General features: G+C 38.4%; 7 protein-coding genes and 1 pseudogene across 9 annotated transcripts; 5 read left to right on the plus strand and 3 right to left on the minus strand.

Annotated features, from left to right (window-relative positions):
* Positions 1-28,215: 28,215 nt before the first annotated feature.
* Positions 28,216-30,541, plus strand: LOC108174636 (F-box/kelch-repeat protein At3g06240-like). The gene is made up of 2 exons (XM_017335791.3): positions 28,216-29,573; positions 30,279-30,541. Exon 1 carries the CDS (start codon positions 28,377-28,379, stop codon positions 29,514-29,516), a length of 1,140 nt encoding a protein of 379 aa, XP_017191280.2. The 5' UTR covers positions 28,216-28,376; the 3' UTR covers positions 29,517-29,573; positions 30,279-30,541.
* Positions 30,542-50,385: 19,844 nt separating this feature from the next.
* On the plus strand, positions 50,386-51,768 carry LOC139189512 (F-box/kelch-repeat protein At3g06240-like). Its single transcript, XM_070808475.1, has 4 exons — positions 50,386-50,446; positions 50,531-50,732; positions 50,922-51,119; positions 51,201-51,768. Exons 1-4 carry the CDS (start codon positions 50,386-50,388, stop codon positions 51,766-51,768), a joined length of 1,029 nt encoding a protein of 342 aa, XP_070664576.1.
* A 1,100-nt stretch (positions 51,769-52,868) lies between these two features.
* On the minus strand, positions 52,869-54,837 carry LOC103448322 (pentatricopeptide repeat-containing protein At1g66345, mitochondrial). Its single transcript, XM_008387566.4, has one exon. The coding sequence runs from the start codon at positions 54,742-54,744 to the stop codon at positions 53,140-53,142; it is 1,605 nt and encodes a 534-aa protein (XP_008385788.1). The 5' UTR covers positions 54,745-54,837; the 3' UTR covers positions 52,869-53,139.
* A 4,513-nt stretch (positions 54,838-59,350) lies between these two features.
* LOC103448439 (NAC domain-containing protein 104-like) lies at positions 59,351-60,109 on the minus strand. The gene has a single exon (XM_008387703.1). It carries the CDS (start codon positions 60,107-60,109, stop codon positions 59,351-59,353), a length of 759 nt encoding a protein of 252 aa, XP_008385925.1.
* Positions 60,110-77,271: 17,162 nt separating this feature from the next.
* Positions 77,272-80,778, plus strand: LOC114819775 (guanosine nucleotide diphosphate dissociation inhibitor 2-like). Its single transcript, XM_029089399.1, has 6 exons — positions 77,272-77,370; positions 79,078-79,250; positions 79,467-79,578; positions 79,766-79,867; positions 80,079-80,162; positions 80,644-80,778. The coding sequence occupies exons 1-6, from the start codon at positions 77,272-77,274 to the stop codon at positions 80,776-80,778; spliced, it is 705 nt and encodes a 234-aa protein (XP_028945232.1).
* Positions 80,779-82,141: 1,363 nt separating this feature from the next.
* On the plus strand, positions 82,142-84,871 carry LOC103448324 (F-box/kelch-repeat protein At3g06240-like). Of its 3 annotated transcripts, none has more exons than XM_029088844.2 (4): positions 82,147-82,320; positions 82,408-82,445; positions 82,613-82,732; positions 83,492-84,871. In XM_029088844.2, exon 4 carries the CDS (start codon positions 83,594-83,596, stop codon positions 84,728-84,730), a length of 1,137 nt encoding a protein of 378 aa, XP_028944677.1. In that variant the 5' UTR covers positions 82,147-82,320; positions 82,408-82,445; positions 82,613-82,732; positions 83,492-83,593; the 3' UTR covers positions 84,731-84,871. The 3 variants fall into 3 exon arrangements, with proteins under 3 accessions (XP_008385791.1, XP_028944677.1, XP_017190880.1); XM_017335391.3 differs by having other exon boundaries at positions 82,618-82,732; XM_008387569.4 differs by lacking the exon at positions 82,613-82,732 and having other exon boundaries at positions 82,142-82,320.
* A 2,410-nt stretch (positions 84,872-87,281) lies between these two features.
* LOC103448326 (disease resistance protein At4g27190-like) lies at positions 87,282-91,757 on the plus strand. The gene is made up of 4 exons (XM_029088845.2): positions 87,282-87,805; positions 87,903-90,826; positions 90,922-91,333; positions 91,440-91,757. The coding sequence occupies exons 2-4, from the start codon at positions 87,983-87,985 to the stop codon at positions 91,451-91,453; spliced, it is 3,270 nt and encodes a 1,089-aa protein (XP_028944678.1). The 5' UTR covers positions 87,282-87,805; positions 87,903-87,982; the 3' UTR covers positions 91,454-91,757.
* Positions 91,758-92,906: 1,149 nt separating this feature from the next.
* On the minus strand, positions 92,907-110,992 carry LOC103448327 (pentatricopeptide repeat-containing protein At4g39620, chloroplastic-like; annotated as a pseudogene).
* Between the last annotated feature and the right edge of the window lie 33,187 nt (positions 110,993-144,179).

Raw genomic sequence — 144,179 nt, forward strand, 5'->3', positions numbered from 1 at the left:
TCAGGAGCAACTCGTACGATAGTGTCAGGGTTGCTTAAGACATAATATGGTCATGCCATAACCCCATCATGTCAACTAATACCATAAACTCACCTGAACTTACCTAGGTGTCCTGAGTTCACCTTCGCGCTTCCAAGCATTTACAATGATTATGTGCAGGTAATATACATATGAATATGCCATGATGCAATCAGAATTCAACCATAACATAGTATTCCTATATATAATATGGCATAAAATGCATAATCCATAACGCCCTACTCCCGAATTACTTACTTTTGAAAATAATTATCGATGATAAGCCCAACTAGATACTAGTTTAATTAACTATCATTACTTACGTTTCCTTACTTCAATTTCCTGATTCTTCACACATTGATTTATGACCAATATTTAACCACCAAATCATAAGGTTAAATCGTATATTTTCCACCACTGTCCCTCACATTACTCAATTCTCTAAACAAGGCTATTGCCTCAATTATTTAGTCTCATTTATTGTATGGCTGCATTCAACGTCTCGTTAGACTGCCTATGTACCTTAAATAGGGATCAAGCCATTCGTAGTTCACAATAATTACTTCAAAACATTAACAATAATTGTAAGCCATAATCAATTTATAAACATTTATGAAATTATCAATCACACACACACACACACACACATATATATATAATATACGATGAAAAGGAAAAGACCCACTCACCTGAGGTCCATGCTACAACTCCCTAGCACGCATATCGAGACATCATGAACCATTGTCGCCTATGACCAATTATCAAATCGCATCTCAGAGTTCTGACCGATAAAAATACATAATTCACATAAAACACACCCCTAAGATTTGATCCAGAAGATCCGCAATACAGATTTTCGATCCGTTACTTCCAAAGATACACATTATGATTCTAGAACAACATCCTAAAATTTCATTAAGATCCAACAATTGGATCTCCACCAATTGCCAAAAACCAAGTGGCGGTCAACATTTTATTTTATGAACTTACAAATCCAATTTGGGAAGATCCGTGCATCGGATTCCCAATCCGTAAGTTTCTATGTTCCTTAAATATTATGTACTATAATGTATTAAAGTTTAGTGATGATCCAACGGTCGGATCATCGATTCACATCTTTACCAAGTAACGTATCTTAATGAATTTAGGTCCAAACGATCGAGCTACGATATACAATCACCAAAACTAAACTCAAAACATCTAATTTAGCCTAAAAATAACATTGACGGTCCCTTGGCCACGCGCTGCCGTAGGTGGCGGTCGGCCGCCTTGACTCGCCGGAAAATCCAATTATTTCAAAAAATTATCAAAATTTATAGGAATGAAGATCTCAATAAGTAAAGTAAAATTTATACATGTGGCCAAGTCCAATTTGGCCTAGAAGAGCCCCAATTTTTCTTAAACCCGTCGGAAACTTTATAAATGGGTGTTTTTGATTCGTCCCCAATTCGACTCCAACGCTCCAACCAATGATTGGGCATTGTTCTAGGCCTCAAGGGAAGCCTAATGGTGGTGGAGATAGACTGTAATTCATTAAAAATAGCGGATTTCCACCATAGAAGCTTTTAGGTATCCCGTCGCAAAACGCTGTAGTTTGGTCCAATTTCTGTGAAATCTTGAATGAATGATGAAGGAGAAGGAGTATGAGGGTGATTACAGGTGGTATTTGGGTGAAATTCGCCTAAAACTTGGCTAGAAACCACCGGAATCCAACCGGGTCGAACGAACTGGGTGTGCGGGTTAACGGGATCTAGTGTGATCACACCTCTCTCTTCCTTCTCTTGTTTCTGATTGGATCTCCTCCTTCCTCTCTCTTCTCCCCATTCAGCCACTCTCTCCTTTTCTCTCCTGTTCCCTCTTCTTCTTCCCCCGTTTTCATTCTTTTCTGTTTTTCCCTCCTTTCCCCCCCCCACACACACCAATAGCCTAATTCAATTAATAATAATAATAATAATAATAAAAGAAAAATAGTGTAAAATAACTAAAATAGTATTTCATTCCAAATACTTTCGGGTTCGTAACTCAATAAAACTTTAACAATAACTCCAAAATCACTTCTACCTTTGCCTACGCATCGGTACGATCAAGTTCCATCCAAATATGTCAAGAAACATGAAAAAATATACGAGAATCACATACGTCCTCGAAAAAATCACGCTTTGCCCGTAGGGTGTTTTCGTAATTTCATGCATTAAAATTTTAAAACCATAATTTTTAAGGACGGGTTGTCATAGATTGAAAATTCTCCCCCATCACCTCATGTGGAGTCTCAGTTTTAATTTCTGTTTTATTTCCACATTTGATCATGTCACGAACGAGGACTTTTAGATCACGTCCCACGAGTAAGTTAACAACATCCCACTTCTATCTTAGTTGTTTTCGCAAGTGTCTCATTGTTGAAACTTCAATGCCCATTTTAAGAAAATAAATCATCGCCAATACCTTAAGTTTGGAGGCTGGAAGAATACTGCTTTCTACTTAAGTAAAACTATTACCAATTGGAACACCACGTAAGCATAACATTGGTTCGGTATCACGACTATTGATTTTCACATTTTCTACACATACAAAATACCTCGAACTGAGAGGGTATAATGATACTTTCCAACTCCATTCGTATAACAAAATGATTATAATCATTTGAATTATTTCTTGATGGTTAACAGTAACTCCATATCGACACTCGTATTTTCCAACTAAAATAGAATAGGACAACTGAAAGTATTCAAGAGCACTATGAGAACTTAGTCCTTTCCAAAGCGTAAGTGTATTTAAGAAGTTCTAGGGTTGATAAAGATTTTAGACACATTTCCATAAGGAATTGTCATTCGATTTCCAAGCAAAGACAATAATTGTTAACTTTAAATCACGGATAAAATAGTTCATTCCAAATGGTTCCGTACATTGATAAGACTACTATGAATTTAACATGCTTTACGAGGAAACTCTGAGTTTCAAAAGTTGTTACATAGCTCATCACATATGCTTATCACATATTTCATCATATATGCTAGCTCATCACATATTCATCACATATGCTAGCTTATCACATATTCATCACATATGCTAGCTTATCACATATTCATCATATATGCTAGCTCATCACATATTCATCACATATGCTAGCTTATCACATATTCATCACATATGCTACCTCATAAATCGGAGTCACCTCTAGTGACCCGTACGACTTATCCATAGCTCAATAAGTATACCTCCTGCACACGAGTCGGAACCACCTAAAGTGGTTTGTACGACAGGACTGGGTGTAAATAAATACACTCAAGTGCTACGATCACGTGAAGACTGTGCGAATAATCGCAGGTCACCTACAAGGCTATTGTCTCAATTATTTAGTCTCATTTATTATATAGTTGCATCAAACATCTCGTTAGACTGCCTATGTACCCTAAATAGGGATCAAGCCATTTGTAGTTCACAATAATTACTTCAAAGCATTCACAGTAATCGTAAGCCATAATCAATTTATAAACGTTTATGGAATTATCAATCACATATATGTGTGTGTATATATATATATATATATATATATAATATACGATGGAAAGGAAAAGACCACTCACCTGAGGTCTGCGCTACGACTCCCTAGCACGTATATCGAGACATCACGAACCATTGTCGCATATGACCAATTATCAAATCGCATCTCAGAGTTCTGATCGATAAAAATACACACACCCCTAAGATTTGATCCGGAAGATCTGCATTACAGATTTTTGATCCATTACTTCCAAAGATACACATTATGCTTCTAGAACAACATCCTAAAATTTCATTACGATCCAACGGTCAGATCTCCACCAATTGCAAAAACCAAGTGGCGGTTGATAGGAGCATATTTATGCGACTTAGTTGGCTTGTTCTTGTGCATTTATGTCGTGTTTCCTTAGTTATTTTAATGTTTAAAGTCATTTTCGTGTGTTTTCAGACTCTAAGTACAAAGTATGCAAGAAGATGCATTTTGGAGGCCTTTGGAGCATGTTTCGGGCTTGGAATGGATAGCAAATGCATGGGCCAAGTGGATGGACGAATTTGAGAACTAAAGATGCCAAAAATATGAAGAATTATTGTCCAAAAGATGAAGAAAATAGCCCAAAAATCTGTCACCCCAACTTGCATTCCTTGCCATGCAAACCACATAGAATTCCCTTTGGATTCCATGCCATGCTTGATCACTCTTGTCCCCTACATAATTTCTAATTTCATGCTTCAATTCATTTAATTATTACACTCAATTGCTTGATACCTCTTGTTCCCTTCACTCATTAGATTTTAGACAACATTTACATCCATTACATGCACCAATTGATGCTCCATCATTCACATTTGGAATCCCATGCCTTGTGTACCACATGTTGCTGCACCTTTGACCCATTTATTGACACATTTTCACCTCCCTTTCCATCTCTATGCAATGTACACAATCATTCATGCTCCCTAGCTTCAAGACCACTCCATTTTACCCCTCACACTTTGCATCATCACTTCATTTTCACCCTTGGACCATTGCACACCACACACACAAATTACCATGCATTTCATCCTTAACCTAACCTGATTTTCTAAGGTTTTTGGAGCCTATAAATACATGTTTACACCCCTTGGCCAAAGAACAATCCCCCATATTCATCATTTTATCACATAAATTCGTCCATACACACCCTAGGAAGCAAAACACCCCAAAAACACCATTCTAGTGCCTAGAAAACATAACAGCCACTCCACCTTCTTCCACCCTCTTTGCCTAGTTCTCCACCACCTTCCAACCATCAAACACTCTTCCACACTCACCCTAAACCCCTCCATATCATTCCCCATCCATTCTACACCATAAATCCACCCAAAAATCTGTCCACAAGCTTCATGCCGCAACAAGGAGGAAGGGAGATCCATTGATGCACTTGCTTTCCAAGTTGGAGCATTTTAGGTGTTTTCTTTCCTTTGATTTTAATGTCTAATTTTATGTATCTTTGTATTGCAAGAATGAGGAACTAAACCCCCTTAGTTGGGGGGTGATTCGAAACCATGTACATGCTTGCAATATGATTTGATTACATTCAGTTGTTATTTCATAAGTTGCGGATTCAATTCGTTCATCTACTTGATTGATAACTTATTTGTGTATGTTGATTGAGAGTGCACGCTTAGTTTTCATGCATGAATATAATGCTAGATTATGAGGGAGTTTCACCTAATAGTTACAGTCTTATAATCACAAGTAGTGAAGGTCGCTTGAAAACGATCGCGTTGAATGAATTCTTGGCACTAGTTTCATGCTCATCATAGTAACGAATGCCTCGTCAACACTTATAGTTCTCATTGTGCTTCATGATTCTTGATTGTATCTTTATTGTGCTCATCACGTAAGGAACCTTTGAGGAATGCTTTGAATTGTTGTATGCGTTTTTCCATCCAATTCATTAACTTAAGGAGAACTTGAAGGTTAATTTAAGCGTATCTAATTAACTTGGGGTGTTGAGTTTCATAATTTATTGAAAGAACAACTGAAAATCATTTTGTTTGCAAGTGTGTCATGTGTGGAGAAGAACCTCCTAACTAGCCTTTTATCCATCCTTTTCATCCAAAAACGTTTTACAATCTGTTTTGTTTTAAAGTTTCTGTTTTGTTTTCAATTTTCGTCCAAAACAAATCCCCCTTTATTTTGAAGTCTTAGATTAGTTAGAAAGTGTTTTGATTTGTGTTTCTAAGTGTTTTGATTCAAGTTTTCATCCAACTTCGTCCAAGTTCTTGTTAGGTTCTCAAAACTGCCCAGAAAGTGGTTTTTAGGCAGTTTTGAGTCATTAGGTTGCTGTTTTGAGTTTTATGTTTGTTTAAGTATTTTAAAGTATAGTTTTGCATTCTTTGAGTCTAGTTTAGTGTTTTAAATTTTTTTTTTATGTTTTTAAGTCAGTTTTCAAGTGTTTAGCAATCCCTCCTAATCCCCGGCCTAGAACGATCCCTACTTACATACTTTCCTACATTTGATAAAAAGAGGGTTTAATTTTGTGTGTTAACTTATTTTACGCATCAGCGGTCAACATTTTATTTTATGAACTTACAAATCCAATTTGGGAAGACCCGTGCGTCGGATTCCTGATCAGTAAGTTTCTATGTTCCTTAAATATTATGTACTATAATGTATTAAAGTTTGGTGACGATCTAACGGTCGGATCGTCGATTCACATCATTACCAAGTAATGTATCTTAATGAATTTAGGTCCAAACGATCAACCTACGATATACAATCACCAAAACATCTAATTTAGCCTAAGAATAACATCGATGGTCCCTTGGCCACGCGCCGCCACACACGCCGGTTGGCCGCCCCGACTCGTCGGAAAATCCAACTATTTCCAAAAATTATCAAAATTTACAGGAATGAAGATCTCAATGAGTAGAGTAAATATATACCTGTGGCCAAGTCCAATTTGGCCTGGAAGAGCCCCAATTTTGCTAAAACCCATCGGAACCCCTAGAAATGGGTGTTCTTGATTCGTCCCCAATTCGACTCCGACGCTCCAACCAATGATTGAGCATTGTTCTAGGCCTCAAGGGAAGCCTAATGGTGGTGGAGATCGACTGTAATTCATTCAAAAATAGCGGATTTCCACCATAGAAGCTTTTAGGTATCCCGTCGCAAAATGCTATAGTTTGGTCCAATTTCCGTCCAATGTTGAATGAATGATGAAGCAGAAGGAGTATGAGGGTGATTACAGGTGGTATTTGGGTGAAATTCGCCTGAAAATTGGCTAGAAACCACCGGAATCCAACCTGGTCGAACGAACTGGGTATGCGGGTCGACGGGATCGAATGTGATCACACCTCTCTCTCCTTTCTCTCGCTTCTCTTCCTTCTCTTGTTTTTGATTGGATCTCCTCCTTCCTCTCTCTTCTCCCCATTCGGCCACTCTCTCATTTTCTCCTCTCTCCTTTTTTCTCATGTTCCCTCTTCTTCTTCCCTTGTTTTCATTCTTTTCTGTTTTCCCCTCATTTTCCCCACGCACACACACACACACACCAATAGCCTAATTAAATTAATAATAATAATAATAAAAGAAAAATAGTGTAAAATAACTAAAATAGTATTTCATTCCAAATACTTGTGGGTTCGTAACTCAATAAAACTTTAACAGTAACTCCAAAATCATTTCTACATGTGCCTACGCATCCGTACGATCAAGCTTTATCCAAATATGTCAAGAAACATGATAAAATATATGAGAATCACATACGTCCTTGAAAAAAATCACGCTTTGCCCGTAGGGCGTTTCCGTAATTTCATGCATTAAAATTTTAAAACCATAATTTTTAAGGACGGGCTGTCACAATTGAACATATAACTATTGATAATTAAATAATTAAATATAACAAATTGGACTTAATTTAATAAACTGGACTATTCCTACTATTAGCTCAAAAAGTTGGACTTATATCAAGTTTCCCCTTTAATTTAATATAGGGTTATTATCACAAATAGTCCTTGAAATTGACCCTCACCATCAAGATGGTCCCTGAAATTGAAAATCAATCAATGTAGTCCTTGAAAGTAGATGTCGCAAATCAATGTGGTCCTTTCATCACAATTATGTTAAAAATTCAGTTAAGTGCTGATGTGGCACATAAATGGGCCCCACAAGATTTACGGGTTTTTATCATAAATGGTTCCTGAAATTGACCCACACCATAAAGATGGTCCATGAAATTGAAAATTGATCAATGTAGTCCTTGAAAATAGATGTCACAAATCAATATTCCGCCATAATTCTGTAAAAAAATTTGTTATGTGATGATGTGGGTTTAATAATTAATTAAAATAATTGTCTAAATACCTTTTTGCACAATGGAATTTTTTTTCTTATAGTAGGGCCTACTCCGGAGAGAGATCCCTTCCATAAATTCTCAAAGGTAAGAGGGGGTGTGGAAATAGTTTTTAACCAACAATCAACGTACCTCAAGTATAACCTCATTATCTCAAGGCAGATTTCTTTGCATCACCAGTCCACCAAGGAAATGTCGAACAAGCTCTCCAAGATTAAGGTTGTGAGGATGTTGGTCGCCTAAATGTTAACGATGATGTCCCAGAAGTCGTTTCCAATCGGCCAAGCTATCACCAAAGGTGATCTCGATCCATGTTCAATTCGGTGAAGGTGTCGAAGTGTGTAAGATAGGTATATTGAGATTTTTTTAGAGAATAAAGAGCGAAGGAGGTAGAGAAATGTGGACTGGGATCAGAGGTGATTGCAGGACTGGGTTTTTGGATTAACAACTTTTTTATTAACTATTAAATTATTAAGCATATTTGTAATTTTTTTTTAAATTTAATTAGACTTGTATGACCCATTTATGTGCACATACATAATTTTTTACAAAATTGTGACAGAATGACTACATCGATTTGAGACATTTGCGGGACTACATTGATCAATTTTTAATTTCAGGGACCGTTTTAATGTCATGGGTCAATTTGAAGGACCATTTTGATGTTTGGGCTCAATTTAAAGGACCATTTGTAAGAAAAAATTACTTATGGGGCCCATTGCCAATTCAGCACTTAACAAAAATTTTAACAGAATTGTGACGGAATGACCAAATTGATTTGTGACACCTATTTTCAATGACTACATTGATTGATTTTCAATTTTGGGGACCATCTTGATGGTGATGGTCGATTTCAAGGACCATTTGTGATAAAAATCCTTTAATATATGTGTTTTTTTGTAAATCCTAGTTAGATTGGGTTTTAGATTACCTATTATTCTAGTGATTCTTTCCTATTAGACTTTGTATTTACCTGGAGGATAAATTATTATTTCCTCATGGTTGACCATAAATAAAGGCATTGGATAGGGAAAAGCATACAATCCCTAAGCATTCAACCATTTGTCTCCACTCTCTTTCTTACCGCACCCTCTCTCTTCCCTTTAGAAAATTGGTCACAACACGTTATCAGCATGCTCTTAAGCTACAATATGGAATCTGAAGCGGAATTTCTACTACAAACCAGTTCACAATTGTCATCATGTAATCCAAGTTCTTTTAAACCAGGTCACAATTGTCATCATGAACCTTCACTATAATGCATGAACCAAAATTTTCACATTACAAATTATAGATTCTCAAATTGTGTTTACATTATATTCAAAATATATCATATTATGTGAATTGGTATTATGAAAATAAATAAATAAATAAATAAAAAGAAGCAAACTAGTGTTTTGAAAAGAAAAAAAACCGATATGAGTCTCAGTTTCTAACCGCACTGCTAAGTCACCAGCAGCTTGTGTAGTTGAGCTGCGAGCTGTGAGCCACGATGGAGCCCCCTCAACCACATAACCAAAACGACCCCATTTTTGTAATTATCCTTAAACCAGATCGAGGCTCACCTAAAGCCGAGCCAGTGGCGTAGCCTGAAAAACTTCGCAGGAGGGTCAACTTTAAATAACTATTAGATTAAAAGAAAAACTCATAGTAAAATAACAATCCTTAGTCTTAATAGGTATTCATAAAACATTCTACTAAAATTACAATTGCCCCCACGAATTTTCAGATAAATGAAATCTTCTCATAATCACATCATTGTCAATATTATCAAAAATATCTTTCTCGATATATATTACCTTGTTGTCTTTCTTGATATATATACAATAAAATCATGAAGAAAATTGTAAGCTAAGAGTTAAGAATTACCTAATTGATTTGCTGATTCAGAAAAATTCTGAAGATGAACAAGTGAAGGTTTGCTGTCTTGGAGTTGGAGATGGTCGATTCTCTGAATTGGAGAAGTTTAAAAGTTTTTTGTTGATGGAGGAGAAGTTTAAAGTTTAATGCTAATTGATTGGTTATCATAATATAGCAAATCATTAATAAATTATAATATAATACATACTATTTTAATGAGAATCATTAAAATGTCACAAGGATCAAATGACCACTGTAATGACAATGTGGATTCACCTCTGAGCCGAGCCCACGATCTCGTCATTTTTTTAAAAAGCGTGACCTATAGTCATGGTTTTGGTCCGACATTATTATCCCTGACTTCGAAATTCCTCGAGAATTTCGTCGAATTATGTGGGATTCCCACTGAATCCATATAGTTCTCAAACCCCCACCTTCCCCGACGTAGAGTAATTTTTCCTTTGACGACCAAAACTGGTTCCCCGTTGAACCGAGGCTCTATGACGCACCCCGGGCCCAGAACACAGCCACCTAAAGCGGCGTTGCTGGTTTTTTCGGTGATCTCCGACCTAGTGCTGCTGGGGTGTTCTTGGACCACAAACCGAGATCAGTTTCGGCCTGGTCTTGCTCACCCTGCAACAACAGCCCTTTGGGCTTCTTCCTGGGTCTGACTAAGCAACCCAAGGCCGCAGATGGGCCTGCTGGCCTTTCCCTTCGCTCGGTTTTCTGGGCTTGGGCACTCTACTCCTGCTTCTGGTTGTCCAACATGTGTGGTCTTTGGTCCAATTGGACCACCAACGAATTTAGGCATTATTAATTGTAAGGGTGGGTTTTGGTCAATTCGGTTTGATTTTTTTGCTAAAACCAAAAACCGAACTGAAATCACAGTTCGATTTGATTCGGTTTGGTTCTTTTTTTTTTCTCTTCTTTTGCAGTACACAAATAGGTTGAGATCCAGAGTCACCCTGCCTTGCTTAGCTATATCAAATGAATTATACAGATTACTGCAACAAAAAATGGCAAACAACATCGTTAGTCTTTAGAATGGTAGATAAAGAGATGATCTTAAAAGAAATCAAATTTCATGCATATCATTGTTACATATATATCTATCAACAATCACAAATTTTACAAATAATTTCTCTCATAGAGATGCTTGAAGGACTGAATCAGTAGAGGGAGGAAAAGTGAGAAAAATAGACACAAAGATCTCCTGCTCAAGTTACGATCCAAATTTTGTGAGGTTATTCAAGGAGTAATTCGTCTAATACCAACTTAAAATTCCAAATCAGAACTGTTTGGTCAACTGAATAATCACTAATTGGAACGCTTGTCATTTTGCATTACTAGTTGTTTAATGATTCAGAGTCGGGTTTATCTCTATGGCATGAAGGTTGCTAAATGACGAGCCAGTTCACAGTGACAATCTCTCTCTCTCTCTCTCTCTACAATCTATAAAAACCAAAACCTAGTACGGCCAAAAGGTCTACCCTCCTAGAAACCAAAACCCTCCCAGAAAAATCTAAAATTACAATCTATTGAAAATTGAAATATCTCAAATTCTCATGACCACACTACACATATAGTATATTTGTCCAATCAGAACCAGTTTCAACAGATAAATAGAATTTGATAGACAAAGAGATAAACACATAGAAGTGAGAGTGTGAGACTAACCTTTTGGTCGCCCCTAGGAATGAGAGACAGAGTTTGAGAGACTGACTGCCGAGAGAAAGAGGAGGGTGGCGGGCCGCCACTTGGAATGAGAGACAGAATTTGAAAGAGAGGAAGCTGCTGCGCGACGCGAACTGGGAAAATGGGAGAGAGCAGAGAGGAATACGCAGATAGGGTTAGGGACTTAGGGTTACACGGTAGAAGTAGAAGTGTAGAACGATGCCCATTAAAAATAGGTTTATTAATTAATTAAAAAATTACAATATGACGTCATTTTGAAGAGGTGAGGTGAGGTGAGGTTTTCGAACCCCAAAAACTGAAACTGACCCAACTAGATTCAGTTAGTTTTTTTTTTTTTTTCGATTCGGTTTTTTCAGCCTCGTTTTGATTTTCAATCCAATTTTTTTTGGTTTTTGGTTTTTTCAACCCACCCCTAATTAATTGGGCTTATTTTTTGCACGTTTCTTACTTGTTGGCCCTCAGCCCAACAACAACAAATTATCAATTTAAATTATTATAGTAGGCCCTAAAGACCTATTGACACACCCCCGACCTAGATCGAGGCATGTTGGCCATAAGGGTGATGTAGCCATGTGCATAGTGTGGAAGCAATATTAATATAAGGAATGCAAATAAACAAAAAAACAAACCAACTAGAGCACTAGATAAGAATAAGTGCAAGACGAAATTAAGTGTGATTGCACAATCAGAGCATAAGTAGCCTAAGTGCAGTCCAGCAGGACGAATACTAATTATAAATCAACCAAAAGTGATCCTACATTGGTGGTAATCTGTCAGAACCTCCGTCAAATCCTCGTAAGCCACTAACAAGCACTCCTACCTAAAATCTGGAGGGGCGCAAAACAGAAAGTGTGAGTGGGCAAAAACAAAGCTTTTCAAAACCATTTCATTTATCAAAAGTTCTAACCCCTCGCCGTAAAACCTGTACAATTTCCCAGAAAATAGAATATATACATATCTCAAAACCATGCTCAGAATAGCGATAATCATAAGTATGACATGCCAAATATCTCAAAATAACTAAATAAGTAACTTAGGTTAATTAACTTATGAGAAATAACATAACAGCCGGATCCACCTAAAGTGGCGTGTACAGTTGAATCTATAGCTTAACAAGTATGCCTGCACACGAGTCGGAACCACCTAAAGTGGTCTGTACGACAGGACTAGGTGTAAATAAATACGCTCTAGTGCTACAACCAAGTGAAGACTGTGTGAATAATCGTGGGTCACCTACGAGTCGGAACCACCTATAGTGGTCTATACGACAGGACTATGCACATAACTTGGATCCAAGGTGAGCGTATGGTGCGGGAGGTGAACATCACGTGAAGGACTGTGCCTTAACCACGGGCGGGAGCATTAACACTGGGGTGCAGGTTTATGAGCTCTCAACACATCTCACATAATCATCAATTCACAATAACAATCTACAACTAACCTGGTACTTACCTGAACGTCCACCGCTTCAAATCACTTTGTACATACCATACAAATTCATAGTCTAAATATAAATCAATAGGCATGGCATTTCAAACATAATTTCATTTAAACAATTTTTCTGGGAAAAATACCAAGTATATAAGTATATACTGAAAACCAAAAGCCCACTCATTGATATGTGGAAGGGTCGTAGCCCCCGAGTCTCGCTTGATTACGCTCATCCTCAGGATAGGTCTCACCTATATGCGAAACAACTATATAAACGTTATTTTAAAGCACATAACCAAAACTAGATAATAACTTCTCATAAATTGCTCAATTAGGGTGTTTAAATATACCAATGTGACCCACTCAATCTCAGGAACATCCCCATATTTTTAGAAATTTTTTCCGATTATTCACACTCCGGCCAAGGCACGGCCACACACGCGGCCACACGTAGGCACGTGCCTGGCACACCAAATAGAACAGTTAACGCCCTTAGGTAATATTCGGTTAAATATAAGCATATGCTGTTAAAGATACCTGACACCATGAGAATATTCCATCAACTTTGATGGAATATTCGCCTCCTTCTTCCTTGGTTCGTCGAAGTCCGGCGCCGACGCCACTACGATCGCCGATTTCTGGAAAACTAAAAATTCTTAATTTCTCCTTCGTTTTTCAACCAAAATTCACAAATCTTATACCAAATTGAAAACATAAAGGAGAAGAACAAGTTCTTACCACTGTTAGGACCTAAAACCAACGAAATCTCTCCGGAAAATTCACAATAATCTGGCCACCTCTGCAACTTGTCAAACCCGAGCTTCCTAATGTCCAAAGCACTTCAAAATCCTTCCGTAAGCTTTGTCAACAAGTTCTAAGGATCCCTAGGACCTTAAACTTAATGAAATCTTTGTGAGCACGACTGAGCTACTGTGCACCTCTTCAGGGGTTTCCTGGTTCCCGAGCTTTCGAAGCTTTCACGTCCAACCAAAGGTATAGATCGACTCATAAGCTTGCAAGGAGTCCAAAAACACCAACCACAACCTCAATCCGTTCATGAAATGGTTGGTTAGGAGATGTTTGTACGGTTGTATGGAAAATGGATGAAATCCGAAAGGGAAGAGAGAGAGGGTCAGCAAGAGTTTGGGTGTGTGTGTGTTCCAGATTTTGTCACCAAACAAAACTAACAAATGTCTTAAGTTCGAAATGCTTAGGAATAAAAAGGATTGGTCCAAAACCTTAGCACATTTACACACACACAAATCAATGCTCAAGGGCAATAAAGTCATTTCCATGCCTTCAAGAATAAAATAAGATAAACATTCCGAACGGGCTGTCACAACCTTCCCCCTTAAGAAAATTTCGTCCCCGAAATTTCATACAACCACTAATAATCATAAAATAAGTGTGGATACATCTCTTTCATACACTCTTCCGTCTCCCAGGTAGCTTCCTCTGCTGAGTGATTTCTCCACAAAACTTTCACCAAGTGCACGGTCTTATTCCTCAAAACCTTATCTTTCCAATCCAAAATTGTCACAGGCTCCTTATCATAAGTCAAATCTGGATTAATTTCCAATGGTTGATGAGGTATCACATGTGATGGATCTGAAACATAATGATGAAGCATGGAAACATGGAACATATCGTGCACTTTGGACAACTCTGGAGGCAACTCAAGCCTATAAGCAACATCACCGACTCAGTCGGTGTTCATATACGGTCCAATGTACGTAGGACTTAGCTTACCTTTCTTCCCGAACTGTACAACACCTCTCCACGGTGACAACTTCAGAAACGCCCAATCACCAATTTTATACACCTGGTCAGTGGCATGCTTGTCTGCTAAACTTTTCTATTGATCCTGGGCCGTTTTCAGGTTACACTTAATTACCTGAACATTTTGAGTAGTCTCATCCACAATCTCAAGGCCCACCAAAAGTCTTTCACCAACCTTTGACCAACATAAAGGTGTATGACAAGATTTTCCATAAAGTGCCTCAAAAGGTGACATACCAATGCTCGAATGGCAGCTATTATTATATGCAAACTCCATCAAATCTAACCACTGATGCCAGGCATCGCCAAACTGTAAGATAGAAGATCTTAGCATATCCTCCAGTGTCTGAATAGTCCTCTCAGATTGTTCGTCTGTCTGGGGATGATATGTCGTATTATAAAGTAACCTCGGACCAAGAACCTCTTGAAATGCCACCTAGAATTTAGAAGTGAATCTAGGACCCCGATCCGAGATAATACTAACTGGAACTCCATGATACTTAACGATTTTCGATATGAACAATTCAGCTAATCAACTTAAAGAATATTTCTCCCTCACTGGAATAAAATGCGCTGACTTAGTAAGCCGATCAACTATCACCCAAATTCCATCATAACCATTTCATGTACGAGGCCGCTTGTACACAAAGTCCATGGTAATGTTTTCCCATTTCCATTGTGGAACAGGAAGTGGTTGCATCAATCCAAATGGCTTTTTCCTTTCAGCTTTGACCTGCTGACAAATGGCACACCTACTCACATACTCAACAATTTCTCTTTTCATACCCAGCCAATAATAAATTGGTCGAATAGTATGATACATTTTAGTACTCCCATGATGCATTGCATAAGCCAAACAGTGCGTTTCATCCAAAATTTCTTTCTTTAATTCCACATTATTGGGCACGTACATTATGTTCTTTTGCATAAGCATGCCGTTAGTCTCCCGAATTCTGAAATCTTTCTTTTTCTCTTGATTTCTTGCCTCAATTAACTCCTGGATTTCTTCATCATTCATTTGAGCCTTGAGTACTCGATCAATTAATATTAGCCTGACCTAAAAATTAGCAAGTAAATCTCCCTCTCGTTCTTCCACCCTTAACTTCACTTCAGTGGCCCTCAAATCAACAAGAAGATGAACATGACAAGCGTACAAAGCATTAATTCTCCCTTAAAGCTTCCTACTAAGTGCATCCGCCACCACATTTGCACGACTAGGGTGATACTCAATCATGCAATCATAATCACTGAGCAATTTAATCCACCTTCGTTGTTGAAGATTAAGATCCCTCTAAGTGAAAAGATATTGAAGACTTTTATGATCCGTAAGGATCTTACATTTTTCGCCATAAAGATAATGTCTCCACATCTTCAAAACAAAGACGATAGCTGCTAACTCAAGATCATGAGTAGGATAATTCATCTCATGAGGCTTCAATTGTCGCGACGCATAAGCAATCACCCTACCATGCTGCATCAACACACATTCCAGACCATTCAAGGAAGCATCACTGTAGATCTCAAAATTACCACTATCATCTGGAAGTGCCAAAACAGGTGCATGAGTGAGACAATACTTCAACTGTTGGAAACTTCACACACAGTTATCATCCCACTCAAATTTAATATCCTTCCTAGTTAACCTCGTTAGTGGTAAAGCAATAACTGAAAAATCTTTAACAAATCGTCGATAATAACCTGCTAAACCAAGAAAACTTCGTACCTCAGTGACGGTTTGTGGTTGCTTCCAATTCTCAACAGCTGCCACTTTTTGAGGATCCACTTGAATACCTTGAGCAGATATGACATGTCCCAGAAATGCCACTTGATCCACCCAAAATTGGCATTTGCTAAATTTAGCGTACAACTAATGTTCCCTTAATCTCTTCAGCTCCCAAGTAAGATGTCGAACATGTTCTGATTTAGACATAGAGTATAGCAGAATATCGTCAATAAAGACAATAATAAACCTATCCAAATATAGCTGGAATACTCGATTCATCAAATCCATAAAAGCTGCAGGTGCATTAGTTAACCCAAATGGCATCATAAGAAACTCATAATGACCATAAAGAGTCTTGAAAGCTGTCTTAGGAACATCTTCACTTTTAATCTTCAATTGATAATGACCAGAACTCAAATCAATCTTAGAAAACACACAGGCATCTCGAAGCTGATCAAATAAATCATCTATTCGTGGCAATGGATAATGGTTTTTAATTGTTACCCGATTCAATTGCCTATAATCAATGCATAGCCTCAAAGTTCCATCTTTATTCCTCACAAATAACACTGGAGCTCCCGAGGTTGAAGTACTAGGCTAAATAAAACCTTATCAACTAATTCTTGCAACTGAATCTTCAATTCCCTTAATTCAGTAGAAGCCATTCGATAAGGAGTTAAAGATATATGATCAGTATCTGGAAGTAAATCAATAATGAACTCCACATCTTGGTTTGGCGACAATCCAGGTAAATCATCAGGAAACACATCAGGAAAATGCCTGATTACTCGTACATCCTCCACACTGCTAGGAACATTATCATTCAACACTACATGAGCCAAATATCCCTGACAACCTTTCTCTGACAACTTTGTAGCTCTCACGGCAGAAATGGCACCATGCCTCACCCCACTACGCTCGCCCACAAAAGTAACCTCAGATAATCCAGGACGATGAAAAGTAACTGACTTTTCGTAGCAATCTATATTGGCACAATTGTAATACAACCAATCTGTGCCCAAAATCACATCAAAATCCATAATATCTAACAGGGTGAGACTAGTTGGCATAACTACATCCTCCACTAACACGGGACATCGTGGATATACACAACTAACATAACATCTCTCCCCTCTAGGCATTGCAAACTCTAAATCATATCCAAAAGGTGTAGGATGAGGTTATGTCAACTGAGCAAACATATGAGAAATAACAGAATGCGTAGCACCATAATTAATTAATACTCTAGCAAAATGACCAAGAATATTCAATATACCCATGATCAAATCAGGATTATTCTGAGCATCTTGCAATGTTATGTGGTGATTACGTCCCTAGGCTTGTTGTCGTCCTCCACGACCTTTGTTAGCTTGATTAGTTCGCCCCTGCACACCTCGCCCATGACTTGGCTGACCAGGCTGCCTCGAAGATCCTGCACTAGTGGAAGCAACCTCTACGTGCTGGGGCTGTCCTCTAGGATACCATTGAGATCCACCTGTTGAATAAGGAGGGTATGGCGTATAACCTCTAGGATACTAAAGATAACCACTATACTGATACAGGTCATGTGGGTACTGATACTGCCATGTAGAATAAGGAGCTACATCGCCCTGGTAATGATAAGCACCTTTGTGACCCGTCTGACCATAACTGTTAGATCCTTGAACTTGCTAGATCGACACTGATGGTGGTAAGAAAGGCTACTAGGGCCTCTGCTGATTCTGAGGACATTGTATAACCCTATGTCCCATTTGACCAGAAGTATAACATCTGCTACTGCCTCGCCTACATTCCCCAAAGTGCCGATTATTACACCTACGACATAAAAGTGCACCTGTGCCACCAGAATCTCTCTGCCTCTGAAAACAAGGACCTCCAGAAAATCTACCACCTCTCCTCTGACCAGTGGAACCCTAACTCTCACTGGAAGAACTGGAACTAGCTCTACCTCTCTTAAAGCTTTGAGTCTTGTGACGTCCCAAAGATGATTGACCTTTACCTTTATCATCTTTCTTCTAATTTCCATCATTTTCTTCCTCCTCACTCTCACTAGGCATATTCTCTGAATCTTCAATTCGTAACAAAATCTCATAAAACTCTTGGTAAGTAGCACAAAAAGTTGTGGTCGCCATAGAATGCCACTTATTTTAAGTACCCAACCTAAAACGACAGAGCATCTCAACGGGATTAGCAGCAACCTTTGGGTGATAGAGAGATAAATCAGTAAACCTCTTGTAGTACTCATTAGCTGCCATCTTTCCCTGTTTTAAGTGCGTGAATTCTTGCTTCTTGTGATCTATATATTTTGGAGGAATGAATCTCTTCTGAAATAACTGCTTAAAAACTTCCTAATCAGCAGCTTTCCCTGGTGACAATTTATAAGACTCATGTCTCCACCAGGATACAGGCTGCTTACCTAAAAACCATGTAGTCGTCTTAACCCACCTATCATCTGGAAGATTTCCTTGTTTATGCAACAAGCAGAAAGTCTTCTCAAGATGATTAATCCATTTCTCTGCTCTCTCATGTCCTTAATTACCCACAAAATTACTCAACTTCAAATTATACACAATCTTCAGATGAGTTCTTTGGGGATGGCGAAATGATGACTGAATAGCATTAGCTATAGCTTCCTTTCACTGAGCTATATTAGGGAAACCAGACTCAGCTGAAGGATGTGACTTTCTACGAATATAATTATAACATTCACAAGATATGCATGACTGCCAAACCTAGGCTTTGATACCAAACTGACATACCCTGACCTAGATCGAGGCATGCTGGCTGTCACGTGAGGGTGACGTAGCCATGTGCATAGTGCGAAAGCAATATTAATAAAAGGAATGCGAATACAAAAAAAAACAAACCAACTAGAGCACTAGATAAGAATAAGTGCAAGACGAAATTAAATGTGATTGCACAATCAAAGCATAAGTAGCCTTAAGTGCAGTCCAGCAGGATGAATACTAATTATACAACACCCAAATGTGATCTTACATTGGTGGTAATCTGTCAGAACCTCCTTCCAATCCTTGTAAGCTACCAACAAGCACTTCTACCTAAAACCTGGAGGGGGCAAAACAGAAATGTGAGTGGGTAAAAACAAAGCTTTTCAAAACCATTTCATTTATCAAAAGTTCTAACCCCTCATCGTAAAACCTGTATAATTTCTCAGAAAATAAAATATATACATATCTCAAAACCATGCTCAGAATAGCGATAATCATAAGTATGCCATGCCAAATATCTCAAAATAACTGAATAAGTAACTCAGGTGAATTAACTCATCAGAAATAACATATCAGTCGGATCTACTTAAAGTGGCCTGCACGGCTGAATCTATAGCTTAACAAGTATGCCTGCACACGAGTCGGAACCACCTAAAGTGGTCTGTACGATAGGATTGGGTGTAAATAAATACACTCTAGTGCTACGATCACGTGAAGACTGTGAGAATAATCGTGGGTCACCTACGAGTTTGAACCACCTATAGTGGTTTGTACGACATAACTGTGCATCTAACTTGGATCCAAGGTGAGCGTATGGTGCAGGAGGTGAACATCACATGAAGGACTGTGCCCTAACCACTAGCGGAAGCACTAACACCGGGGTGCAAGTTTATAAGCTCTTAACATATCTCACATAATCATCAATTCACAATAACAATCCACAACTCACCTGGCACTTACCTGAGCGTCCACCGCGTCAAATCACATATGTACATACCATACAAATTCATAGTCTAAGTATAAATCAATAGGCATGACATTTCAAACATAATTTCATTTAAACATATTTTCTGGGAAAAATACCAAGTATATAAGTATATACTGAAAACAAAAGTCCACTCACTGATATGTGGAAGGGTCGTAGCCTCTGAATCTCGCTTGATTACACTCGTCCTCAGGATAGATCTCACCTATACGCGAAACAACTATATAAACGTTATTTTAAAGCACATAACCAAAACTAGGCAATAACTTCTCATACATTGCTCAATTGGGGCATTTGAATATACCAACGCGACCTACTCAACCTCAGGAATGTCCCCATATTTTTATAAAAAAATTTCCGATCACTCACGCGCCGTCACTCTCCGGCCAAGGCACAGCCACACGAGCGGCTAGGCACAGGCACGTGCCTGGCACACTAAACGGAACAGTTAACACCGTTAGAGAATATTCCGTTAAAGATACTTGACGCCGATAGAATATTTGTCAACTTTCACAGAATATTCACCTCCTTCTTCCTTGGTTCGCCGGAGTTCGACGCCGGCGCTGCTGCGATCGCCGGTTTCTGGAAAACTGAAAATTCTTAAATTCTCATTCGTTTTTCAACCAAAATTCACAAATCTTATACCAAATTGAAGCCCTGAAGGAGAAGAACAAGTTGTTACCACTTTTAGGACCTAAAACGAACATAATCTCATCCGAAAAATCACGATAATCCGGCCATCTCTGCAACTTGTCAAACCCAAGCTTCCTACTGTCCAAAACACTTCAAAATCCTTCCTTAAGCTTTGTCAACAAGTTCTAAGGCTCCCTAGGACTTTAAAACTCAATGAAATATTCGCGATCACGACTGAGCTACTGTGCACCTCTTCAAGGGTTTCCTGGTTCCCGAGCTTTCAAAGCTTTCACGTCTAACCAAAGGTATAGATCAGCTCCTAAGCTTGCAAGGAGTCCACAAACACCAACCACAACCTCGATCCGTGCATGAAAGGGTTGGTTAGGAGCTGTCTGTACGATTGTACGAAAAATGGATGAAATCCGATAGGGAAGAGAGAGAGAAGGTCAACGGGAAGTTTGGGTGTGTGTGTGTGGTCCAGATTTTGTCACCAAACAAAACTAACAAATGTCTTAAGTTCCAAATGCTTAGGAATAAAAAAGGATTGGTCCAAAACCTTAGCCCATTTACACACACACAACTCAACGCTCAAGGGCAATAAAGTCATTTCCATGCCTTCGGGAATAAAATAATATAAACATTCGGGACGGGCTATCACACCTATGCATTTATATGTTGAATATTTTAATGTAGAAGTGTAGAAGTGTAGAATGATGCCCGTTTAGAATAGGTTTAATAATTAATTAAAAAATTACAATACGACGTCATTTTGAAGAGGTGAGGTGAGGTGAGGTGAGGTTTTCGAACCCCAGAAACCGAAACCGACCCAACTAGATTTGGTTAGGTTTTTTTTTTTTTTTTGGGTTCTGTTTTTTTGGCCTCGTTACGATTTTCGGTCCAATTTTTGTTGGTTTTTGGTTTTTTCAACTCACCACTAATTAATTGGGCTTATTTTTTGCACGTTTCTTACTTGTTGGCCCACAGCCCAACAATGACAAATTATCAATTTAAATTATTATATGCCCTAAAGATCTATGCATTTATATGTTGAATATTTTAATGTAGAAGTGTAGAACGATGCCCGTTTAGAATAGGTTTATTAATTAATTAAAAAATTACAATACGACGTCATTTTGGAAAGGTGAGGTGAGGTGAGGTTTTCGAACCCTAGAAATCAAAATCGACCCAACCAGATTCAGTTACGTTTTTATTTTTTATTTTCGGTTCAGTTTTTTGGCCTCATTTCAATTTTTGGTCCAATTTTTTTTGGTTTTTGGTTTTTTCAACCCATCCCTAATTAATTGGGCTTATTTTTTGCACGTTTCTTACTTATTGGCCAGTAGCCCAGCAATGACAAATTATCAATTTAAATTATTATAGTAGGCCCTAAAGACCTATGCATTTATATGTTGAATATTTTAATGTATATATGGTGTTTGCTTGTAGGAACCTATGAACCTAAAATTCATAAAATTCGAATCCGAAGTCAAGGGTTTGGTATGGATGGATAATTTAAACCAAAACATGTCTATTTGAACCCGAATGTTCTACTCCTTATGTACCGATGGATAATTTTATCTCCATTGCACTAACCACAATCTAGTTCTCTTTTGTGGCAACGACATGTCGAATTTGAATAAGTTTGATTTTACCACTTTGGAAGTCTCCAAGAGAAACAATCTTAAATGGGTTCAAGATGTGAAGCTCCACCTTATCGCTAAAAGCCTTAGAGCTACCATAAAAGTTGAGATAGATGTTCCAATTAGCGAAGCTGAGAAAGCCACCGTCGTGATTTTCATATGAAGGCATATGCATGATGCATTGCAAATCGAATACGTCATTGAAGAGGATCCACGTGCTTTATGGATAACTTTGGAGGATTGCTTTGATCACCAAAGAGATATACTCTTGCATAAAGCAAGACACGACTTGTAGCATTTATGCTTCCAACTAAAGACTGCATTAAAAGTCTGTGAATGAATACAATTATGAAGACTGCATTACAATTGCTTTATTATATTGAGATAATGTGTAAATAAAGAATTGTTGTCGTTTCGTTAAAAAAAAAGTGTTACATTGTAGTAGAAAGATAAATGTGAATTTGAGACACTACTATATTGTGAATTTTATTTTACTTTTGGTAAGTCTGCGTACAGTGCACTACTTGACTTGAGGTCGATCGTCGTCGGCAATTTTTCGATTTCCTTCCTATAATTTGGATTAACCTTCACAAATTTGTATGCTTGATTTATAGTATTGGTAACAGTTAATAGAGCCCTCCCCAATTGCTTTGGCAGGATTACCATCTACTACTGAAATGGCGGATTGAGTGAATTTATGGAGGTCTTTAACCAAGCTTGGGTCACGATTCATGAGAATAGGAGCTCCAAAATCACTAATCCACAATTTTAGATCTAGTATGTAAAGCAAAATTTGGAGTACTTGAAGCAGCGACATGAGCTGCTGCAGTAGCATGCTCATTGGAACTTACAGAAGTCAGCTTAGAAGATGACATATAAAAATTTACCACCAGTATTTCGCCAAGGCATTGAGTGATCCCACCATTCAAGATATCCAAATCACACCTCATAGCATCCATGAATGGTGTGGTTGTTGCAACCACACTTACTTATAAGTGCATTTCATAGGAGCACAAGTACTAGAGTTGGTTGAATCCGGTGGCTTGGTTGGATTGTTATAAGGGCATGGATTCCCTTGAGAATTTTGCAATCATGAAAGAGGCTTTAAAGGAAGGACCAGGGACGAAATTAGAGATTTGTATGAATGGGGGCATCCTCAAACAATAAAGTTACAATTAAAAAGCTAAAAAAATTTTACTAAACAAACACTTATATATTAATCTATAATGTTTTTCATACAAAATACTTAGAATCATTGTTGGCGAAGTCAGTCATATTGATACTAAGAGAAATGCTAAGGAGACTCTCTCAAAGTGGGAATCTCCACCACCTCATGTTTTTTGGCACAATGTTTAATGATGTTGGTACGGGGATTGTACTAAAAACATGAGGTGACGGAAAGTTCATGGAGATGTCCACTTTTGGAAGAGACTCCTTAGCACATTTCCCTTTATACCAATTAACATATAGGTTTAATTTTTATTTTAATTAGGGCTGGTCATTGAGATGCAAAATTGTGCAATTTTTCTGCATCCTAAAAAAAATTGAGTGGGGCACATCCGCCCCCTCTAGGCCTACAGTGGCTCCATCCCTGGGAAGGACCACGCGCAGACTAACATTGTTTGGCATCACAGCTTATATATAGGCATAGGCTTCATCAAGATTCAGTCTTGGCTCATTATGTAGGATTCACCCCGAGCTTGCTCATACCCATGATCGTTTTTCCGAGTCACCACATCTTTGGGGTCTTTCATCTTTGAGAGACAAAGTCATGCCGGTCAAGCTCCTGAAAATACTACTCAAAATACTGTAGTTTGTATTTACCGATTTTTCCATCTTGTCAAATTGTGAAGGTCTTTATATACAACTCATAGATCATTGCCTCATCACCATCATTTGAGAATGTCTTTTTCAGCGCCTCCCAGATTTCTGCAGAAGCATCTAGTTGAAACTTAACGCCCCATCAATTATGGAGTTATTGAATACATCAACCACCCCTTGACTCGTAGATCATTCGTACACCATTTCGTATAGGAAGTCTCTGTCTCAGCATGGCTGGGAATCATGCCATTCAGATACCCTAATTTTTACCGACCGCTATACGTATCGCCAGGATTTGGGACCGAAATGAATAGTTGTTTTCATGGAGTATGACTCTTCAACGCAAAATTATCTTGCCGAGTGATAATCTACGGAGAATTTGATGAATCAATGGTGATTTGAGGTTTCTTCATCTAAATTCATCATTGCATCAGAATAAGATGTGAAACGCTAATTTAGGTTTTTGTTCTAGGGATTGGATTTGAGTTTGTGTTTGAAATTTGTTATCTGACTTGGATTTGAGAGCTAGGATTTATAATTGAGAAAAAGGAACCATGGAATTGTCCTACCGTAATACCATGATAAAATATTTAGAAAAATGCTGGAGAGATCACATTTTTGAAACCCAATAGTGTATGACACACCCCAACCCCAATAAAAGTTACGGGGTTGTGATGTGCTGGCTGACACTAAATTGACTATATGACCCCATCCGGAGATGATGTCACAAGCCAACTCAATGACAAAGCCATAGTAAGAACATTATGATATGTAAGAATTTGAACCAAAGATGTTCATTAAACAATAAAAGCCAAAGTTGCTACATAAGTACTTATCATCCTCCCCACTTGGGGACACAAAATATCTCGTGTTCAACCCCGTTATTAATCATATCACATCAGAGCAGCTAGAAGTTTCACACAATAGTAAATACAACATAGTGCAGTGCTATGCATAAACAAAAGTATGACCATGTAAATATTATTACAACTACAATAAAACTCTAGTAAAGGAGCCATCACCCAAAGTCAAGAGGATGAAAGCCTCACCGCCAAGCCCACTCGTCCCCACCGGTGTTCTTCTTAATCTCGTTATGTCCTCAAGGGGTCGATAAAACAAAACATGAGTGGACCCGTTTTTATCACAGTTATAAAATCATTGTTAAACATAATAACCCCTGTTTTGAAAACATATATAGCGAAAAACTATATAATATAGTACTACCATAATAGTAAAATCTCATTCATCAACATCAACGAAAACCCATCAAGTTGAAGTTCAGAAACCATACCTTCCATCAATCAGACAAGCTAGCAGGCACTAACACAAGTATAGCAAGCAAGAAATATACTAGCATCAACTAGTTAATTACAATACCGGTAATACTACTATCAATATCATCACAAGTCTCATCCGAGACTAACACAACAATAAGCATCCATATATTAAGCATTAAAGCATATACGTAAACATATAACGTAAAAACATTTGATTTTTCAAAGGGGTCCACTCACAGGTAAGCAAAGCGTCCATCACACTTATACTCCTTGCTTGTATCCTTATGATCCTCAATCAACCTTGTGAATATCAATATAAGCTAAGATAATCCTTTTAATGGAATATAGTCCAATTCAACCCTTTAGTCTTCGAATTTGTACAAACAGAGGGCACTAAGCAAGGTTCTAAAAGCCGCTATGCATTAGTCGGGCGGCGAGAACGAGCCTAGCTCCTAGGCGGATTTAAATTAATTTAATATAAAATTTAAAATTTATATAAATAATATATATGTAATGTTAGGGGTTTTAATATAAATGGTCTTAAAAGGAAAAGGAATAATAAAACAATACAAAAATATTTAAAAAGTAAAAAATGATGATTGATTTGGGTGAGAAAAGAAACAAAAGAATATTGACCCCAAAAAATAAAAACAGAAATAAAAGAGCATAAAATAGTGGAAACGTGGAACCAAACATGAGTCGTGGGACCATAAAGATCACATTTTCCCATTTAAATTGAAAAAAAAGGATGGACCCCACCAGTCATCTTCTTCCTCTTGACTCTGCAACCTGACTTTTCCAGATTCAAAATTTTTCCTAGTTCTGGCGTCTTCAAATACAGCTAACTAGACTTCGCCCAGCCCCGTCTAGCCGTGAGCAGACCTGCATAGCTCCGCCTAGACCAGCCTAATCCCGCCCAACGTCCGTCTAATACTTTCTCCGATTTTGCAACCGATTACGAGTTAATCGAGGCGGTTGGTCTCCGCCCAGCGCCTAGGCGGCCGCCTAGGTCGATTTTTAGAACACTGGCGCCAAGTGATTTAGAACATCGAAAAACCTAAGGTTAGGTCTTGGGTTCGTCATGCGCCACTATGCTCCGACCATGCGCCGTCGCAGTGATGTCACACGCCGCCTCGGGCAGTCGTACTCTCCGCTGTGGTTTGGCAAGTAGACATTGCACTCATTGTCGTCGGTGCCACGTGTTAGTGTGGTGAGGTTTGTAAGTGAGTTAATGGATTATACCTTCTCCGTTATGAGATTCTGTCAAAGTTAACGGAATCTCAGCCGCTGCCATTAAATCTAACTCACCCGTGGCAAGTCTCCATCGCCGGTCGTGGTGATTCATTGGAAACTACAAAGTAGCCCAGAACACGATCAGGGCTCTTTCGAACTTGATTTCAATGTTTTGAAAGCTAAATTTCAAGTATCTAAGTCCTAAAAATCACTAGAAACATACCTAGGATCCTTTTAGGACGAGGAGAGGTTGAATCCCTCTCAGATTCGACCGTTGGAGCTCTGTGTAACTCACCGAAATTTGGAAAAAGGTTGGCAGAGTGCATACATGTCAAAACTTGGCAATCTCAACCCAAAATTTACATGCAGTTAGGTAATTTGTTACCTGTAATGGGGTTCGAAGGAGTTCGAGTGCCAGAAGCCTCAAACTAGTCGGAAACTGCGACAGAGAATATGGGTGCATAGAGAGGATTAGACCACAAATTAAAGCTAAAATTAGCCCAAAAACACACTTAAAATTCACCAACGAGCTAAACCCAAAGAGAATAGTCATCACCTAGCTTCGAACTCAACGACATTCACCAGAATTTGTCGCCGGGGATGACATGCATGCAAAGATTCATGACAGATCTTAAACCTTTGGATTATCGACATAAACACACATCACAGAGCAGATTATAACCCACAAAAGTCAAGAAAGGGATGAAACCATACCTAAGATGGAGTTCGAGAGAGCTCAAGCTCTCGGCGTTAATGGCAGAGCACACGGGGGTGCCTCAATGCAAATTGCAATGCCACAGATGAGTTCCCCATGTCCCAAAGGTTCACATTTCAGATTTTTGGGAGTTAGTTTGGTCGAAATCGAGAGGAATGGGGTGGTTTCCTTCTCAGAGCTTAGAGAGATAGAGAGAGGGATGAGAGCTTAGAGAGAGGGGTTGCAGAAAATGAGGGAGAAGAGGGAGACTGAGAGTGGGTATAACCCCACTTAAAATTGTTTTGAGTGAAATTACGATTTTGTCTCTCCAATTAAATTTAATTACAAATAGACCCTCGGGTCTTGGTTCGTAATTCGATTTCGACGTAAAACTACGAAAATAAAGTTTATGAAACTTAAGAAAGTGCGAGGATATAATTCTTGAGTTGAGGCTCGATAAATTAATTAAAATATCCACTTAAGGGTAAAATAGTCATTTCCCATGTCAGGAGGTTAAATTATAATATTTTAATGTATGGGTTGTAACGGTGTACCACATTAATAAATTTATCTCATTAAATGTTGATTATATGCATCATTTAGTATGTCCAAAAATGTATACTTTCCTAGCATTACTCTTCTTTTAAAACCAGCAAATAAATTTTACAGCCCACTTCAATTTCATAACTTCTGCCCCAATTGTTTGACCAGAACTATGACAGTTTCTTGTCTTCTTTCAGTTGGTTTGTTCTTATAGTTGGTTTGCCTTGAGACAACGTCTACTTTGCTTTGTAGTGCCGGCCTTCCGTTAATATCTAATTAGCTATTTCATCTGTGTCTTACAGCCAAATCCCTTGTTATCCTTTATATGTTGATCTTATTCTCATCTTCACTTCATCTTCATATTCTTATTCTCAAAGAAAGAATTCCGAAGTTAGTAACTCACCAAAAAACCATCTTTTGTAGCTCAAACCGAAAAACCTTTCTTCACAAAAGTTTATCCACAAAACGGCAGAGCGAATGATGAAGGAAGAGAACCCTAACCTTCCATGGGAGATGATACGCGAGATTTTTTCATGGCTGCCAGTAAAATCATTAGGCCAATTCAGGTGTGTATCTAAGCCATGTCGTTCTTTCATCTCCGATCCCAACTTTGCTAAAATCCAGCTTAGCAGAACAATTGACAATAAGCACATTTTGTTCCAAAGACGGAGACTTGTTTTTACTAATGAAAAACGTCATTCCATGTACTTTTGTAACCTTGATGAGCTTCTCAATCAAGACAGTCGATTTCTGGATGATGGAGAAAGTATTAATGAGAATATTGGTAAAAGTGTTGTGGTTAGTAATCTGGATTATGTTCATCCTGAACAGTCCAGTCCTGATGGGTCGCCATTGCCGAATTTCTGGGTCTTGATTTCTTACTGCAATGGGTTAGTGTTGTTCAAGTTAAATGGACAAGAGTTATATCTGGTCAACCCAGCAATAAGGGAATATAAGAAACTGCCCAAGCCACCATCTTTTAACGCACTAAGTCTTTCTGGGTTCGGTTTTGATCATGCCAGTGATGATTACAAAGTGGTAAATGGGTGGTCCGTGAAAGATGAGATCGAGTTTGCTGTCTATTCATTGAAAACCGGTTTTTGGCGAGTGATTGAAAGGCGGTTTCCCTACAAAGCTATGTTCTGTTTTATTGGCTTCATGCTGAATGGAGGCGTGCATTGGTTGGTGAAGATAGCCCAAGATGACTCGTGGGTGATTATATCTTTCCTTTTAGAAGAGGAGGAGGTTCGAGAAATTCCAGTACCATTTACTTCTTATAAGCCACTACACTACAAACTGGGTGTCTTCGGGGAATTTCTGTGCATAGCAGATTGGGTTTCTTCTCATGTAGATGAACAATATACTGACTTTTGGGTTATGAAGGAATATGGAGTCAGGGAGTCTTGGACTGAAAAAAAGTTCTCCAGTTTCATCCCATTCTCGTTAGTACATTCAGGTTGCTGGAAGAAAGATTATGTTCTCTTGATTTGCCAGCACAAGAAGCTGCTGGTTATGTACGACTTTAGTGATGGAAGCTCGCATTGCATAAACATTTATGATTTCCCTAAAGTAAGTGATGCGGGTTTCTATGTGGAGAGCCTTGTTTCGCTAAACTAACGTCGCAATATTGACTGAGAACTGGAGCATGAGAGAGTGTAGATATGCGCCAGAGAGGTAAGAAGAAACAATTTATCTGTGTTTCTTGTTTCTTTCGCATCTATTTCTCAATTTCCGTATATCTTTCTCTTGCCAAATAATTCGTGATTTTATTTTCCTCTTGCCGTTACTACTGTTATATTCTTGCAGGTTACTTAGTATAGCTTCTTGTTTGACAGACCTCTTGGAGCCATATATAGGTCTAAGTTGTTTTTTGTACAGTTCATGAAATTCAATTTGAAGTATTCATAGATTAATTAACGAATCAAGAAGATGATTCCTAGCAACATGCTATAGTTTGTGTAAAACGAAGAAATTGGATGTTTTAGCTGCTTTGAAACTTAAATATATATTGTTCTTGCTCCAAGACTGCAACCTTGATGAAATGTTAAATGTGTTTGGCCATCATGTGATATACATACGGAAATATGATACGGGCATAATTTTAAACCTGTGAGTGTACGTGGTTACTCTCATCTATTAGATTTTTCACTGCTTTGTTTGAAGGCCTCATTTAACGTTTAATCTATATTTATGCTGCTTAAAGTGAATGTTGAGGTTAAGTGAATATTCTGATGAATAATATGATCATATGGGTTTAAGTGTAGTTTGGATTGAAAAAATTTGATGCATGATTCTAGTAACGGGTATATCCGTTTTGAGCATGTTGCCATGAAATTGAGATGAAGGTTGATAGAAATGATACATTTTGTTCTCCTGCAGTTTATTAAGGACTATTGGATGCTTGCCGTTGCTATTGAGATTCACCTTCAGCAATTCAAGACCGTTAACGTGCTTTACAATTGCTTTGTATTGGGATAATGCGTAGCAAAAGTATTAATGTGGTTTGGATCCAAAAAACACTAAATGTCTTATCGTAGTAAAAAAGATAAATGTGAATTTGAGAAATTAGTATATTATGGATTTTGTATCTGCATGTACGAACATTTCACGCTTAATGAAATTTATCTTTTTTTATGCAGTCATTCACCATTGCATGCGTTGTGTATGTGTATATATATTGTCATTCCCATAATCATAAATCATACGGAGCAGAACGATACACGGGTTCACCCTTCTTCTGTGGCGAAGCCGAATGTGCATGAAAGAAATTAATACAAGACGTATAGAAAATGAAGTAATGTTATAAAAGAAGCATAAATTGAAGGGTCAATTATTTCTCTGTCTGGACAGAATATTATTTTTCCTATTCATCTCATAGGTTAAAGATGAAGGGAGGGGGAAAGTAAAGGAAATAAACAACGAAAGAGAGCCTTTTAACGTCTGGAAAGCAACCTCTTCGCGCCTCCTCTTCACTACTGTTCTTTCAATGTACTGAAACAAACACAATTTCAGTCCTTGTCAAATATCAAGGCAATGAAACAAACACAATTTCAGTCCTTGTCAAATATCAAAGCAATGAATCAAACATAATTTCAGTCCTTGTCAAATATCACATGCAGACAAGCAATGAAACAAACACAATTTCAGTCCTTGTCAAATATCACATGCAGACTAATCCCTACTATAAGATTAAAAATTAATTTCAGTCCTTCAAATAGGCAGTCATTCAACGAGGCAAAATATTCATCTCATGCATGCAAGAAGGAATGGGGGAACGCAAATATCCACATATTGGTTGATTTTTTCTTCACATACGTCTAATGTTGCACGATTTATTCTTCTCTATGTTTTCTTTTTGCTCAGTATTGGTGGTGTTGGGTCTCTCTGCTTTCTTGTTTCTTCCTCTTTGTTTTGAATGGCATATATATGACATGTATTTTCGTGGAGGTCAACAATTTACAACCAAGAGGAATGTGATTAATACCATCAACCTTTTGTGCTTGATTATATTTATTCATTTTTTTCTTGGATTTTGTTCGTGTTTGTAGGTTTTTTTTTTTTTTTTTTTGGTAAAAGCACCATGTCAAAACATGGTGAATGTTGCAGTCATATTTAAAATAGGAATGTCATTGTGTAAATCTTAGTAGATATGAGAATGTATCTTATATTCCTATTAGGAGTAGATTACCTATTCAATGTTGTAATCCTAAAAGGGAAAGGTTTTTACCTATCTTACCACTATAAATAAAGGCACAATGAGGTGAATCAAACACACCTCACAATTAAATCACTCTCTCTTCTCTCTAACCATAGCCGCCCCCCTCTATCTCTAAACCCTTGATCATTCAATCAAATAGGCCTACAACATGTTATCAACACACTCTTACCAGAAGCTGAGGAATTGATGCATTGTAGGAGGGGGCCATCATCCACCAAATTCAAAGGCTTATTCGTTTTCTGCTAATTAGGTACACTTCAAATAAAAGAAGATATTTGAAACATTCACAAAGCATGAAAACATTCCCCATGATGCATGAACCCCTCTATGTTTATAATTTCCTTACGATATACACACACACACACACACACACACACACACACATATATATTGTATATGTTTATATATTTGTCAATATATATATTTGTTTTATGCATCGCACAATTAAATTGTTATGTGGAATATGTGAGTCAAATTATATAAAATAAATTAGAAGCATATTTAGGGTTTCCTAGACCCTAAGGGAAATTGGACATAGTATGGCACCACCCCTGCGACACAACATCGGCAGCAGGCCTTTGGACTTTGCTACACCTATTTGGACCCCCAGGCCTTTAGCTTGATAGACTAGTATGGGCATGAAGCCCCAGTTCTACCTCTAAGGAGGCTCGCAGCCTTCCTGGATCCAGACCAAGCCTAGGACAAGCTTTGCTTGTTGGGTCCTTGTCCTGCAAGCACCCAGGCCCGCAAACCTGCTCCATCTGCTGCTAGCCCACTTGATTGGGCTTAGTTTTTCTTGCGGCTCGCAACACAGAAAGCAACCTATGCGGCTGGGCTCTCATTTGAATCTACACGCCAGCCCATGAGGCTGGGCTTTGTCCTCCCTTGCCTCACCTCACAGGCCAGCTGTCATTGGGCCTTGCCCGCACCCCCTTGAAGCCCAAACTTGCAGATTGGGCTGCTCTTAATTTCCCTCACCCAGGCCCGTGGCCTGCAGTCCACTCTCGAAGCCTTTAAGGCCTTGCCTACTCACGGCACCCAGCCCAAATATTTTGGGGCTATATTTTCAATCCAATAATATTATTTTAATATTATTTAGCTTCTACAATCGACCCAGTATGGCCCGATTTATTGAATTAATTAAAAGTGACTTGCATTCCATTAATCTAATAATAAATCCAAAATTATTAACCTGAATATCACTTTTGGACATTAACGATTCAATAATTTATTTTTATACTTTGAACCGTCACATACTTTCGTAGTAACGAAGCTCTCACACTTGAGTTCCCGAAGAACCTCAAATCCACTATTTTCAAATTAGTATATTGCATTCTGTGTTTCTTGCAGAAACCTCTAGCTCAAATCACTAGAAAGACATATACTTGCCTGAAGGAAGACACGACTGGCATCATCTACGCTTCCAGGACTTTAAGTCCATGAATGAATACAACTCTAAAGTTTGTAGAATCAATTCATTGTTGAAATTCTGCAAAGTGGAATTAACCGAATTAGATCTCCTGGAGAAGACCTATTCAACCTTCCATGCCATCAATATTGTTCTGTAGCAACAATATAAGGCACAAAAATTCACCCAGTTTTCGGATTTGATCTCTGTTTTACTTCTCGCTGAAAAGCATAACCAGCTTTTGATGAAGAATCATCAATCTCGACCCACTGGCTCGAAAGCCATGCCTAAAGCATATGCGATTAATTCTAGCAACCATAAATGACGCAAGAACCGTCGTAACCATGGCAATGGGCAGCAAGCCCCACCACGGGCCCAAGGTCAATAAAGTACCGCACCTAAGGGAAGAAATGTGACCCAGCAGTGTCCACCACTCGCCCCTAAGGCCCCAAACTTCAAGAACAAGGGCAAAGCTCTCGTTCGGCCCGTTTCTACTGAACTGGACATATGCTATCGTTGTAGATCAATGGATCATTGGTCATGCGTATGCCGAGCTTCCCCTGAGGCTATTGCCAAGTATCATTCCTGTCGTGAGTCTAACTTGGCACATGTGGATCATCCGAAAGATGTAACTACATCAATGGAGATATCAGATTTTCAGGAGGCATCAGCTCCTATGGATGAATAAATTAGACATGTTTTTAGGGTGTTTACCCCTAGTGGCCGAACCCATTAGGAGTGGCCGGCCCTACCCCCTATTTTCTAGGTTGATAGTTTAATTTTGAACACTTTTTCCTAAGTATTTGGAATAATTTGTTTGGTTTTGGTTTGTTTTGAATTATGGATTGTTATTTGAATGGATATTATTTTCTCGAATTGCTTAACTGAATGAATGGACTTATATTTATGCATGTGACCAATTCAATCAATTTATTTCTAGGTATGTCTAGTGGGGAAGTTAGTTATCTTCTAGGTATGTCTAGTGGGGAAGTTAGTTATCTAGCAGATAGTGCAACCACGCACACTATCTTGCGTGAACGACACTATTTTACTAACTTAATAGGCAAGAAAGCTCATTTGACAACTCTCGCAGGGCCATCCAACCTGATTAAAGGATACGGAAAGACACGTATCATGTTGTCCAATGGTACAATCTTGACCATTAAGGAGGCACTTTATTCTCCACGTTTCGGAGGAACGTTGCTGAGTTTTAGAGATATTCAAGATTATCAATATCATATTGAAACCACTGAAGATAATGGTTCTGAATTTCTTTGTATCACTTTATACGAATATGGCCAGAAGCATATTCATGAGAAGTTGGAACGTCTGCCGAGTGGGTTGTACTTCACAACCATTCGCGGCATAAAAGCCCACAGTGTGGCCGGCCCTATGCCTGAGTTCCAGGACACTTTGTTGCTTTGGCATGATCGTTGGGACATCTTGGATGTGACATGATGCGCCGTATCCTCAAATATTCACACGTGCATAAGTTACATCCCTATGTTAAACTCCTGCCATGCAAAGCGTGTTCTCTAGGGAAGTTGAATACTCAACCCTCCCATACAAAGATTATTCATGACCCCCTAAATTTCTTCAGAGGATTCAAGGGGACATTTGTGAACATATCCAACCAACCTGCGGACCATTTAGATACTTTATGGTGTTAGTTGATGCATCGACAAGATGGTCACATGTGTGCCTGTTGTCTACACGCAATGCCGCATTTGCTAAACTCTTAGCTCAAATCATTAAGCTTAGGGCTCACCACCTTGATTATCTGATTAAGTTGATTCGACTGGATAACGTTGGAGAGTTTACGTCACAGACTTTTGACAATTATTGCATGTCAGTAGGGATTGATGTGGAACATCCTGTACCCCATGTTCACATCCAAAATGGCTTGGTAGAAGCTTTCATAAAGCGCCTTCAATTGATAACTCGGACTTTGGTTATGAGAACCAAACTGCCGATATCTGCCTAAGGCTATGCAATATTGCACGCAGCTATGTTGGTCCACCTGAAGCCCACCGCTACCCAACCACATTCAACGTTATAGTTGGTCACTGGACACAAGCTTGATGTCTTGCATTTAAAGGTGTTTGGGTGGGCCATTTATGTGCCAATAGCGCCGCCGCTTCGAACCAAAATAGGTCCTCAGAGAAAAATGGGAATCTATGTCGGTTATGATTTGCCATCAATTGTTTGCTACTTAGAACCCTTGACAGAAGATCTCTTTACCCCACGTTTTGCGGATTGTCACTTTGATGAGACAGTCTTCCCGTCGTTAGGGGGAGATAAGCATGTTATCATTCCCATAGAACGCCTTGATTTGTTGTGGTATGCTCCCACTATGTCTCATTTAGATCCCCACATTGCCCAGTCTAAAACTAAGGTGCGTCGAATTATAGATCTTCAAAGTATTGCTCAAAGCATGCCGAATGCTTTTAATGATATGACATAGGTGACAAGATCACATATACCTGCTACAAACACACCTGTAAGGATAAATGTACCCCGCGTACATCAACAACCCCCCTAGGAAGGCCAGACCGTCCCTCAAGGTGGGGAGGCCGCGCCCTTCACGCGGCAAGGTACATTGGCGGTTAGCCAATCACCTGTTTCGACCTTGAAGCGTGGCAGACCCTTTGGTTCAAAGGATTCACAACCCAGGAAGAGGAAAATGGCACCAACTAGTGACCCTAGTTTGAATTTGACCATCTCTCACTCATCCGTTCCAACGCATGAGGTTATTCTAGATTACGGTGATGCTTCAAAGGAAACATGACGGCCTCCCAAGAATCGCGAGATTTTGGTCCATTACGTAGTTTTGGATAAGGTTTGGAATATGAATGAGATGATCGTCAACGATGCATTCGTGTACTCAGTAGCTACTAACATCATGCTTAGCGATGACATTAAACCACGTTCCATTAATGAATGCCGACGTAGAACAGATTGATTAAATTGAAAACAAGCAATCTAGGTCCAACTTGATTCGCTCGCAAAACGTAAAGTGTTTGGACCTAGCGTTCCTACACCACCATGTGTGAAGCCTATTGGCTACACGTGGGTTTTCGTGAGGAAGCATAATGAGAAGAATAAAATAGTTCGATACAAAGCACGCCTCGTAACGCAAGGCTTCTCTCAGCGCCCTGGGATTGATTACGAGGAGCCGTATTCCCTCGTAATGGACGTTATAACGTTCCACTACCTAATCAGTTTAGTAGTTTCCAAAAAGTTGAATATGTAGCTTATAGATGTGGTAACCATGTATCTTTATGGGGATTTAGATACATAAATTTACATGAAAGGTCCATAAGGACTTCCATTGACTGGTTTAAATAGTTCTAGAGCACGGAACACTCTCTCAATTAGGTTGAGGAGGTCACTCTACGGATTGAAACAATTCGGGCGGATGTGGTATAACCGTCTAAGTGAATATTTGACAAGTCAGGGTTATGTGAACTATGAATTATGCCCATGCGTGTTCATAAAGAAGTCACATTCCGGATTTGCAATCGTTGCAATTTATGTCAATGACATGAACCTCATTGGGACTCTCGCAGAGCTTGAAGAGATTGCTGCACACTTGAAATCGGAATTTGAGATGAAGGATCTTAGGAAAACTCAATACTGTCTCGGCATAGAGATCGAGCATTGATCAGATGGAATCCTAGTACATTAATCAAACAACACTCAAAAGGTTTTGTGTCATTTTAATGAGGATAAAGTGAAACCTTCGAGTACACTTATGGTGGTTCGGACTCTAAATGCTAAACGAGATCCCTTCCATCCAGAGGATGAGGAAGAGATTTTGGAACTCGAAGTTCCTTACCTAAGTGCAATAGGGGCTTTATTGTACTTGGCTCAGTGTACTAGACCTAACATCTCTTTTGTTGTGAATCTTTTGGCAAGATACAACAATGCGCCCACACACAGACACTGGAATGGTGTTAAAGACATTTTCCACTACCTCAAAGGTACAACGGATTTGGGCTTCTTCTATACCCACGAATCTTCGAGTGTTGCCACCCTCTATGGTCCTCATATTGATTTTCGCCTTGTTGGTTACGCAGATGATAGATATCTGTCTGACCCACATAGAGCACATTCTTAAACGGGTTATGTTTTTACCATTGGAGACATCACTATATCTTGGAGGTTTACTAAGAAAACGCTAGTTGTGACTTCGTCTAACCATGCTGAGATTCTCGCCCTGCATGAAGCATCGCGTGAATGCTTCTGGTTGAGAAAAGTTATGAAACATATTTGAAGCACTAGTGGTTTTACATTAGTCGTTGACCTTCCTACGATGATCTTTGAAGACAATACGGCATGTATCGAGCAGTTGAAGAAGAGATACATCAAGAAAGACAACACCAAGCACATAGGGCCAAAGTTCTTTTACTCACATCAGCAACAGCAGCATCAGAATATTGAAGTTAAGCAAATTCGTTCCCAGGATAACCTGGCTGATTTCTTCACCAAGTCATTACCCAAGTCTACATTTTAGAAGCTCGTCCAAGGAATCGGTATGCGTAAATTATCTGAATTGAATCGCTTGTAGTTCTCTTATTTAGAAGTTATGTCTAACTCATGGGGAGTATCTAGAAGCATACTCACATGATCTTAATGTACTCTTTTTCCTACGATTAAGAGCATTTTCCCACTGGGTTTTTGCTACCTAATGAGGTTTTAATGAGGCACCTATCCTGGGATGATCATACTCTGTTGAGTTCACTACTTTTGTCCTATTTGACGTTTGTTTTAGACATTATGCATACTTCTCACTTTTCTCCTTAGTCTATGGGTTTTTTTCCCCATGCCTTGGGTTTTACAAATTCATACTTCACTTAAATTTGAGACTCGCGATCACCTGTTGTGCCGATAACTTCATTAACTATTCTACCTTATCTGCTGAAGATCTGATGCGATGGTTTGTTGAGTATTTACTCACTCAAAGGGGAGTGTTGCAGTCATATTTAGAATAGGAATATGATTGTGTAAATCCTAGTATATATGGGAATGTATCTTATATTCCTATTAGGAGTAAATTACCTATTCAATGTTGTAATCCTAAAAGGAAAAGTTTTTACCTATCCTATTACTATAAATAAAGGCACAATAGGGTGAATCAAATACACCTCATAATTAAATCACTCTCTCTCATCTCTAACCATAGTTGGCCCCCCTCTCTCTAAACCCTAGATCGTTCAATCAAATAGGCCTACAACAGTGAAACATTTATTTCAAACAAGACAAACTTACAACAAAGGCCCATTACATGTACACAAAGCAAAACGGGACCTTCCAAAGAAACCAAAAAAGAGCCCAACCAAAAGTTGGAACCCAAGAAAACAGAAAACTAAAAGCAACCAAGGGTTCGCTGCAACCACCGTCGGAACCAACGTTGCTACAACAGTGCATGTCGATCCGCACAAATCCCATCCCCCAACCGAGCCTTGCCTCAGCAATCCCATCAACCAATTCCAATCTTCAGTCCAAGCACAACCACAAATTACAAAGAACTTGCAGCAAAGTGAAAGAAGCGCGTGGAAATCCACGAGCAACACTGCCTAAGTGATGGTGTTTGGAACATCCGACCTAGTAGAAGCACTAGATCAGAACTCACCGACTTGACAAGCCACAAATCAAGGTCAAACTTGACTAAAAATTGGAAATTAGAGGAAGGAGGAGGAGATACACCAGTGGGATGAGAAGAGGGTAAATCGAACCAGGAAGCAGGGGAAAAAGCAGCAAAGGGGAGAAGAGAGGGAGACAAAGACAAAAACAAAGGGACACCCACCGATCCCAGCTGCAACTAGGATCCGCGGCAACAAACTTGGACACGATTGAGAGCCACTCACACGAAAGGGTGAGAATTGCCCGCAAGAAGAGGGAAGGTCTCTCACAAGGGGAGAAAATTCCAGAATATCCTCTTCTCGTGTTTGTAACTTTTGTTGTCGAATTTTGATCGTTTTGATGTATGCATGAACCGTTGAATTCGGCGTTGGGATTGCTCATATTCGCATTAGATATATACTCGATTAGGTACTGTTCAACTAGGTACTATGATTTAAATGTATTCAACTAGATAATATGACTTAGCGTGTATTTAACTATTATCTAACCTATACATTATACTGGTTGAGTTTCTTTACATTTAGCGTAATTTATGCATGATGCTTAAGGGAATATTTTGTTTTGTCTTTACATTTAATTTTGACATATTTGTTGATTTTTTTTCTCTTTTTCAGGCCGGGGTGAAGCCACATATTGCTGGGGCCACGTGTCCCTTTCCAATTTTGTTGGCCCTATTGTTTGAATGATATTGTTGTATTTCTACCAACTACTCCTAAATAATTGCCCTCTTCCGTATAAAAATTTCTTATTCATATCCTTCTACACATAAAAATAGCAATATGTTCATTATAAAGTAGACGAATCACCCTAACTAACCAATAATAATACTCTTCTATCTCTATTGTAAAAATGTAGAACATGCCAATAAATTCATATAACTAATAACAGGGGCATAAATAATTTATAGGTATCTGCATCAAATAAATAAACAGCGCATCAAATGCAATAAATCAATTAGATGTTACTACTAAAAAAGAGCGATAACTAGTAAGACAATAAATAGAGAAATTAAACAACCTAAACATACCTATTGAAATCTTTAGTCTTTTGCACTTTCATTCTTCTTAAGATGACCGAAATTGTTCCACAGTTGATTAATCTTCGGTTGCATTGTATTGCGAAACTCATTCACTACTGGCTCTGCATCTACTACGAAGTCAATGAAAGCCCTTATGCATTCACTTATCTTCGTTTCCATCTCATCCAGGATTGGTGGTCTTGTTAGCATCCATGTTAGCGATTCGGGGGAAAATGGAATGCTCAAAACAAACTCCATCCTTGAAATCACTGCAGAGAGTAATCGTTCCAGTCCTTCATCGAGCGTTATTATGCAGAAGCATTCAAACAGCTCAGTTCCATAATTGTAGCCTTCCATAGTAGCCAATCTTCCTCCCATTGCTTGCATCCTCTTCATGTTAATCTTTCCCAATTCACGATCCGCTATTCCCAGAAGACTAGTGACTCTTTCATTTATAGCACAACCATCCCAATCGACTTTAGTGTGTAGCGCATAAATCTTACAACTGAACTCTTGGAACTTTTCGATCATCTCATCCGATCCTTGTGACATCAACAACATAATATCAACAAGACAGAGAGAGAGCCGAGTTCCAATACTGACTATTAGATTCCTTATTTTTTTCAGACCTTCCTGTTTTTTGTTTGTTTGAGAACACTCTTTCAGGCATTGCACACAACTCTTTCCACTGGAACGAGAAGATCCTTCCATTTCTCTTCAATCAACTTCCTTCTCCTTCCCAGAAAAACTTACAAGAGAAAATGAAAAGGGCTAAAGAAACATACAAGAGGAAATAGTGTCATAATTGAGATGATTTATTGGTTTAAGGAATTAAACATGTTTCCTTAAATTAATGAACCTGAGATAGAATGTTTCATTTATTCCTTTGCTATTCCTTCTTCCCAATCTAGTACGTTTTTCCTTTCTCACCTCCATTGCCTCCCTATTCAAAATTTGTCACCGTTGAGCATGGTTGTCTACGACGTCAAACTGTGTTTACGATCTTTCGTTGATTCACACAATGGCACATTAATGGTTCAAGTGTGCCAGATTTTTTTTAGGAAGTGAACCTCCTGATAATGTTCCGGGTGCTATTTTAAAAGAATTGCTTCTTAATTATTCACGAAATATGTGAAAAAAAACTTTAAATAAAAAATAGAGAAATTTTATTTGAACGCAGTTGTCATATCTCTATACCCAATTAAAACATTTTCTCTATTAAACATCCAAGTTTGCCCTTAAATAAATAACAAGAAAATAAACATTGGTGTTTTTATCTCTGCACCCAATAACTCAAAACCTAGCACACCACTGCACTCTTCCATTATTTCCGGTGAAACCCACCCAAGTGACAACAAAAAATTCTATCAAGATCACGAACGACCATGGGCTCCAAAATTTTCAATTGGGATTATTTATTGGAATTTTTAGGGGTAAATTATCAAGACCATATGCAGTAATATAATCGAAATCCAAGTCGTGTAAAAGTAGTTTCATCCCAAAAAAAGAAAATAAGCAGAAGCTGCAAATCAAAACCACTTTTGTGAAGGAGAAGTTGTGGGAAGCCATACCTGCCCCAGTGAAGGAGCTTCAGTGGAGAAAAGCAGCAGATGCAGCACTGGAGCAGCTGCTTTTGCTTGGAAAAAAAAGCATTCATATGGTCATATGTTACTTTGGGCACCCTCAGCTTCTTATCAAACATCATATTTTCCATCTCTAGAAACTATAAATGTCATGCCCCAATCCCGACATACTTCCAGGATCAACACGTAACGTCACCAAATACCTGTATCTCAACATACCCCACCTCCGGGATATGGCAAATCACAACTCGATAATCGAATCACATAGTAATTTTTTCTTATACTTTATGGATGCATCTAATCTCCTCGTTAGACTGCCTACGTACCCTCATTGGGGATCAAGGTTCGTCGTTCACTAATTTAGACATTTATTACAGTGCTTTCTAACGGGAGTACATAGCATTTTGTAATCAATTATTAGAACTTGACATGCATGACATTACCAAGTTCAGGGCTACAAAACAAACCAACATGCCGTTCAAGATTCTCATTCCATCCATCAATATAAATTCCATGTTTGCAGCACGATACTTCCATCCATAGCATGTAACATATCAAATAACCAACGAAGCACATATTATTCTCAAGCCACATTGATCAACTAAACTAATCATAATAATAACAACCATGACCAAGGTCATTTCATAATCCCGTCAATTAATCAATTCATGAATCAAAGATACATGATCTTAGCATTTAATTATGTTAATCATTGAATGCAGTAACATATCATTTCACAAATTTAACCAAGGAACTCTATATAATTTCCTACTTGGATTATGAGCAATAACATGGTAAATCTATTTTATATTCACAAGGTCTATTATGGGTAATTCTCATTCATTCGAATCTAGGGTTCTAGACTAACCTTATGGGAATGAGCGAGAGCAAGAATTCTAGACCACTCAACGGAATCCAACAACATCGGGTTTCGGACCACTCAACGGAACCAAAGTATCAAGCGGTTTCTCATAATCTACCCACACTTGTCATATGTAAAATCAGTGCCTACATCATGGAAATGGTGCACTCGCCAAACGGAACTCGGATAAGCTACAGAGCTCGGGTGAGTGACAATAATACAAGTATGTGATAATCAATAAAAAGAAAGACCATCGATCATAGTTTATAAACCTCAAATATAATTTCGTAATAATGAAAACATAGTCAAGTCTCTAAAAACTCTGAAGGAGTCACCCAGACATCCCACAGTTTTTCCAATTCAAACCACCAAGATTCTAAAAAACCATCGTTCATATGTACATTAAAAACTAGGGCTAGAGGGACACAGTTTGGCTGAAGCCTACATAAGTAACCAAACAGGAAATGGTCCCATAAAGCGGATTAACCAAGCAGAGCCACCCCTGAGAAAGTATCCAAGTAGGTAGTGACCCCCCCAATGCGGATTAACCAAGCAGATTCACTCCTACAGTTGTTAGGAAGTGATCACCCAATGCGGATTAACCAAGCATGATCACTCCTAAGCATACATGGCCATAAGGATCGCCCAACGCGGATTAACCAATCGCTATCTATATAAAGTATGGTCCCCCCAATGTGGATTAACCAAGCAGGATCACTAATGACCCCACTAATGCGGATTAACCAAGCAGGATCAAGATAATCAGGTATGTAGTGACCCCCTAACACGAATTAACCAAGCAGAGTCACACCTACAAAACTATTAGGCAGTGATCACCCATCGCGGATTAACCAAACATGATCGCCCCTAAGTATAAATGGCCATAAGGATTGCCCAACGCAGATTAACCAACTGCGATCCATATATAGTATGGTCCCCCAGAATGGATTAACCAAGCAGGACCACTAGTGACCCCCCCAGTGCGGATTAACCAAGCAGGGTCATAGTCCTCTACTAGCCTTCAATTTACAAAAAATTTCAATATGCAATTTGAATCACTTTTTTCACAAATATTACCAATCCATGAATCAAATCACATTTAATAAAAATAGATCAATGGCCAATTATAAAAGAATCACATTTTAACAAAAAACACATTTATAAAACCATGTCATATCCACAAAGGATATTAGTATAAAGAATCAGGAAATTACCATATCACATATATTAAAGTCACTCACCGAGACAAGTCCGCAAAGCTTCACTAAGTCTCTAGTAATACTAATTTTAGTAATTCAAATGGTTCAAGACCTGTTGACCAAACGTCAATGGTGGGGTCCACACCTTAGCAATTTAATCTGGAAGATCCGCACCTTGTATTTGAGATCCATAACTTCCTAAGGTCCACATTATGCTCATAGAATAACATACTAAATTCTCATCGAGATCCGACGGTCGGATCTTCGCTAATCATAAATTCAAGTGGCGGTCAACAATGAATTTTTCTAACTTAGAAGTCCTGTTCGAGATGATCCGTACGTCGGATTCCCGATCCATCAATTCCAGCTATCCTCAAATATTAGGTTCTATAATGCATTAAGGTTTGGTGACGATCCAACAATCGGATCGTCGATTCATACTTTGATTAAGTAAGGTATCATAATGAAACTAAGTTCAAACAATCAAATTATGTCACACAGATATCAAACATGAACTCAAGGCTTCTAATAGCACTTAAAAAAACATCAACGGCCCACAGGCCACGCGCCGTCGCACGTGCTGCCGCGGGTGGCGGTCGATCGTCCTGAATCGCCGAAAAATTCAACTATTTCCAAAATTTACCAAATTTCATAGTAATTTAGATCTCAATGAGTGGAGTAAGTTCCATACATGTGGCCAAGTCCAATTTGGCCGAGAAAAGCTCCAATTTCACCCAAACTCGCCGGAACCTTAGAAATGGGTGTGCCTCAATCTATCACCACCGGTGCTCCGTTGCCCCCAAAACTCTTTGGGCTTTGTTCCTAGCCTCTAGAGAAGTGCTTTGGTGGTGGTAATTGGTGGAGATTTTTCCATAAACGGTGGATTGCCGATAAACTTCCCTCGCACCCACTGGTGCGATTTTCACGAAATCGGCCTAATTTCCATCAAATTTGGAGTGTAAAGGAAAGAGGGAACAATAAGGAATGTTTTCTAGGTGATTAAATCATGTGGTTCGCTAGGAAAACTGACGTAAACCGTCAGAGAAGACAAACGGAACCGGCCAGGTCGGAAAAGGGGAACCGATCCATCATCCCGTGCCTTTCCCCCTCTCCCATTGGTCCGCCCCCTCCTTCCTTTTTTCCTCCAGCAACTCTCATCTTCCTCTCCTTTCATCTCAACCGTCCATCTCTCTCCTTTCTCTTCTTCCTTCCATCCCAGCCACACACGTGGCGTCACAAATCTTTGCTCCAGAAACTCTGGAGCCTTCCAAATTAAAGAAAATTACCAAAATATCCTTAATTTTAAACGTTAATAACTCTTTCATTATAACTCTGTTTCACAAACGGTTTGTGCCTATGCGTTCGTGAGATCAAGCTCTATTCAAAAATATAAATTGTGACCACGAAAGGTCAACGGATTTTAAAGATTGATTACGAAAATTCAACCCTGATAATTATTTGATTTAATTCCAAATATAAACAAAATGAAAATTAACTAATGAAAATAATGTAAACGTGAAATACGAATTTAAATAACGAGATACATAATTCGGGGATGGGATTTCACAATAAATTGGTGATACCATTTGGTCTGTTTGTTGGGTACTTCTTGACTGATGTTTTGAAGGAGACATTGTAGGAAGTGCTTTCCAGGTCGGAGGAGAATGCAATGGGATAGCAGTTTGTTTCACTGAAAATAATGGAGGGGTGGAGTGGTGCGCTAGGTTTTGGGTCATTAGATATAGAGATAGAAACATCGATTTTTATTTTCTTATTTACTTATGTAAGGTTAAACTTGAAAGTTTAGTGGATAAAACATTTTAGTTGGGTGTAAAGATAAGATAACTGGGGCCACATAAAATTTTCCTAAAAAATATGAACAACATTTTTGATTCAACACAAACCGTGAAAGTTGGTCTCAAACCTTCTAAATCTAAAAGGGATTCTTTTCCTTTTCTAATTTATGTTCCATTAGAAGTAGGGATGCCCAAAATTATATCTTTCATCATTAGGCTAATTACTTTTACATCCTTTGACGTTCGTAGGTGTTCAAAATGGAGCACAATGTTTTAATTTTCCCACATTTACACCTTGATATTTTGAAATCATGTCAATATATGTCTATCTAGTTGTTTGACATAATTATCCTTCCTTAGAATTGATAACGTGCCAACCATGAGACTCGCTTTTGAACTTTGTAACCAATTTTCAACATCAACTTAAAAGAATATAAAATCTAGTTATTAGTCCTACATAATTCTATATGTTGGGGTGTTTGGAACTAGCTTACTTCGATTTTTTTTATTATTTTCATATTTTTACAAAGATATTGTACTCTAAGTGGTGGGTGCATACCCTTAAAATAATATAAAGATATTCTACTCTAATTAAGTGGTAGAAATTTTGGTCTAAGCTACAGTATCAACTATAATATATTAAATCTGAATTCCTACATACAATTGAAGAGAAGCAAATTAAACACTCTTGATTAATACAAGCTAGAAATAAAATTAATGACATGGCAATCGCAATTAGTACACGATGGTAAATCAAATGATGGTGACTAGAAAAAACTGAAATGCTCTGTGAGTGTTCCCGTCCTCTGAAAGGGTGACCGAGTCCAACCTCGAAGGTGCCCTCTATAACTTCACTCACTTGGCGTCATCGTCCTTCTGGGGACTCATTTCATAGACAAGGGATTTCAAGAATGAGAGGAACTTAGGTTCAGGTCCTTAGGGGGGCGAGAGAGAGAGAGAGAAAGAATTTCATTCATGCTAAACTCATGACCCGTTGAAGGGTAATAGTACAAGTCATACTTAGAAATATAGAATACAGACTAATATGAGATATACGATATGTATACTCCTTCATGGTGTAATTGGGCTAATTGTATGGGTCAATACATATGGTTCTCAACAATCCATCCCCCCTTAAATGAGGCTTGTCCTCAAGCCTGAAATTCTAGAAATCGAGTCTGGATGTCATTGGCATCCTCCCATGTAGCACCTTCTTGTGGAAACCTTGACCATTGAACTAACCAACGAACTACCAACGCATTTTTCCATTTTACCAAGCCACGCTCCAAAACCTTTTCCAGCTACCACTGAACATCTTCAGGAAGAATGTGAGGCAAGGTGGGAGAGGTAATCACATGAGTTCCCAATTTCTTCTTTAACAACGACACATGGAAAATGGGATGATGCGCACCAAAGGAGGTAAGTCAAGCTTGTAGGCCACCTCTCCAATTCGTTGTACGACAAGAAAAGGACCATAATATCTAGAGGACAATTTATGACAGTCGCGATTAGCAACAATGGTTTGACGGTAAGACTGAAAACACAAGTAAACCCAATGACCAATAATGAATTCCTGCTCACAATAAACTATATCCGGTCTTGTGATTGTAAGGTACCTCAGGCTTTCCAACAAGGCTCTTGTACACTGTTGAGTTTACAAACTCACTTTCTCCTTCGTTGGACATCTTCAATCCAATTACAACTGGAGTGTTGATAGCATTACACTTGGCCATATTGAACTTCTCCAAAATGTCTCTCATGTACCTCTATTGAGATTTGGGGATACCATCATTTTCTTGCTTCACCTCTATGACAAGAAAGTATGACATGAATCCATTGTCAGTCATCTCGAATTCACTGAACATAGATTGCTTGAACTCACAAAACATAGCTTCGTTGTTTCCTATAAACAACAAGACATCTACATACAGACAAAGAATTAAGAACTCCCATTTTTCACTAATAATGCGTGTATGGATATTTTTTAAATCCATTTTGGTGAAGGTAGTTGTCAATCCTTGAGTTCCAAGCTCGCGGTACTTGCTTGAGGCTATATAAAGCCTTCTTCAAACGATACACATTATCTTCTCTCTTTGTACTTGGAAGCCTTCCGGTTGTTCCACGTACACTTCTTCCTCAAGAACTCCATTAAGGAAGGCTAACTTGACATCTAGTTGATAAATTTTCCATTTATGATGAGCAACATGAGAGACTAACAATCTTATCGTTTCAAGTCTTGCAACTGGAGCATAGACTTCATCATAGTCCACTTCATACTTTTGTTTGTAGACCTTGGCTAAAAGCCTCGATTTGTATTGATCCACACTTTCATCTGTAGTGCATTTGATCTTGTACACCCACTTGACACCAATAGCCTTCTGATTTGGTGGGAGCTTTGTCCATTCCCAAGTTCAGTTTCCTCGGTGGCATGGATTTCTTCCTACATGGTTGTTCTCCAATGATCTTTTCCCACAACTTCATTGAATGAGAGAGGCTTGTGGTCTGCATATAAGTAGAAAAGGTTGGCTTATTCTTCTTCTTCTTGTCCATATATCTCGGTGAGACTTTTTAGCCTCATTAGAGTTAAGGAGCTGTTTTCTTCACTAGATGTAGGACCACTCCCTACAGTTATGTGCATTGGAGTTGTTGTGATTGATTGAGAATTAGTGGAAACAATCTTCTCTTTACTGACTTTTTTGTTGTTCCACTTCCGTGTCTCTTCCTTAGTGAAGATGACATCTCTATTAACCACTAGTTAGTTAGTTAGTGGGTTATAGAGCTTGGATGCCTTGGACTCATCACTATAGCCCATAAACACACATTTCTCACCTTGATCATCAAGCTTTTTCCTCTTGGCTTTTGGAAATTGAGCATATGCAACACGCCCAAAACTTTTAGGTGTCCAATTCGGCTTGTATCCACTCTAAGCTTCTTGTGGTGTCATCCTTTTTACACTCTTTGTTGGACATTGATTCATCAAATAAATCGAACAAGCTACAGTTTTTGCCCATAATTCTTTTAGAAAACTCTTCTCCTTAAGCATGGAACTTGTCATGTCAAGGATGGTTCGAATTTTTCTCTTGGCTATCCCATTTTGTTGTAGGGTGTAGGCAGCAGTCAGTTGATGCCTAATTCCTTACTCTTTGCAGTATGCTTGGAAAGCATTGGAGGTGTACTCTCCACCTCTGCCTAATCTCCCAACCACAAGCTTATGGTTGCTCTTAGTCTTTATGGGTGCCTTGAACTCATTGAAAACTCTTAGGGTAGCCGACTTCTTCTTGATAAACTAAACACAAGTCTTCCTACTAAAATCATCAATGAAAGTAATAAAATACCTATTACCTCTATAGGACATTAGATCTAATGGACCACATATATCTATGTGCACCAATTGCAATGGTGCCTTTATTCTCTATGCATCACCAACAAGGAATGAGAGCACACAACCTTCACATACATGGTTTATGGGTTTTATTTGAGCTAGACCATGAACCATTCCTCCAACGGACAGTAGCTTTTGACCATTGAAATGAAGCTGGCCAACGCGAAGATGCCATTTCCATGACTTATCTTCCATCACCCCTATGTGGCAGCTTCCAATCGTTTTGTTCAAATTCAATGGAAGCATTCCTTTCTTTGAAATTCGAACATGTGCAATAAGCTTTTCTCCTTGCATTTATGAGGATGAGAAGCATATTTTCCATATGTATAATGTACCCTTTCTAGAGCAATTGACCAATGCTCAAAATGTTGCTCTTTATACCTGGTATGCAGTAGATATCAGAGATGCATTCTTCTATACAATCCTTCTGGATGATCATGATCTTCTCTTTGCCTTCAACTGGCAGCTTTGAGAAGTCACCAAGACTCACAGATCCATAGGCCCCATCTTTGAGTTCTGCAAATAACTCATTTTCCCCACACATATGGTTGCTTGCACCAGAATCCAAATATCAAATATCTTGTTGGATGTTGGAATCATGGTGCACTAGTAAGACAGTAAGTTCCTCACCAACATTTTCACTTAATCTGCCATGTTAACATGCTCAGCATTTTTATATGAACATTCATTGGCATAATGTCCATATTGCTTATAGTTATGAAACTGGATATGTGTATTTCCTTGAGTAGGCCTTCACTCTTGAGACTAATCTCGATTTTGTGCATAGCCTCGACCTCTTCCTCAGCCTCGTCCTTGGCGACGGCTGGATGAACTCCTGCGTCGTGAGTTATGTTGTCCATGACCTCCACTTGACTTGTCAATAGGCAGCTTTGACTCCAAAACTTGCTCTAACATTGTGGGGCTTACATTCTTCTAAATGCATTGCTCGTGAACTAGGAAGGATCCTAGCTGTTCCTTTGTGCTCATAGTTTCCATGTCCTTGGATTTCTCAATAGCAGTCACAACATGCTCAAAGTTAGATGTAAGGGATCAAAGGATTTTCTCTATGACACGAACATCGTCAAGCTTCTCACCATTCCTTTTCATTTGATTCACAATTACAAGTAGTTGAGAGTAGTAGTTTGAAATGTTTTCTCCTTCTTTATATGAGCAGCCTCAAAATCTGCTCTTAAGGATTGGAGTTGAACTCTTTTTACCCGATCTACTCCTTTATTAATTGTGCTCAGAGTGTCCCAAACTTGGTTGTTGGTTGTTGCTGCTGCAACCTTCTCGAACATTGCATCTTCCAGACCTTGGTACTGAAGATACAACACCGCCTTGTCCTTCTTTCGTAAGTCCTTGAGAGTGTCCCTTTGCTTGGCAATGTAGGCGACTTCTTGCTTAGCAGTGGGTTCAACATACTCAATACTAACAACTTACCATAGCTCATGTGATCCAAACAATGGTTTGAATTGGATGTACCATCTTTCATAATTTTCTTTCTTCAATGTGGGAACCTAGAGCTGCACCAAGTTGGACGCCATAGTTGCTGCACTTTCCAGAATAGAATTCTGGCTCTGATTCCAATTGTTGTTATTCAAAGTTTGCTAACTCAATACCAATTACATGGGTAATAAGTTTACAAACTCTATCACACCTCTCACTACTACTATGTTAGAAACTGGACCCATTGAAAGAAAAAGAACCAGCAAGCTTTGATAAAAATAATACACTGACATATTAAAAGAGTTTACAAACTGATTCCTAGCTTCTAGATGGAGTTGGATATTTCAAACGTACATACACATCCCTCGTGTAGAGATTTTACAAGACTTTCTAAACATAACACTGAATGTTATCCATACAAAAGTCATATGGCTGCTGATGTTGAAAAACAAACAAGGCAGCTTGTAGACAGATTAAGGCATGCTATCGGTAAAAGATAGTTGTGCAGCCGACAATTTCAACTGTTGCCATTTATTCCTATTCAAATTCATTTTGCTTTTGACTTCCAACAAGAAACACCCATTGGTTTTCAGGCTTGGGAAACGTTTGTTCCTGGTACGGAGAAGAAGAAGCTGCGCGAGAAAATAGCGGAGGAGCTACTTCCCGAGAAAATGGAGGAGCAGCAGCTGATGGACGCAGGAAATCCTGTACTCCCATGGGACATGATCGTCGAGATTCTTTCGTGGCTGCCTCCCAAATCACTGTGCCGCTTCACGTCTGTATCCAAGCCCTGGAAATCCCTAGTATATAACCCTAATTTTGTGAAATTTCACTTCAAGAAATCATCTGAGAACAAAGATGCTTTTTTCTGAAGACGAAGAGTCATGTTTACTATGCCAGATGGTAATTCCATTTACTCTCTGAACCTTGGTAACTTACTTCTGAGTTACGATGAAAATTATAGTGACATTGGTGATTTGGTAGCTCCTGAGGTAGATTTGGTTCGTACTGAGTTTCCATGTGGTAGGATTGAGGATTTGTTGTACTGCGAGGGATTTTTGTTGTGCGAGTTGGGTAAGCCGGAGCAGTTGTATCTGGTTAACCCGGCTACTGGGGAAGCCAAGAAACTGCCCGAGGGACCTAAATATCTCGATCACAAGGGGTTTGGATTTGATCACTCGGCTAATGATTACAAGGTTGTTTGAGCAGTGTATTCTAAGCGGTTGGACACTTTTGATTTTAGTGTCTATTCACTGAAAACTGATTCTTGGAGAGTGGTTAAAAGTCCAATTCAGTACAATGACGCAGATACTACTCATGGGGTTCTGCTGAATGGAAGTGTTCATTGGGTGATGACAAAAGTTGGCAAGGAGTCATCACCCGTGATTGTGTCTTTCCATTTAGCTGAGGAGGAGTTTCGAGAGATTCCACTGCCACTTAAAGGTTCCGGTTTCATCCCAAATGAATACTATGTGTTGGGTGTCTTCAGGTATTGCTTATGTTTAACACGTTGTGACGATTTTAAAATTCATGATGAGTTTTGGGTCATGAAGCACTATGGAATTAGGCAGTCTTGGACTAACATAAAGACCTCCTTCCGATACTCTGAACTATATCATACGAGCTTTTGGAAGGACAGTCATGATCTGTTGCTGCTCGACTGTCAGTTTGTTATGTATGATTTTAACAAGAAAAGCTTTCGCAATCTGTCAGTTCGGGAATTTCTTGAATTTGAAAACGCTGGGATCTACATGGAGAGCCTTGTTTCACCCAATTACTATGGCGGTCTTGATCCAGAACATGAAATATGAAAGAATTTGATGGTAGGTAAAGAAGAATCCTCTCAATTACTATGGTGGTCTTGTTTCAATCTCTTCTTCGATGGTTCTCGTTTGTGATATGCTGAGATTAGGCTTCGGCTAAAAGGCGTGTTAACAAGTGGAATGATTTGGAACTGTATGTGTTTGTTTGCTCGGCTGTTAACAGGACAGGCTGCACTTCATATGTAATTGTTTTATCATCATCTCTAGCGTTTCATGCCATGAATGTAACAATGTCTCGTGTCTACTATTTCTTTGCTTGATGTGTTCATAATTTTGCTTTCCTTTTGCCTTTGGACAGTAGTTCTTTACTAGGTATTTAGCGGCACTTTGTTAAAAGCACACAATAAACTCATTCCACACTTTGTTAGGTTCTTGTTTAGGAAACATCGAAGGTGTTTTTCTGAACCAAAAAGCTTTTTGTTTTCCTATCTCTGCCATTTGTTGACGAAGGCGTCTTTGGTTATGTGTTAGCAATTTTGACACAATCAAAAGCACTTTCAAGTACACCCTTCTTGTTGGACACGGTAGGTTGGCTCATAGATACACCAGTCGTTGAAGTTATATATTGATTAACTTGTTCTGTACTACCGTTCTCACTGGTTCTGGATGTTTCTGTTTGTTCGATGCAATTTGTTCAAGAAATGGTAGCTTCTTGTCCATTTTCATCCCTTGTTTCTGTTTGCTGTAGTCCCTTCTCGTAATTTTCTGATTTCTTTGTTTGGCTTTGGTTTACAAATTAAATGCATTTACAATATCCGTAAGGAACTTTTTATGGAAATGATTACTGGAAACTCTTGAAACTTTTTGTACAAATGTTTGCTGGAATTCTTTAACTAACTGTCCTCCTTGTATCGCAGAAGAATAGAGCCTGAAGAAATGAGCTTCATCTTTTTGTTCGTAGAAGAATAGAGCTTGAAGACGCAAACCTTGGTTTGGTTTCGCTATAATAGGATGTGCAACACAAAGCTTTTGTTAGGTTTCTGGCTGTCGACTTCCATTACATCTGCATGTTTTGAACAGCCTGCTAATATCTCTGTGAAATCCTGGTTGTTAGATCAGTTTCGTTTTTGGAAATCAACGCATGTAAATTTGTTCGGAGTTTTCCTCTGTTCTGTTTATTGTTTCTTGATCGGCACCAACATCCTTAAAAAGTGAATTACAATACAAATCAAAATGCATGTTTACAGGGTTTCTAATTGATGCAGATCTAAGTTAAGTTTAGTCGTGGGTTTTTACAGTTTGTGGCTGTTCAAGAGAATTACTTACATATTATACAGAAACAGCTCCATGAACATGTCCTGAATCCAAAGTATAAAAGCTTCAACGAGTTTCGCTTCTTCATAGAAGACGAGAGAGCAATCAGGGTTTAATTCTTTTGGCCATTTCTTTCCGAAGGTGAAGGACCCTCTCTAAATTGCCCTTCTCCAAGTGGCTGGAAATCAGGGTCTCATATGTACATACACTCGGGGCTATCGAACGATCTTTCATGATTCCAATATACTTTTCTGCTTCCTCCGGTTTCCCTGTTTGGCAGAAGCTCTTTATCAAGGATGTAAAAACCGAAATTCCAGGAGACAGCGACCTCGACTCCATCTCATAGTAGAGCTTGACAACTTCCTGAATGTCACCTTTTCTCTCAAACCCGTTGATCAGATGGGAGTACGTAATCTCGTCGGGTACAAACCCTTTATCTAACAGGGTAGTTAACATTTCATTGGCATGCTCTGCATCTCCAGTTTCACACAACTTTCCAACCATCTCGTTGAAGGACGAACAACTAGGGATGAACCCGCTCTCCATCATCTTCTTCAAGTAACTCGTGCTTGCTTCCGCTCTTCCGGCTTTGGAACATCCTTCAATAAGAAGATTATAACTCTCGTCATACGGCTTTAAATCCATAGTTTCCATCTCGTGCATCATGCATTGTGCTTCGTCAATTCGTCCTCCTTCACAATGAGCTCCTATCAACAAGGTACAGATGAAAGAGTTTGGTCGAAAACCTCTCTTAAGCATTTCTTCATACACCTCCCGTGCGGAGTTTACATCTCCTAGTTTAACCTTAGCGCTTACAATCAATGAGTATGCAATTGTATCAAGAACCATATTTCTTTGCAACATTTTCTTCAATACCACCATTCCTTGCTCAACTCTACCCTCCTCCAAAATCCCGAAAACTAAACTAGTATTTGCAACCACGGCAGGCGAGCATCTCTTCCCATGAATCCTGTCCAGCATGTCAACACGTTTCCTCAACTTCCCTTCCTTGCACAAAGCATCAACCAAGATTTTAATCGTCTCTTCGTTCGGGTACCTTCTTTTTTCGATCATATGCTCATAAATCTTCCAAACCAGAGCAGTCCGGTCAGATTTTTCGACGACACGAAGCAATGTGTTGTAACTTATGAGACTCAAAGGCAACCCACGTTCCCCCAAATAACAACAAACATCAAAACCAGTCTCAAACATTCTCAGCTTAGCATAAGCCCGCACCAGCAAATCAAACACAAACGGACTCGAAGCCGCGACCTCATAACTACTAAGCAACGAATCCACAACCGAATACTTCGAAGGATTTCCGACATTTTTCTTCAAAACCGATTCGAGCAATGCCCTTGCATCCATGAGCAGCCTGGCTCTGGCTAAAATATGAATGGTTATGGAGTAGGACCAAACCCCGTGTTCGAAATCTTTGCTGTGAGCTGCCCAGTGGAAGAAACCCAGAGCCCGTTTCGCATCGATGGGTTCCTTCAGTGCTAGCAGCACACTCTCGACGAGCTCTCCGTCCAATTTAACGGACTCGAACTTTGTGGACAGAGTGTCCCAATTGCAGCTGCTTCTGAACGAGTCGCGGATGGATTTGACGACGTCATTTGGCGGCCCTGAGTTTGTGTGGATCAGTTGGGTTTTCTGATTGATGGGTTTGGGAATTAAAGATTGTGCAATTCGACGCAGCAGAGAAGCCATGTAATACAGAGATGAAGTCGTTCGGTTCTGTAAATTTCATGTACCTTCGAAAACCACGGAGGCGTGCCAATAGATGAGTATCCTTTCCGGATTCCGGATCCTCTTTGTAAAGATAGCGGAGATTTTTAATCATATCCGTTCATTATACATTATACGGTCACTTTTTGTTAGACATATTAAATAAAAAAATTAATAATAATTTTTGACCGCCTGATATACGATGAATGAATGTAATTAAATGATTTCTGGGATCCTCACAAACAGGATCCAAAATGGATCCTTATTGGTGCCAATACCCAATAGGCAATGCCCGGCACTTGGCTAAAAAAAGTCCTGCTATTATGGTCTAATTCTAGTTACTACCATCCACTCATAATGTGGCTTTACTCAATTTTCACTGTTGGTGTAAATAGATTGATGTATTAAAAAAAAGGAAAACTAATGAAAAGGGCTTGAAAACTTTGAGTTTTAATGATAAGGACAAAATAAAGGGTAAAGTGAATAGTACCAGGATTGACTTTTTAGTGTAAAAATGTGGTTTTTCGTTAAAGTGAACAGTACCGGGTGCTTTTCGTTAAAGTTCCCTTAAAAAAAATCACTTTTAACTATTTGAAAATTATTACGACATTTCTCCATCTATTTATTTGAATGGAATTGGAAACTCAAGACATTACATACTTTTTCTTTTCTTATAAAAGAATATATTTGGACTAAGTTACATGATGTTCAGCCATAATAAATTGATATCGAACTCATCATTCACAAAAGTTAACTCAAGACATACCACTTATAAGTGAGAAATATTGAGAAATTGTAGTACTTTTTTTTATTATAAATGATATTGTTAAGGGAATTTTAACGAAAAGCTCCCGGCACTGTTTATTTTAACGAAAAATCACATTTTTACACTAAGAAGTTAATCTTGGTACTATTCACTTTACCCTTTATTTTGTTTTTATCGTTCAAACTCAAAGTTTTCAAACTATTTTCATTAGTTTTCCTTATTATTAATCGAAACTACAATCAAGGGAGGGGATAGTTTTTAAAGCCATGACGCAATAGATTGAATAGGAAGCTCTATCCACTGATTAGAGCAATCTATCATTTGCTGGAAACCATCTACACTTCTTGTGAAGTGGGTAAATGGTGTGATTATCATACTGTTGACCCTAGAAACTACAGAGCCTACGTGGCGCGCCGGCCGAGTATTTTCTAAGCTAACTACGTCCTTTGGTGATTGCGAGGGCGTGCCAACTCGTCGGCCGAGCTCGGCCGAGGAGTAAATTTGTTGATGTTGCATTGAGCGCGCTGATGACTTCTGTGTCTTGCGATTGCGGCCGAGGAATGAACAATTCTCGGCCTCTTGGGTTCTAGAGCCTGAAGACAAGGCTGCTAAAATGCGAAGTTCACGAACCGAATTCGGCTTTCAACGTGCCGAATACAATAACCTGGTAACACCTCACTTCGCCGAGAAGGCTGATGAGATGACCTCGACCAATAAGGATTCGGAAATCCTTCTCGACCGAGACTTGGATAGGTAACCAGTCGTCCTCGCCGTAGTGCTGTTGATGCCAACGGAAGATGCTGCGAGATCGGCTAATTCTACGGTGACAGAGCTATCTATGCCGACTTAAGATATCACCGGTTGCTTTCACAGTGCTGTTGATGCCAACGGAAGATGTGTCAGCGAAAAAGAAAAAGAAAAATCACAAGTTGTGAGAGTTTGCGCAGGGCAATTTTGTATTGATTTTGTAGGAGCCTTTCTGTCGCAGAATAGCTTGTATTTATAGTATTTTGTACTTGCTTGGCACGAACTGCAACTCTGACTCCTTCAAAATCGATCCGTGTGAAATGCCAAAGCCTATCCTCCAGCTTTTGTGACTTTTCAAACCTAATAAAAGTTAGGCTTTATCATATCTCATAAAAAGCCTAGCCCACCTAAACTTCTTATCATCAAAACCCCATCTGACACCATCCATCACCATGTAAAAAGACCTAGTCTACCTAGGTTCCTTACCCCATCATTATCCAAGACCATGACTTTAAAATCATCAAATCCAAGTTTTTTTCAATCTGCACGTTCATTGCTAAACATCCAAATTAATTTGAACTGTATCTCTTACTTGAGGATATAATTTGCATCCTATCCATCCCATTTAAAAATATGTCAAGATAATTCAAATTAAAAGATAATTATGATAAAAACCATAATATTATCTTTTAACAAAAATATCTTCACTTTTCCATCCGACGGCTGAGATCTATGTTTACTCTACGGTCTCAATTACACGGGCCGATGGTGTAAATTTGGGTCCAAACACATACATATGTTTACCAATTTCTTCAGTACATATATTTGTATATGCATTTCTTTTATACGAGATGATGGTGGTATTATTATTACAATAAGCAAGAAAGATTTCAATAGTCAATGAAAGCACTCTAGATTAAATTTGGAGCAGTCTTAAACAGGGCCGGCTCTGAGTGTAGTCCAAGTAAGCGCCCGTCGAAGGCCTCCACTCGGATGGGTCCCCAAAATTTTTAGTATCCTGTAATTAACATATAAATACAAAAAATAAAAAATAAAAAAAATCATAATTTAATTTTTGGTCCAGTGGAAATGGTTGACTTCCTTTTTCTTTTGGGTGTTGAGTTTGAAACATGGAGTTGCTTTTTTAGGGACTATTTTTTTTTTTTTAAATAAAATTTACTCCCATTCTATTTGTCCAAATGCATATAAAGTTATAAACTCTAGTCCCCTTGCAATCTTTTTTTTTTCCTTCAACTTCCCAATCACTCTATTTCTATCGAATGTTTAAATCAACTATCACCTGATCTTGAAGATTGTATCTGAAGGTAATCAAAACTTTGAATTTATATTTTGCTTTTCAATAATTTTTTATTCAATTGATTATTTTAATAATCGACTGGTTAGTGTTATGTTGATTTTAGAAAGAAAAAAAAAGCACAAGAGAAACAATTGGCGGCGTTGAATTTATTATACTCGTCAATCAAGTTTTATTGTTCTTTACTCTCTTGATCATCAAGTTCTATTGTTCTTCACTCTTAATCTTAGACTCTTAACCGCAAAACATTTAGTATATTTGCGTCAAAAAACGTGAGACATGTAATATATTAATTTAAGCAATGTTTTATACGATGTGGAAATATTTAAGTAATGTTTGTATATTTATCTTCTTTTGATATTAAATTTTAATGGTATTTGATGTGAAAATAGAATTTTTATATATTCAGCGAATTCTTTTTATACATATCAATATACAAAGAACTGAGAATAAAAAAACTTTAGGACCCCACTTCAAAGACTCTCTTAGAGCTCCCAAATTCTGGCCTTGGCCTTCAACTATGTGACCCTACTGTAATGTCCTTTGCCACCCACCAACCTCAGAGCAAAATAATCAAACACTTACAAAACCAGAATTTATGAATTTTCGTTAAATTGGGTTTTATTTCCAATCCTCTACACAATGTGTTGATGAACCAACCAAAACCGAGGTCAGATGGAATTGCGAATGATGCTTTCTATCACTTTCTTGTCTGCTCTTTAATTTCCAGAATTATATGACTTGATTGTTATATGATTTGCTTTTTTAATAGAAGATCTTCTCATACATGCATGAATAGAAAAAAGAAAACTTCGAAGAGTAAAATAATGGGATCGATCGATTATAAATTAATTAATTAATTGTAGTATGCAAAAAAAAAACAGTGTTACATTAGATTCAGACATTTATCGAAAATGAAACATATATATTATTGTACATAAAAAAGGGACGTCTAAACAATAATAGACTAACCAAATCATACTTTATCAGTAAATCTACAAAAAACAACTTAATTAAAGAACTGCAGCAGGTTGAACCATGTCATTCCAAAGGTCCTCCAAGTCTATCATGATGTCATGATCACCATCAGCTTCATAAAATAATTGTGAGTAGTCAAAATTGGGAGGTGGAAGTTAATCCTTATCATTCATGACAGGATAATTCTGATGTATACTGGCCGGACTAGCAAGCGAAGAATCCATAGTGGAATCGGCAACAAAGTAGTTTGGCTAGTCTTGTGTAACAAAGTGGTGTGGCTGATTAGTGAACCCAGTCATAGCAGTCTGCGGCGAATCATAGTGAGAGAAAACAGTACTACTACTTGGTTGTGCATTGGAGTAGTGGTGTTGTGGCAAGTCGGTCACATTATTTACAAAGCCTTCGTGCTGAAGATAGTCTTCTTGGCTAGCCATACGTAGTGAAGAAGCCATGGTGGGATTGGTAACAAAGTAGTTTGGTTGGTCTTGTGTAACAAAGTGGTATGGCTGATTAGCAAACCCAGTCGTAGCAGTCTGCGGCAGATCATAGTGCGAGAAAACAGTACCACTACTTGGGTCTTGTGTACTGGAGTAGTCGTACTGTGGCAAGTCAGTCTCATTATTCACAAAACCATCGTGCTGAAGATAGTCTTGTTGGTTAGCCATGCCTAGTGAAGAGGCCAAAGTTAGACATGCAGCTTCTGCGATGAAATCATCTGGCCTCGCCATTGGTTCTTGTGAATCATTGTAGCATTATGGAAAGTCGGTAACATTACAATGCTCTTACTGCTGCTGATTATAGCAATGATCAACGTTATTCACAAAACCATTGTGCTGAAGATTAATCCGTTGCTCTTGCTGCGGCTTTTGCTGCTGTGGGTAACGATTGGTATTAACGTCCTCAACAACCTCAAAAGACACGGGAGTAACATAAGATTCATCAATATTCTCAAATTTCCTTTGAATCTTTTTTCTTTGTGATTCTACTACTCTGGTCTCCTCGCGATCATCCGCCTTTCTCTTTTTATCATAATTCTTTCTAATCCGGCAGACTACATAGTCATCACTATTACTAGTTCTTGAATTATTTGATTTAATGGACATGGCCAGTTTAGGGTCCAGGCTAAACTCGTGCATAATCCAATAACCGTTTTTTTGAAGATATTTAGTATTCGCATATGTAAACCTTTTCCACCAACCTATCGTCTCTTTAGTCTTCGGATCTTTGACTTTAGTCCCTGAATTCTGGCCATGCCATGTCCCAGACCCTATCGTGCGAGCCACACGCGAACCTGTACCCTTGCTGCTCGTAGGTTTAAGTTTGGTAAAGAAGTAAAGGTCTTCACCTTTTCTTAAAGTTTGTCCACCATTGTTCTTCCATATATCTCTCGCCTCCATGCTACCATAAAGATCGTTATCTGGAATAACATTCTCATCCTTAAAGGGTGCGCCACGAACCTTGTTGCGCATATAATATCCCACTAACTCCTCGTCTCTTGGGTGAAACTTGTAACCTACTGGAAAGTCATTAGCAGATGCCATATATATTTCTTGCTTCCGCTTTCTTGAGAAGATGAGATTTAAGAAGGGCGGGAGGGCTGCGGGGAGAGAGATTTTTTCTTGGTTAGGGTTTTAGATACTTGGAGTCGATGTGTTTCTGTGAAGTGGCTTTGATTATTGCATTTAGTCCTTCCACTCCAAAATCATATATATAGATTTTAGATCTAACCATCTTAACCTTTCATTTAGGAATCATTGCCCTAAAATCATGCTCAAAACACGCTACAAATCTTCACTCGCGGTGGAAAAGTAGGAGTTTTTTTAGGTCAAGAATTCCTATTTAATTTGTTAGCAGAAGATGCAAATATTTAAAAAAAAAAAAGGATCTTTAGATATAGACCCTTACCATTCTTATTTTCTAGATAAAAACCTACCTAGTTATAAATATCCAAATAAAACCCAAATTTACAAATGGCTGCCAAGTATAGGAGTAATTGACCTATAATTTGTACCACAATATTCAAAATAAAAATCAATACATGTTATTGCTCACCTTAATTACAATGAAAATATAATTATTGCACATATTATTACCCCAAACACACACATATATATGTTCAAATGTATATATTACTACCATAAGCTCAATATCTCTCTCTCTCTCTCTCTCTCTCTCTCTCTCTCTCTCTCTCTCTCTCTATATATATATATATATATATCAATCTACCTATATTTAAATTTATGATGAGCAAATAACATATCTTTTGTAGGTAAATTAATATTGAATCAAATAACATTCTTTTATTTCGTAGGTAATTTATTTTCCATGTATTATCACATATATTTGGCACATTTTATTACTATAAGATATATGTACAAATAATAGGTAAATTAATCTTGAATAAAAAAACAATTCCTTTATTTTTTAAGTAAATTAATTCTGAATCAAATAACATTTCTTCATTATGTAGGTATTTTATTTTGTATGTATCATTGCGACATCCCGTCCCAAATTTTACATTTTTATTAATTTTAAAAGCGTGATTTTACGAAAATGCCCTTAGAGGCGAGGGTATTGACTTTCGTTGATCAACGTATAGTGAGGTGTATGAATTAATCCTTTAGCGTTTTCCTGAAGTACTCGACATTACGGACTCATAGGCGCAAGCAGAAGAGGAATTGGGGTTACGGTTAAAGTTTTACGGAACTGTAAACTCGAGAATTACTTTTGTTTTAGTCACTATTTATATATATTTTTTATATATTTTCATAATTTTTATAATTATTTATCATTTGGTTATTTTTAAAGAGGAAGAAGAAGATAAAGAAGAAGTGGGGGAACGAGAGAAGGGAAGGAAGGGCGACTGCCCAATTATAAAGAAGAGAGAGAGAGGGTGGACGAATGGGGAGAGGAGAGATGAGAAGGTGACCAACCAGAGAAGGGGGAAAGGAGGGAAAGGAGGGAGAAGAAAATGAAGGGGAAAAACCGGGTTTCCCCGTTGACCCGCTCGACCCGACAAGCACCACGACCAAATTCGGGTCATTTTTCGGGCAAATCAAAGCACCACCACCTAGAAACAACTTCCTAGCCTTCCCTCTTCCATTTCCATCCAAAATTAGAAGAAATTTGGTGGTAATTTTAGAAAAAATGCACCGGTGGTATGTGTAGGATGTGTAGGTGTACGGCGGCAATCCACAAAATGTGAATCTAACTCAGTCAATTACCACCACTAAAGCACTCCCCTAGAACCCAGGAACAAAGCCCAGGCAGTGGTGGAGGCGTCGGAGCAAGCTTGGAGGTCGAATCGAGCACACCTAAGTATAGGGTTTCCGACGGGTTTTAATGGAATTGAAGCTCTTCCTAGTCTATTTGGCCTTGGTCATAGGCGACGATGGTTCGTGATGTCTTGATATGCGTGCTAGGGAGTCGTAGTGCGGACCTTAGGTGAGTGGATCTTTTCATTTTTATCATATATATATATATATGATTGATAATTCCACAAATGGTTATAAATTGATTATTGCATATAATGACTGTGAATGCTTTGAAGTACTAATGTGAACTACGAATGGCTTGATCCTTGTTTAGGGTACGTAGGCAGTCTAACGAGATGTTAGATGTAGCCATACACTAAATGAGACTAAATAATTGAGACAATAGCCTTGTTTAGGGAATTGAGCAATGTAAGGGACATTGGTGGAAAATGTGAGATTTAATCTTATGATTTGGTGGTTAAATGTTGGTCATAAATCAATGTGTGAAGAATCAAGAATTTGAAGTAAGGAAACGTAAGTAATAATAATTAATTAAACTAGTGTCTAGTTGGGCTTATCACCGATCATTATTCCCGAAAATAAATAGTTCGGGAGTAGGGTGTTACAACTTATGCATTTTTACGCCATATTAGATATATATATATATATATATGTATGTATATAATTGAAAATGCTATAACACGGTTAAGTATCGGATTGAATCATGGTTTATCTATATGTATATTACCTGCACATAATTATTGTGAACATTTTGAAGTGCAAAGGTGAACGCAGGACACCCAGTTAAGTTCAAGTGAGTTTATGGTATTAGTTGAAATGATGGAGTTATGGCATGACCACATGCATGTTTTAGGCAACTCCGACCTTGTCGTACAGGTTGCAATGATAGGCAACTCCGACACTGTCATACAGGTTGCCCATGAGTCGTATATGTTACAATAGATGCAGTTAGAGCTCATAAACCTACACCCCAGTGTTAATGCTCCAGCCCGTGGCCAGGGCACAGTCCTTCATGTGATGTTCACCGTCGGAATCTTACGCTCACCTTGGATCCAAGGTAGGTGCATAGTCCTATCATACATATCACTATAGGTGGTTTCGACTCGTAGGTGACCTACGTTTATTCGCACAGTCTTCACGTGATCGTAACACTTGAGCGTACTTATTTACACCCAGTCCTATCGTACAGACCACTATAGGTGGTTTCGACTCGTGTGCAGGGTTATGTAATGAGCTATGGATTCAACTGTACATGCCACAAGAGGTGAATTCGGCTGACATATTATAGAGATATGTGATGAGATATGGATAAGTCGTACAAGTCACTATAGGTGACTCCGACTTATGTGCTAGCATTGATTGATGAGATATTGGTGAGTCGTACAGGTCACAAGAGGTGACTCCGACTTATGTGCTAATGTAGATTGTTGAGCACATGATTATTTATATTGTTGATGAGATGCTGTGTCGTGGTATATTTATGGATTTGATGTTGGCTTACTCTTGATTTCACATTGGTACGTAGTTTGATTTTCTGGAAACTATACAGGTGATGCTACGAGGGGTTATAGCATTTTAGAAGGCTTCTATTAAAATAAAATTTTTATTTCTAGGGCCACTCACTATTGTTTTGTTTTCACCCTCCAAGTTTTATTAGCTGAGCTTTCTTATTGTTGAGGATTCGTGACAAATCTTAGTATTGGAGATTTCTTCGAGGGTATGATTCTTAATCCACTCTACTGTACTTACTTATGCTCAAATGTCACATGTGGAGTGGGTTCATTCCCGCTCACCAGCGCACTCTGGTTTTTAGGCACTCTTAGGTTTAAATTTATTCACATTTTTCCACATCATCATACTTTATGGCTTTGTCACCTTCCAGGTGTCGGCCAGCACAGCTCGATTCAGAGTCCTAGTGGACATTCAGGGTCGGGGTGTGTCAATCATCAATGTATATTGGGCACGTTTTATTATTATATGTACAAATAATAGGTAAACTAGTATTGAATAAAATAATAACATTTTTTATGTAGGTATATGATTTTGCATATATTTGGGTTTGCTTTATTATGTAGGCAAATTATTTTGCATGAATTTTATGTATGTCAAGCATGCTTTTTTTTTTGTTGTTATATATATGTGTGTGTATGAAATAATTTACCTACAAATATAATTTTATTGACTTAACTAAGTATGTATTAATAGATTTATTAGGCATGTTTTATTGTTATTATATATTATGCAATGAATTTATTATTTTTTATTTTTGTAAAATCATTAATTCTCCCTTACAATTTGTATGGAATTAATTGTGTAAATCCAACATTCAAATAGGCGTGCTTTGGGCATCAAAATGTTTTAAATGTGTAAAGTCAAATATAATTAAGGAATTTGCTAATGCGAAATCTAGTCAATGGGTTTTATTCTAGTAAAAAACTTATGTCGGGTTTTATGTGGAGAAAATTAAGTTTCAGGCACTACAATCATATTTTCAGAAAAAAAAAAAAAAAAACAGTTTGGTAATTCACTAGATAAATCCCATGCTATTTTCTTTGGAGTGATTTCATTTCAACGTTTTTAATGGCTAATTATATTAACACCCCACAAATTGTTGAATAAACCCCACAAACTTAATACACCCCACAATTGTTTTTTCACTTAAAAATTATCTTAATACACCCCACTTACTTTCCCATAATACCCCACACCCCACACCCCACATTCTCAATATACATCTTATATTTTGTACATACACCCCACATTTTCTTTACACCCCACATTTCTCAAATCTTATAACACTCATTTTTAATTTTCAATGATTGAATCTAACCATATGAACACTAAAAGATGAATATGAATATAGAAGTTTAAATAATGCAGCAAACGCAAGATTAAATAATTATCGATGTCATCGAAATCACTAAAACAATGAAAACTATGAAGTCTTACCTCATGTGAAGCTTCTGAAACATCGATTTCGTGTTCCATTCGTCAAAAACAATTTTTCTTAATCAACATGTTTGATAGTTGAGAGGATAAATAATACGTTAAAAGTGATTTGGGGTGTATTTATAAATCTTTATTTTTTTTAAAACCTAATAAGGTCAAAATTGTCATTGCATAGTAGAGTAAATAAGTCATTTAATATTAAATTTTAATGTGGGGTGCATTCAACATTTTGTGGGGTGTTAATATAAAAACCCTTTTTAATTAGCTACAAATTTCCTTTGACAGTTTTTATTCAACATTCTAAAAAACGACGTCATAAAATTGTGCACTATAAGAATGTACTGCCAAATCCCAAATCGTAAGTTTAAAGTCTAAACACATGGTTTGGCTTTAAGAAGTCTTAGACGACCCTACGTAGGGTGTTTTAGAGCCTCCGAAAGAATATATTTGGTTTCAATCTTAAGATCGATTCTGGCAATACATAGCTGATAGCAATTATAGACTATTTCGACCACATTGGCGATATTTAACAATGACACTTGAACATTGTGGTGAAATACAGAGTACAAGAGCACAAATAATATAGTTATGCTGATTTCTAGTAAATTATCATGTCAAAAAAAAAAAAAAAATGGAAGGACATGTAAAAATATAAACTACTAGATTTTTCCAAAAATGAACTCGGACATGCATTAAAATTTTTCAAAACTAAAACTTGTTTGCACTTCCCCAAAGACAAAGGTACAGGTACGTAATATGAAAAACGTAAATATTCATACAGAGAGAAAATAAAATAGGTGATAATCTAACTTGTTTCTTCTAGTTATTGAGTAAAACTAAACTTTCAATATATAAGTGTTTGTATAGTAGCGGGAAAAGGGAATTTCGTGCCAACTGAATTCCAGTTCCATTAAGTTGCTCGGTTTCAAGATTATGGTAAGCCGGATCATGTCCTTCACAAATATTTTCATGATCGAGTACTCATTCCAAGAAGATACTTTCTATCACTTTCCTGCCTGTTCTTTAATTTCCAGAATTACATATGATTTGATTGTTATATGGTTTGCTTTTTTAATAGAAGATCTCCCCATATATGCATGAATAGAAAGGGAAAACTTCAAAGAGTAAAATAATGGGATCGATCGATTATAAATTAATTAATTAATTGTAGTATGAAGAAAGAACAATGTTACATTAGATTCAGACATTTATTGAAAATGAAACATATATATTATTGTACATAAAAAGGGACGTGTAAACAACAATAGACTAACCAACTCATACTTTTTCAGTAAATCTACAAAAAGCAACTTAATTAAAGAACTGCAGCAGGTTGAACCATATCATTCCAAAGGTTGTCCAAGTCTATCATGATGTCATGATCACCTTCATCTTCATAAAATAATTGTGAGTATTCAAAATTGGGAAGTGGAAGTTAATCCTTATCATTCATGACAGGATAATTTTGATCCGTACTGCCCGGACTAGCAAGTGAAGAATCCATAATGGAATCGGCAACAAAGTAGTTTGGCTGGTCTTGTGTAACAAAGTGGTGTGGTTGATTAGCGAACGCAGTCGTAGTAGTCTGCGGCGGATCATAGCGAGAGAGAACAATACAACTACTTGGTTGTGCATTGGAGTGGTGGTACTGTGGCAAGTCGGTCACATTATTCACAAAGCCATTGTGCTGAAGATAGTCTTCTTGGCTAGCCATACGTAGTGAAGAAGCCATGGTGGGATTGGCAACCAAGTAGTTTGGCTAGTCTTGTGTAACAAAGTGGTATGGCTGATTAGCAAACCCAGTCGTAGCAGTCTGTGGCAGATCATAGTGCGAGAAAACAGTACCACTACTTGGGTCTTGTGTACTACAGTAGTCGTACTGTGGCAAGTCGGTTTCATTATTCACAAAACCATTGTGCTGAAGATAGTCTTGTTAGTTAGCCATGCCTAGTGAAGAGGCCAAAGTTGGACATGCTGCTTCTGCGATGCAATCATCTGGCCTCGCCATTGGTTCTTGTGAATCATAGTAGCATTGTGGAAAGTCGGTAACATTATAATTCTCTTGCTGCTGCTGATTATAGCAACGATCAACGTTATTCACAAAACCATTGGGCTGAAGATTAGTCTGTTGCTCTTGCTGCGGCTTTTGCTGCTGTGGGTAATGATTGGTATTAACGTCCTCAGCAACCTCAGAAGACACGGGATTAACATAAGATTCATCAATATTCTCAAATTGCCTTTGAATTTTTTTCTTTGGGATTCTACTACTTTGGTCTCCTCGTGATCATCCGCATTTCTCCTTCTATCATAGTTCTTTCTAATCCGGCAGACTACATAGTCATCACCATTACTAGTTCTTGAATTAGTTGATTTAATGTACATGGCCAGTTTAGGGTCCAGGCTAAACTCGTGCATAATCCAACAACTGTTTTCTTGAGGATATTTAGTATTCGCATATGTAAACCTTTTCCACCAACCTTCGTCTCTTTAGTCTTCGGATCTTTGACTTTAGTCCCTGAATTTTGGCCATGCCATGTCCCAGACCCTATCGTGCGAGCCACACGCGAACCTGTAACCTTGTTGCTCGTTGGTTTAAGTTTGGTAAAGAAGTAAAGGTCTTCACCTTTTCCTAAATTTTGTCCACCATTGTTATTCCATATATCTCTCGCCTCCATGCTACCATAAAAGATCGATATCTGGAATAACATTCTCATCCTTAACTGGTCTTGTGTAACAAAGTGGTGTGGCTGATTAGCAAACCCAGTCGTATCAGTCTGCGGCGGATCATAGTGAGAGAGAACAGTACCACTACTTGGTTGTGCATTGGAGTAGTGGTGCTGTGGCAAGTCGGTCACATTATTCACAGAGCCATCGTGCTGAAGATAGTCTTCTTGGCTAGCCATACGTACTGAAGAAGCCATGGTGGGATCGGCAAAAAAGTAGTTTGGCTGGTCTTGTGTAACAATGTGGTATGGCTGATTAGCAAACCCAGTCGTAGCAGTCTGCGGCAGATCATAGTGCGAGAAAACAGTACCACTACTTGGGTCTTGTGTACTAGAGTAGTCGTACTGTGGCAAGTCGGTCTCATTATTCACAAAACCATCGTGCTGAAGATAGTCTTGTTGGTTAGCCATGCTTACTGAAGAGGCCAAAGTTAGACATGAAGCTTCTACGATGAAATCATCTGGCTCGCCATTGGTTCTTGTGAATCATTGTAGCATTGTGGAAAATCGGTAACATTACAATGCTCTTGCTGCTGCTGATTATAGCAATGATCAACGTTATTCACAAAACCATTGTGCTGAAGATTAGTCTGTTGCTCTTGCTGCGGCTTTTGCTGCTGTGGGTAATGATTGGTATTAACGTCCTCAGCAACCTCAGAAGACACGGGAGTAACATAAGATTCATCTATATTCTCAAATTTCCTTTGAATCTTTTTTCTTTGGGATTCTACTACTTTGGTCTCCTCGCGATCATCCGCCTTTCTTTTTCTATCATAATTCTTTCTAATCTGGCATAATACATAGTCATCACCATTACTAGTTCTTGAATTATTTGATTTATTGTACATGGCCAGTTTAGGGTCCAGGCTAAACTCGTGCATAATCCAACAACCGTTTTCTTGAGGATATTTAGTATTCGTATATGTAAACCTTTTCCACCAACCTATCGTCTGTTTAGTCTTCGGATCTTTGACTTTAGTCTCTGAATTCTGGCCATGCCATGTCCCAGACCCTATCATGCGAGCCACACGCGAACCTTACCCTTCCTGCTCGTTGGTTTAAGTTTGGTAAAGAAGTAAAGGTCTTCACCTTTTCCTAAATTTTCTCCACCATTGTTATTCCATATATCTCTCACCTCTATGCTACCATAAAGATCGATATCTGGAATAACATTCTCATCCTTAAAGGGTACCCCACGAACTTTGTTGTGCAGATAATATCCCACTAACTCCTCGTCTTTTGGGTGAAACTTGTAACCTACTGGAAAGTCATTAGCAGATGCCATATATATTTCTTGCTTCCGCTTTCTTGAGAAGATGAGATTTAAGAATGTGGAAAGAAAGGAGTAGGGCGAGAGGGCTGCGGGGAGAGAGATCTTTTCTTGGTTAGGGTTTTAGATACTCGGAATCGATGTGTTTCTCTGTAAGTGGTTTTGATGATTGCATTTAGTCCTTCCACTCCAAAATCCAATATATAGATTTAGATCAACCACCTTAACCTTTCATTTTGGAATAATTGCCCTAAAATCACGCTGAAAACACGCTACAAATCTTCACTCGCCGTGGAAAAGTAGGAGTTTTATTAGGTCAAGAACTCCTATTTAATTGGTTAACAGAAGATGCAAATGTTTCAATTCCTATCTTTCGACAAAAAAAGAAAAATAAATAAATAAATAAATAACCGTTCCGTAATTCACTAGATAAATCCCATGCTATGTTCTTTGGAGTGATTTCATTTATACGTTTTTAATTAGTTGCTAATTTCCTTTCACACTCTTAGTCTTTATTCAACATTCTCATAAACGACGTCATAAAATTGTGCACTATAAGAATGTACTGCCTAATCACAAATCGTAAGTTTAAAGTCTAAACACATGGTTTGGTTTTAAGTCTTAGACCCTACGTAGTGTGTTTCAGAGCCTGCGAAAGAATATATTTGGTTTTAAATCTTAAGAATGATTCTGGCAATACATAGCTGACATCAATTATAGACTATTTCGACCACATTGGCGATATTTAACAGTGACACTTGAAAATTGTGGTGAAATACAGGTTACAAGAGCACAAAGAATGCAGTAACGCTGATTTCTAGTTAATTATCAAGCCAAAAAAAGTGGAAGGACATGTAAAAATTTAAACTACTAGATTTTTCCTAAAATCAACTCGGACATGCATTAAAATTTTTCAAAACTACAACTTGTTAGTGTTGAATTAACTACCTTGAGCTCGAAGATTATCAATGGTGTTTTAGAGAAAGAAAGATTGTAACACAGAATGTAGAGAAAGGGAGAGAGATCGAAGAGAATGAGTGAGAATTGCACTATTTTTTATTGTTTTCACTTACTATCTGAATGAATACAAAAGGTTCCTATTTATACACTTTAGATTACGTGTATAGCAAGTAACAAATCCTTAACAAACTAACAACCATATCACTTAATCTCTTGACAGATGGCATCTTCTTGGCCATTGGATTGATCTTCCTTATCTATAGCTTTACATCCCCCTCTCAATCACATGGTTGGTGCCAAGCATGAGATTGGCACAATGATGCTAAAACAAAGATATAGACAGACCCTTTGTAAGGATATCAGCAAATTGTTCCTTGGAAGACACATGATGAACAGCCAAGTCTCCTTGAACTACTCTTTCACGAACGAAATGATAATCAATCTTAATATGTTTCACCCGAGAGTGAAAAACTGGATTAGAAGATAGTGCTATAGCAGATATATTGTCACAATATAATGTGGGGAAGCATATAAAGGAACCAGTAAATCACACAGAAGTTGTCGTATCCAAGCTATTTCAGCAGCAGTTATAGCTAAAGCTCTATATTCTGCCTCAGTTGATGACCGTGAAACAGTGTGTTATTTCCTGGATGCCCAAGAAATTAGACTTGTACCGAGATAGACAATATAACCAGAAGTCGAACAACGGTCATTTGGATCCCCAGCCCAATCAACATCACTATATGCTTGTAAGAACAATTTTCCAGGTACCACTAAGATATTGAAGAATCTGTTTGACTGCAACTACATGAAAATCCATGGGATGATGCATAAATTCACAGCATTGATTTACGGCAAATGCAATGTCTGGCCTGGTGAATGTTAGATATTGCAATGCACCAACTACACTACGATACTATTCAGGATTGTGATAGGGATGCCCTTCTTCTTTGAGAAGCCTGTGATAAGGAAGACAAGGAGTAGCACATGCTTTGGCATTTTGCATATCAACCTTGTTCAAGACATCCTTGATATATATGGATTGGGAAACAAATAAACCATTGAACTGATACTGTATTTGTAACCCAAGAAAATAACTGAGTTGTCCCAAGTCCTTCATATCAAATTGTTGAGTAAGAGCCAAGATCACTGTGGAAATGTCACTTGAACTACTACCAGTGATAATGATATCATCAACATATAGTAATAACACTACAATGCCAAGCTCAGTATGTTTCACAAAGAGAGAGGGATCTGCAAAGGAAGGTTGAAAACCCAAACCTAGAAGAAAACTAGTAAACTTCTCATTCCAAGCTCGAGGAGCCTGTTTTAAACCGTATAACGATTTCTTTAGCTTGCAAACATAATGAGATGGATGATCATTCCTGAAAAACCCAGGAGGTTGAGCCATAAACACCTCTTCATTTAAGTCACCATGCAAAAATGCATTTTTGACATCTAATTGTCTTAAATCCCAATGAAACTGAGCAGCAAGAGCTAGAATTAATCGTACTGTAGTTGGTTTGATCATTGGACTAAAGGTTTCACTATAGTCAATCCCCTCCTCTTGGCTATATCCCTTTTGCAACTAACCGTGCCTTGTACCTGGAAATTGACCCATCAAGATGCTTTTTAAGTTGATAAACCCACTTGCAACCAACAAGATTTTTACCACTTGGAAGGGGAACAAGATCCCAGGTCTGTTGCAAATGTAGAGCAGTGATCTCATCTTGCATAGCTGCTTGCCATTCTGGGATTTTACTAGCAGCTTTATAAGTGGTAGGCTCAACAACAGAATGCTCAGATGAAGTAATAGTAGCTGAGTATGCTTTCCTTTTAACAATCCCACTTTTAGACTGAGTTTGCATGGGATGAAGATTGATTGAAGAAACTGGAAGCACAATAGTAAGATTTTCATATTGAAAATCAGGATCATCAGGGATTTGGGATTGTGTAGCTGTGATAGAGTCTAGAGAGAATAAGGTTGAAGCTTGGGATAAGGTATTAGGTGTAGGTGTAGGAGTGAACAACTCTGGAGATGCAGAAGGTACATTCAAAGACTTTGAAACACTAGTTGGTTCAATGAATGACTCTGAAGCTCGAGGTGGTAAGGATGGAGATGATGATGATGCAGATGATGATGATGATGATGATGAATGAATGGTGTGTGATAGTGATGGTGATAAAAATGATGGTGGACTGGAAATCACTGTGTTGTTTTCTGTGAGAAGTGGAATAAGCTGGGAAGAAGTAAATTTTGAAACACACTCCAAATGAGGAGTTTTAGATACCAAAGTTGTGTAAGGAAAAATATATTCATCAAACATGACATGCCCAGACACATACAATTTGCCTGTATTTGGTTGAAAACAAATGTAACCCTTGTATTGCCCTGCATAACCTTGAAACACACATTGGGCAGTTTTGGGTTGAAGTTTAGTAGTATTGTAAGGTCGTAGTAAAGGAAAACAACTACATCCAAATGTTTTCAAATGGGTTAAGATGGGAAATGTACCAAACAAACAAAAATTGGGAGATTTCATAGACAAAGTATTACATGACATTCTGTTAATCAAATAAACTGCAGTGGCATAGGCATGGAACCAAAATTGGGAAGGTAATTTGGAGGTATGCATATGAGTGAAGGTAATTTTGAATCATGAATTTTGGTTGAGAATCGAGCTCAAAATGAGCTCTAGAAGTCTTGCGTTCCAAAATGAAAAAGTGCAGTTTTTTGCGAGGAAGAAGGAAAAAAAAAGAATCTGTTAGGCCAGCCCAACCTTTAAACCATTTCAAATTGGACCTAAGCCATTTAATTGGTTTAGGCCTTATGTTCAAAATCGATTAAGTCCATTTAGTTTTAAGTTGGGTTTTACACTTAAACTAGATTAAGTCCAAAACTTATTCTAAAAATATGAGGATGCTTGTGGGGTTGAGTAGGCCACGATGGTATATTCAAACACCCAAATTAAGCGACGTATGAGAAATTGATCCTAGGTTTTGTATATGTGCTATCGAATTAACGTTAAATTAGTTGTTTCACATATTGGTGAGACGTTTCTGGAGAACGAGCATAGACAGGCAAGACACGGGGGCTACGACCTAGCTATACCAGTGAGTGGGCTTTTCGTTATTTCTTACTGAGATTTGACATGGTATATTTGTGCAATTGTTATTTCGAATATGGTTTTGAGATATAAACATGCATGCTATTTTCTGGGAAGTATACAGGTTTTACGGCGAAGGGTTATTACCTTTCATAATTGAAATGGTTTTTGAAAAGCTTTGTTTTTGCCCACTCACACTTTCTGTTTTGCGCCCGTCCAGGTTTTAATCACTGTAAGTTTGTATCGACGAGGATTCTTGGCAAATCTCAGGATAAGTGGCTACTTCTGAGGGTATAATCCTTATCCACTATACTGTACTTGCTTATGCTCTAATGTCACGTGTGAAGTGGGTTCATTTCAGCTCACCACCGCACTCTGGTATTTAGGCACTTTTAGGTTTAAATTAATTCACATTTTTCCACACCATCACACTTGATGGCTTCGTCACATTCCAGATGTTGGCCAGCATAGCTCGATTCGAAGTCCTAGTGGGCGTTCCGGGTCGAGGTGTGTCATATGGACCGTGGAGAATAAAATTGGGCTCAACTTTGGGGTTGGGCTTTGAAGTGTACTAATTAATTGATGATTAATATATAATTAATTATCAAAAGATGGGCTCTAATAATTAAATTCTTTAATTTTTAAATAATTTTGAATTTAATTAATTAATTAATTTTTATATCAACAGACTCATCTTCTCAAAAGAAGTCTGAAGTGATGAAAGAATGTCAAAGAGCAAAGCACCCCTCTGAGAAGATGTCTTCTAACAGATACATCACATTCTCATACTTGTTGCGAACATGCATAAACCTATTATATATACATCCATTTGCACGAAATTTAGAACATAGAAAAATAAAATTCTTTTTCTACAATCCAAAACATACTTATTGAGAGAACCACAAAGAAATTTGTTAGAAGTCAAGTTTTCTAGTGCTAGAATTTCTGACTTAGATCATTGAATCCTGGTAAAGCAGACGTCCGTAGAACTACAAGCACTGAGTAGAGACGAAATTTCTGTTTCAAGAACATTGTGGTACGCAAGCTTCAATCTTCAATTTGTCTGTTTAATATTATTTCATTTTGTTCATACTTTGTTAATTTATTTATTCGCATTTATTATTTATTAGCATATATAAATGTATCATTGATTGTTGATATTTATCCAACATAGTATACGTATACATATACATATACATACATATATATATATATATACAAGGTTCTAAAAGATGCTATGCGCTAGTCGGACGGCGGTCTGGAACCTAGCGCCTAGTCGGCTAGGTAGGGCTTAGGGGGGTCTAGGCAGATTTAAATAAATTTATTATACATCGTACAAATAAGTTATTATCTATACTTAAGTGATACCTATTGTATTGGGAGACATATAAACTGCAAAATAAAGTGAACTATAAATTATATAGTATTAAAACATATTGAGAACATAGGGAACAAACATATAATGAGTGTTCATTTGAGTATTCAACAAGTCCCTTACATTTTATTGAAAAAATAAAATGCAAAAATAAAAGTTATCAATTTTCTATATAAGTGAGATTCACAACTTGGGTGGCTGGGCCTAGGCGGTCTAAGCAATGCTTGGGTGGGTTAGGCGGACGCTTAAGCAAGCTTATGAGCCATTTCTTAATTTTCAAACGCCTAAAGATTAATAAGGATGGTGGCCTAGGCTGCGCTAGGCGGAGATTTTTAGAACGGGGTGTAAATATATATATATATATATATATATATATCCGCAAATTCAAGAGAATTAAAAATCAGTTAGGGATATATATCAAATAATTGGCCCGATTACAACTAAAGCACTAAAGAAAATCAGTATAAGGCAGCACCTACAGAAACAAAACAATTAACTTAGGACCCACTCAAGCTTATCCATACAATTCTTTGGTCCTTTTTCTCTTTCATTCTTCTTGAGACGACCCAAAATTGTTCCACATTTGATTAATCTTCGGTTTCATTATATTCTGAAAATCATTCACTACTGGTTCTGCATCCACTACGAAGTCAATGTAGGTCTTTATGCATAAACGTATCTTGGTTTCCATCTCATCTAGAATTTCTGGTAGTGCTTTCATCAACCATGTCAACACTTCATTCGAAACTGGGACGCTCAAAGCAGCCTCCGTCTTTGAAATCACTGGAGAAACTACTCTCAGAATTTCAGTAAGCGTTATTATGCAGAAGCATTCATACAACTCGGTTCCATAATTGTAACCTTCCATAGTAGCCAATCTTCCCCCAATTGCTCGCATCCTCCTCTTGTTAATTTTGACCAATTCGTGAAATGCTATTCTCAGGAGACCAGTGACTCTTTTGTTTACAGCACAACTCTCCCAATTGATTACGCTCTTTTGGGCTGATAGCAAACGGCTGAACTCTTGGAACTTGTCTACCATCTCATCCGATCCTTGCGACATCAGCAACATAATATCAACAACGCAGTGAGAGAGCCGTGTCCCAATCCTAAATATATGACTTCTAAATTTATATTTCCCATCATCCGATTTTGCGTGCGGTTGCGAACACTCTTTAAGCCACTGCACAAGACTCTTTCCCCCTCCCTTGGAATTAATCCCGCAGCCAGCACTAGCCCTAGAAGACCCTTCCATATCTCTTCAATCTTGTTCTCCTGCACAAAGGAACGTCCAAAAGTAAATAAATAAAAGGAATTAACGTATATAAAAGGAAGTTCCGTAGGTTTCAAGTTGTGATGATTTAATGATTTTAAGGAATTAAAGATGTTTCCTGAAATTAGTGAATCTTAGAAAGAATCATTCCCGTACCTTCTTCCTTCCTTCCTTCCTGCGTACGTTTCTTTCCTCACCTCCAAGTGGCGTTATTTTTTATTTTATTTTTTTAAATAAACGATATTATCTACGTTAAAGTTAGTAAGGTGGGAGAGTTGGCTAAGCCTACCAATAATGTGGTTTAAATTTATTTTTAACTAGAATCAAACTTAAAATCTTTTATTGTAAAGTGGACAAAAGTCTTACGAGGCCTTTTACTGTAAAGTGGACAAGGGTCTTAAGAGGCCTATTTAAACTTGATATTGGTATATTGGCTGGATTGGGTAGGGGTGTTCTTTTAAAGGTCTGGTTCTCGTTCAATATATAGATGTGAACGAGCGGGATTTACTCGAAAGAATAGGAATTCGACTCCAGATATATATAGTCTTGCACTTTTGCTTGCCTAATCCACTCATGACATTTATCAATTCCAATTTATTTCATAATATTTGTTTCCTATGAAGAAAATTATGTCGATCTTTACTAAAAAAACGAATAATATTAGATAGACCACACTTTTAAATTAGATTGGTCTATCATCTCATGTGGCAAGTAATACATACAACTAATATCCAATCAGATATATTTATAAGTAAGTTGGTCAAAAGCCAATAAAAATTTACTATTTAGCGTTATATCAATTTTATGTTTTTGTTTTGGACTTAATAAATGATATATTTATGTATAGCTCAATGATGAATGACAGGTGAGCTTTAAATCATTATAAATAGTTATAACTTAACTCTTCTATCCTCCTCTCTCTTTCTCGCTTAGAATGTCACATGGGCTTAAGCCAGTATAAATATTGTTGGAAAAACATATCCAACGATATTAGCCTAAGGCCTCTTATTCTTGGAATGCATTCCTTTAAACAGATGAACCAAATTGCAACATTCAACAAAGAAAAATTGAATTGAAGCTTGATAATGAAATAAGACATATCACCTTAAGGAGACGATGTTGTCATCGTAATTAGCAAGTAACTTCAACCGAATATCATTCTAAAGTATCTATTCTAGAAAAACACTCCACTTTGCCGAATCATAACAGAGTAATCTCGAATATTGGATCGTATGTCACCTGATTTTGGTAGTCCTTCAAAATTCATAATTTCATTATATGCATCTGCACCGTCTGTCACCTATTAGAGCCAAACACCATTCCATTTCAAACCAGGAAATGGTTACTACAACGCAAGAATGTTTGAATCTAAATGTAAAAAAAAACAAAAAAAGAACCAGGAAATGGACACGGCATTACATTGTTTCAACCCAAATGTCAAAATGGACTCATAAGAAGCGTGTAAGTGATGAAAAAAAACGAAACCAAGAAATTGACACTGCAATGCATCCAAGAGTAAAACGAAACCAGGAAATGGACATGGCATTGCAGTGTCTGCACCCAAATGTCAAAATGGACACGTAAGAGTCGTGTGAGTGATGAAAAAAAACGAAACCAGGAAATGGACACTGCAATGCACGTCTGCGTCCAAGAGTAAAACACAGAACCAGGAAATGGATACTGCAGCGCAGTGTCTGAATTCGAATGTAAAAACTAACGCGTAAGAGATGTGTGAGTGATGAAAAAAAAATAACAAAAACAAAACTAAGAAATGGACACTGCAACGCAGCGTCCAAATCCAAAAGTAAAAACAAAACCAGGAAATGGATATTACATTGCATTGTCTGAATCTAAATGTAAAAATGAACGCGTAAGAGGCGTATAAGTGATGGAAAAAATGAAACAAAGAACTGGACACTATAAAACAGCGTCTAAATCCAAATGTAAATAACATAATGAGGAAAGAACGTTGTTGATATTTTAAAGTTACTTGAGAGGACAACGATTAAGTTGAAACCATTGAGAAAGTTGAGTGGAATGTCACTACATCACCTCCAGTGAATATGGTACGAAGCATATTTTGGAGACCATGGTTTAGCTCCCTGAATAGAGTGCACCATGTGGTCGGCCAAAGCCGTGCGATTCAAGCAGTTCTTTGCTTTGATGCACTGTATATTGTATTCCACCCATGGGCATCGTCTTACTCGTATTAAGATTGTACATTCAAACGTACCATGCCAAACGTGCTTCTTGGGAAAGTTGATTCTTAGATCATGCCCCACAAAGATGTGAAAGACTATTTTCTATAGTGGATTCAAGGGAATATGTGTGGACTAATCTAACAAAAAACCAGACCATATAAACATTATATTGGTTTTGGTTGATGTATCGACATAATGGTCACATGTCTATTGTCCACAAGTCAATGTTGCTAATCTTCTAGCACTAATTTTTAGGTTGCGAGCTCACTACCCTCAATTATCCCATAATGTCTGAGGGACTAGGATAGTGCAGAGTTTACATCAAAGAACCTTTCAATTATTTCATATCTTGTGGGATTGAAGTCAGGTCTGTTGTTTCCCATGCTCACACCCAAACTGCCTCGCAAAAGTGGTCATAAAACGGGCAATGTATACCACACCTCAGATTTTGCGCAGGGCTATGCAATCTAGGAGTAATGTTGGTCCACCTAAAGCCCATCGACACTCAACCCTTTTTTTCGCACTTACGCATTTAGATGTGTGTTTTATGTGCCACTTGTGTTGCTGCAATAATATGGGTCTTCAAAACTCTTAGGGTGTGTTTGTTTGGCATCACTAGCCCTCACTGAACTAGACTGGACTAAGTTTACTCCAATCTTGTGTTTGTTCCCTACCCATACTAGGTTTAGTGGGACTAGCAGGACTAACCTCAACTAAGTCCCTCGCTAACAGGTTTTAGCGAGACCCCCCCTCCAATTTGGAGATGACTGCTAAGCCACCCTCTAATCTCATCATCTCTCTTCTCCTGCGATTCGATCCTCGCCCTACTCCCTCCTTGCCTTGCTTCCTCATTGTCGTCCTCCTCATCCTCATCTCTGCGTCCTGCTCCCCCTCAGCTACATCCTGCTTGCCCTCATTTACTCCTCTTGTCCGGTAAACTTCGAATCCAACATTATTTCTTCGATTTGTTTTTCATATCGTGATATTATTGGGCTTTATTTGATTTAGGTGTTTTGGGTTTGAGAAATTTTCAATAAGAAACCTCTACACTTGAACAAATTGGGGTTTTCAATTTTTAGGGTTAAATTCATATTAGAATTTGGGGTTTTCACATTTTATGCCATTTTCAGTCCCAAAATGATGATAATCATCACGAAATTGTTGTTGTAAGGGCAGATGCAAAGTTAAATTTGTAATTTAGGTCTAGTTTCAACAGATTTTGATATCAAGTTGGACTAGAGTTTTTGGATTTTGGTATCGGGTTTGAGAAATAAGTTGAGTTGCATTTAGTAACTACAGTCACAAAGACACTCACACACTGTCCTGAATAAATTTCATCTTAAACCTTATGGGTGAGATCTCAATTGTTGCAACAGGTTCACAAGGTTCCAACAACTGACATGGAGGCCCTTAAACCTCTACTCATGGGTTTGTTTGAAAAGCGCCGTGCATTCAAGTTCATTATATATGTTCAAGATTATAGTGAAACTGATCCTAAAACACGTGAGGGAATGGACTTAACAAGAGTGACAACTAGAGATTTGATCGCGTAAGTGGAAGGGTAATAACCTTTTTGCAAATGAAGTCTATAATCATTCTAAGAAGAATCATAACTTGCGGTCTTTACAATCTCATTGGTACCAATGCTTTGTCTCTGTTTTCTATTGTATAGGGTTCCTTGTAGAAAAGAAAGGTGGTCTTATTGTGATAAAGTAACAATCCAAGAACATTTGTTTATATTTTTGTGTGGTTGATGTTTTGACAGAAAATATGGTCTTGATGACAACACGGTTGACTTCATTGGGCATGCTTTGGCACTTCATAGGGATGATTGCTACCTGAATGAGCCTGCTCTAGATATTGTGAAGAGAATGAAGGTAAATATTGGTCAGGGTTCATAGATGTTGAATAAGCCTGAGTGCAGTTTATGGTGGGACTTATATGTTGAATAAGCTTGAGTGCAAGGTAATCCTTACACATTTTTCTTGGTTTTAACACTCTTTCATTTTGCATTAGTTTGTGTCTAATTCCTATCTAGACACTAAGTTTAATGCATGATGCAAGTTAGAGTTCAACGAGGAAGGGAAAGTTATCGGTGTCACATATGAAGGGGAAACTACTAAGTGCAAAAAAGTTGTTTGTGATCCTTCTTACTTGCCTAACAAGGTAAACCTTTCTGAGTAAAGTATTTAAAGGTGGTGGGACGTTAATATTAGTTTTATGTTCATCTTATGCTTTACAAGTATGCATATGGTTGTTTTTATTTATAAGTTTGCAAGGGACACAATATCTTCTCTGTTCTTCTGTATCTTGCTTGAAGGGTGAAGAAAAATGCTTATTCCCCAACACTTACTAAAAATTTATCGCATTTTGACAGGTTAGGAATGTTGTTAAGGTTGCAAAAGCTATTGCCATCATGAGCCACCCAATTCCAAACACCAATGAATCTCACTCAATGCAGGTTATCTTGCCACAGAAGCAGTAGGGTCGCATATCAAATATGTGAGTTCTCTTATCTTTTGTTTGGGACCAATATTTGTTTTGCAATGAATGTCGTGTGCTTATTTGAGAAGGTCCTTTGTAACTGTTGCTTTAGAAAAAACAATCCTATGACTAGGTTGTTTTATGCTATGGCAAGGAAATGGGTTTTCTTTAATTGGAAGAAAGGAATGGTATAGTTTATATGCATACAATGTCTAAACCACAATTTTTAAATTTCTGTTATGTAATATCCTACTATCATTTCGACTCCAAACTACTACCAAAAGGAGAAAACAGTGGTATTTAGAGCAAGCCTCTGGGGAACTCGTGTCTACTTTGAACCAATAGCTTGTTGGTGGATATTTATTCATCCTGAGTTGTCCCTTTGTTTCTTTTTACTGTTTCATAGAACCATGTCTTTCATATAAGGTTTAACCAAATTTCTTGGAATTTTTTAGCAGGTTCTTGATTTCAGTGTGGACCTAAGTGCTGCAGAAGAAGGAATAGCAAAGCTGCATGTGGTGCTTGAATTGATAATTGTGCTTTGTTCCAAGTGCACTGAGCTACTTAAGTTACCTTACCTGTGGCGGTGGTAATCCTCATACCGTGGAGGATTATATGAGTTATCACTCATTTTTAATCATAGACTTGATATGTTATATATTGCGAGTATGTGTGGAAGCATGTAAACAAAATGATAACTTGTCAGAGAACTATTTCTTTCAAGTTAATGATGTGTGGAGTGGATTTGGTTCTAATCTGTTTGGTTTTTTGCCTCGCATCATTGTGGTCTTGGGATTGAATGCAATTACCATGGTATGGACTGAAATTAGCTTATACATACGAGAGCAATTCCAAGTAATTATTTCACAATTGAGTAAAAAATTGAACTTGTCAGACATCAATTTTCGTTCTACTCAAATACCTTTAACTTTAATCTACAATTTTAAACCAAAGGTGAATAATTAAGAAAAGCGTCCTGAACCCTGTCGATTGTTGGGAGAACATTTTGTTATATTCATGTTTGGAACAATGCTACTCTTAAATCATGTATGTTTCTTTCGTTGGCAAGAAAATTTGGTTTTTGTATTTTTATTGAGTCTCACTCTCATCCAATATTATTAATTTTAATAATATCTTTAATTAAAAAAAGCAATTAAAATAGAACAATAATTTATTCCTAGTTTGAGCAAACATCAAACTTGTTACAATACTGTTTTCATTATCCTATTTTTTAGTCCGACACTGCACCAAACGCTTCACTAAGCTAGTCCAGCTTAGTCTAGTCTAAGCCAGTCTAGCTTAGTCCTTGCAGCTACTCCAGTCCGAGACAGTCCAGTGCAACAAACACAGATTTCTTTTCTCCATTTTGTGGATTGTCCCTTCGATGAGACAGTCTCCCCACTGTTAAGGGAAGGAAAGAACGTCAATGTTCGTAATGAACGACGTGAATTTGCATGGACATTGCCTACTATGTCTCATCTCTATCCTCGTATCACATAGTGTGATAAGCAGGTGCGATGCACTGTAAATTTCAGAATGTTGCTCTAGACGTATTTCTCTAGTCTAGCTGAAGTGACAAGATCAAAAACACGAGCTGCAAACATGCCTGCAAGGATTGACACGCCAAGAGGGCGTTAGAGCTGCGTGCCGAAAGGGCGTTCCGCCCCTACCTGTATTTCACCAGGGTTGTTTGGTCAATCAACTGTAATAAAAAAAATAGAAAGTTTGTAATGCTTTTACCAATTTCGACCATCTATTTTATATTGTTCGTTAAGTAAATGATCTATATATTTTTTTGTTTAAAAAAAATATTTTTTTATTTTCTTTGCTGAAATGATAATTTACGATATCAACAATTCCAATTATAAACATGAAGTTTATTGTGTGTCTTGAGTGACTCCACGTCATCCTTGGGCAGGCAAGTTGAACCAAATAAAAGGTCCCAAAATTAGGAAAAATTTGCTCAAAAATTGAAAATTCCTTTTTCTCTCTGAAGTTCTGAACTCTCACGCCCGTCGCTGTCCCTCTCACTCTCTCAAAGCGCTGGCCTCTAAACCCCTACCCCCTCCCTCCCTCTTTCTCTTTCATATCTTCCTCTCTCTAGGTCCCTGGCGCTTGATTCTCTTTCGCTCAAGGTACCTCTATTGGGATTTGGATTTTGGGTCTTTGTGTTTCTTTTCACTCCCTCTTTTCACTGACTCTTAATTTTTGGTGTGTGTTAGGTTTTCTGCTGGTCAAAGGAACGGCCATTGAGTTTGAGGTATGTTGTTTTTCTCGACAATTAGTGTTGGAGGAGTGGAATTGGGTGATGTATAGGCCATTTTTGTTTGTTTTTTTTGATGGATTCAAACTTATTTATCATCAAAGCTGCGGGATGCTGCAAGTATTTTTGGGTCAGTTTTCATGGTTTGTTTGTTCTTTTGCTAGTTTAGGTGCTCATTGATGGTGTCTTTTAGTTCTGCAATCTGACATGGAAGTCCCATTCTCCTAGACCCAGTGTGGAGTGGAGGATAAATACCTACCGTTGGATTAAAGATATTAGGGCGGGTGACCACAATTTCCTTAATTTGATAACAGTTAGTCATTTAACTTTTGTTGTTGTACTTTATCCTCCGCTGTTGTATTAAGATTGAACGGTGGGTGGCCACAGTTTCCTTGTACCCTGGCCCTGGGGTCTCGGAGACATTTCAGCAGTGGACATAGCTCTACCTGTCCACCTGAACATAAGCTGCATAGTCTTGCTCAGACGATTAGTAACGTGTGCATAGTTATTGGCTTTCGTTCTTCAATTCCTTTTTTATTCTTAAGTAAAAGTTGTTAGGAAGGGCACTGGGATATGTTTTTAGGTAAACCTAGAAACCTTAAAGCTTTGTTAGTTGCTAATATATGCCAGTTCATTATGGAATATTATAGCGATTAGCTTTGGCCAGAGGATTTTGCTGTATGCTTATTTTCTATCTAATTCCCATTCATCTTTAATGACAATTAATTTGAGTGGTTTAGTATGTTGATGTTTTGCCCAGCAAAAGCTTTTACTTTTGTAATCTGGTTATAGAAGCTTTCAAGATCTCTGTCACTATGTAAGGTTTTTAGTATTCATGGTTGTGCTTTCGTGTGGATTAAAAATCGTATGATGTGCTATGTGGAATATGTATAAATGCATTGTATTGATTTATTTCTCGTAACTGGGGCTTGCTTGAGCATATTTTGATTGCTTCGAATTTTGTTCTTTTAATGTCTGTAGTCTCTCAGGAGCTCCATCCACCTACTTTCTTAGGATTGTTTTCTTTCTTTTGTTTTTTTCAGGTTTATGGGTAAAGGTTAGAGTTTGGACTTGTGCTGAAAGCAGTTAAACACAGTTTTCCTTTTGCTAGATATATAGGGTGAAAGAAAATTAAAGATCAGTTGATGGAAAACCCTAATTTCCCAACCGACATCATGCTCGACATTCTTTCAAGACTACCAGTGAAGTCATTGTGCCGCTTCAGGTGTGTATCAAAGTCATGGCGTTCTCTAGTCACCGACCCTGATTTTGTTAAAATTCACCTTAACAAAGCTTTTGAGAATGTGGAGATTTTCCATCAAAGGCGAAGGCTTATGTTTAGTGATGGGTCACATAGGTCACTCTACTCCTTGGACCTCGATGAGTTTCTCAACCATAATGATGCAGTTCATAATTATCTTGATGAAAAAGAGAATGACAATGATATTAATACCAATGATGATGATGATGAAGCAGTGGCCACTGAGCTCGACTACATTTATAGTGAAATCCCAAATAATTGGGTTTTCATGGTGTTTCACTGCAATGGCTTGTTGCTGTGCCAGTTATATAACTGGGAGTTCTATCTGGTTAACCCAGCAACAAGGAAATCCAAGAAACTACCAGATATTCCATCTTCTAGCATTGCGTATTATTTTGATCTCTTTGGTTTTGGATTTGATCACTCCACTGATGATTACAAGATGGTTGATTTGCGATACTTGAAAGGTGGAATTATGTTTATTGTGTACACGCTGAAAACTGGTTCTTGGCGGGAGATTCAAAGGCGATATCCTTACAAATCTGATCTCATGTTACATGGGATCCTGCTCAGTGGAGGCCTTCATTGGCTGGTGAACAGAGTTCGAGGTTCATCATCAGTGATTATATCTTTTGATTTAGCAGAGGAGCATGTTCAAGAAATCCCATTGCCATGTGATTTGGTTGACGCTAAAGGTTATATTGTCGGAGTATTTAGACAAATGCTGTGCCTAACACGTTGTGATGGGCAAACACACAATGAGTTTTGGATCATGAAAGAATATGGAGTGAGGGAGTCTTGGACTAAAGTAAGAATCTCCATGCCATATTCTTTGTTGTTACATTCAGGTTTCAAGAGGAAAAATCATGATCTTTTGGTGTTCAAGGACCGGTTGTTTATGTACAATTTTAACGGTGAAAGATTTCGGAAATTATCAGTGTCCGGATTCCCCATAGTTACTGAAGTTGGGATCTACCTGGAGAGCCTTGTTTCGCCGAATTCTTGTAGCGGAGGATGTTAGAAGATGAACTCACTCCATTAGTCCATATCACTTTCATATATGTATCTATTTGAGTACCTTCTCTCTCTTGCCAATTGTTTTTGTAATTTCCCTTTGAGATTTTTCCATGTTTAGTAAATGACTCCATAGTATATTTTGTTATTTTTATAATTTTTTTCAATCAAATGCACATGAGCATCTGGTCTCTGCAGTCACAAAGCAGTCTTACATCGCATAGCTAGGGCATAACATTCTGAAAGGAAATTTGTCTTCCCTCAACAGGTCCGATCGATTAAGGAAATTTCTGATGGTCTACTTGTGGCTGGATCATATTTTCCGGCTGATCAGTCCCATCTTAATCCGAAGAAAGCTAAAGTTTGATCTTGCACTTCCGATCCATTTCAAGCTTAACATTGCTGGTTCTTCATCATCCGCTTGTCCGGTTTAATCTCTCGAGACTATTCTTTAGAATCGAGGCCGACATGATGTATACCTCCTAGTACTGGTTTCAAGCCATGGTCCTGCTCCTCAATTTGAATCTCGGCCTCCAGTTTTGTGGTCTGATCAATGCCAAGGTCTCTAAACAAATGTAGGTTGACTTGTCTCCATATGAGTTCCTCCAGATGCTTTGTAACTGATTCACGAACTTCGTGGTCATGGTCGGAACTACTCATATCATAAGTTACTTTGTAAAGATCATTTTTTGTAAAAAAAAAAATCAATAAAATATGAGATCATGTAGTCATTAAACCATATAAAAACAGATGGTCGGACACGATAATAACATTATGAACAGTTTGTCTATTTGCCCAAGTTGATTGACTAAACATCCTTAATTTTAACAGATTTTTTTGTATAATTAATCTTTACATAATAATTTATTATATAAACGGTTTCGATCATAAATACAAAATGTTTTGAATTGATCACAAATATCTTGTTTCGAATCTTAAGGAGTTAAGCATTCCTCATACATATATACATGTATTCTTTCAGTAAACAAAATTCAGACCCACCAAATCTACAATACTCAAGCATCCCCATCCTCTTCAAAATATGCACTGTTCATGCACACTAATGGCAGAAAGTCAAAAGTCAAAGATATGACATTTGAAAATTATTCTAAAATTATAAAAAACTTGTATCTCAAGTAATAAACATCATTTACATTTGCATCATAAATTATGTGTTCCCAACTTTCCTAGGGGTTTTGCACTGAACATGCCCAATTTGCCTTAGAGAATCTCCAAATGCCTAATAAAATGGGATGAGCTGTGCCACATACGTGGAATGCCCGTTTAAATACTAGGTAAAAATACCTGGTGGAGATTCACAAGGAGAAGGTCTTGGTGCGGCCACCGTTGGTGGTGGGCCCCTCGTGTTGTGTGAGAGGGGAGTGAGACACATTGATGTTGGGTGAACATGATAAATCACGAAGGGTGAGGTAAGGATGATTTGTGTGAGTGGGTCGTATGTCCAACTGGCTGGTTCCCCATATAGAATGATCCCTTTCCTATAGAATAATGTCTAGCTCACAAGGCTATTTTGCCTAGTTAAAAGTGGTTAGGCAATTATCACTCAATACTACGATCTGGTGATATTCTTCTTTACTTGAAAGTGAGAGGTTTTAGGTTTGAATTTCGTGGATGACGAATTTAATATCAAATTAGGTTATCCATTATATGACTTAACTGAACTTTTCCTTTTTTTAGTGTAAAAATATTTAAGTACTAAAAAAATTAGGCAATTTGGGGCCTACTAATATTTTTTATTTTTTATTTTAAAAAAAAAACATATTCCTCGACACACTTTACACTCCACCAATATTTTATTTTATTAAAAGTAAAATTGCTTGACATACTTTACACTCCTCCAATATTTTATTAAATTAATAATGTTGAGTGCTGGAAAATGCAATCCCACGTCGAAAACATGAGAAAATATATTATTACGAGTAATGTTAGAGATATTAAATTTGAAGACTAAATTTACAACTTAAATGACGTGTTACCAATAGGAATGAACACGTTTATAAACTTTTAAGTAATAAACCAATCATCAACTTCCATGTCCTTTAGTTTCCAAAATTTAAGAGTAATGCTAGGTAAACAAATTTTTTAGACCATATTTACGAACTATATGATGTGTCACTAATACGAAACAAGTACGTTAATTAACATTTCAGTAATAATTCAATCACCAACGACCATGTCATATGATTTACAAAATATGGTTTAAATAGATGTTTTCTTAACACCGAGACCTTACGTGATAAAACTCAACATCTATCGCATTGTTTATGAGTTAAATTAAGACAATATCAACATATGTTGCATTGTGTATGAGTTAAGTTAGGATAACATAAATGTAGCACTCCAAAATCTTAAAATAGACTAATCAAAATACCGCATGGGTTTACGGTTCTGCCACAAACAATTGTCTAATCCTTTGAAGATGCCAATGTGCAGTGGGACCCAATTTAGTAGGAGGTACCATGCATTTTCCATGGAATCGCTCAGTTAGATTCCTATGTCGAAGTCATCTTGAACAAGTCTAGTGGTTTGAACCTTGAGCAACCACTAGGATGCCCAGCAGGAAATCGAAGAAGCATATTTTTTATTACTCAGCTTTGACTTTCTTTCCGACATGATGCATGCCTTTTACATTCAATTTCTCGGTTTTTTCTTCAATGATTTAAAATTATCCTGAAAATGAACGATTGTTATTATAATAAAATATCTAAACGGTTGTGAAAATCAACCTAATTGTTAAAACACCCGTAAAATTGACGTGTACTGTTGAATCTTCTTAAAGATTGAATCTCAATTGCCATCACCATACTCTTTGCTCTGTGATCTAAGCCGAGGTGCGCTAACAGCTCTTTTGCAATTCACAACTTGACTCTCCTCGCATTCGATTGCTCTCTTGCAGTCAGTTTGTTGCAGCCACCTTCTTTCTGCTTCAATCACCTCTAGTTTTCATATAAAAAAATCCAACAGCAAGACATACACTAAGAAGAAGAACAAATGAAAAGAAACATCCATTGCGAAAGAATATGAACAACAACTAGATTCATGCATAACCAACAGAGATAAGGTATGTCATGTAACCAACTACCTTGATTTCATTTCTACTTTACTTCTTATTTCGAAAGAGAAGTCTACCTGTTTATAATTTGGTTTATATTCAACAGACGTTTATAAAACCAGTACCAGAAGCAAACGGTGAAAATAGGAACTAGAGAAGAAGATAAATTAGTCTGCTGACAGAAGCATGGAGTTTCTTTCTGCATTTGTTCCTGGGATTGTCGGAAAATTGTTCGAGTTAACAGTTCAACCAGTTGTACGGCAAGCGGGCTATATATTTCACCACAAAAGAAACCTTAAAAATCTGGAGAGTCAGTTGGAAAACCTAGGCACTTCCAGAAACCAGGTGCAGCATACAGTCAATGAAGTTAAAAGGAAGGGTAGGAATGTGGATATTGACGTCGAGAAGTGGCTGACAAGAGTGGACGAAATTACTGCAGAGGCAAAAGAATTGTTGAAAGATGAACAAGCAGCGAAGGCAAGGTGTCTCCATGGATGGTGCCCTAATCTGTTTCTCCGTTATCAGCTATGCAAGAAAACGAAAAAAATGGTGCAGGGGGTTCTCCAACTCCATGCAAATAAAGAATTTCCGAGATTTTCTTTCAAGGCTCCCCCTCAGGAGATATGGAGCATACCCACCGAAGAGTACGAGGCCTTTGAATCAAGGGCCGCTACTGTGAAGAAAATCATGGAGGAACTGAGGAATCCTAATACCAACATGATTGGGGTGTATGGGATTGGTGGCGTGGGGAAGACCACACTCATCAAAGAAGTTTTCAGGCAGGCTACTAAAGAGGAGTTATTTGATGATGTGGTTCTTGTACTAGATGTCAAACAGAATCCAGACCTGGAAAGAATTCAGAAGGAAATTGCCGAGAAGCTTGGTCTTGATGTTCTTGAAAATCAGACCATAGCTGGAAGAGCGCGGATTCTATGCGACAGGTTAAGAGACACGGAGATTCTTGTGATTTTAGATGATGTCTGGGAAAGAATTGATTTGGAGGCTTTGGGACTTCCCCGGAGGGTATGCAAAATATTGTTGACATGTAGAAGTCGAGAAATACTATCCTCTGAGATGCGTACGCAAAAGGAGTTCGGGCTTCATGTTTTAGGCGAAGAAGAAACTTGGAGCTTATTTGAAAAGATGGCAGGTGATGCTGTTAAAGATCCCGCTATAAGAACTGTGGCAACTGAAGTTGCCCAAAAATGTGGAGGTTTGCCAGTTTTAGTTGTCACAGTTGCAAGCGCTTTGAGAAATAGGAGGACTTTACATGCATGGAAAGATGCCTTAAGACGCTTAAAAAGGTTTGGCAAAGAAGAATTGACAGAAAAAGTATACTCGGCTCTAGGGTGGAGTTACGATCAATTGGGTTATGAGGAGCTTAAGCCTTTGTTCTTACTCTGTGGAATTACTGGGAGAAACTATATTTTTCTTGGAGACTTGCTGAAATATTGTATTGGTTTTGGGTTGTTCAAGAACATCAACACGGTGGAAGAAGCACGAAATGCATTGCATTCACTGGTGGAAAAGCTTAAGGATGCTTGTCTGTTGTTAGACGGTTATGATAATACATCTGTCAGAATGCATGACCTTGTACGTGATGTTGCTATCTCGATTGCATTTAGAGATAAACACATCTTATCAGCAGCTTATGGAGATGAGTTGAAAGAATGGCCAGATGAGGGTTTCTTAAAAAATTGCAGTATGATCTCTTTCCCTTGTTGCAATATCCCTACACTTCCTGAAGCTCTGAAATGTGGAGAACTAAAAATGTTCTTTTTGTGGAGTAATGATGACTCGTTTGAAATCCCGGAGAGATTTTTTGAAGAGGTGAAAGAACTTAAGGTGTTGGATTTAACCAATCTGCGGATTCCGTCGCTACCTCCATCTCTTCAGTTCCTAACAAGTCTTCAAACATTATGTTTAGATCTATGCGTGCTGGGAGACATAGCTCTACTCGGACAGTTAAGGAACTTAGAGATTCTTAGCCTTTTGGAATCTCAAGTTAAACAGCTGCCAAAAGAAATAGGGCAGTTGAGTCGTCTACGATTGCTAGACTTGAGCGGTTGCTCTGAAATTGAAGTGATTTCACCCGGAGTTATATCTAGCTTGGAAAGACTAGAAGACTTGAGAATGGGAAACAGCTTTAACCAATGGGAGGAGGAAGGAGTCAATGTTGAAAGAAGTAATGCTAGCCTTTCGGAGCTGAAGCACTTGTCTCGGCTAAGCTCATTAGACATACACATTCCAGATGCTAACATTCTTCCGGAAAACTTGTTCTCCGACAAGCTGGAAAGATACCACATATTGGTCGGTGATGCATGGAAATGGCATGGCGTGGACGAAACCTTTAACACTCTAAAACTCAAGCTCACTGCCAGCAATCAGTTGGACGGAGGTTTGAAAATGCTACTCAAGAGATCTGAAGATTTGTACTTCGACGTGTTGGAGGGTGTTAATAATATTGTCTATCATTTAGACAGTGAGGGTTTATTTCAGCAACTGAAACATCTCCACGTTCAAAACAATGCTGAAACTACATATATTATTAACTCGGTCAACTGGAGTTATGCTCATAATGCTTTCCCCATCTTGGAGTCGCTTTTTCTTGACAACCTTGTTAGTCTGGAGAGTGTTTGTTATGGCCAACTCACAGCGGAGAGTTTCCGACAGTTAAGAATCATAAAAGTGGAAAGTTGTCACAAGCTGAGGAATCTCTTCTCATTTTCAGTCGCAAGATGCTTTTTGCAACTTCAAGAGATCGAAGTGGAGAACTGCGAAACCATGAGAGAGATTGTTGCGGAAGAAAGGGAAGATAATTTCAGTGATGAAGCAGTTGACCCCCTTGTGTTCTTTCAGTTACGATCTTTGACATTTCAGTGTCTACCCAATCTTATTGGTTTCTCCTCCAAAGGCAGCAAGCCTGTTGTTACTGCAGGGTTGGATGAACAATTAACAAATGGAGAGTTCAACATAATCATTCTGGAGAATGAGATTGGAAGGCCCGTGCAACGGTTCATGAATGGTCAGGTATGTTCGTTAGTTTCAATTTTATAGAGCGGTTGTCATAGCATTCCATTGCGTCATTCTTCGTCTCTTAAAGAAATATTTGTCGTGATCTGCAGGTTGCGTTCCCAAGCTTAACAAGCTTGATCGTGGATCAATGCGATGGTTTAAGATTCATGTTTTCATCTTCCATGGCTAGAAGTCTAGAGCAACTCAAATATCTTCAGATATCTCGGTGTCATCTCATGGAAGAGATAGTATCAACACATGAACCCGGTGAAGAAAATGCAGATAACATGTTTTGTAAGTTGGAACATCTGCACCTAGAAGATCTTCCAAACCTCGCCAGATTTTGTGCAGGAAGTTACATTGAATTTCCGTCCTTGGAGAGATTAGACCTACGGTACTGTCCGAAATTGGGGGCATTCATCTCCAATAATATGAGTAAGGAGATCACAAACTCTAAAGAAATTGAAGGGAAAGGCTCAAAGGATAATTTCCAAACTGATAAACCTTCATTTTTGACGAAAGGTGAAGCGTACCTCTGTTTCTCTTTATATCATCATTTCAATCTTTTCGTATTTGTCTTCGATAGAAATGGTTTCTGATCAAGCCAATGCGATGAATATGTATGCAGGTCGGATAATCTAGCTTTGACAGATCGTCCGTCTTTCGGCCTAACCAAGTTTCTCTGACAATACGCATTATTCAGACGAGGGTGAAACTGATAGACATGCGTGACTTGTTATCTGGTGTATAGATATATCTGCAGTATATTAGGAGCGTAAATCTTGTGTAAACATCGATGATATTATGTAAGCGTTCTTATGTGTGTATTATTTATTAACGTTTCTTGCGCTCCAAGACGTTTATATTTCCTTGTAAACAGGTTTAATGTAGGAAACGTCTTGTATAAACATTGTAATAACAGTCACTGTGACAGCTGAATTGCACTGTCACCTCTAAATCCCAAGTTTCTTGGTTTTGACGGGACGTTCGATTAAAAGAGTGAAGGAGAAGTAGAGAGTTGGTGGCCGTCAAACAGAGAGGAGGAAGTAGGGACGGTGAGGGAGGGGGAAAGGGAAAGCGGTGAGCAGTGTTAATATGGTGGACTCCATTGCCCCAAATTCACGGGGAAGAAGATGATGAACACTCAATCATCTTCTTCTTTTTTCTTTTTAAAGTTTTTAATTATAAAAAATAAAATTTGGTTTTTTATTAGAGTAAATTGTAATAATGGTCTTTCAACTTTAACTCAATTGGAGCAATGATTTCTCAATTAAAAATCTATTATCATTGGTCCCTCAACTAATCACAATGTGCAGTTATGATCCCTCAATTTTAATCCAACTAGAGAAATGATCCCTCAACTTTAACTCAATTGGAGAAATGATCCATCAACTTTAACCCAATTATAGCAATGATCATTCCAACATAGCTCATTTTGATATAATTATAACGAAATTGATGAAAATGAGCTACACGTTTTGATGAGTTGAGGGGATGATAATGAATTTTTAGTTGAGAGATCAATGCTCTAATTTGATTAAAGTTTAAATGACTACCAGAAGAAAATCAGAAAAATATGTAAAACAAGTTATTAATCTTCTCTACCTACGTTTTTTCTGTTGTGTTTGGCTCATACATTTGTGAGTAATTATAAGTCATGTGTTAACAACAATGAAGTGACCTATGTTTGCTTTCGGTGGAAATATCACATGGTGTGAGTTGCATGAAAGTTGCAGACAAAGTAAAAGCAAAAGTTTGGTGGACATCATCATGAGTAAAGACATAATGATGATGCTTGCTTTTGCTTTAATGATGATATTTGTCTTTTGCTTTAATGATGATGCAAGACAATGATGATGGCTATGATGGCTTGGTCTTATATTGAGAAGGCTTGCCGAGTTAGGGAGAGAGATAGAGCATTCGGCTCTCTCCTGAGAAGACATCAGAGAGCATCCAAAGGGTGAGAGCATTCGGCTCTCCTATGGGAAAGCATGGGCACGGGTGAGAGAAAATCAAGAGAGCTAGAGTGAAAAGTATTCTAGTGAAAGAACTCTTGGGGTAGAGTGAGGTTATTGGGAAAATTCTATGAGTGGGTGTGCAAGGGATTTGGGATTGGTTTATGTTGATTTAACTCATGTGTACTTGTATTGTTATTCTCATAGTGAAGAGCAATATCTCTCCGGGGACGTAGGCAGGTTTTTGCCGAACCTCGTAAATTTCTTGGTGTCTTTATTTCTTGTATTTTATTCTGTTCAACTGAGTGTGATTTTGGTGAGGTTGTAATCTGAATCTCATTTCCGCACTAATGAACGGACAAGGCACAACATTTTCCCCATCCTGCGGTCTGCTCAAACCAGTTGTGGCACTCACAGACCCTGGACTCCCTGGTGAAGAGAAAAATGCCCCAAGAACCTCTAGAAAGAACCTCTTATTTGGGACAATACCATCGTTTTCCATGGATTTCAGCAGTTTCTCTTGAAGCCCCTTGGTGTAAGCCTTGTATAAAAGTTTATACGTTGATACATTTGGGCGTACCCCAATACTATTTGCACTCGCAAAAAGCTTATCAGCTTCCATGGGCAAACCATTCATGCAGTAAACATCAAGCATTGCATTAAGCGTTGAAAACTTTAACTCCCTTCCAGATTCAGCCAACCTGTCAAATACCTCCCTAGCTTTTGAAACACAATCACAGAACCCATACATCATGACAAGACTCTCATATGTTATGAAGCTTGGCGTGTATTTCATGTCAGCCATCTTCTGCAATACATGTTCCGCTTCCTCCTTAAGCCTTGCCTTACCATAATTTATGATCATTGAATTAAATGTAGGGAGTGTTGGTTTCTCCTTGGAACGAAGTAAGCACTTAAATACCTGTTCCATCTTATCGAATTCTTGCTTCTTCCCATATGAATCAATCAGCAAATTAAGGGTGATGATGTCAGGCTTACACTGATTACTTTTCATGCGAGAAAGCACGGATTCCATTTCTCTGATATTTCCATTCTTCCCATATGCATCTATTACACCATTATACGTATAGATATCAGGGGAAGCAACGCTCTCATCAAGATCCTTAAACAAAGCATTAACTTTCCCTACATTTCGAGATTGTGCAAAAGCTCTCAAAAGAATGTTGTATGTCACAATGCTGGGTTGGCACAATTCCATTCCCTTCATTTTGTTAAAGTATCCGAGAGCTTTGTCCAAAGCCTTCGCTTCATCCTTGGAGTTAAGGTGGGCTGAGATGAGTGCATTGTAAACAGAAGTATCAGGCCGGCACCCACTATTATGCATCTCAGAGAAAAGCCACATTGCCATCCGAGTTTGGCCTTTCTTTCCCATTACCGAGATCAATTTTGAATACACGCCATTATCAGCAACATACCACCGCTGTCTTTGCATCCATCTGAAGACCTGAGTGTGACTTATATACGTGAAGCTATCTTCCATCCTATCACAATTGCTGGTAGAAAATACTCACACAGGAACTGACATGTCTTACATAAAATTAGCAGTATACCACTATCAAATGCACCGAAACGTAAAAAATAACTGTTCACATTACAGGCACATCGAACTCACACGATTTCGAAAAACCCATAAAATTCATGCCATAGCCATTATTTAAAATGTCAGATCGTGCACTCAAAATGCCTGCTGATCTCTAAAACATATACATTTCTCCTTGCATTCTATTACCCTATATAGTGTATCATGCACAATAACTATACATAACCAAATTCACATCTATCAACAGTGTTGGCATTTGCCTATTGTTTGTCAAGGTGAGTACAATTCTCTGCTGTTATTGTGTCTCAAAGAAATTTCTTTCATGATTCTGGTGGTCAACCAATAGATCGGTCGCCGATGAATTTCATTTTGATATTTGTTTCTTTCAGAAGCAGTCAAGCAACTTAAAAGTAATTTGAACATTGAAAATGGCCCAACGGCCTGGTTCAACAACTTTAGTTCTTCTTATATTAGTTAAAAGTTAATTTCATTTTGTTGGCTTAGTTATTTTGCTGCTATGCTCTATACGCGGATGTGTCTGTGTGAGTGTTATTTATCTTTTGCCCATACTGGTCCTATAATCATTGTGGTTATTGATTCTGATGGCTCTGGTTCTGGGGTTTAAAATTTGATTTTCTATAGTGATACTTTTTGTTTACAAACTCCGCCTGTGTAAGTTTATCTTACATTGCCGGTCCCAAGCCCGGATAAAGGAGGAGGGGGAGGGCGTCAGGTAGTCGACAGCCGGCACTCCATGATTACGTCGAATCCTTATGAAAATGAATCCAGAACGAAATCGCGCTAAAGCTAGGGCGTCACCCGTAAGTGGCGCGCTGTGTGGCCCGAGCACAGTGATAAGTGAGCAAGGGTCGCTGTATCTCCATCGGCACCCGGATGCAGTGTTAAATGAGCAAGGGGGCTATAGAAACTTCTTTTCGAACGACTCCACTCAAAGTTGTTTGGGAGCATATGCTCCTATCAACTTTACACGGGACACACAAAAGAAGTACTTTGATCCTATTAGACGGGGGAGGGTGAAGAAGCTAGGACAGAAGGGTAGAGTTCAAGAGAGCAAAATGCGTTTAGGAACGTGGAATATAGGAACCTTGACGGGAAAATCTATGGAAGTAGTGGAAGTTATGGTGAGGAGAAGGATAAATATTATGTGCCTACAAGAAACTAAGTGGGTTGGTCGTAAGGTAAAGGATCTAGAAAACTCAGGGTTTAAACTATGGTATTCGGGCACAAATAGAACGAGAAACGGTGTTAGCATCATCGTGGACAAGACCTTGACACAAGATGTTGTAGATGTCAAGAGGGTAGGAGATAGAATCATGACAATCAAGATTGTAATAGGACAAGAACTTATCAATGTGATTAGTGCGTACGCACCTCAAGTAGGGTTGGATACGAGTTCGAAGGAGAAATTTTTGGAAGACCTTGGAGACTTGGTGCAAGGAATTGCTCAGACGGAGAAGTTATTTATAGGAGGAGATTTAAATGGACACGTGGGCAGGGAGACAGGCAACTATGGAGGTTTTTATGGTGGCCATGGTTTTGGGGAGAGAAACGAGGATGGGGAAGCTATCTTGGATTTTGCAATGGCATATGATCTCTTCTTAGCCAACACATTCTTTAAGAAGATAGAAGAACATGTGATCACCTACAAGAGTGGGTCGTCAAAAACACAAATAGATTTTCTTCTAATGAGGAAAGGGGATCGTATAACTTGTAAGGATTGCAAAGTTATACCAGGAGAGAGCGTGGCTAATCAACATCGCTTGTTGGTGATGGATGTACATATCAAAAGAGTGAGAAAAAAGAACAAGAATTGGAAGTGCCCAAGGACTAGATGGTGGAATCTAAAAGAAGAAAAACAAGCCATTTTCAAAGAGAAAGTAATCACCCAGTGTGTGTGGGATAGAGAGGGGGAAGCTAACCAAATGTGGGATTCCATGGATAGTTGTATCCGAAAAGTAGCAAAAGAGGTATTAGGAGAGTCCAAGGGCTTTGCCCCGCACCAAAAGGAATCTTGGTGGTGGAATGAGGAGGTACAAACAAAGGTGAAGGCTAAGAAGGAATGTTGTAAAGCCTTATACAAGGATAGGACCGATGAAAATGGTGAAAGGTATAGAAAAGCGAAGCAAGAGGCGAAGAAAGCTGTGAGAGAAGCTAAGTTAGCGGCTTATGACGATATGTATAAGCGACTAGATACCAAAGAAGGAGAGTTGGATATCTATAAACTAGCTAGAGCAAGGGAAAAGAAGACAAGGGACCTAAACCAAGTGAGGTGCATCAAGGATGAGGATGGAAAGGTTCTTGCTACAGAGAACGCGGTTAAAGACAGATGGAAAGGTTATTTTCATAATCTTTTCAATGAAGGACATGAAAGGAGTGCTTCTTTAGGGGAGTTGAGTAACTCAGAAGAGTGTAGAAACTACTCTTTTTATCGTAGAATCTGGAAGGAAGAAGTGGTTGTAGCTTTGAAGAAGATGAAGCATAGAAAAGCAGTAGGCCCAGACGATATACCAATCGAAGTGTGGAAAGTTTTGGGAGAGACAGGTATAACATGGCTCACTGACCTTTTCAATAGGATTTTGAAAATGAAGAAGATGCCAAATGAGTGGCGAACGAGCACTTTGGTGCCTATCTACAAGAATAAGGGCGATGTACAAAATTGCATGAACTATAGGGGTATTAAGCTAATGAGTCATACAATGAAGCTCTGGGAGAGAGTTATTGAGCATAGATTGAGGCAAGAGACACGGGTTTCGGACAACCAATTCGGGTTCATGCCAGGGCGCTCAACCATGGAGGCAATCTATCTCTTACGAAGATTGATGGAAAGATATAGAGATGGGAAAAAGGATTTACACATGGTCTTTATAGATTTGGAAAAAGCGTATGATAGGGTCCCAAGAGACATTCTTTGGAGGATTTTAGAGAAGAAAGGAGTACGAGTAGCATATATCCAAGCTATACAGGATATGTATGAAGGAGCAAATACTGCCGTAAGAACTCATGAAGGACAAACCGAAAGCTTTCCCATAACTGTAGGATTACATCAAGGCTCATCCTTAAGTCCTTACCTTTTTGCGTTGGTAATGGATGAGTTAACAGGACATATTCAAGATGATATTCCTTGGTGTATGCTTTTCGCAGACGATATAGTGTTGATAGATGAAACTTAGGAAGGGGTAAATGCAAAGCTTAACCTTTGGAGAGAAGTGTTGGAATCTAAAGGTCTTCGCCTAAGCCGATCAAAGACAGAATATATGGAGTGCAAGTTCAGTGCAAATGGAGGCCAAAACGAGTTAGGGGTGAGGATCGGAGATCAAGAAATACCAAAGAGCGACCGTTTTCGTTACCTAGGATCTATCTTGCAAAAGAACGGAGAATTAGATGGAGATCTCAACCATAGAATACAAGCTGGATGGATGAAGTGGAAGAGTGCATCCGGCGTGTTGTGTGACCGCCGTATGCCACTGAAGCTAAAGGGAAAATTTTATAGGACGGCAATAAGGCCGGCGATGCTGTATGTGAAGGGAAAATTATGAGATTTCTAGAATGGGATTTCATAATGACTATCATGCATATTCAAATCAAATTTAATATACGAAAGCAGCGGAAGCATTTATAACATATTATCAAAGCTATAGTCATGCAAATCCCCTTCAAGGTTCATAGGTTTATATATAATGCATCAAAACATTTTAAAGAATCAAGAACAAAGTGAAGGTTAGTCTTATACCTCTTGATCTAGACTTGAGACCAAGGATGGACCACCTCCAAGCCTTTTGCTCCTTGAAATCCTTGAGCCTAGCTTCCCTCCTTGCCTCCTCCACTTTGTTACAATGAGTGCTCCTAGGTTCTCTTCAAGTTCCCAAAGTAGGAAACCTCTAAAGATCCTCACCCACTAGTGTAGTGAGAAGGATGAAGGAATAACCAAAAGGGTGTAAGAGATGTTAGTAAAAACCCCCTTTGGTGGCCGGCCTTTGTGTAGTTTAGAGAGCTATTTTTCTTTTGCCTCTTTGTTGTTTTAACACACAAAAACCCTAATGAACTTTATCTCTATAAAGTTGCTTATAAAGACAAAAGAAACCTAGTCAACACTTGACTAAATATCTCACTCTTTTCACACCTAAAGTGGCCGGCCTCTTTGTTGTTTGTTTGGGCTTTGGGCTTTTATTATTTCAAGTCATCCAATGCTTGAATAAAAGCCCAATGGGTTTAGGCCCAATGGGCCCAATTAAACCCGAACGTTTCTTAAGCCCAAAACGATCTTTATCGCTTTTATGATTTCTTTAGACTTTCTAAATTAATCACAACAATTAATTAATCCAATTAATTATTTCCATCATCCATTAGTTACTCACTACAACAGTGTTGTGGTGAACAATCTTTTAGGTTCTAATTAGCAAGGCAATGAGGTGATTGGCATCAATCCAATTGCTTATATTTAATTCAATCACTTAGTGAATTAAAACCTCATTTTAATTCACCTTTCTTCTTTGATGACTACATTTAATCATCTAGAAGAACTCACAAGCTATGAGTGACATCTAACCATATGTCATAGCTACCCAAGCTAATGTAGAAGTTTATTCGAAGAACCTAGTCAGTTGGAATTACAATGTAATTCAATCCTTCTCTAATACAATACTCTCAATCACATCATTAGGGTATGGATATATCATGTCAAACCCCTAATGTGATTATTCCTTCTTATATGATCCAATTGAGTCGTATAGGAACGCTTTCCTTTATTACGCTCGATACTTCAGCCGAAGATTCCCGAATCATATCTTAGAGTATTCTTCCTCTCTTATCGAGGATTAGAGATTCCTTGTTGCGCATACACTTGCCTTCATGACTAAGTGGCTTAACCCCAACTATGCCGTTGACATTCTAATAGAGTGACGTTGACATAATCAAAGATTAAGTACTTAACCACAAGACAACGACGATGCCTCAGGTCTAAGGATTACTTACATTATTCCAACCATTTGAGTTACTTGCTTGACATGTGAGTAGACCTCCATGCAAGTACTCTGATTCGATTGTGTTCAGTGAACTCATTCCCTTAATGAGCACCTACATACTTGTCTTAGTGTCACAACACGAATGGGATGAGACTTTCCATCCTTCCAATTGAAGCGGACACAGTATGTACCGGTCTACGCATTGTCAGTATCCCTCCGACAATCCAATGACCAGGAACCTTTTGGACATCTGGTTATGTGAAGAAGGTCTCTGTAGTCTAACTTCATTAGATTACTTCTCCAATCGATCCATTGTCCATGGATACACTATTTAGGACATATGTCGTTTATTGAGATAGTCCTAATTCGTGTCTTTGCCATTTGATGTATAAGATTCATCCATACATCCATTCATTTGTCCTGAAAGATTTCTTCCAAAGATTGACTTTCAGGGCATATTTCCAACAATCTCCCACTTGCACTAAAGTCAATCACTAGTGTATCTTATACATCTTGTCGAGAGAGTTTATGCTCGTAGGTTAACTTGGTTATGTATTAATCTCTTTTATATTTAAAAGGGATTTACTTATCAAATGTTTCCAAGACATTTGATGATGTCTCTTTAATGTGTTCGAATACTTTGATGATACCTTGATTCCATGGCTTGAGCTATCGCCCCATTACATCGTAGTACTCTACTAACGACCTTATGGTTTGGATTCAATCATGGGTTCTGAAACTATATATCTATATATATTTCGTTTGTATACTTTATACAAACTTTGCTCCAAGCTTGAGACCATTGTAGTACAATACTAACAATTCATTCATATGATTATTACTTCATCCATTATGAAGTTCCATTTGTTAAAATGGCTTATTTTCACTTTGGTTAACAACCTAAGTGAATGCACGCTTCCAGAGTCCCACTCTGATGTTTCTTTCTTAAAGGCAATAATACTCTATCAGTTGCTTTGGTTCTGATCCTGGGATATAGTAATATCTTAAAGTGATAAACTCAGTGGTTTCAGCACCTTTGGATATCTACTTCACAAGTCAACACATGTGTCCCTTTTGTGATTTTATGACACATTCATTATAAGGGTTATGAAAGTGATTTCTTATCACATAGGAAAATGCTTTCCTAAATCTTCAACATTTGAGATTTAATTCCCATATAACATTATTGAGATAGCCTTGCTATATCAGTAAGTCTAATTTCAAGTCTATACTTCAAAATTGACCGTGTCATGTTTTGTCATTTTCGAGTAACATCTATGTTTCATCAAGTCTATCAAATAGACTTTATTCACATCTTGTTGCTCAAATTATGACATCACTCCCACTGGCCTTGTTGTAACTTAGCATTCATTCAAAATTAACAATTAGATTTTCTTGATTTGAATGCATATTGCTCCCACTAACTTGTCTTGGATCCATTGAGAATCATTGAGATCCATTAGCTTATTGATGATGTCTCAACAATTTTGAGACTATCAACAACCCTAGCTAATACAAGTTATTTAAACGAATCACATACAAAAGAATTCCTTCTAAAGTATTCCTTTTGATTATGTGACTTGTTTTATCAAGTCTATTCATTTAATTATACGATGTCATACACCATACTTCAAGTTTTAGTCATACTAAGACCTTTAATGTAGTCATATAAGAATTATCCAATTCCTTAGTGGAAGCATGGCTCCTACTAAGGATATAGATACTCAACCATTCCTTCTAGGTGGTTAATATAATTCTCTATCAAAACTACATAGAGCAATATCGTTACATGAGATGTTGAATTTGGATTGTCTAGTTGTTAAACCATATGTTGTGACTCATTTTGAAACTTATTCCCTTTTTGTTTCATCAACTTGTCCATATGCTTTGTTATTAGCATGTTCTCATAAAAGAGAATGATGGACAACTCCCAACATATAACCATTTTATGCTAGGTTGACGAAACCAACATTCAAAGACTATTCTTTAAATGTTTACACAACATAGAATTTTAACGTTTGAAGAGCTTGAGTCCTTTTAACAATTAAAATTACAAACTCTTAATAATAGTCAAGTACTATTATTCTTTAGACAACTATAAACCAATCACATTCAAGTTTATATCCATTTTCACACCTCCCACTATTTCTCATGACTTTAATGAGAAATCATTTCATACATTCAAAATGTATAAAAGTGGATTATATTGGTAGAAGACATTGTGTAGTAGCTTTGAAACATTTCAAGCTTATTTGTTTCAATCTTCACTAAGTTTAATGTCTTGTTATTTAAGTGACTAAAGTCTTTAAACCTTTTATAGATTTAGACACTTCTTTCTTGGTTTAATCACTAACACCATTGACATTTTAAAACAATTTTAAGAATGCCCAATTAATTGTTCAAAACTACTAATTGAATCAAGAGTGATCTTGATCATTGTGTTTCAAGTGATAACCATATAAGAAACGTTTTTCTTATTACTTATATCATTGTAATGTGATCTTCCTTTTCTTCAAGAAAGGATTTTCTAGACTTTTGTCAATTCATATAGAACTCATAAGCAGACAAATGGAACCAAATCTAAAGATTCATTGTATCCTTTTATGTCCTACATGTGAGATCTATCCATAATTGATAAATCTAAAGTTTGGTTTATCACATTACAATTAAGTGATATAACTCTTGTATCTCATCTAGGATACAACAAGACAATTTTCAATTCATAACACTACTTTAAGGAAATAGTATATTAAAAAGGCATACTTCATATTACATTAATATGATAGTTCAAACATTCATAATGTTTAATACAAAAGGTATTAGCTCTATACATTTAGAGACTAATATAAATGCCTTTATACATTTAGGCACTAATAGTGGCTTTCCATCAAATGAAGCCATATAATTAGTTCTTAACAAAATAAGAAAGTTTAAAGACAATCTTTAAATGCCTATCAAAACTTCCTAAGTAGTAAGCAAAAATCATAGTGGCCGAACCCTTCTCCATATTTTCTTTGCTTGTTCTTCTTCTACTTGGCTTCTCCACCTATATACAATTATACAAGTGATTAGCACTTTATATCAAATATAAATATTTAGAAGATCTAACATTTAGAATTGAAGATAAGAACATAAACCATACCTTGTGGCTTGTCCTTAAGACTTGCAAGGTATAACCTGCAATTCCTCCTCCAATGCCCCTCCTTTCCACAGTGGTGGCAAGTCCCTTTGGGCTCTTTTGCCTTCTTTTTCCTCACTCCTCCTTTCGGCTTAGGAGTGGGGGACTTCTTCTCCTTCCCTTTGCCTTTGCCTTGCGGCTTGGCCTTGGAAGATGATGGCTTATTGTAGGCTACTGCAACAGTCCCTACAACGTTCTCTTTCTTCATAGTCTTCTCAGCGGTTACTAACATGTTTAGTAACTCGGAGAGAGTGCTATCCATCTTATTCATATTGTAGTTCATTACGAACTGCGAGAATGAATCAGAAAGAGAAGCCAATATGAAGTCCTGGGCCAATTCCCCGTCAAGTGGAGTACCAAGGTTCTCCAATTGTTCAATGAATCCTATCATCTTCAGTACATGTTGATGCACTGGAGCCCCCTTGACCATCTTGGTCTTCACAAGTTCACAGACAGTGCTAAAGCGACGGTTGCGCGTCCCTTCACCATATAACTCCGTAAGATGGAGTATTATGGAAGATGCACTGTCCATGCCCTCGTGCTGTCTCTGTAGCTCCTCATTCATGGAAGCCAACAGATAGCACTTGGCTTGTGTATCATCCTCAACGTGCTTGTCATACTTAGCACGTTCATCCTCAGTGGCGTCAGGGCCAAGAGGTATGTGAGGTGGAGCCTTGTCTAGTACGTAAACAATCTTCTCCAAGGTTAGGAGAATCTTGACATTACGATACCATGATGGGAAATTGTGCCCCTCTAGGCAATGTTTGTCGAGTATTTTCGCGAGTGTGCTTCCAACCATATCTATATACATAAACAAATAAAATAATTAGATTGATTGTTGATTAAGTCAAACGATTCGGGTCTTTAAACCGAATGACACCACCCATCATTTTTGGCAAATTCCATATCCCCCATAATGGAATCCGGGAGATTTCAAAGAAAGCTCCTAGCGGGTTATGGGAGGCTCACTATTACCAAGCCCACCTCACGATGATACGATGTTTGGCTAGCAACAATAATAATGAGAGGGTACAAGTACCCATTCACAACAACCTCTTGTGATTACCCATCTTTTTGGCCTAATGATACGATGTTGGCATTATGTTTCTTAGTTAAGTTCTTTCCCACCATGCCGGTTTAGCTAGGGGTTCAAGCATGACCTCACGATGATACGATGTTGGCCATACTCGTTGCCTACCTTAACCTCATCAAATGTTTTAAATAAACTCTTCCTGAATATAAGCATGCACTTTGTCACTTCCCCATGATAGGGTGAAGGCGGTGTACAAGTCATAAACGCTTGGAGCCTACCACGGTGGAAGGCCACGAAAAAGTGTTCTAAGCACTCTTACGCTTACAACTTAATATTGTTTGGTTGAGGGATTTTAAGGTTTCATCAATTTTATTTATTTAATCACAATCAAATAAATTGTCCTATTATAACTACTAGTCCAAAGTTAATGAAATTAGTAGCATATGATATCCCCACTATTCGTTTTCATAAAACAAATCAATATCAAAACATTTTTCAAAATATTGGAGATATATATATATAACTACTAATTGTATTCATTATAATTTAGTAGCGTATGATACTGCCACTATTTGTTTTGAGGAAAAACAAATCAATATCAAAAACGAATTTTTCAAATATTGGAAGTAACTACTACTACTAAGGTTTTTGCATTCCTTTGAAATTGGACTTTATAGTTATCTTAGGCTCTTGGATGACTATGGACTTATTAGGTTATTGCAACAACGAGCCATCATTGTTGAATATAAACTCGGGGAGGTTGTGTCAATTTAATTACGTGCTTATCAATCCAATTAAAACCATTTTCATTGAGCCATTAGAAATGAAAGACAATCATTCATTGCTAATTTGGGCATTGGACCCTTTTAATCTTTAATCTCATGTCAAAACCCTCTTTTAGTTATGTCTCCTTACCAATAGTTAAAGAAACTCTAGTCTAGCACTAGAGGGAATCCACTAACGAATAGAGATTAAGAAGTAATAAGAATTACAAACCGATTTGTACAAATTCCTATAAATTACATATACTAAAAGGGGAGAGAAAGATTAACGTCAAACGTGACAAGGTCCAATTAAATAGTAATTAAAACACATTCCCAAGGTTCAAACAATTTGATTTTAGCGCCTTATCATATAGCTCAATTATCGTTTAAGGCATAAGTCCAAAGTCATCCATTTCATAACTACTTAAACACATTTAAATAATCATTAGGGAATGCAACATAAACATTTAGATTTAGTGCATATGGGCATAATAGTATTATGAGTTTAAACAACTAACAAAATTAAAATCAAATATTTTAACTTTCTAGTTAGTAGGGGCCTAAATGTAAATATGAAAAGTTAGGGGTAAAACCGTAAATATTTCAAAGTAAATATCAACTTTTCAAAGATTACAAAATAGCCCCACAAGTGGATAAATCCACTAGGGAGGCCGGCCATTCAATGGGATGGTGGGAAGTCTCACCCACATGCTACAATTTAATGCAAAGTAGACCTCCATGCAAGTACTCTGATTCGATTGTGTTCAGTGAACTCATTCCCTTAATGAGCACCTACATACTTGTCTTAGTGTCACAACACGAATGGGATGAGACTTTCCATCCTTCCAATTGAAGCGGACACAGTATGTACCGGTCTACGCATTGTCAGTATCCCTCCGACAATCCAATGACCAGGAACCTTTTGGACATCTGGTTATGTGAAGAAGGTCTCTGTAGTCTAACTTCATTAGATTACTTCTCCAATCGATCCATTGTCCATGGATACACTATTTAGGACATATGTCGTTTATTGAGATAGTCCTAATTCGTGTCTTTGCCATTTGATGTATAAGATTCATCCATACATCCATTCATTTGTCCTGAAAGATTTCTTCCAAAGATTGACTTTCAGGGCATATTTCCAACAGTATGGCACATAATGTTGGGCGGTGAAGCATCAACACGTACACAAAATGGGTGTAGCGGAGATGAGGATGCTTCGTTGGATGTGTGGGCACACGAGAAAGGATAAGATTAGGAATGAGGATATCTGGGGTAAAGTAGGAGTAGCCGAAATTGAAGGAAAGATGAGAGAAAATCGGTTACGGTGGTTTGGACATGTGCAAAGAAGGCCTACTGACGCTCCGATTAGAAGATGCGACTATGGGACAGAGGTTCAGGGCCGAAGGGGTAGAGGAAGACCTAGGAAAACTTTGGAAGAGACCCTAAGAAAAGACTTAGAGTACTTGGATCTAACGGAGGACATGACACAGGACAGAACACAATGGCGTTCTAAGATTCATATAGCCGATCCCACTCAGTGACTTGGATTTTCCAAGTCTCCAACCGAGAAGTTTTCCTCACTCAGGAAATTAAGGGAACACTACCTCAACCTACATGCTCCACTCACAAAGCTTCAACATACAAGCTTCAACAAAAGAAAATTCAAAGAACTTAGCGAAGAAGGCTTTGGTGTATTTAACACAATACGTTGAAATGAAGGAAAGCTTATTTATTGATATCCCCGATAAGTTACAAATATGTACATATACATGAGTCAAAATAAACAAACAAGAGGGAGCCTTCACAAAGGTTGCTTAGGAGAAGTCTCCGCAGTCGGTAGAGCCCCAGAAAGAGAAGGCACCGGAGGGGGATCATTCGGAGCCTCAGTACTGGACAGAACCCTAGAAGGAGGAGGCATCAGAGGTTGATCATTTGGAGCTTCATTACGCGGTACAGCCCCAGAAGACGAAGGCAATAAATGCCTTTGGAACAAACCCACAAATCTCTGATGATCAAGTAAAACCTGACCATCAGATTCCTTCATCTGGTCAAGCTTCCTCTTCATGTTTGTAGCATAGTCATGTGCGAGCCGGTGCAACTGTTTATTCTCATGCTTGAGCCCTCTAATCTCCTGTTTGAGACTCATCACTTCAGCCGCCAATGATTCAACTTGGCGGGTTCGAGCAAATAGGCGTTGGGCCATATTAGACACAGAACCTGCACACTGAACACTGAGAGCCAGAGAATCCTTAATAGCCAACTCATCAGACCGTTTGGAAAGTAGTCTGTTATCTTTGGGAGTGAGAAGGTTCCTGGCCACTACCGCAGCAATCATATCATTCTTCATCACGGAATCCCCAACGGTAAGAGGACCAGTAGGGGAGACGAAGGATGGGCGCCATATGTTGTCTGGAGAAGGCGGGGCTGCCTTTTCAACAAGGTTCAAGTCAAAACGACGGTCGGAGGGGCCAGACATTTTCAAAGGTGTTGAAGAGAGAAGAGGTCGGACAAATCAAGATCTTAGAAGTGCAAGAATGGAGCTTCTACTGGTGGAGATTCAAGTGTGCTTTGGAACTTAATGTCAGCCCCTAGAAAAATCTGCACTCGACGAAGCTTCAGAAATCGAAGAGGCGCCTGCTCAGAAATCGAAGAGGTGTTTGCTTTTTCAAAAGCTGGGCTGCTCAGAGACCACGAGGGTCGATCTCAGAAATCGAAGAGGCGTTTGCTTTCTCAAAAGCTGGGCTGCTCAAAGACCACGAAGGCCGATCTCAGAAATCGAAGAGGCTTGCTTTCTCAAAAGCTGGGCTGCTCAGAGACCACGAGGGCCGATCTCAGAAATCGAAAAGGCACCTACTTTTCCAGCCTTGTCAGCACCTGTCACACACACACTCAGCTTTGCGAAAATTATGGGCATTCTGTCGAAGATTTCTGGTGAAGTAGAAAGCACATGAATCGTACTGTTCAATCACCCACTTCCCACACGCAACAGTAGCTCATGGGTACCACAGATAATTTTGCCAAAGTTCTCTGACAAAGTTGAGACACGTGAAGCTTGCAGCTCCCACTACATCGCTCTGACCAAGAAGGGTAAAAGAATAGCAAAGAAACAACACTAACAAAGTTTAGACACATAAATTTTGAAAGTCTAGCTACCATATTATTACCCACAAGGGTAAAGGAACAGTACCACTGCTGGATAATTGGAAAGGCCCGGTGTGTCAACCTCTGTGCTTCGTGGCAAGGTAGACTAGCAAACATGCCCAACCTTTACTCACATTCGAGAAAACACTCCCAACAAGATTGCTTGCTCCAAAATCGAAGAGGCACCGCCCTCCGAATCTCGAGAGCCAGACTCCCAACATGATTACTTTCTCAAAAATCGAAGAGAGGGTAAAGGAACAGTACCACTGCTGGATAATTGGAAAGTCCCTGTGTGTCAACCTCTGTGCTTCGTGGCAAGGTAGACTAGTAAACATGCCCAACCTTTACTCACATTCGAGAAAACACTCCCAACAAGATTGCTTGCTCCAAAATCGAAGAGGCACCGCCCTCCGAATCTCGAGAGCCAGACTCCCAACATGATTACTTTCTCAAAAATCGAAGAGAGGGTAAAGGAACAGTACCACTACTGGATAATTGGAAAGTCCCTGTGTGTCAACCTCTGTGCTTCATGGCAAGGTAGACTAGCAAACATGCCCAACCTTTACTCACATTCGAGAAAACACTCCCAACAAGATTGCTTGTTCCAAAATCGAAGAGGCACCGCCCTCCGAATCTTGAGAGCCAGACTCCCAACATGATTACTTTCTAAAAAATTGAAGAGACACCGCTCTCCGAATCTCGAGAGCCAGACCCCCAGCAGGATTGCTTTCTAAAAAATCGAAGAGGCATCGTTCTCCGAATCTCGAGAGCCAGATCCCCGACAGGATTGCTTGTTTGAAAACCGAAGAGGCACCACTTCCCCAACTTCAAGAGCTGGATCTCTTTGGATAAAGCTTGTCTGTAATCTTCACACGCAACATCAGGTTTCTAGATACCACAGACCACTTTTTCAAAGTGCTCTGACAGAGTTAAAACATGTGAAGCTGGCAGCTCCCACTACCGTGCTATGACCAAGCAGGGTAAAGGAATAACATTATTACTTGATGTTAGGGAGACTCCTATATATGTCGACCTCCATCCCCAACGGACAGGCAGACCTGCAAAAATGCTCAACCCTTCCTCTTATCTGAGAGGGTTTCTTTCCCCCCGATAATACCTCTGTAAACAAGCTATACTAGAGCAAGAATATCTCATATCATCAGGGTTAAAAGCAAGAGTATCCCATATCATGCTTTTTCCCTGTCTTTTCCTTTGGCCTTGTTCTTACCTGCAAGACAAGGAGAAAGAGAGCAATCAGTCAACACTTGGAATCAAGCTTCCAGCCAGGAACTGACTGCCTGGAACCCCTTACCTGATTACTTACCTGGCATTGCTCTCAAGTACCCATCTTCAACATCTTATGCTTCCAGGGAAGATACCGCATCTGCCTGAGGAACAGATAGGGCAAGTGAGAAGGATACAAGGAAGCATGTGGAGACAAGCGTAACAGCACACGTGCCGATACATCCACTACTTTGTCAAAAGAAAAAGTATCCCATATCAGCAGGGTCGAACGTACTCTAGATTTGATAGACTTGTTTTGACCCTCAAATTCTTCAGTCGGCCTTATACTCTGGAGGAAACCAGAAAACCCTCCAGCCCAGTTCAAGAATAAGCCTGTGGAAAGTTACTTCTTTAAAAGAAAAAGTATCCCATATCATCTCTTCTCATTTTTCTTCTCTTTATCCTTCATGCTGCCTGCAAGATAGGGAGAATGTGATCAATCAGCCGGAGCTCTGATTGCTTACCTTGTCTGTCACCTCTTTCAGCAGATCCCCTAGCTCGGCGACTTGGGGGATTCCTACTACATGGTTTGTATCGCGCTTGACCAAGCCTGAAACTACAAGTAAGCTTCAAGTGAAATTGATACATTACCTTGTGCATCTCCACCAGTTAAAGATACCACCCCTGGATGGAGGAAGAGTACTTCCAGAGAAGATGCCACATCTACCTATGAGACAGATAAGGCAAGTCAAGACGATACCACACTCCGGTACTTAGAAGTTTCATGGTTACGAGATCATTCTCCCACAATATTTCCTAATGTCATTTGTACTAAATCATTCACTTGTACTCACTAAAGGAGAGCTTGAACCTATGTACTTGTGTAAACCCTTCGCAATTAATGAGAACTCCTTTATTCCGTGGATGTAGCCAATTTGGGTGAACCACGTACATCTTGTGTTTGCTTTCCTATCTCTATCCATTTATATACTTATCCACACTAATGACCGGAGCAATCTAGCGAAGATCACAAAAAGTGACCGTTTTCGCTACCTAGGATCTATCTTGCAAGAGAACAGAGAATTAGATGGAGATCTCAACCATAGAATACAAGCTGGATGGATGAAGTGTAAGAGTGCATCCGACGTGTTGTGTGACCGTCGTAGGCCACTGAAGCTCAAGGGAAAATTTTATAGGACGGCAATAAGGCCAGCGATGTTGTATGGCACAGAATGTTGGGCGGTGAAGCATCAACACGTACACAAAATGGGTGTAGCGGAGATGAGGATGCTTCGTGGGATGTGTGGGCACACGAGAAAGGATAAGATTGGGAATGAGGATATCCGAGGTAAAGTAGGAGTAGCCAAAATTGAAGGAAATATGAGAGAAAATCGGTTCCGGTGGTTTGGACATGTGCAAAGAAGGCCTACTGACGCTCCGGTTCGAAAATGTGACTACGGGACAGAGATTCAGGGCCGAAGGGGTAGAGGAAGACCTAGGAAAACTTTGGAAGAGACCCTAAGAAAAAGACTTGAGTACTTGGATCTAACGGAGGACATGACACAAAACCGAGCGCAATGGCGTTCTAGGATTCATATAGCCGACCCCACTTAGTGGGAAAAGGCTTTGTTGTTGTTGTTGTTGTTGTACATGTCTCTCTTTGTTTCTGGTCATCAGATTGAATAAATCAAACAGAAACAACGAAAACATTATGCAGTAAGAGGAGAAAAAGGGTGGGCTCATCATTTCCCCATCGATTAATCAAGTTTTCGACTATTAATGGCGTCCACAGATCAAACCACAGCAAAAAAAATCCAACAATTTAAATTAAAAAAAAAAACAAACACAAAAGATTGAAAATTGAGCTGACCTCTAAGCACTGAAGCCATTTGTCCCAAGCTCTTCAAAAGGCATAAAGCAATGCTCCGTCCTCACAGTCTTAACATACTTATTTAAGGTCTTCAACAACGGCTTTTGTCACTGAAGCTCCTCATGAGCGTCCGAACCACCTCCCGGACTTCCGGGTCCTCGGTCTTTCGTCCCGAATTTCTTTTGGGTCGGGTCGAAAAGCAGGACATTCGGGTCATGGGTCGCTTCCGAAGAAGCAGATGCGGAAGCCATGGCTGAGTGAGGTTGTAATTTTGTGAGGAATGAATGGCAAATGGGAATGTGGAGGATTGGAGAGAGTTGGGTGAGACTATTAGGGACATTCTGGTTTCTAGGCCTGGGGGAGGAGAAGGTTTTAAAGGAAGAACACGGCGGAGCAACCGGCAAGTAATGGGGCGGCTTGGTTTTGAGTTGGGACTAGGTGAGGGAGAGATGTGGTCTCAAAAAATTCTAAAGTCTCCCACTTTCTTTTTCATCTTTTTTTTCTTTAGTTTTCTACAATTATTTTATTTTATTTTAAATGAATGACATTAATTAGTAAAGATTTTTTTTATTTTTTTATTTTTTAATTTTTTTTTGGGTACAAAGGCATATTTTATTGCCAACAAAAAACAAAATTTACATAACATAACTTACACAGTCGAGGCCCCAAAAAAATATACAAAGAAAACGTTGGTTTTCCAGACAAAACAACATGAACATAACCAAAAGATTAGGCCGAAATACAGAAACAATTTGAAATAAAAAGAAAACCCTAGTCTTCTACAACTACAACCACATCACCTCTCGTTCAGTACATACAATGGACCCCAACGAATGCCATAAATCCGACCAACCGACGCCTCATAGGTGGAAGGAAGGAAGACACCATCATCCATCAAAGAAAACCTCTCCAATTGCAATCACCAAGTAGAAAAAAACAAAAACAAAAAAACCAGTGGGATCTCCACTTGTGACACTACCAAGGAAGGTAGACTAAGAGAAAGAGGTCGTGCGAACACGCGAGCCGGTGTGAACATCGGAGCTCTACACACCCTCTCGATGTACTACAACAAATTGCAGTTGAAAGTGATTGCAAATCGGATATGGTATGATATTGATGAAGATTAGAAAGAAATAAACGAATTGCAAATGATGGAGAAGGTCGGTGAAGATGGAGGGATACCAGGGGTTAGATAAAAGAAAAATATTGGTTCTGAGGACATAGGCTAGTAGGATTGACAATATGTGGGGTGGAAAGAACATATTGAAGGGAAAGGATAGCAGGGGAAAACAATAAAAGAAGGTAAGAAAGAGAACAAAAAGCAGAAAGAAAAGACTGCCACCAACCCTAGCCATGGCTAAATGTAAATATAGAAAATCTGTAACGAATGAAACGAGAACACGTGTACAAAGTAGATTTGTATTGATTTGAATTTGTAGGTTACAATCTCTATTTACAATTTTCCTCTGATTTAGTCTTCAAATTTGATGTAGATGCATAGGTTGATTATTGATCCAAGGGTCGAGATGACTTGATCTCAGACGAACAATTAAACGATTGCTTCAAGTTTTGAGCTTAAAAACAACGTGTGGATGGTCTTCACCTCAAGGTGCGGCAAAGATGATGTTGATGCGGGTTTTCGTTGATTCAAGGGTTTTGGCGACTTGATCTTGAAATGAACGTCGTTACAAGTATATGAGCTTGCAAAAAAGTCTTGAAGGAATCGACACAAGTGCTTGTTGATTCTTCAAGGGAGCGCTTCGGCTTTGGTTGAAAGAAAGCTTCAGTTTTGGTTGTACGTTCTTCGAAGAGAGCTTTGGCAGCATATTAGTCTTCAAATGTTTGGTAGAGGTTCTTCTAAATGCCAAAATTTTTTGACCTTTATACTTGTGGGAGGACTTTGTATTTATAGGCTTCTCAAGGCTTGCCTTTGGGTGGATTTGACTTCAATTTATGTCCTAATTTGTCCATGGGAGAATTTAGGGATGTTTTGTGTCTTAATTTTAGCCATCTTTACTCCCTTGGCCGAATTATAGGGTCTTTGTTGCTTATTTTGTGAGCAATCTTCAATTCTTGCTTGTTTTATGAAGATATCTAAATTTTCTTTCAGGTTTTGAGAACACTTTGAACCATTGCCCTTTTTTTTAAGAGAGGTTTTCTCTCTTTGGCCAAATTCTGGGAAGTTTTAAGCTTCCTTTGCTTGATTTGTGCCACATGTCATTGATGACTTGTCAATTTCTGATGAGTCATATGCCACGTGGAGCTTTGCGATGCATCATTTGTATGCAACGAAATTTACATATGTACAAATGCCCCCACTTCAAGGTGCGTTGTAGGCATGTGCTTGCCACATGTTGGAAATGTGTTTTGAAGTCCTGCAATGTGAATGTTCTAACTCAAGGGTCGTCAAAACTTAATCTTGAATTAGTTTGCTTCTTCAAGGCTGTTGAGGCTTGGTCTTGAGTTGAGGTGATGAATTTCATCAAGGGTCGTTGAGGCGTATTTCTTGAACGAAACATTTCTTCAAAGGCTGTTGAGGTTTGGTCTTGAGTTGAAATGAAAGTTTTCTTTAAGGGGCTTAGAGGCTTGATCTTGAATTAAGTGATGAATTTTGTCAAGGGCCGTTGAGGCCTATTTCTTGAACGAAACATTTCTTCAAGGGCCATTGAGGCTTGATCTTGAATGAAATGAATTTTTTCTTCAATGGCCGTAGAGGCTTGATCTTGAGTGAAAAATGAAATTTTCTTCAAGGGCCATAGAGGCTTGATCTTAAAAGAAATGAAATTTTTTCTTCAAGAGCCGTATAGGCTTGATCTTGTATGAAAATTTGAAAATGGACAAATTGGCACATACTTATTGTGCGTATTTGATTTTCCATAATCTTTGGCAAAATACATTTGGTGTATCTTTTGAATTTTTTCCTTGTGGTTGTAGGAAAAAAATGTCTTTTCCTTTTTTAGGTAGGAACTTCCTTCAATTTCCTTCAAAATGTTGGAAAGCTTTGGTAATTTCCTTCAAGGTTTTGGAAAGCCTTGATGATTTCCTTCAAGGTTTTGGAAAGCTTTAATGCTTGTCCTTGGGTAAGTAGAATGTGCAATTTTTTTCTTTCCTCTTTTCTTTTTTCAGCCAAGGGGGTATTTTCCCTCTTAGTTTGGGAAACTTGAAGATTTATCCTTGCTTTGGAGGGATTCCCTTTTGTATTTTGGCAAGGAAAGGTACTTTCCCTTGATGTTTTGGAAATTTTAAAGCCCTTTCCTTATTTTATTTTATTTTCGTTTCCTTTTCTTTGCTGATTTTTGGTGCCAAAACAGCATGTTTTTGTTTTGTGAAACTTTGAAGATTTGTCCTTGGTTTGGGAAACATGTCACTTGATTTGCACGCCAAATTTGAGGTCGATTTCTCTTCTGGAAAATTCTAAAACAATATGGGAAATATAGCTTTATCTCTTATGCTTTGAGGCATACATCACACACCACTAGGAAAAATAGGGAAGGCTTTCAACTAGTCATTTTCCTACAGCTGCGCAGTTCTGACGGGAAAACAACTTTTGCGGGATTAACTTTGAAAACTTGAATGTTTGGCTTTCAGGAAAATTATGAAATTTTGACACAACAATCATCCGCCTCTTAGCTTCCTTCTCCAATTGGCCTTGCATCAAAATTCCTTTGGAAAGTCGAATTATCACTAAAAACGTCCCGCTTGCGCAGATTGGCTGAAACATGCCATTTTTTGCTTGGAATTTGCTTCCTTCTTTTGGTTGGAATGTGCAGTGTGCTTCCTTGTTTTGATTTTCCTTTTGCTATTTGGGTATGTATTTCCCTTATAGCACGAGGAAGCAATTGACCCCTATTTATAGGACAATTGGGTGTGTATTTTTTCACAATTCACATCCTTGCCATGTGCTTGCTACTGTGCTTTGCCGTGGGTTTTGCTGCTTGCTTGCCATGGGTTTTGCTTGCTTGGAGCTTGTTGTGGTGCATCACTTTTATCGTGTGGTGTTGTGCAAAAGACTATTGCAAGTTTGCGCTGTGTAGTGCCTTTTGGTCACAGTTTTCCCTTGGTGGTCACGTTGTCGTACAGTGCAAGAAACTGCTTGCGTAATCGCTACGGGGTTTCATAGTGCGATTGCGTACCATTTTGGTTTTCTTTGCTACTGTAGCTATTCGAAATGTGCCCTAAAGCCAATCATATGATGATACTTTACGAACATTTCACATGTTAAACTAATCTAGTTTAATATAAAGGGCAAAGATTATTGTTTAAAGCCGTCTCATATAAATGTTATATGCTTAAACGATAAGTCCAAGGAATATGTAATTGGGAGAATGTGATCTAAAGAAGTTAGATTCATGAGACCATTCTCTTTCGTATATATATCCTAAACGTTCCTGATTATAGGATTGCCAATTGGGCATTGACAGTCTGTTAAGATCAGTATATGCTATGTCTTCTCTCAGGGAAAGTGACAGGTCTCGAGTCATTAGTGTGACTGACACCAAGACAAGTACGTACATGCTCAATAGAGAATGAGTCCACTAAACGCGATCAACAAGGAGTTCTCATACTCATGTCACATGAGAACTCATGGTTGGGATAAAGCAAAGTAGTCTTTTGACCTGAGGCATCATAGTTGTCTTGTGGTTAGGTCCTTGATCTTTGACTATGTCAAAGTCACTCCGTCAAGGGGTGTCCACGACATGGTTGGGGTTAAGCCACTTAGCCATGGAGGCAAGTGAATGCGCAACAAGGGATCTTTAACCTTCGAACTGTTTGAGGGAGAATACTCTATGATATAATTAAGAATCTCTGGCCAGAGTGTTGGAAATATGCCCTGAAAGTCAATCTTTGGAAGAAATCTTTCAGGACAAATGAATCGATGTATGGATGATTCTTATACATCAAATGGCAAAGATACTAATTAGGACTATCTCAATAAACGATATATGTCCTGAATAGTGAATCCATGGACAATGGATCGATTGAAGAAGTAATCTAATGAAGTTAGACTACAGAGACCTTCTTCACATAACCATTATGTCCAAAAGGTTCCTGGTCGTTGGATTGTCGGAGGGATACTGACAATGCTTAGACCGGTACATACTGTGTCCGCTTCAATTGGAAGGATGGAAAGTCTCAACCCATTCGTGTTGTGACACTAAGACAAGTATGTAGGTGCTCATTAAGGGAATGAGTTCACTGAACACAATCGAATCAGAGTACTTGCATGGAGGTCTACTCACATGTCAAGCAAGTAACTCAAATGGTTGGAATAATGTAAGTAATCCTTTGACCTGAGGCATCGTCGTTGTCTTGTGGTTAAGTACTTAATCTTTGATTATGTCAACGTCACTCTATTAGAATGTCAACGGCATAGTTGGGGTTAAGCCACTTAGTCATGAAGGCAAGTGTATGCGCAACAAGGAATCTCTAATCCTCGATTAGAGAGGAAGAATACTCTAAGATATGATTCGGGAATCTTCGGCCGAAGTATCGAGCGTAATAAAGGAAAGCGTTCCTATACGACTCAATTGGATCATATAAGAAGGAATAATCACATTAGGGGTTTGACATGATATATCCATACCCTAATGATGTGATTGAGAGTATTGTATTAGAGAAGGATTGAATTACATTGTAATTCCAACTGACTAGGTTCTTCGAATAAACTTCTACATTAGCTTGGGTAGCTATGACATATGGTTAGATGTCACTCATAGCTTGTGAGTTCTTCTAGATGATTAAATGTAGTCATCAAAGAAGAAAGGTGAATTAAAATGAGGTTTTAATTCACTAAGTGATTGAATTAAATATAAGCAATTGGATTGATGCCAATCACCTCACTGCCTTGCTAATTAGAACCTAAAAGATTGTTCACCACAACACTATTGTAGTGAGTAACTAATGGATGATGGAAACAATTAATTGGATTAATTATGTGTTGTGATTAATTTAGAAAAGTCTAGAGAAATCATAAAAGCGATAAAGATCGTTTTGGGCTTAAAGAAACGTTCGGGTTTAATTAGGCCCATTGGGCCTAAACCCATTGGGCTTTTATTCAAGCATTGGATGACTTGAAATAATAAAAGCCCAAAGCCCAAAAACAACACAAGAGGGCCGGCCATATTATGTGGGTTTTGGAGAGATATTTAGTCAAGTGTTGACTAGGTTTTCTTTTTGTCTATATAAGCAACTTTATAAGATATTGTTCATTAGGGTTTTTGTGTGTTAAAACAACAAAGAGGCAAAAGAAAAATAGCTCTCTAAACTACACAAAGGCCGGCCACCAAAGGGGGTTTTTACTAACATCTCTTACACCCTTTTGGTTATTCCTTCATCCTTCTCACTACACTAGTGGGTGAGGATCTTTAGAGGTTTCCTACTTTGGGAACTTGAAGAGAACCTAGGAGCACTCATTGTAACAAAGTGGAGGAGGCAAGGAGGGAAGCTAGGCTCAAGGATTTCAAGGAGCAAAGGGCTTGGAGGTGGTCCATCCTTGGTCTCAAGTTTAGATCAAGAGGTATAAGACTAACCTTCTCTTTGTTCTTGATTCTTTAAAATGTTTTGATGCATTATATATAAACCTATGAACCTTGAAGGGGATTTGCATGACTATAGCTTTGATAATATGTTATAAATGCTTCCGCTGCTTTCGTATATTAAATTTGATTTGAATATGCATGATAGTCATTATGAAATCCCATTCTAGAAATCTCATAATTTTCCCTTCACAGAGTATGAATGAGATTTAGGAAGTCGTTCCAAATCACATTCAAGCTAATCATATAAGTAAATGAATCACATTGGATAGTAGACATGAATAAACTATCAAACCAAACAATGTGGTCAAGAGTATTGTATTAGAGAAAGATCGTATTGCATTGGAATCCTAAATTGAATAGGTTCTCCACCTCTTCTGATTAGCTTGGGTAGCCATGACATACTGCTAGGTGTCACTCATGGTTTGTGGAAGCCCTAAAGGTGTATAAACACTGAAGGGAGAATTGAAAGTAAGTTTCAATTCACAATTGATTTGAAGAGTTCTAATCGCCCACTGCCTCGCTAAAAGGAACCTAATGGATCGCACATTGTGTAAGGTAATGATTGAAGGATATAACGAAGATGAGTAAGGACAATTAAATAGTTTATTGTATATGGCAAGGATTAATTAAAAGTTAATTAATCTAGAACGAAAGGTTCGTTTTAGGCCATAAGTTAGTTTTGGGTTTCGGGGACACAAAAAGGTTTTGGTCCACAAGGCACATAAGGTTTAAGTTGTATGACAACTAAAACAAAATGGCCAGAACCCACTAAAATAGGGAGGCCGGCCATGCTTAGAGAGGGAGTGAGTTTTGGACTTATTACAAGTTTGCCACTCCAATGAAGGTAGGTATAAATGTGACTTTATAGCCTTTTCTTCATTAGGGTTCTTTGAGGAAATTGGAGAGAACACAAGCTCTCATTTTTCTCTCTAGGAGGCAGGCCACCATGGGGGAATTTACTAGCATCTAATTCTTCCATGGTCACTTATCTTCTTCCTTAACCATCCTTGGTGTCGAAACTTAGAGGTCTCCAACTTTGGGGACTTTTGGAGAACCCAATTCTTCCATCCATATCCAAGAAGACATGGAACCAACAAGCAAATTTCCTCCATCCAAATCCATGGAGCCAAGGAGCAAGGTGACAAAGGAAAAAAAATCCTCACATGGGTGATTAACCTTTGCTAAGTAAAGAGGTGCTTCAAAGGTATAAAGCTTCTCAACTCACTTTGTTTTGAGTTAAGTCTTGGTTCACCATAACTACTAGGCTTTCAATTTCATGGGTCAAGTTTTGTTTTTGAGTGCATACAAGCATGATTCCGCCTTTTAATTGTTAATTTCATGCATAGATGTTGCTTAAAGAAACTAGTTTTCACAAATATTTCCTTCAAGTGGTATCAGAGCCTAGGTCTAGTAGTTGGTGAATCCTTTTGGGTTTTGTAGTTCATAGTCTTTAATTGGAATATTGTAATTTTGCTAGAAAATTTGTCACAAGCTTTATTCTTGCTTCTTTGAATGTAAATTTTGCTAGAAAATTTGTCATCTCAAATGTTGCAGATGTAGTTCACATGAGCATGAATTTTGGAGCTAAAATTTGGTACCATGTTTTTTGGGGAAATTCGGCCAAATCCAAAGGGTGGATTTTTGGGTTCATGTTTGTCTTGTTAAAAGTGTTTTAAAGTGACTTTTGGAATCCCTAAGTACCCTAGTATGATTATATGTTATTTCCCTTAAGTTTGAGAGTTTTTGGGGTGTCTTTGGGTGAAAACTGTTCATGGAGCTGTTATGGGTTTTCATGGATGTTCTTCATTGTTCTTGTTATATTCTTGGCAAGAACAAAAAGTTTGTTGTTTTGATTCGAAAAGGTGTTTGGTTGTTTATTTGTTTTTGTTAGTGATGGATGGTATGAATTTTTCAAACTTCACCCATACCTTTTCAACTATTCACACCATACCAATCACTTACAACTTTCTATCACATTTCAAACAAATCAACTCACACATAACCTCACCTCTCACCTACCAAAACCGGCCACCCCTATAATGGGGGTACTTTGGGGCTTTTATGCAATTACATAAAGTTTTGATACTTTTGTGTATTTGTACTTTGACCCGAAAATTTACGTTTTTACGTAAAGCCCAAAATCACTAAAGGACAAATTGTTTTGCTCGTTTAATGAAGTTTTTGTATTTGTTGAAATTTTTGGGTTCTACTTGTAATTACATGAAGTAGTAGACTTTTGTGTTTTTACAAAGTGACCTCAAATGTTTGTGTTTTGCAATATAGCCCAATGGTTGAGGTTATTGCTTTTTAGCCCAAATTAGTTTAGAACAAAATAGTTTTGTATCTTAAAATGAGAATTGGATTTTCATTTCATTTAGCTCCATCTAAATCAATTCTTTGGATACAAAAACCAAATGACAATGTTGCATTCAAGTTTAATTAGTTAAAGCATTAATTAATTAAAGAATGGGTGATTATGAACCTAAGCCTACGATAATTGAGCTATGTGAATGGTCGTCTTTCAAATTTGTTTGAACCTTGGGAAGGTGTAGATTAGATTTTCATTGTAATTTGATATGATCAAATGTTGTAAAAGAGCATAAGCTCTTCTTTACTTTGAAGTACTCATTTTCTTGTTTTATTTGATATGCATGAAATTGGAGTAGTAGGGTCCAACGCCCAATAAGAAAACACGCCTTAATGTGATTAAATGCGTAACTAAAATCAATCACCATCCCTAGACCGAGATCCAACACTAGGCTCCTGTTGGATCGAATCAAAGGCCCTAAGGCAACTATATAGTCCATCAATGAATGCAAAGCTTATGTTAGTAGTACCATATATTCTTGCTTTAAAAACCGTTTTACAAGCATAGTGGGAGTATCATATACTACTAAATCAATCACATGGACCAATAGTTGTAATAGGACCGAATTGTTTTAATAAGATTAAAATACATGCTAATATGTGATGAGACTAAAACCCTCAACCAAACCATTATTAAGTTGACAAGCGTGAGAGTGCTTTGAACAATTTGTGACTCATACACCGACTTCACCCTATCATGGGGGAGTACAAAGTACATGATTACACTCAGGAGGAGTCTTATACGCATACATGATGTTGTGAAGGTAGGCAACGAGAATGATCAACATCATATCATAATGAGGTTGTTCTTGAACCCCTACCCAAACTTGCATGGTGGGAATGACCTAACTAAGTGCAATGGAGCCAACATCATATCATTGTGAGGCTTCATTCTCTAGAGGCCAAATAAGATAGGTACTTGCAAGAGATGCAAATGAGTAAGTGTACTCTCTCATTATTATTGATGCTGGCCAACATCATATCATTGTGAGGTGGGCTTGGTAATAATGAGCCTCTCATACCCTACTAAGAGTTTCTTCAAAACTCTTGAATTCCGATGAGGGATATGAAATTTGCCAAAAATAGTGGGTGCTGCTATTTGATTTAAATGGCTTAAAATCAATCAATTTATATTTGTTATGTATTTATTTACCAATATATTTGCAAATGCTATCCAAAACTTGACAAAGAAAAGTCGAAAGCTTTAGTTTCCGGAGTTGGTGTCACAATCCCATAGATTGTCTTGTATGGATTGTATATGTACCTAAGTAGTCTCATCCTCACAATCTTCCTATTGATACTGTATCATTGGCAGAACATGTTAGATAAGTCTATTATAAAGAGGACAACACAAACAACCAATGCTTATTCCTTTGTTGTTTAAACAAAGAAACTTATGAAGATTAGCACAAAGACATGGACACTCGTAGTGTCATAGGTCTTCACTTACAAATCATTGTACGAAGAAATAAGAGTTTCTTTAAACAACCCTTAGTAAATGCAAACACTAGTGCTTGTTTCTTTGTTAAATGAACAAGGAACTTGAGAAGTAAGCACAAGGGCATGGACACTTTATATGCTATGATTCTTTGCTTACAAATTGTTGTAGGAAGAAATGAGAGTTGCCTTGAACAACTCTTGAAAGTTTATAATTATATTTAGAACATAATGGTTGGTTGAGAAAAATAGTCCATCAATATGGACTTATGATGATTTTGAATCATTAAGTGTTGAAGTGTTAAACCACTTCACGAGACGAAAACTGGGCAAGGACTTCACCCTTGAGTCCCTATTCAAATGGTTCACTAAGTTTATTGTAAACTATAGAGTGAACAATAACCACACTCTCTCCAAATTGTTTGATGTGTATGACACAATTGAAATAAGTTTCAAGAGAGATAATGGGAGTTTAGGGACCTTGACTATTGTAGTTAATGGAGAAGTCAAATGAAGAAGGCGAATAACTCTAAGGGAACAAACTTTCTTAATGAAAGGAGAGACATTGGAAGGGGTATTTTCAAGAAATGTCTTGCAAGTTTCAAGAACACATATTTCAAAGGTGTTGTAAATTGTTCTTGATAGTTCAAAACAGTTGGTTCTTCTACTTGAATGCTTGATTTCGTATTAGTAACTATGTTTTACAATTGTTGTAAAAGTGTGGCTAATAAGAAGTAGAAGATTAATGAGAGAAGAGAAAGCCAAATATAGAACTCTGCAAAAGCAAATAATACTTACTTCCTCATAAGAACTACCAAAGAATTAGAAAACCAAAGATTGTCTTTACATTCCAATTTGAATAAGGAACTTAATTCCGTCACTATAAAAGATGGATGAATGTTTTGTTTGACAAAACATTATTCTTTATTAATGAATGATTGGATTATTGTAACCTAATTGATTGTCTCTATAGTAGAGATGATGTGGTAGTGTTAACTGTTTAGAATATAACGATGCTTAAAACCCAAAAAGTTGCAAGGTAGTGACTAATCCCAAACTGAGTTGTGATACCTCTAAAACATAAATTACGAGTTGGTCATAGAAGGATGCTTTGGATTATTAGATTTGGATCCAATGCCTTCTTGTTAAAATTGTATAGAGGCGAAATGTTCGAATCTTTATTCTTTTGGAAAGAATAAAGAATCACAAAGTTGTTGAGGTTAATTCACTTAGATGTTAGTGGCACTTGTCCACAACATAATACTACACATGTTGTATGACATTCACTGAAGATAACTCTCGGTTGGACTATCATTTATTTTGAATAAGCACAAGTCTAAATAGTTTGCAAAAGGTTTCAAAGAATTCAAGAATATAAGTTGATGAGTAAGACGTCTAAAGTATTTACCTCCTTAGATTTGATCCAAGGAAAACTAACACTTTAGATGAGTTTCCTTGAAAGATATCAAGGAAATAAGCATCATAAGATAATGGATTTCTCCTTTGGGAGAACAACGAACTCGAATAAGATGTAGTTCGTTCTATGTTATCAATTACCCATATATAGGATATATACTTCTAAGACAATATGATTGTCAATTAGAAGATCTTCCAAAATTTTCATGACTCCATAGGATGTAGTTGGAAAGAAAGACAAGTCTTAATTGTGTTAAGATTTGGGGTTGTGTGCTAATGAGCAATATTTGTTTGAGAACAATCTTGTGGGATATCCTTAAATTAACCTTTGGATATCACTTCTAGAAACCAACTAACAAATGTTGTTTGTTGGGGTAGTTCATTGAAATCCTACACTAGGATTTGCCTAAGATAGAGCAAATGAATGAGTAGAATTCAAAGAATGGGTTCTTTGAAAGACAAGATGATGATCAACATATATAACAACCTAGTTCCTAGCTCCAAGGTAGTCGAGAAGGATTTATAAACCATCTCAGTTGAATGGTTTGAACTTCATGACTATGTCATACAGTTACACCTCTTAATTTGAAACAAATAAGAATGAAAATCCTTATGACTACATTGAGTGTATATACGACATATACTCAAGGAAATGGTATAGTACCATTTGACCCGAAATAGTGAAACCTTCATAGCTAATTGGTAGCTTAAGGTGAAATCAACGAGATTGGTTGATTTGGAACAAATCATCTTTGATGTAGTCTTGGTTTCTATTAATTCAAAGATTGCTAGCTATAACTAAAAGGTGATTTAATGCATGCACTGAAGAGATAACTGGATGTCTCTTCATTTTGAATGAAGAGATAATTGGATATCTCTTTATTATGACTAAAGAGATATTTGGATGGAAACATTAAAAGTATTGACTTTAGTGTGTTCCATCATGCATGCAAAATGTATTGCCATATAGAAACTTACAACAATGTTGTTTGGATGGGAAAGTTCATTTATGAACTCTCTATTCGGTTCCAACTAGAAAGTGTCTCTAGTGTACCGACACTATAGCACTAATGGGGCGATAGCTCAAGCCAGGGAATCAAGGTCTCATCAAGATCCGAACTCAAATGAGAGACTAAACCACATGATTAAGAATTATGTATAATGGTGACGTCGTTATTCTCAAGGTTGCTTCTATGGATAACATATAGATATCCATTGTCTAGGCCTACTACTCAGCCATTTTTTAAATGAATTCAGAAGAGGTATCATCACTGATGACCAAGCTGATTGGCTCTAGTGCAAGTGGGAGATTGTTGGAAATGTGCCCTAAAACCAATAATATAATGATACTATACGAACATTTCACATGTTAAACTAATCTAGTTTAATATAAAGGGCAAAGATTATTGTTTAAAGCCGTCTCATATAAATGTTATATGCTTAAAAGATAAGTCCAAGGAATATGTAATTCGGAGAATGTAATTTAAAGAAGTTCGATTCATGAGACCATTCTCTTTCGTATACATATCCTAAACGGTCCTGATCATAGGATTGCCAATTGAGCATTGACAGTCCGTTAAGATTAGTACGTGCTATGTCTTCTCGCAGGGAGGTGACAGGTCTCGAGTCATTGGTGTGACTGACACCAAGACAAGTATGTAGGTGCTCAATAGAGAATGATTCCACTGAAAGCGATCAACAAGGAGTTCTCATACTCATGTCGCATGAATGAGATTTAGGAAGTCGTTCCAAATCACATTCAAGCTAATCATATAAGTAAATGAATCACATTGGATAGTAAACATGAATAAACTATCAAACCAAACAATGTGATCAAGAGTATTGTATTAGAGAAAGATCGTATTGCATTGGAATCCTAAACTGAATAGGTTCTCCACCTCTTTTGATTAGCTTGGGTAGCCATGACATACTGCTAGGTGTCACTCATGGTTTATGGAAGCCCTAAGGGTGTATAAACACTAAAGGGAGAATTGAAAGTAAGTTCAATTCACAATCGATTTGAAGAGTTCTGATCGCCCACTGCCTCGCTAAAAGGAACCTAATGGATCACACACCCTATAAGGTAATGATTGAAAGATATAACGAAGATGAGTAAGGACAATTAAATAGTTTTGTATATGGCAAGGATTAATTAAAAGTTAATTAATCTAGAAAGAAAGGTTCGTTTTAAGCCTTAAGTTAGTTTTGGGTTTCGGGACACAAAAAGGTTTTGGTCCACAAGGCACATAAGGTTTAAGTTGTGTGACAACTAAAACAAAATGGGCAATTAACTCACTAAAATAGGGAGGCCGGCCATGCTTAGAGAAGGAGTGGGTTTTGGACTTATTACAAGTTTGCCACTCCAATGAAGGTAGGTATAAATGTGACTTTATAGCCTTTTCTTCATTAGGGTTTTCTTTAATGAAATTGGCGAGAACACAAGCTCTCCTTTTTCTCTCTAGGAGGTAGGCCACCATGGGGGAATTTACTAGCATCTAATTCTTCCATGGTCACTCATCTTCTTCCTTAACCATCCTTGGTATCGAAACTTAGAGGTCTCCAACTTTGGGGACTTTTGGAGAACCCAATTCTTCCATCCATATCCAAGAAGACATGGAACCAAGAAGCAAAGTTCCTCCATCAAAATCCATGGAGCCAAGGAGCAAGGCGACAAAGGAAAGAATGCCCTCACATGGGTGATTAACCTTTGCCAAGCAAAGAGGTGCTTCAAAGGTATAAAGTTTCTTAACTTACTTTGTTTTGAGTTGAGTCTTGGTTCACCATAACTACTAGGCTTTGAATTTCATGGGTCAAGTTTTCTTTTTGAGTGCATACAAGCATGATTCCGCCTTTTAATTGTTAATTGCATGCATAGATATTGCTTAAATAAACTAGTTTTCACATATTTTCTTCAGTAGTGTGTGTTGAAAGACTATTTTGTAGCTGCCCTCTTTGCCATGCAGTTAAAGAAACTGCTTACGTAATCGTTGCGGGTTTGCATAGTGTTATTGCGTAGCATTTTGGTTTTCTTTGCCACTGTAGCGTGCATTGAAGGACCGTCTTGTAGTTGCCCTATTTGCCTTGCAGTGTAGGAAACTGCTTACATAATCACTGTGAGTTTGCGTAGTGCGATTGCTTAGTATTTTGGCTTTCTTTGCTACTGTAGCGTGCGTTAAAGGACCGTCTTGCAGCTGCCCTCTTTATCGTGCTCTTCAAGCTCTTGTGGCTGATTTCTTTTTGTCTTTATGACTTTGTCATCCTCATGCTTAAATGCTTATGAGGTTTGTCTCGCATGTCTTTTTCTTTAGGAAAGCAATTTTTTCTTCTTTGGTCTTTTTTTTTTGTTGCCATCCCACCTTTGTGCTTATGTTGCTTTGTTTGTTTTGTTGCAGCCATGATATTTTTCAAGTGCTTTAAGAGCAATACCATCACTATTCGTATGAAGGAAGGCGATCCGCAAGACAGGGGAACGACGTTGAAACTTTATGCGTCGTTGACTAGCCTTAAGATGCTTGTTCTTCCTGCAAAAGATAACTCGATGCGCATCAAGTCATGGTCTTCTGAAGTGTCTTGTGAGGTGACCGAATTTTGTTGTCCAAATATGAAGAAGAAGGCAAATACATCGAGGATTCTTATTTTGAATCCTTCGCACCATGCTCGCGACAATTCACCGACTTTGTTTGAGCTTCTTGGCGATTGTATCCATAGCGGAGCTGTGACTTGGAATGGCGTCTTGTCGACTACTGGAGAAGTCGCCTTTGCTGAGTTTTACTGGGAATGGCTTGAAGATGTCTTGAGTCAATCCAAAGATATGCTCACCAACGCTGGCCTTTATCATGCTATGTACACATCTTTGTTTAGCTATGATCGTCATCGTTCCGTCCTTCGTGCGTTCTTTGAGCATTGGTGTTTAGTGACCAACACACTTCACACAACTTAAGAGGAGATGTCAATTCCAAAATTGAGGTTGCCAATCTAGGGAAAATTTTACGACGAGGTTGTTCCTAGTGTGGAGGAGTTTTCTTATCGCAACAACTGAGGATTGCTTGTGAGTTGTCACTACTTGTTTTGGGGGTATCACAAGCTTTCCTAGGGTAAGTCAGACATGAAGATTTCCTCATGGATTCAATTTTGGTATTGGGATGCCATGAAGTACAAGAGGCATTCGAAGAAAAGTGGTTGTAACAAGACAACCAAGCCGAAGGGAGACTCGGATCCATCAGCTGTCATTGGTCTAGCTGGGTGCCGTACCCTTGCCGAGTTGAAAGCATTTAAGGATCTTGGCGTAGTGTCAAAGCACTTGGAAGAATCTTACTTAGCCGTTTTCTTAGCTTGTTGGCTTTGTAAGTTTATTTTTCCTAAAGATAACGTCAACTTTATCTGTCCTAGAGTCTTCAAAGTTACTAGCAAGATGGCTGCAAGTGAATCTTTTAGCCTTACTATTTCGATCTTAGCCAATATTTACAACAGCTTGAGTGTTGTTTCGAACTTGGTGAGTACCGAAGCTCGTGATGCGGTACTTCCCAACCATTATGTGTACGGTTGGTTTGGTGAGTACTTTGGCACTCATTTTTCTTCGTCAACTTTAGACAAGTCAGGGCTTTCTTCACCAACTTTAGTCAAGCTGGGGCCTTTGATGACAAAGTACTCTGGAGTACTTTCTGCAAAGAGCCTTGATTATTTGTAAGCGCAAGCGTTGTTTTGAAGCTGTGAAGGTTTGGGAATGGACCATCTAGCAAGGGTTAGTTCGACACAGTAAGGCCTTATAGATTATTCACACCTTTGTTCTTCTGACTTGTCTTATCTTACGAGTCTTCACTTGAGGTATGTTTCTTTATGGCAAGGAAACCGATGTATTGTTTAGCTGTATAGTCCTCACCGTTTCAGTAAGCAATTTGGTTTTGAGCAACATGTGCCAGGAAAGTTGAAGTAAAACACACAGTTAAAATCCTTTCAAGTCGTGTATATGCATTGGGAGTCTTGTACTCGTTCATACACAAATGCTTCAATCATCCTTTCGGCCAAGGACGAGTTTAAGAGCAATCCATTGGCCCGTGCCTACGTAGGTTGGTGGTTGAAGGTGTACCATGAATACTTAGGGACGACAAGTGGCACTAATTCTTTTCATTCACATAATGATAAGCCAAGAGAGGGTTGTTCCACGGTTCCTACTCAGCTAGCGCCTTTTGATTGTGCTAGTGCAGCTCATTTGCAAGATGGACTCAAGGGTTTAACCCCTCAACGCCCGTGCTTGTCTTCTCAATGTTTAGATGCTTCTGAAGATAAGCTTGTTCTACGGCAGTGTCAACAAGTTTTGAACAAATGACCGCATGAAGGTGCTTTGGATGATAGTGATGTCAATTTTCGTCATAAGAAGAAGAAAGTGTTCAGTCCACCTCAATTTGACTCGGTGAACATAGGCGTTCATTTCTATATGGAGATACTATTTGGAGGCAATTTACCTATAAAAGTGAAGATTGGGGATCCGCTTGTTGCAGAGCTTGTTCCAAATCCAACAATTTGCCCAAGCTTGCTGTGTGTAAGTGAAGGTATGCAAGAGCTCATTATGCGTCCAACACTTTTGCCAGCTAGCTCTGAGAGCTCTATGAGAGAGCCGAACCTTATTGGCACTAAGCAGTTTATCCATCGCATCAAGCTTCACGCGACCATGGATCTTAAGAGCCACATTGAAAAGGGGATTTCAATGTGCCTGTTTGAGGACCTTGATTTGCTTAAAGAGGATTTGTCGAAGTTTGTTTCTGCGATTGACAACCTTAACATTGACTCCTCAGTCTTGAGAGTCAAGATTGCAGAACTTATGGCTACCTCAACTGAGTATTCTTACTTGCATGCTATTTCATTAAAGAAGTTGAGTTCAGAGATTAGAGCTCAACAACTTGCTGATGCAAAATATATAAGCACACAAATTAAACCCTCTTTTTTATCAATTGTAGCGAAGTATGTAAGTAGGGATCGTTCTAGGTCGGGGATTAGGAGGGATTGCTAAATCACTTGAAAACTGACTCAGAAACGTAAAAGCAAAGTTTAAAACACTAAACTAGACTCAAAGAATGCAAAACTAAACTCTAAAACACTAAAACAAACCAAAAGACTCAAAACAGCCTAGAAACACTCAAAACTGCCTTAAAAACACAATCTGGGCAATTTTGAACACTAAACACAAACTTGGACGAAAATAGGTTATAACTTGACACAAGACACTTAAAAACACAAACTAAATTGATTTCTAACTAATCTAACACTTTAAAATAAATGGGGATTGAGTTTTGACGAAAATTGAAAACAAAAACAAAACTTTGTAAATTGAACAGATTCTAAAACGAAATTGGTTAAAGTGAATGGATGGAAAGCTAGCTAAAGGGTTCTTCTCCACACATGTCACACTTGCATACAAAACAATTTCCAATTGCTTCTCAATAAACCATGAATTCCCAACGCCCCAAATTAACCGTGAATTGCACTAATTAACCCTCAGATTTTCCTAAAGTTATCGAATTGGATGAATTGCATACGACAACCCAAAGCATTCCTCACAAGTTCCCTGCATGAATTGCATAACAAAGATACAAGCAAAGATCATTAAGTTCTATGAAAATCATAAGCATTGGCGAGGCACTCGTTACTATGAATTGCATGAAACTTATGCCAAGAATTTACTTAACACGATTGTGATCAACAACCTTTACTACTTTTGAATATAAGTTCGTAACGATTAGGTGAAATTCCCTTATATCCTAGCATCAAACTTATGCATGAAAATTAAACGTGCACTCTCAACCTACACACATAAATCAGTTTTAATTCATGTAGATAAGCAAATTGAATTCACAACTTATGAAACGCAATTAGAAGTAATCAAATCATATAGCAAGCATAAACATGGTTTCGAATCCCCCCTAGCCAAGGGGGGTTTAGTTCCTCATAATCGCAATTACACAAAGATAACTTAAATTAAACATTGAAATCAAAGATAGAAAACACCTAGAAATGCTCCAACACTCCCAAGGCTTGGGCATAGGCACGGCACCAGGTTATTCCTTCTTTCTCCTTCCTTGCAATCTGCGGCACTAGAGGGAAGAGTGTGTTTGAAGGATGTATGAATGTAGAAAAATATGGTAGAGGATGGTGACTAAATGGTGCAGCAAAAGAATGGTATTTATAGGCTGAAATTCGCAGCCCCTATGTAGCAAAGGAAAAGGATTTAAAGGCCTAATTTGTATAGGAAATGAATACACAATCCTTGAAGGAAATAGTTCTAGAAGTCAGAAATCCAAATGAAATAGGGAGAATAGAATTAGGTTTCTAGAACTTCTAGAAAGGTTTGGGGCGCCAGATTTTTAGGAGAGGAGACAAGGCCTTCTAGAAAGCTTGTTTTGTGGCTGATTTCCTAGAAAAACAAGGGATAAGGTGCAACACCTTTGTAGGAGTGGATAAGGGCTTCTAGTAACCTATTTTAATGTGTTTTAATCTGAAAATAAATCCCCTTTGCAATTGGAATTAAGTTAGGATAGGATTAGGATAGGATAAGATAAGATAAGGTTGGATAAGATTTTGGATAATGTTCATTCTTTTGAGCTGATTTCTTATCTTCCTTGACTTGGATTTATTTCTTCACTCTTTTCAGCACATTCCTAGCCTCTTGAACTTCAAATTCGTCCATCCATCTTGCTCCATTCATAAGCTATCCATTTGGTGCCCAAAACTGCCTCAAAATGCTCCAAATTGCACTTTCTTGCCAACTTTGTCATATGGACCTACAAACACACGAAAATAGCTTAAAACACTATAATAAACACAAACAAACTATGAAAATGCAAGAAAACAAGCTAACTAAGTCGCATAAATATGCTCCTATCAAATTCCCCCACACTTAGCTTTTGCTAGTCCTCGAGCAAAACAAAGAAACAAGAGAAAAAACGAAACGAAACACAATAATCAAAACATAACCTAAACCTTCCAACGTTTGCCTCAGGGATTTCCAATGCACATGACATATTAAAAATCATCATTCCCACATATTTTAGTCATCTTCACACTTAAGCACATACTTAATCATAGTCACCACATATTAGTTCACATTCAACCAGTTAAAACGATGTTTTGAATGTAGTAACATGCCTTAGAGAATTTGCTCAATTCCTTACAAGATATGCACTCAATTTTCACTCAGATTTTCTAACTACACACCCTATACTAGTTATATGTGAGAAGATTGATGTAAACATGAAAACGAACGCTCACATAAATGTATAACAAAGAAAGCATTTTCTGGAGTTAATAAGCATTTAGATATGATCTCATGAATGGAATGCTACTACTTAGATGTGAGAACCAGTGACACCATATGCTCATACCAATTCTAAACTCCACAAATTGAAACACACAACACTCAAGATTAAAGTCAAGGGTTGTAACGGGGCTTGGGGTATTGGCTAACAAAGAACGGATAGGGATAACAAAGGTTCTTTAAGCAATAGCAAGCAAAGCAATGAAATCGAAACTCAGAATTCACTTTAGAACGCAGAAATCAACTTTTAAACACAAGGGAAGATTCATGCAATACTTAGGGTCAAATTCAACTTTTTAGACCCTTTCTTCAACAATCAACACTTAAGATCTCATCTTCACATCTTTTTCAACTCTTTTTCATATTTTTCACAACTTTTCTTTTTTTCTTGCTCTTTTCCACGAAATTTCTTTTTTTTCTTTTTCTTTTCTAACCCGTGCCTCATTAGAGATTTTGGCACACACACATCAAATTCCCCCACACTTGTTTTCTGCAATACCATGATCAAAAGGAATTCATCTTGAGTCATGCTTAACTATGCTTCAAGAACAAGGGTATGGATGTTCCTAATCTAGGCTAGGTGAGGATAATGTGGTTTAACAAATAACATAGGCTACACAAGGCTCAACGGGGTTAAAACCTACAAAACAATTGAACATGGGGGACACGGCAATTTGGTTTAAGTGGTGGTTACTACACAACTTCATCTTGAATATGTGTTATGCAAATCAATAGCATGCTTTGAATGAAATGGGCATGAGTTCTAGTGTTTAGAACTAAATGATGAAATGCCTTCTAAGTAGTAACCAAGCAAAGAATAATGAGATCATGCAACGACTTTAGAAAACAACAATGCCCAGATTATTAACTCTCCAAATAAACGTTTAGGCTCAAGTCTCACAAGGTTGTAGCATTAGTTTGAGTTCCTTCCTTCAAGCATGTTACAAAAACTAATTTTTTTTTCTTTATGATTACATGTGAATTCATAAGTTATAACCACAACCAAGCATAAACCAAAGAGTAAATCAAACTTTCATCCATGTTTACAACTCTCTTTAACAGTCATGCAATTAAAAACCAAATCCTCATCATTGTGTTGGAAGATACCCTAAGATACAAACAAACACACAAAACAACTTTAAAACGACTCTTTTTGGTTTTTTCAAAACATTTTTTCAAATGTTTTTTGGGATTTTCGGATTTTTATGTAAAACACACTCAAATGCATCAAAACAGCCTAAAAACACCTAAAAACAGCAAGGAACAACATTGGAAATTATGGGTGATACAACCCTACGAATTTGCATCAAAATACTTTGGTTACCCCCCCACACTTAAATCAAACATTGTCCTCAATGTTTCAAGCATAAACTACACAAATAACAAATAAACAAACAAACAGCAACTAACATAATAAACATGGCAGAAACGAAAAAAAAAAACAACAAAGGGAAGGGTTTAGGAACGCAAATCTGGAATTGGAGTGATTCCTAGGTCTTCCTTTGTTGAATGCATGGGTTGCCTCCCAAGAAGCGCTTGGTTTAACGTCTTGTAGCCGGACGATACTTTCATTCACTCCCCATTGGAGCCCACGGCATGGAATTGATCTTTGAATGGAAGGTGATACTTGAAATGATCCGGTAATGGTTTAAATTCTAAAATGGGTGCCTGGATCATTGAACTCAACAACATGTTAGTATAAAACGAACTTGAAATTTGAGGAGGCAGCCCACCTGTGTGTTGCGACAAGAACACGAGTACATCCTCCACGACATGGTCCTCAAAACTTCCATGCATTGGATCTATGAATGGAGGGGGATAGTGATCCTTTCTGATTATGGCATTGAGCTTCCTAAAGTCCGTGTAAATTCTCCCACCAATTTGGATTCGATTTGGCACCTGCGCCAAAGAAGGTAACAACCTATTAATTGAAATGGGAATCGGAATTGGAGGAGGTGGCTCACCACTGTGCTGCAATGAGGACTCGAAAGTAGCAGCATATTCAACAATTTCACTAGGCTTGCTCTTGGCTAGAGTGGGCATTAGGGCAGTGATTTGTCCCGTGTCATCAAATTCAACTTCTTTGGGGATGGTTGTCTCAAGTACATACTCTTTGATGAATTCTAGATACTCCCCAACCACTTCCTTATCTTGAATCATTTTTCTTGGTGTACAATTCTCTTCAGGGATTTCAACACAATCTGGAACTTGTTTTGGTGTACCAAGAATTGGGATATCACTTTGCACCTTGGGAAGGGCTTCCACGATGTCTTTTTCACTCTCTTCTTCCTTGGGAATCAAAAACCTGCGAGGAAAAGGGACATTTGGTGGAATGGGGTAAGAAAGAATTGAATTTGGAACCATCTTACCTGAGTTGGACGGCATAGGGACTCTAGGAGGCTGCGGCAAGGGTTGTTCTACCCTTGCCGTGGGTGTGTCTTCTTCATCCCCCTCAATTAGCAGTTGTTCATCCTCCCCTTGGATTTGTTTGGATGCCCTTGGTTCAGCTCCAACCTCCATGGCACTTCCCAAAGTGATGGCTCCAGTAATTTCAAAATCTTCCATTGAATTTACAATGTTTGCGTTGGAGAATTCACTTTGTTCTTGAATTTGTGCCATGAACACCACAATCTGCCCAACTCACTTCTCTAATTCATCCATCTTGTTGGCTTGATTTTCTGCTTCATGTGTCAAAGAGGTGAGTAATTGAACAATTTGGTCATTATCCATTGACATACCTGAATTTGTTTGGGAAGATTGTGGGCGAGGCTGTGGTGGCGCATATGGCCACTGATAGAACTCCTCAGATGGCTGTGAGTATTCTTCTTGTTGTGAGCCCTGCGTCAAAGAGGTTAGTACATCAAGAATTTCATCATAACTCATGGGCATACTTGAATTCGATTGGATTTGTTGTGGGGGAGGCGGTGGTGGCTGCATAGGTCTGGAATAAAACTCCTCCTCTTGCTGCCAATATCCATCTTGTTGGAATTGTTGAGGTTCCCCCCACATATAATTTGAATGATCTCTCCAATTCGAATTGTAAGTGTTGGAAAACATGTTGTTGCTTGGTTGATCATAGCCTTGATAACCCCAAGCATCTCCTTTTGCAGTGAATTGAGGACGTTGATGAGTTGGATATCCGTGCCCATAGGACACACCACATGTAGGGACACTTTTCATTGTGGTCCTTTCGATATATTGCATTAACTGAGAAGTAAGATTCGTTATTTGAGCTTGAAGATTAGCAATTGCCATGTCTTACTTCTCTAGTATCTAAAATCAAAGAAAGAAAACTAAATCAAATATCAAAAGTGAAATAAACAAAACAGGGTGATTAGCAATTTTGCTAATCCCCGGCAACGGCGCCAAAAATTTGATGCAAAATATATAAGCACACAAATTAAACCCTCTTTTTATCAATTGTAGCGAAGTATGTAAGTAGGGATCGTTCTAGGCCGGGGATTAGGAGGGATTGCTAAATCACTTGAAAACTGACTCAGAAACGTAAAAGCAAAGTTTAAAACACTAAACTAGACTCAAAGAATGCAAAACTAAACTCTAAAACACTAAAACAAACCAAAAGACTCAAAACAGCCCAGAAACACTCAAAACTGCCTTAAAAACACAATCTGGGCAATTTTGAACACTAAACACAAACTTGGACGAAAATAGGTTATAACTTGACTCAAGACACTTAAAAACACAAACTAAATTGATTTCTAACTAATCTAACACTTTAAAATAAATGGGGATTGAGTTTTGACGAAAATTGAAAACAAAAACAAAACTTTGTAAATTGAACAGATTCTAAAACGAAATTGGTTAAAGTGAATGGATGGAAAGCTAGCTAAGGGGTTCTTCTCCACACATGTCACACTTGCATACAAAACGATTTCCAATTGCTTCTCAATAAACCATGAATTCCCAACGCCCCAGATTAACCGTGAATTGCACTAATTAACCCTTATATTTTCCTAAAGTTATCGAATTGGATGAATTGCATACGACAACCCAAAACATTCCTCACAAGTTCCCTGCATGAATTGCATAACAAAGATACAAGCAAAGATCATTAAGTTCTATGAAAATCATAAGCATTGGCGAGGCACTCATTACTATGAATTGCATGAAACTTATGCCAAGAATTTACTTAACACGATTGTGATCAACAACCTTTACTACTTTTGAATATAAGTTCGTAACGATTAGGTGAAATTCCCTTATATCCTAGCATCAAACTTATGCATGAAAATTAAGCGTGCACTCTCAACCAACACACACAAATCAGTTTTAATTCATGTAGATAAGCAAATTGAATTCACAACTTATGAAACGCAATTAGAAGTAATCAAATCATATAGCAAGCATAAACATGGTTTCGAATCCCCCCTAGCCAAGGGGGGTTTAGTTCCTCATAATCGCAATTACACAAAGATAACTTAAATTAAACATTGAAATCAAAGATAGAAAACACCTAGAAATGCTCCAACACTCCCAAGGCTTGGGCATAGGCACGGCACCAGGTTATTCCTTCTTTCTCCTTCCTTGCAATCTGCGGCACTAGAGGGAAGAGTGTGTTTGAGGGATGTATGAATGTAGAAAAATATGGTAGAGGATGGTGACTAAATGGTGCAGCAAAAGAATGGTATTTATAGGCTGAAATTCGCAGCCCCTATGTAGCAAAGGAAAAGGATTTAAAGGCCTAATTTGTATAGGAAATGAATACACAATCCTTGAAGGAAATAGTTCTAGAAGTCAGAAATCCAAATGAAATAGGGAGAATAGAATTAGGTTTCTAGAACTTCTAGAAAGGTTTGGGGCGCCAGATTTTTAGGAGAGGAGACAAGGCCTTCTTGAAAGCTTGTTTTGTGGCTGATTTCCTAGAAAAACAAGGGATAAGGTGCAACACCTTTGTAGGAGTGGATAAGGGCTTCTAGTAACCTATTTTAATGTGTTTTAATCTAAAAATAAATCCCCCTTGCAACTGGAATTAAGTTAGGATAGGATTAGGATAGGATAAGATAAGATAAGGTTGGATAAGATTTTGGATAATGTTCATTCTTTTGAGCTGATTTCTTATCTTCCTTGACTTGGATTTATTTCTTCACTCTTTTCAGCACATTCCTAGCCTCTTGAACTTCAAATTCGTCCATCCATCTTGCTCCATTCATAAGCTATCCATTTGGTGCCCAAAACTGCCTCAAAATGCTCCAAATTGCACTTTCTTGCCAACTTTGTCATATGGACCTACAAACACACGAAAATAGCTTAAAACACTATAATAAACACAAACAAACTATGAAAATGCAAGAAAACAAGCTAACTAAGTCGCATAAATATGCTCCTATCACTTGCGGCAATAGACTTATCAATTGCCCAAGTCCAGTCTTATTAGCAAGCTGTTTTGGAAGGTTATCAAGTTATAAGGACCTCTTTGGCTTCAATCCAGGCACATCTAGAAGTGTTGACACAAGAGCAAGAGCAGTTGGAAGTTGAAGCATCACAACTTCAAGGCGTTCTCTTGGAGCAGGAAGTTACACTTTCTCAGCATCAAAAGGAGATTTTACGCCTAGAGCAAGGGAGAGGTGCGGTCATGGAAGTACCTACCTTGTCTCCCACCGATGTAGAGACTTTGAAGACTTTGGAAAGCTTGCTTGAAGATCATTGTCGTAGTTTTAGGGACATAGCTTGCAAGTAGTGTCTTCCATTTTTTGTGCTTTAAGCCTTCTTTGTCTTTGCTCATTGTTGTAATAAGGCTTTGTAGCCAAATTCTTCCTTTAAAGAAATAAAGTATTCACATTTTGAATTTGTTTTTTATTCTTTAAATTGTTTGTGTTTTTGCTAATGAAGTGACTGTACTTGAAGTTTTTAAAGTCTCAAGTTGCCTACATACCCTCGGTTGAGGAGGGGTCAAGTCATGATGTAGTTCAAGGGGGGGTGATGGGTTTTGGCGATTTTGATGGTGATTTTTTTTTTTTGTTTTGTTTTTCTGTACACAGTTTATGCTTTTGCAGGAAGAAGCATTGTGTCGTGTGATGTTTAGGCTCGTGCAGGCGAGGAACATTGCTTGTTCAATTTAAGGGTAGTAACGCTTCAAGAATCTGTCGTTGATAAGGCCAATCTTCAAGCTGTCTTTTACCATGATTAAGTAGGCACCATTAGTGTAGACCTTACGAAGGTCCATCCCACTTTGATGTGAATTTGCTTTTTGTTTTGTGAGTTATGATGATGGGCCTTCGTAATGCCAAGACAAGATCTCCAGTTTGGAAAGACCTTGGGCGGACCTTCTTGTTGAACGCCTTGGATAGCCGTGCTTAGTAGCATTCCAAATGTTGTTGAGCTTCGAGCCTTCTTTCGTCGAGTGCTTCTAACTCTTGAAGTCATAGCTTTGCGTTTTTCTCTTCAGTTAAGCCTTTTTGTATAACCATCCTTAGTGAAGGGATTTGACTTTTGAGCGGCAGAACAGCTTCCACGCCATATACGAGAGAATAAGGCGTAGCTTGGGTAGGAGTCCTATGTGTCGTCCTATACGCCCAAAGTGCTTCGCTTATTCTTTCGTGCCAGTCTTTCTTTGTTTGGATTATCACCTTTTTTAGGAAGTTGCATAACATTTTTTTAAATGCTTCTACAAGATTGTTGGCTAGATCATGATACATAGAAGACTTGTGTTGCTTAAACTTGTATTTCTCGCAAAGCTCGTCCACAAGTCGGTTGGAGAACTGTTTTTCGTTATCAGTGATGATGTAGCGAGGCACACCATATCAGTAGATGATATGCTCCTTGATGAAACAGATGACAATTTTCTTCTTGTCTTCTCTTAGGGATACGACTTCAGCCCACTTGGAGAAGTAATCCATTATGGCTAGGATGTAGGCCTCTCCGACAGATGATTTTGGTGCTATTAGTCCCACGACGTCCAATCCCCATGCCTCAAATGGCCATGAAGCAACCATATGGTGTAATGGCTTAAGCGGTTGATGTATGAAGCTAGCGTGGAACTAGCAGGTTTGGCGCTTTTTGGCGTTCTCTAGGCAATCATTCACCTTGCTTGGCCAGTAATAGCCCATTTGTTTGAGCTGGAAATATACCTTTGGTCCAGACTGATCTGCTCTGTATACGCCTGAATGTGCTTCTTCCATAGCTTGATTGGCTTCTTCCTCACCTAGGTATCTTAGAAGTATTCCTTCAAAAGAGCGTCGGTAAAGTATTCCTTTGTAGTAGAGAAAGCGAGGTGCTCGTCGACGTACTTCAGAGCGACGTCTAGGATCTTCCGGAAGCTTCCCATGCTCCAAGTAGTCGATAATCAGCTGTCTTCACTCTTTAGTGTCAACTGAAAGTACTGAGATGACGTTTGTATCATCTAGTAGCATTTCAGTGACGAGCGAGATAACCCATCTTTGGCAAACTAGCATGTCTGCAGCTTCGTCTTCTCCTAGCACCATACTTGAGGCTAAGTTAACAAGAGCGTTTACCATTTGATTTTCTTTTCTTGGCACATGTTCTAGCATCACAACCTCAAACTTTCGTAGCAGTTGAATTGCTAGTGAAGTATGGGATGAGATCATTTTTCCTCACTTCATATTCAGCCAAGAGTTGATTGATTATGAGCTTAGAGTCGCCATACACTTTTAGCGTTGTGATTTCCATGTCGATCACCATTTGGAGTCTGATAATTAGCGCTTACTTAGCGACGTTGTTGGAGCATAGCTCGCTTAATCGAAAATAATAGGGTAGTATTTATCTTTGTGGTGACATGAATACTACTTCTGCCTCCGCTCCATCTGCTCGTGCGGATCCATCGAAGAACATTGTCCATGTCGAGAAGATGTCGATGTAGAACACCTCATCGTCAGGCAAATCGTGTAAGATTTTCAAATCAGCTGGTATTACATAATATACAAGGAAGTCTGCTAGGGCTTGTCCCTTGACAGCTTTGGCTAGGATGTAGATGATCTCGTATTGATTGAGAAGCAATGCCCATTTAGCTAGTCGCCCTATAAGAACGGGTTTAGACATAACGTACTTGATTGGGTCGGCTTTAGCAACCAAGTGGATGATGTAAGCATGCATGTAGAGTTTTAGCTTTTGGACTGCAAAGACTAAGGCAAGGCACATCTTCTCGGTTGGTAAGTAGTTGAGCGACAATGAGAGTTCTACTTAGTTAGTAGAGGGCTCTTTCCATTTGGTCTTCATTTTCTTGTGCTAAGAGTGCTCCAATGAAACCTTCTTGTGCAGTAATGAATAGGATGAGTGGCTTTCCAGGCATGAGAGCTCCTAAGATAAGGGTTTGCCAGGTACCTTTCTATGCTTTCAAAGGCATTACAGCAGGCGTCATCCCATATGAATGGAGCATCTTTCTTCATGAGTTGACTGAATGGTTGACAGCGTCTAGTAAAGTTGGAGATAAAATGCCTGATGAAGGCTAGCCGTCCTTGTAGACGTTTCATCTTGTGTAGATTCCTTGGCTCGGGCATGCTTTGAATAGCGTTGATCTTGGATTAGTCCACTTCAATGCCACGGTGCTTGATAATGAAGCCTAGGAACTTCCCAGAACTGACGCTAAATGCATACTTTAACGGGTTCATTTTGAGGTTATAGTGCCATAGTTTGTCGAACACCATTCATAAATCCTTCAAGTGATCAGATTTCTTCTTAGTCTTGACAACTACATCGTCTACGTAACATTCTACATTTTTGTGTAGCATGTCGTTGAAGATATTCTGCATTGCTCGTTGATATGTAGCTCCAACGTTCTTTAAGCCAAAGGGCATTAATACCTTTTGGAGTACGAACGGCTATTAATTGCTCATTTTTGGGAGCCATGTGGATTTGATTGTACCCAGAGCAGCCGTCCATGAATGATAGTGCCTTATGGCCAGTGGTTGCGTTCACCATGATGTCGATGATTGGCAAAGGAAATTCATCATTCGGGCAAGCATCGTTAAGGTCTCGGAAGTCTACGCAAACACGTATTTCTCCAAATTTCTTAACGACAATGACGATGTTAGAGATCCATTTAAGATATTGCACCTCTCGAATGAAGCCTGCTTCGATCAGCTTGTCAATCTCAGCCTCAATTTATGGGATGAGCCGGGCTTGACTGCAAGGTGATGCACGACAATGGTAGGGTTAAGGCCGGGCATTTTTTGTAAGTCCAAGCAAATATGTCTTTCTACTCCAGCAAAAGTTGCTAGTACTCTTCGACCTCGTCCGTGCTTAGTAGTGCACTTACCAAGATAGGTTTTGGCTCCTCGCTTGTGCCTAAGTTGAGCTTCTTGAAGTCATCAACCATGGCTTGCCCCCATCCTCAAGTTGTGGTGGCACAGCAGTGACATCTTCATTGGGGATTTCATCTTCTTCATCTTCTTGAATTGTGATGTGGAAGATGTCTTGGACTTCCTTTTCAGAGATATCCCATCGGGCTTGTTGACGTGAAGATTAGCCGGTGTGGATGATGGTGCACCTCCTTACCGTCAGTGGTCCTTTTGTGTCCACCTCCAAGGTTGCTTAGTGTTTCATCCTTGAAGGAATCGAGCTTTGAACGTCGTCTTTTTCTGCTAAATTGTTGAGCTTTTCTTCCTTTGGCATTGTCTTCCTCTTTCTAGAAGGCTTCTTGGTTTCTTCAAGTCTTTCCAAGGCCGATCGCTGTTGAGGAAAGCTAGCCGTGTTGCTTTATTTCTTGGGTTTTGACAACGTTGGTGTTAGCATGTTAAGGCTATTGAAGACGAAGATGCAATCTTGACCATTAATGTGATCAAGTGTCGAAATTCTATGTTTTGAACGGGTCAGTTAATCGAATACTGACGTTCGAATGGAGGGTTTAGGCTTCTCTTGTCTTTTTTTCAATGCTCACGTTGATGTGTTAAGCACTGGCGTTTTTCGCTTTTCCTGAAACCTTTACGAGTGTATTTGGTGTGAAGCCAAGTCCAAGTTTGTTGTTGTCAACTTCGTAACCATGCTTCTTCAACTTCTTTTTAGTCTTCATGAGGTCACGTTCTTTGTCGTTGACGGTATTTGATTCCTTTTTTCCAAGATTTGAAAATGAGGCAAAATCGTACCCGGCCTTTGACATGAGTTTGTAGGCGTTTGGGTCGAAACTTTCTTCGGTCCTTTTGGTTAGAATAGAGCTTGGTCCCACCCCCTTTGGCAGGGATTTTACAAAACCTTGCAGTGGTTTTGAAACTTTAGTGTCGCATAGCTGTGTTTGGGGTAAAACGGTATTTGTCTTGAGCAACTTTACATCGTTCTTGTGCAGCTGTGTGTTGACTTTGCTTGTTCCAGTTTCGAATGGGGATTGCCCATTCTTTCTTCTCGACATTGGGATGTATCGGAAGACGGGTGTGTTTGGTCCTTTTGAAGGCGTCACACTCCCTTTGATTATTGTGGGCTTAGCAGGCTCATCATTGCTTTTGCTTGAAGATGGCACAGCTTCTCCTTCTTGCTTCTTGGGCACGGCTTGCCACTCCTTATTTTTGGGTACGGCTTTGCCTGTGGGATTGATCTCTTTTGGAAGAGCTTCAAGTACTATGTCTTCATCCATGTAGAACTTAGCGTCCGCAAAGTGTGATTTGACTTCGATGAACGGCTTGGTATCACCTTGTATTACCTTCACCCATACTCGGTAGAACTTTAGGCATTGGTGGAGGGTGGATGTCACCATTCCATTCTCGTGGATCCAAGGCCTTCGTAAGCGTAGGAAGTTCTTGCATTAATCATGTGGAATAATGTGCTTGACTTGAGTTCGCCAATGGTTATCTCAACTCGAATCATGCTCATTGCTCTTTGTCCTCTTTAGTTAAAACCTTGGATTAAGAGGCAGCTTCGGGATAGTTCATCCACCTTAATGCTGATTATGGTTATTGTTAACTTTGGCATGATGTTTATGGCCGAAACACCATTTACAAGCATGTAGTTGATTTTGTTCTCTCTCACGTACCCAGAGATGAAGAGAGGACGGTTGTGAGGCTTTGACCCTAGCAGCAAGTCTTCGTCAGTGAAGTTGATCGTGTCATGGGCGGCACAACATGTGGCATATTCATGTGGCTGAAGCTTCAAACCTTTGTCTTTGCTTTCTACACCTCTTGGTCATCGGGACTCGCCAAGACCGCTACTAATGCTTTTCGCATCTCCTTGGGCAATCGCAAAGCCTCCTCGATGCTAAAGTGTTCCAGTAGATCATCTTTGGGTGTGAAAGTTTTCTCTTCCTCGACAGCGATAACTTTGTTTTTCGAGGGCTCTTCTATCTCTACTTCAACCATGTGACAGGTAGCAGTAGTGCACTATTGGAAGAAATCCTTTGGGAAGTACTCGTGCAAGGAGACGTGAATGCATGGCTCCTGCTTTATAGGTTCCCCTACATATGTTGGCTTGGCAGCTCTTACACTCTTTTTGGGTTTCCTATTGTTGCAGTAGCGGTGGTTTCTCCCTTGTTCCATCTTTGGCTGTGTGGCTTGTGGTCTTGGCTTCCTTGTCTTTTTGTAGGTCACCAGTGTCCATCCTTATTCATCGTCAGTAAGTGCATTTTGGTCACTTGCCCCCAGCGATGGTTGTGTAGAAGATGCCTTGCAACTTGAACAGGGATGAGAGTGGGCATGCGTCACTTGGAGAGGCACGGGATCGAAGGATCCTAACATAATTGTAGTAGTGTGTGTTGCAGCGGTGTCTTCAATGGCGAGTTCAATTCGTCCTTATTGTGCCAACTTCATGATGAGCTCCTTAAAGACGAAGCATTTGCCAACAGGATGTCTAGCATTACTTAGGATCGTTAACGTAATTCATCTCTTCAGTGCGCGTGCATTCGAGTAGCTTGATCACTTTCTTTTCTAACAGGTCGTCAAGCATTACGGCCATGTCAGAGTCCAGAAAAGGGTAGGTTTTCTACTCCAACTCCCTCAAAGTGTTTTTGAACCTATCTTGGGTATGAGAAGGGTCATCTCTCTTTATCTCTATTGCTTTGTTCTCGGAGGAGATTTTGACTGGTGTAAGGGAGGTCTTAATAAGGGTAGTGTTGATGGTACAAGCTTCCTTGGTAGGCTTTTTCCCAGTCTTGTCTACATTCGGAGCGAACACCTTGTCATTTTTTAAGTCGGTGATTGGCTCATTTTTCCTATGGTTAGCGATACTCAGCTCCATGTCGTGGGAACGAGTTGTCAATTCTTCAAATGTTATTGGCTTTATGCCTTGAAGGATGTAGTGTAGCCCTCAGCGCATGCCTTGAACACATATCCTTAGCGCATGCCTTGAACACACATCTCAATGGCGGAGGTTTCAGAAAGTCGATCCTTGCAATCTAGACTTAATGAACACCATCTATTGATGTAGTTGACGATAGGTTCGTCCTTCCATTGCTTCGTACTCGTCAACTTCAGCAGCGAGTGTTATAGAAACGGTTAAGGAATTCCCTTTCAAGCTGATCCTAGTTTTTTATAGACTCGGGCTCAAGGTCAGTCTACCAGTAAAAAAAGTTACCTTTTAGTGAGTGCATGAACTGCTTAATGAGGTAGTCTCCTTCTGTCCCAACATTGTTGCAGGTTTCGATGAAATACGCAATATGTTGTTTAGGATTGCCCTTTCCATCGAATTGCATGAACTTTGGCGGCCAATAACCCCTTAACATCCTCAAGGCGTCTATCTTTTTTGAGTAAGGCTTTGAGTACAACACGGATTTATACGAGCTCTCTTGGTACTGCGCCTTGATGGTGCTAGTGATCATCTCCTGCAGCTGCTGGATAGAGAAAGATCTCATGAACGCTGTTGCTTAGTCCAGCTTCTCTTCCGCTTTCTCCACCAGAGGTTCTTCCATTTTGTTGGTTTCCTCCTTTGGTGGATTAACCTTCGAGTCAGCTTTGTCGTCGTCCTACGCCTCCAGACGGTTGGCGAACGTAGTATCCCACACCATATGCTCACCTTGGATCCAAGTTAGGTGCACAGGCTTGTCATACATACCACTTTAGGTGGTTTTGACTCGTAGGTGACCCGCTGTCATTCGCACAGTCTTCACGTGATCGTAACACTAGAGCATATTTATTTTACACATAGTCTTGTCGTACAGATCACCTTAGGTGGTTTCGACTTGTGTGCAGGATTTGATATGATTGAGATTGGTTATGAGCTATATACTCAGCCACGCAGGTGACGTTAAGTGGATCCGGCTGATATGATATCTGGCATTGATATATTTTAACTGGATTACTTATAGCATTTCATTGAGATACTTTCGCATGGTATATTTCTATGGATTTTCATCCAGAGCATGATTTATGTTATAGCATATATTAATTTCTGGGAAATTATATAGGTTTTACGGAGAGGGGTTAGAACTTTTGAGAAATTGATTTTGAAAAGCTTTGTTTTTGCCCACTCACACTTTTTGTTTTGCGCCCCTCCAGGTTTTGGGTAGAAGTGCTTTGGTGGCTCACAGGGATTTCGACGGTGGTTCTGACAGAACATCATAAACATAGGATCACCCTTGGGTGTTGTATAATTAGTACTTGTCTTGCTTGACTGCACTTAGGCTATTTATGCTCTGATTGTGTATTTCACACTTAATCTCGCACTAGCACTTTCTCCTAGCTAGTATTGCTGGTAACT

The sequence above is a fragment of the Malus domestica genome, chromosome 11, assembly GCF_042453785.1.
Source record: "Malus domestica chromosome 11, GDT2T_hap1".
Lineage (NCBI taxonomy): Eukaryota > Viridiplantae > Streptophyta > Magnoliopsida > Rosales > Rosaceae > Malus > Malus domestica.

Coding starts and splice junctions, on each gene's coding strand:
- LOC103448439 (XM_008387703.1), bottom strand. CDS start 60,109: ATGGCATCTGCTAATGACTTTCCAGTAGGTTACAAGTTTCACCCAAGA.
- LOC139189512 (XM_070808475.1), top strand. CDS start 50,386: ATGGCTGCTGATGTTGAAAAACAAACAAGGCAGCTTGTAGACAGATTA. Junction 50,447..50,530: donor CAGATTAAGGCATGCTATCG/GTAAAAGATAGT, acceptor ACTTCCAACAAG/AAACACCCATTGGTTTTCAG. Junction 50,733..50,921: donor AAATCACTGTGCCGCTTCAC/GTCTGTATCCAA, acceptor TGAAAATTATAG/TGACATTGGTGATTTGGTAG.
- LOC103448326 (XM_029088845.2), top strand. CDS start 87,983: ATGGAGTTTCTTTCTGCATTTGTTCCTGGGATTGTCGGAAAATTGTTC. Junction 90,827..90,921: donor AACGGTTCATGAATGGTCAG/GTATGTTCGTTA, acceptor CGTGATCTGCAG/GTTGCGTTCCCAAGCTTAAC.
- LOC108174636 (XM_017335791.3), top strand. CDS start 28,377: ATGATGAAGGAAGAGAACCCTAACCTTCCATGGGAGATGATACGCGAG.
- LOC114819775 (XM_029089399.1), top strand. CDS start 77,272: ATGGACACTGCAACGCAGCGTCCAAATCCAAAAGTAAAAACAAAACCA. Junction 77,371..79,077: donor CTAAATGTAAAAATGAACGC/GTAAGAGGCGTA, acceptor TTGTTGCAACAG/GTTCACAAGGTTCCAACAAC. Junction 79,579..79,765: donor ATATTGTGAAGAGAATGAAG/GTAAATATTGGT, acceptor GCATGATGCAAG/TTAGAGTTCAACGAGGAAGG.
- LOC103448324 (XM_008387569.4), top strand. CDS start 83,594: ATGGAAAACCCTAATTTCCCAACCGACATCATGCTCGACATTCTTTCA.
- LOC103448322 (XM_008387566.4), bottom strand. CDS start 54,744: ATGGCTTCTCTGCTGCGTCGAATTGCACAATCTTTAATTCCCAAACCC.